General features: G+C 53.1%; 10 protein-coding genes and 1 long non-coding RNA gene across 18 annotated transcripts; 4 read left to right on the top strand and 7 right to left on the bottom strand.

Moving 5' to 3' along the window:
- Window positions 1–847: 847 nt before the first annotated feature.
- FAM234A (family with sequence similarity 234 member A) lies at window positions 848–21,323 on the bottom strand. Of its 3 annotated transcripts, none has more exons than XM_053957132.1 (12): window positions 21,237–21,323; window positions 14,760–15,062; window positions 13,604–13,720; window positions 13,239–13,427; window positions 9,585–9,715; window positions 6,616–6,745; window positions 6,020–6,158; window positions 5,590–5,730; window positions 5,148–5,226; window positions 4,567–4,719; window positions 3,670–3,772; window positions 848–3,526 (listed from the first exon to the last, which is right to left on the bottom strand). In XM_053957132.1, exons 2-12 carry the CDS (start codon window positions 15,016–15,018, stop codon window positions 3,315–3,317), a joined length of 1,653 nt encoding a protein of 550 aa, XP_053813107.1. In that variant the 5' UTR covers window positions 15,019–15,062; window positions 21,237–21,323; the 3' UTR covers window positions 848–3,314. The 3 variants fall into 3 exon arrangements, with proteins under 3 accessions (XP_053813107.1, XP_053813109.1, XP_053813108.1); XM_053957134.1 differs by lacking the exon at window positions 21,237–21,323 and adding an exon at window positions 18,013–18,512; XM_053957133.1 differs by lacking the exon at window positions 21,237–21,323 and having other exon boundaries at window positions 14,760–15,110.
- Window positions 21,324–21,406: 83 nt separating this feature from the next.
- LUC7L (LUC7 like) lies at window positions 21,407–40,736 on the bottom strand. Of its 5 annotated transcripts, none has more exons than XM_053957143.1 (11): window positions 40,546–40,736; window positions 39,842–39,912; window positions 38,647–38,741; window positions 33,619–33,717; window positions 32,821–32,931; window positions 32,019–32,162; window positions 31,439–31,615; window positions 30,662–30,750; window positions 26,295–26,324; window positions 25,237–25,401; window positions 21,407–22,919 (listed from the first exon to the last, which is right to left on the bottom strand). In XM_053957143.1, the coding sequence occupies exons 4-11, from the start codon at window positions 33,712–33,714 to the stop codon at window positions 22,778–22,780; spliced, it is 954 nt and encodes a 317-aa protein (XP_053813118.1). In that variant the 5' UTR covers window positions 33,715–33,717; window positions 38,647–38,741; window positions 39,842–39,912; window positions 40,546–40,736; the 3' UTR covers window positions 21,407–22,777. The 5 variants fall into 5 exon arrangements, with proteins under 5 accessions (XP_053813118.1, XP_053813114.1, XP_053813117.1 ...); XM_053957140.1 differs by lacking the exon at window positions 39,842–39,912 and adding an exon at window positions 24,159–24,220 and having other exon boundaries at window positions 22,831–22,919; window positions 40,546–40,695; XM_053957139.1 differs by lacking the exon at window positions 39,842–39,912 and having other exon boundaries at window positions 40,546–40,695.
- A 1,572-nt stretch (window positions 40,737–42,308) lies between these two features.
- On the top strand, window positions 42,309–45,734 carry PERCC1 (proline and glutamate rich with coiled coil 1). 2 transcript variants are annotated; one of them, XM_053957748.1, is made up of 4 exons: window positions 42,309–42,416; window positions 43,099–43,501; window positions 43,626–43,727; window positions 44,865–45,734. In XM_053957748.1, the coding sequence occupies exon 4, from the start codon at window positions 44,897–44,899 to the stop codon at window positions 45,596–45,598; it is 702 nt and encodes a 233-aa protein (XP_053813723.1). In that variant the 5' UTR covers window positions 42,309–42,416; window positions 43,099–43,501; window positions 43,626–43,727; window positions 44,865–44,896; the 3' UTR covers window positions 45,599–45,734. The 2 variants fall into 2 exon arrangements, with proteins under 2 accessions (XP_053813723.1, XP_053813724.1); XM_053957749.1 differs by lacking the exon at window positions 42,309–42,416 and having other exon boundaries at window positions 43,259–43,287; window positions 43,383–43,501.
- A 610-nt stretch (window positions 45,735–46,344) lies between these two features.
- Window positions 46,345–66,585, bottom strand: CLCN7 (chloride voltage-gated channel 7). Its single transcript, XM_053957775.1, has 25 exons — window positions 66,420–66,585; window positions 59,316–59,387; window positions 58,563–58,634; window positions 58,265–58,330; window positions 57,561–57,693; window positions 57,059–57,168; window positions 56,285–56,365; window positions 55,838–55,900; window positions 55,095–55,178; window positions 54,843–54,936; window positions 53,925–53,989; window positions 53,369–53,485; window positions 52,991–53,045; window positions 52,424–52,484; window positions 51,786–51,924; window positions 51,448–51,541; window positions 50,049–50,218; window positions 49,686–49,737; window positions 49,288–49,415; window positions 49,046–49,131; window positions 48,432–48,564; window positions 48,278–48,337; window positions 47,784–47,960; window positions 47,600–47,680; window positions 46,345–47,487 (listed from the first exon to the last, which is right to left on the bottom strand). The coding sequence occupies exons 1-25, from the start codon at window positions 66,546–66,548 to the stop codon at window positions 47,401–47,403; spliced, it is 2,409 nt and encodes an 802-aa protein (XP_053813750.1). The 5' UTR covers window positions 66,549–66,585; the 3' UTR covers window positions 46,345–47,400.
- Window positions 66,586–67,359: 774 nt separating this feature from the next.
- PTX4 (pentraxin 4) lies at window positions 67,360–69,604 on the bottom strand. The gene is made up of 2 exons (XM_053957801.1): window positions 68,992–69,604; window positions 67,360–68,865 (listed from the first exon to the last, which is right to left on the bottom strand). Exons 1-2 carry the CDS (start codon window positions 69,118–69,120, stop codon window positions 67,618–67,620), a joined length of 1,377 nt encoding a protein of 458 aa, XP_053813776.1. The 5' UTR covers window positions 69,121–69,604; the 3' UTR covers window positions 67,360–67,617.
- Window positions 69,605–69,695: 91 nt separating this feature from the next.
- ECI1 (enoyl-CoA delta isomerase 1) lies at window positions 69,696–75,716 on the top strand. Its single transcript, XM_053957812.1, has 7 exons — window positions 69,696–69,780; window positions 70,042–70,188; window positions 71,143–71,270; window positions 71,843–71,989; window positions 72,857–72,978; window positions 73,668–73,846; window positions 75,209–75,716. The coding sequence occupies exons 1-7, from the start codon at window positions 69,741–69,743 to the stop codon at window positions 75,373–75,375; spliced, it is 930 nt and encodes a 309-aa protein (XP_053813787.1). The 5' UTR covers window positions 69,696–69,740; the 3' UTR covers window positions 75,376–75,716.
- Window positions 75,717–75,808: 92 nt separating this feature from the next.
- LOC128796296 (deoxyribonuclease-1-like 2) lies at window positions 75,809–79,092 on the bottom strand. Its single transcript, XM_053957813.1, has 8 exons — window positions 78,946–79,092; window positions 78,557–78,645; window positions 77,487–77,570; window positions 77,270–77,370; window positions 77,083–77,195; window positions 76,708–76,862; window positions 76,489–76,585; window positions 75,809–75,997 (listed from the first exon to the last, which is right to left on the bottom strand). The coding sequence occupies exons 1-8, from the start codon at window positions 79,090–79,092 to the stop codon at window positions 75,947–75,949; spliced, it is 837 nt and encodes a 278-aa protein (XP_053813788.1). The 3' UTR covers window positions 75,809–75,946.
- A 1,518-nt stretch (window positions 79,093–80,610) lies between these two features.
- LOC128796256 (deoxyribonuclease-1-like) lies at window positions 80,611–85,996 on the bottom strand. Its single transcript, XM_053957740.1, has 10 exons — window positions 85,770–85,996; window positions 85,246–85,392; window positions 83,915–84,098; window positions 83,095–83,183; window positions 82,857–82,940; window positions 82,617–82,732; window positions 81,754–81,866; window positions 81,323–81,477; window positions 81,141–81,237; window positions 80,611–80,843 (listed from the first exon to the last, which is right to left on the bottom strand). Exons 3-10 carry the CDS (start codon window positions 84,059–84,061, stop codon window positions 80,790–80,792), a joined length of 855 nt encoding a protein of 284 aa, XP_053813715.1. The 5' UTR covers window positions 84,062–84,098; window positions 85,246–85,392; window positions 85,770–85,996; the 3' UTR covers window positions 80,611–80,789.
- Window positions 85,997–86,742: 746 nt separating this feature from the next.
- Window positions 86,743–94,572, top strand: INTS15 (integrator complex subunit 15). The gene is made up of 6 exons (XM_053957105.1): window positions 86,743–86,985; window positions 87,876–88,097; window positions 89,385–89,550; window positions 91,175–91,702; window positions 93,331–93,370; window positions 93,906–94,572. The coding sequence occupies exons 1-6, from the start codon at window positions 86,794–86,796 to the stop codon at window positions 94,102–94,104; spliced, it is 1,347 nt and encodes a 448-aa protein (XP_053813080.1). The 5' UTR covers window positions 86,743–86,793; the 3' UTR covers window positions 94,105–94,572.
- On the bottom strand, window positions 93,455–95,629 carry LOC128795957 (uncharacterized). Its single transcript, XR_008433677.1, has 2 exons — window positions 95,547–95,629; window positions 93,455–93,593 (listed from the first exon to the last, which is right to left on the bottom strand). It is a non-coding gene; the product is annotated as an uncharacterized LOC128795957 (long non-coding RNA).
- Window positions 95,573–112,648, top strand: NAA60 (N-alpha-acetyltransferase 60, NatF catalytic subunit). The gene is made up of 6 exons (XM_053957109.1): window positions 95,573–95,768; window positions 106,684–106,799; window positions 107,911–108,040; window positions 109,215–109,311; window positions 111,510–111,744; window positions 112,472–112,648. Exons 2-6 carry the CDS (start codon window positions 106,690–106,692, stop codon window positions 112,626–112,628), a joined length of 729 nt encoding a protein of 242 aa, XP_053813084.1. The 5' UTR covers window positions 95,573–95,768; window positions 106,684–106,689; the 3' UTR covers window positions 112,629–112,648.
- The last annotated feature ends 1,194 nt before the right edge of the window (window positions 112,649–113,842 follow it).

Here is a 113,842-nt window from a genome sequence, read left to right as displayed (position 1 = left end):
CAGCTGAGCCACTCTCCTGTCCATGGACTGTTAATCTGAGCAAGGCTGAGGATCGCACGGCAGGATTATTCCCTTCCCGGGAGCACAGCCCCAGCTGCAGAGGATTATCGCCAGTGGTTACATAAAGGAGAGGGGGGCTGATGCCCAGCAGTGCTCAGCCCTGGAGCCCAGCCTGCTCCACACGTACCCACACAGCAGAGCTGGGCACGGCTCCAGCCCCAAATGGACAAAGAGGTGCCATCCTGTATCCTGGCTAACAAACATGGGATGCTGGGGATGATCCTGCCTTGCTGCAGAGCCTGGCACAGAGCAAGTGGCATTCTCAGCTCCATGAAGGGGCGTTCTCAGCTCTGTGCTGGGCAGACAGAGCCCCCTGAGGCAGGGGAAGCTGCTGGAGCCCCGGTCACAGGATGGAGCTTGGGCCCTCGGTGCTGGCAGCCACCGGGCAGTGACAGATGGCCCCGCGCTCCAGGGACAGCGCCCGCCACGCGTCTCCCTCCGGCTTGATCCAAATCCAAACCCTGGCATGAGATTTTCGTGCTGATGGACTGCAGAGGGAATCTGGGGTGTAAAACCAGGTCACAGAGCCCCAGGCAGGGAGTAGGGATGGGCTGGCTGGCCCAGACTTGTTATCTAACTCCAGCCTCTCTCCACACGCTGCCTTCTCCCTTTTCCATCACCTGCCTGCAGTAGGACAGGGCAGCAGGCAGCACCTCAGCCACCAAAGCATCACCAGCACTCCAGGATCCCTCCCAAGGAGGGGCGTTCTGCCTTGGGGAGGTCACTCAAAGGGCTGTCAAAAAATCTCAAAGTCTTGTGTAACCTGCAACACCAAAGCAGGGCACCATTTACAAACAATGCAAAAGAGGATTTATTGAAACCATTCCGGTTAGAGCAAGTCCTGTACAGCACAATTTGCAATAAGTTAAAGAACCAAACCAAACAGTCTCAGTGTTAAAAACCACACTAACACGTAACACAGTGATATAGCCATTGCCACCCAGCTGAGTTATTGAATCAAGGCACAAAGTCATTCATTAAATACTGCAAAAAAACCAATTACACAGGAAATAAGCTGAAAACAGACTGGTTTTGTTAAGAAGGTGCTGGTTTGGCACTGATGCGTTTAATTGAGCTGCCACGGTGAAATCCGCGTTTCCAAACTGTCCAGAAACATTACTGGACAGCTTAAAGCCAGGAAAGAGCTGAAAATTTTCCACAGAGCTGAAAATCCAGCTCTCCTCAAGGAACATTCAGTGTGCCTATGGGAAGGTCAGGTCTGGGTAGGGATCTGAGGAGCGAGAGTGCAGTGAGAGTGCAGCCCAGGCTGTACCCCAGGCACTCCCCTTGCTCCTGGCCACGGGAATCTCAGCAGGAAATAATCCACATCCAGCACTCAGGCTGGACTACAGTGCAAGCCTGAGGCTCCCCTGCCCTGTGCCCTGCCCCAGCTGCTGAAGGGCAGCCTCAATCCAGCCCTCTTATGGCTGCAACAGTGGCACAGAGACCTGGAGGGGCTGTCAGGCCTAAGGTGCTGAGCAAAGAGGAAACCCAAGCTGGGGGACACAGCTGGGGAACCTCCCTGCACTCCTACACTCCCTCAGAAAACAGCTGGGAAGAGAAGCACAGGAGCAACCCCATAATTTTGAGCCCAGGGTGCTTTGAAGGTTGGGGAGCACTCTGCAGAGAGCATCCCTGGCTTCCTGCACAGCTGGACACCCCAGGCCTGGCTCCCTTGGCTGCCCAGGATATGGGTCATGGGTCAGAGGAGACAGGGCACCCTTTAGGCAGCCACAGGTCAGCTGGAAGCAGGAGGTGTCCAGGCAGCCCAGCTCCCTGTGCTGTCAGCCTGGGAGGGCTGGGGCTGTGCTGTGAGCTGGTGACAGCAGGTGCCCAGTGGCACATTTGGGCTCAGCAGTGGCTGAAGGGAAGAGCTGATGCCTGATGCTGCACATTCCCATCCTACAGTGTTTCTACACATCCCCCATTGTCAGACTCAGTAAGGGAGGGAGGAACTGGCCAAACCCCCTCCAGCACTGCAGAGCCTGAGAGACGTTATTTTTAGGCCTATTTTTACTTTCAGGACTGAGTAGCTGGTTCAAACTGTTTTCAAGGCCCTGCACCTTGTTTCTACAGCCTGCACTGGCACCCATCAGGACAGGGCAGAGCAAACACCTCATGGTGCTACACAGATCTCCAGGACAAACATGTCATCTTCATACAGCAACCTGTCCCATCCCCTTGGGATACCAGACTGGGCAGAGAGAAGAGTGCTCGAGGATCCTCACCCAGCATCACTTCAATTCCAAGGGCAGGGAGGCAGCACAGAGCTCCTGCCCACCTCCCGGCAGCAGGGTGCTGGCACTGCCACTTGGGTACAGGGCTTCCCAGAGCAGCAATCCCAGCTCCCAGAAAAGGTTAAAGTGCAATTCTACTCAAGCCAGATCCTCTGGAGGTGGTGGTGGTACCTCCAAGGACCAGCCAGCCTAGGCTCAGGGTGGATCTCTCACCACCTCTAAGCAGACTCAGGGAAGGGAGGAACATTGATGCATCCATCAGGTGGGAGACCAGCTCCCACCAGCTCAGTGCCACCAACACTGCACAGCCTGGCTGGGAAAGAAGCAGCAGAGGACACAGACACAGGTAGGCTGGTGACTGCAGAGTAGGACACATGGGGCTGTTCTTGGGAGAAAAGGCCATTTGCTAAGTAGAATGACACTTTAACCTGTGCTTTGCTGGCCCAAGTGACACCAGACACACCACAGCCATGGCTGGGGTCACCACACACCCCCTCCACTACTGAAGCACGGCTCAAATCCAGGAGAGGGTAATTGCAAATCAACTTGCAGCCAAGCACTTCTCCCCAACCAGGAGAGCTGACTCAGAAAGGAAATCTAACAGCAAACACCACACAGCAAACTCCACTTCCCAGACATCCAACTCCACTTCTCAGACATCCCAGAAATCATCAATTCTGGCACCTCAGCAAGTACACGTTTTCATCCAGACATGCTCCTGAGTCAGCGCAGCTCTGTGGGCACAAAGGGATGGAGGGGAAAAGCCCCCCTCCCTGAGCTGATGACACTTCAGTGGTGGCCAAGCACTGGAGTCCCATCAGCTCTGAGGACAGACACTCTGGCAGCTGCCCCCACAGCCTGGGTATCCCTAGACACTGGGAGTGCTTCCCTGCCAGCCACGCTTTGGTTTGCAGATCAAGAAAGGCAGCTTCCCATGGGAATGCAGGCTCTGGGCTTGTTGAGAGCACGGCTGCAGAGCAGAGGCAGCCTCTCCCCATTCCCCATTCCTCGGCCAGCTCAATCTCGGCTCTGGAATCGCATCCTGTAGAGGCGGTCCCGGATGTGCTGCTCGTCGTCCCCGGCCGTGCGGCGCAGCCAGATCACCCTGCTCACTGCCACATCCTCCTTCAGCTTCCTCTTCATCAGGGACACGGGGCCCGGCCCCTCGCCGGGCTGGGGGCCCCGCAGCAGCACATAGCAGGCGTGATGGCTCCGCTCGAACAGCGCCGCTGCAACATGGAACACATGGAAATCCAGCCTCAGCCTCCTGTGCCCGGACTGGCCAGCACACCCAACAGCACCCACAGGGGCCAGGAAGGGACCAGTGTTCTCCTGCAGCTCCTCGCTGGAGGGCTGCGAGGAGGGGACTTACCAGTGAATGCAATTATCTGGTCGGTGCTGTTGCGGAGCTCCAACAGGACATTAGTGTAGGAAGGATGGAAAAGGTACAGCTTCTGGAGAGGAACTCTGTGTCTCTGCAAACAACAGGACACTATCAGGACACAGACTCACACGTTATCCCAGAGACAACACCAGTACCAGGCTCAGCTATTACTCACACTTGACAGGATACACCCAGCCAGACACTTGCCCGTGTTAGCCCAGCTCATCCTGACCGATGCCATTAGAACAAGTGCTGGGATTTTGCTGCTCTCCTTCCCACCCCAAGCTTCCTGCAAATAGCTGGCCTGTCTGCTGCAGGCAGGAGACAGATTTTTGCTTCAGGGCTGGCAGAGCAAGCAAGGAAAGCAGAGGAAGCTCAGCTGGTGCTTCAGCAGCCTCTGAGACACAAACTGTCACCAGTGCTGCCTGCCACTACTGCCCCGAGGGCTCTGCAAGCAGCTGAGCTGTGCACTGAAGCTGCCTGAGGCTGCCTGGGGCACAGAGAGGATATTCACATGGCCACAGAGATCACTGCATGCAATGCTGCCATGGGAGGCTCTCAGGAAAACAGCAGCAACTCCAGAGGTGCCAGGCCAGAAGCCTCCCACCTCACCTACAGTGCCACACCAAGGCAGGGCAGCGACTTTGCTCACACAGCCACCAATTTAATTTTCTCTACATAACCAGGCTGAGGATGACAAAAGCCGCCGGTGCCACCACCACCTGCAGGGACACGGCTGTGGACACTGACCCCACACCCAGTGCATGAGGCTGCAGTGCCAGTGGCACAGAGAGATGGGAATATCAACACTGTAAGAAAGGGGGTAACTCCACCCCATTCTGGCCCAAAGCCTGGAGAAGAGCAGCCCTCAGCAGCAGCACTCACTGTCTCATTGCCTGGCTCCTGGTAGTCCCCCCACATGAGGAAGGTGGAGCGGTGATCCGCAGTGGGAAGTGTGGCTGGGCCAGGGCTCCCTGGTCCTGAGTTCAGCTTCAGCTCCCATTGGATTGCTCCAGATTCACTCTCAACAATCATAACCTAGCAGGGAAGAAAGAAAAGGAACTCATGACAAAGGCATCTCACAAGTCATGAGAGAAAAGTCAGGTCAGCTGTCTCTCCTCACACTGTCTATGGGAACAAGTATGTGACACATGGAAAGATGAGGAAATATGTGAAGCAGAGCATCACAGAGCTGTGAGACCTGGGGTTGACCATGTTAAGAGTAAAATCACAAGTTTTGCAGCTACATCAAGGGGTTCAGAGTTCTGTCATTGAAGCCTCTTGCTGAGAAGAGAATTAAAGTGCCTGAGCTGGCTTCAATAACCTGTTGAAAGAGATCCTTTCACAGCTTAAAGCTTCCTAAAATCAGCCAGAGGGAACACATCCCACCAACTGTCCTTGGCTCAATTCCTGCTTGAGCTGTGACATACAGAGAAATGGGAAGTTAAAAGGAAGAAATTTCAAACCTTCTTCCTGTTGGGTCCAATTTCACTCTCCAGGACAATACCATTGGCATCGGGTTTGTAGTAACCGAGCAGCGGCTCACTGAGGGAGAGAAAGAGCAGGGACAGATCTGAACCCACCCTGATGGTTGGGTACACTTTGCTTTCCCTGTTGCCTCTACCCTCCCACACCTGCCCTGGCAAGAGACTTGACTGCCACAACATTGGGTTGGCCTGGTACCACCCAACTCTGAGCCCAGCTAGACCACAGCAGGCACAAAATGAGGAAGCAAAGCTCTGAGCTCCTCCCTCCTGAAGCAGCTCCCAGCATTTGAGGGGACACAACACAACAAGCAAGATCAAGATATGACCCAAGCAGAAAAAAAATTGCATCTACAAATCAGCAGGACACTGCTGTTGCTGGGAATCTGGAAATGCCACATCCAGCCCACACTGAGAACACTACCTCAAAACACGGGACACATTGAGGGTCCACACAATGTGGAGATCTTTTGTGTTGATCAGTGTAGCCATCTCTGAGTCCACAACCAAGATGTTGTCCCTTGAGTGCCCAGGAACTTTTGTCAGGTAGTGAATGTCTCCAAATCTGAACAAGGACAGAGAAATGATTAAGCTTTTTAGACCATGCATGGTTTTACTGTGAAGTTTGGAGTTCTTTCCATGCACAGTAAATCCAAATAGGAAACCTCAACGTGCTTTCTCTGCTTTTCTGTGAAACCCTGATGAAGCCATTAACACCAACCCTTGCCCTGAACTTTAGATGTGCTCCTAGTCCAAAAATCACATAGCCAGGAGAGAACAAAGTCCCACCAAGCCATCCTGTCAGGAACACCAGCACCCCCCACTCCACCAGCCTCCAAGACATAACCTCACACCTGAGAAGGGATAAGCGGTGCGTGGCATGGTCAACGTGCCTCTCCCAGTGAGAATCCGGCTGGAAGTTGAGAAGCTTAACTTCCACCCCAACTACTGAACTGCACAGATCTTCCAGGGAATATGCATAGAGAGAGTTCTCTGTGTAAAAATAATAAATAAAAAAGAAGCAAGAATGAGAGAGATAAGTTATCCTGCCCTTGCTCTGAACTCTATGATTTTCCAGATCTGTCAGATTAACTATATTTTTAGGGCTTGCATCATAGAGTTGTAGTGGTATTTTGAGACTCAAGCCTTCTATTGAATGCTTTTAACATTTTATCTGTTCATAATCCAAGTGTTCCACAGTAATCATTTGCTATAAATGACTGCCTAATCCTTTCATGCTTGACATTTGTTAAATAAAATCACTACAGTACATAACAAACCGCAGTTTAAGCAGAAGCCCCCCCCTTCTCTTGGTCCCGAACAGCTCTTTGACTAGGTGAAAGCTCCACACAGCTTGTAAGAATGCAAAACACACTCTCAGATGATGTTTACTAACCCTGATCTCAGCTACAATCACTCTTTCAGACTGAATTCCCAAGCAGAGCTGTACCTGTGTAGAAAAGGAAGTAGGAGGAGGAGCGCAGCTGCAGCCTGACGTAGCGAGCGATGCCATCCACCTTCAGGCTGCCCATGGAGCCGATCTGCTGGCCAGTTTTTCCTGAATGGATGAAGATCTTCACCTAGGCAGGGAAGGGATTAAAGACAACCAACAAGGTTAAAGCTGGTACTGAACAGCAACTGAACGGGAGCAGCACAGGCTTGGATGGGAAATCTCTCCCTGGTTTTGGAGGAGTGAGCATGAGTTCAGTGACACCTCTGCTCTGAATTCTTCTGGAAGTTTGAAAATCACTTCCAGCATAGCCACCTGCTCTGAGAATTTGCTACCTCTGTCACTCACCCTCCTCCTTACAGACTGGGACTGTGGAACAGCAGCCCGAGCTCTGTAAGGACAGCAAAGGTCCATTCAAGCCTAAGATGGAGATGACCTAATGTCGGGAACAATGCAGCATATGGACATGGGAAACCTGGCTTCAAATGGCAGCTCCACTAAATGTTTTAAGTGTCCTAATCTACTCCTCCTTAGGCTCATGTGAGTCCAAGAAGATAAAAGAGCTGATAGGTTTTTTCCTATTCTTTGTGCAGGGTAACAAAATTCAATAAAAACATTTCACCCAGGAAATAAAGGTTAAAGTCAGAATCAGATTTTATTGTCTGAGCAACAGTCAGAGTCTGGGGAGTGCAATGGACTTTAGGAACAAATGAAACATCAAACCAAGAGAAACAGCATCCATCAGACATGTGCAGTCAGGCAGGAACCCTTCCCTCTACCTTGAGAGGGAGGGACTGGGAAAGCAAAGGAAATCTGCTGCTCCCAAAGCAAATCTGGAGTCTGGCAGGTGACAAAGGGAGAATGAGAACACAACTGGAGAGGGAGAACAGCACATCCACCAGCTATTCCCAGCCTCCCGCACTGGGAGGAGACACACACCAGCTCTGGTAGATCAGCTGCACCTTCACTGGTCCAGTGGCTGCCCCGGGACAGTGACAGCCAGGGGTATTTACACAGGGAATGAGAAAACACAACATTTGCCTTGCTGCACTGCCAACCCCTCTGTGCTGCTGCAGGAGACGGATCCTGAAAACCAGCACATTTTCTGGGACGTGTTTGTGCTGAAGCTTGCAGCAGGTGGGGGTCAATGTGATTCTCTGGAAATGCTGCATCTAACCCCCTGCACACAGACCCTTCTACAGACTGCTCACAGCTCTTTCAAATGCAGCCCTTGATAGCTACAAAGCTCCTCTATTGAGTGCTGAATCTCCCTTCTGACCAGTCCTTTCCAAGCTGCAGAGCTCCACTCCAGCTCCTACATTTGCGTGATTTCTCAAAAGAGAACATACTTTCCTTAAGTTGGCAGAGTGCTTGCCAAATCCAGAGGGAGGAAGGGATTTCATACCAAGATAGCAAGAGAGCTTAAATGGAAAACAGATCAAAAGGCAGTCTTGCAGAACAGAGGCTACATTCAAACTTTTCTTGGCTGCCTAAGATTAAAAAAAACAAAAGTCTTGAGATAACTGGGATAGCAAAAGCAAGGAGGAAAGGAAACAGAGAGAACTGTAGGAGGTGGAGAAGATAGAATTTCTGATGACTCTGGCAACAACAATGCCTTGGACAGCAAAACCCTATTTTCTTGTGGAGTACATTGGCCAAGGAGGCCAATGGCATCTGGCTTGTACCAGCCATAGGGTGGCCAGCAGAGCCAAGGAAGTGTTTCTGCCCTTGTACTGGGCATTGGTGAGGCCACACCTCGACTGCTGTGCCCAGTTCTGGGCCCCTCAATTCCAAAAGGACACTGAGGTGCTGGAGCAGGTCCAGGGAAGGGAACAGAGCTGAGGAAGGGTCTGGAGCACATGTGCTGCAAGGTGGAACTGAGGGAGCTGTGGGGGGCTCAGCCTGGAGAAAAGGAGACTCAGTGGGGACCTTCTCACTCTCCATAACTCCCCGACAAGCGGGGGCAGCCAGCTGGGAGTCAGGCTCTGCTCCAAGGGAAAAGGGACAGGACAAAGCAAAATGGCCTCAAGCTGTGCCAGGGGAGGTTCAGGTTGGACATCAGGAGGAATTTCTTCCCAGAAAGAGTTGTTAAACATTGGAAGAGGCAGCCCAGTGAGGTGGTGGAGTCACCATTGTGGGAGGTGTCCAAGGAAAGCCAGGAGGTGGCACTCAGTGCTCCGGGCTGTGGTTGGTCACTCGATGATCTCAGAGGGCTCTTCCAACCTTAATGATTCCATGGCTCTGGTATGAGGACATGGGGCTCCCACTGCTCCCATCAGACCCAGAGGGAGCTGTAACTTGTGCGCTTTGGACAGGACAGACTGGGCATACAGACAATGCTGTGCCACTCCATGATGGATGTAGATGTTTTAGCAGAAAAACTGTTCTAGCTACATGACTTTCCTCCTCCCAGAAATGGGAGAAGTAGTATTTGGAGGGAGATAATACCACCAGCAGCTGTTTCACTAAATGAACTTGGATCACAATTGACCAGCACAGTGACACTGGGAAGAGCAGTGCAAAGCAGACCACAGGCAGAGAGAGGGCAGGGATCAGAAAAGGGCAGTGCTGGTACAAAAGCACTGACTGTCAGCTGTGCTTTGATCTAAGAGCCAAAGCTGTCAAGGTTTGTTCACTTCCACTTCTCTAAGCAGAGAAGCAGAAAAGTGCAAGCTCATCTTGCCCCAGCTCACTCCCCAGACAGCACAGGAACATGCAGTGAGGAGAGCACACTGAAAAGGGGGAGGGATTGCTGCCCAGCTCTTTGATTTATTTCATTTTTTCAAACCATAAAACACTTGTGCTGATCTGGGAGTACATCTCTGGTGGGTGGGAAAGAACCCACCCCAAACCCAGAGAAACCAGAGGCCTCTGGACACTTCCTCTGAGGCTACAAGGTGGAAATAAACAGCATTCCTGCCATCCTCTGTGGCAGCCACAGGGCTTATCAGAGCTTCAGGATGACATACCTGGCCTTCTTTAGTAATAAAGATTATCAGGTCCTGAACTCCATCATTATCCACATCTGGAATCACTGATAAAGGAGTCAGCACAGTATAATTAGCTCCAAAGTCACGGGATTGCCTCCACAGAACTTCCCCTGGAACACAGTGGGAAACAATCATTAAAAGGCATCTTAGGTTGAAAGGTTAATAATGCTCCTGTTCCAGCCCATCAGCACCACAAACCAGCCACATTTATGCTAATCACAGGGTACTTCCTTGCTTTTCTGCATTCCCAATGAATCCCAGTATCCACAGTTTCATCTTACATTGGAAAGCAATCCTAGCTGCCTGCAGGAATGCACCCAAACACCCTGGCACAAAGAACAGCTTGCTTCCCTTGTGCCTTTGGTTAACAAGCTTCCCAGCCTGTTCATGGCATGGAGAAGCCTTTGCTGTGATCTAAATCCCTGCTGCTGTGCACTTAAATCTGCACAGACATTTTGAGACCATAAAGCAGCTGAATTCTGACCAGTGCTGCTGCAACTCCTGACAGAACCTTCTTTGCTGCAACTTGCCTCCTGCAGATGTTCCTGCAGATGTTTCTCCACTGACATGACTAGCCACAACTCAGGCCACATCCCACCTCTCCCTTGTTTGAAGAACACACACACCCAAACTTGCTTGTAAACTGAGGTAACAAAGCTTTTCTTTTTATAAAAACAGGGGGTGGCTGGTGTGGGTTTCTCTTCAACAGCTCCAGGCCAGTTGAGTGGCTCTATCCATCCATTGTCCACGGCTGTGGGCCACTTTCCTGTCACTGACCAACCAGTGGAATTTGCAGTGGAATCTGGCAGGGAGGACACTGCTCTTTTTTTTTTTTTCTTTTTTTTTTTTTTAATGAACACTTCAGTGTCTGATTAGGTGCTCCCAGGGCAAATGTTTACCCTCCCTTTTACCCAGCATCACACACAGCAATTATCATTTCAGGAATGCAAAGTAATCATCTGTTCCTTGTCAGGAAGGCAGCTGGACTGAAAGCCAAGGAATTACTACTTGATGCTGTCTGCAATAATTTAAGGCAGGCTGTATTTCTAGTAGGATTGCTCCAAAGCTTTTACTGCAACACTGAAAAAACCACATGGATTTGTTACTATGACAACAGATGTGAAGTGAAGAGAGCAGATTTCCTAGCTTCCTTAGGAAATCATGGGAAGGCAAAGAATTTTGCCCTCGAAGAAAATAAGCAGGCAGAGGAAGAAGAGAAGTTTTAAATTCTAGCTTCAGGACTGTCCAAAGGTACAAGAGTAAGACCAGGCTAATGAAATGTACTTGTCAGTGCAGAAGGCTCTAATCTTTGGTGGTTAGACAGCAGACAGAGTTTGGGAGAAATTATCTTATTCTCTAAAAAGAGCAGTCTGAGTTAAGAGAAACAGGTGACACTGAGCTGGATTCAACACCAAGCACTTGAGAAGTTTTCCATGCCCTAACCCAGCCCACAGAGAGCACAGAAACCATCCTCTCCTGCTCCATCAGCAGGAGATGGGACTGCCATGTCTGACATCTGCAGTGCCACGGCGCTTCCTCAGGGCCCGGGGTCACCGCACCAGCACGGCAAGAGGAGCCAAGATGGAAATCAGGCAAGTGCCTAGACTGCAAATTTAACCTGGGTGAAAGGGTTGGATTTTTTTGGTCTGGAAGGAATAATAAAATCAGAACTCAGAAGACTGAGCTCAGCTCTCACTTCAAGCAGATGCAGAGGACACACAGACTTTTCTCCCTGTCAGACGTTCTCCAGGTTGGAGTTCTGGTTTATTTATTTAGTGATTTCTCACACAGAAGCAGTTCCATCATCTGATCATCATGGTGCCCTTTCTGCCCAATCCCTCAGGAGACCAGAACCACCCACAGGGCTCACTGTTCAGGCTGCTGGAGGATCAGGTGAAGAGAGAAGGCGTAACAAAACTCTTACTCCTGTCCTCTTTCTTGAGACTCTGTCTCAGGCTATGGCAGAGATGGAATAATACACAGCTACAAAGACTTTTGCTTTGACCTGGAACAGCTAATCTTAAGCTCCTATGTGTCCCAGTTTGCTGGTAAGATAAACAAGCAGGAATGTTAGATGTCCCACACAAACAGGAGCATGCACTCCTACACTTCCCTTCCTGCCCACTCTGGTCATTCCTTGTGGCAATGAAGAAAGCAGGACTTAACACAACTTCAACTGATAAAAACACCACTAACTTTATCAGCATTTAAAGATCAAAACCACATCAGACACATTCAGATGATAATCTGCCTATCTCTCCTTCAATCTTCCTACAGGCAGGGGCTAGACAGCCTGAGAGCCCTGGAATCTCACCAAATCCTCCCGATGATGAATCATTAACAGCTAAAGATTGTGCTGGCTACTGTTTTTAGCACACTGTGATGTAAGTTAGACTTCGCCTCTTTGAATACATTTAGCCTATTTAAATACATTTTATTCTGCTCTGCCCTCCTAACCCCCAGTCAGCAAAGCTCAGAAACCATTTTTAACCTACTTAATAGCAAAAAGGCATTAAATAAACTCCTGTGTTATTCACTTTTCTATCTGATGCATTTTTTCCTCTCTTGCTTTGAAGTTATCTATGGAATATTTTCTTTGCTGTATTGCTGTGACCTGTAGCTTAGCCTAGCTCCTTCTCTCCACACTTGCCTTTATGGCTGTCTTTAGTTAGAAGCCTTTGGCTCCACAGCCAACTTTCTACACTTTGACCTGAAAGTAACTACTTCATTAATAGTCTAAAAATAACCTGTGCTAAAGCATGAGGGAAATGCTGATGTCTTTGTTGGTACAGAAACTTTCTAGCTCAGTGTGTATCTACACTTCCATCTATACACTGGAAATTTAAAGCTACACCAGATTTTCCTCAGATTTCTTAGAGCTGTCCCTCTTGCTATTTCTTTTTTCCAATTTTTGGAAAACAGGGTGTGAGGGGTTTAATACCAGATACAAAGGATGGGATCCTAGGGAGAACATATATTGTTTAGACCTTTGAAACAGTGACCTCCAAAATGGAAATGTATTTTAGGCTCCACAAGCAAGGAGGGTTCAAGGTGCAGCAGATGATCATTGTTCCTGAAGTAGTACAGGCACTCCTTACCCCCACCCACATTAAGCAAGATGATGATGATGAATTTCTCCACCTCTAAGTTTAGAAAGGAAGAAACCTTTCCAGAGGAGCTAGGCAGAATTGTAGACTACTGAAACAGACTGGCAAGCACTTATCCTAAGCGCTCTCCTTGACAACTTGAAAATCATAAATGCCTAGAACTCCCACTCCTCCTGCCACAGCAGGCACTCCTGGCACGCACACACAAATAACTGGGAAACGTTGCAGGTGCAGGTTTGTGTCTAATCCTGGAGAGCATAAAGTAACACTCACGGCTAGTGACTGCTCCTCCTGTTTCAAAAGCTGCTGGAACACTGGTCTTATGAAAGAGCGCAACCCCCCACCAAAGCTCAGGAACAGCGAGGCTGAGGGCACACGCTCCTCAACGCCCAGCAAGCGGCTCTGGCAAGGCTTCCAAGACAATAAATACCCAGTGCCCATTGTTCATGTACCAGCCAGTCATGTCACGCTGACATCCCCCCTGCAGGTGAGGAAAGCAAGTGGCCCATCCCCTGCTGGCACTCACCTGTGCGCAGGCTGACTGCTGTAAGGGACAGTGGCTTCTCCACCACGAGGCAGCCCGGGGCCGCTGCCGTGCCCAGCTGCTGGATGCCACACTGCAGCCACTGCACGTCCTCCGCAGCAGGGCTCTCCCAGAGCACGCTGCCATTCGTGCCAGACACCGCAGCAATGAAGGCACAGGGAGACGGCAGCCCTGGGGACAAGAGGTATCACAGGCAGCTGCCCCTGCACCCACCTTTGCTGCCCTGCACCACCCAGGAGCTGGGACTCACCCAGCTCCTCTCCCCACCCAGTTTTCTCTCCCAGTCACTAACTGGAACTAGAAGGGAAAGGACAGCCCTCACTAGAAGGCATTTTTGGATCAGGTACCTTCATCCAGACAGGACATGTTGAATCTGCTGCTGCCGTTGCTGGATTTGAAAGCAAAGAGCACATCTTGTACTTTGTTTTCATTCACATCTTCTATAGCAAGGAACGGGTAGGGCACTGCAAGAGAACACAAGCCAGGCTCTGGTGAGGATTTTCTTAGCCCACAGCAGAGAAAGCTGGAGCAAAACATAAATTCCTAGAGACCTACTCACTGCCTCCATCCTGGATAGTGTAACATCAGGACAAATTGGCTTTTATATTAAAAAAAATGTACACAAGTACCAAGGACAGGAAGTTACTGCCAAACAATTTTTTCAATTTGCTATCCCCTAGAGGATGTCTTTTTTAAGAGGCAAGCAGCCAGAATTTGAACTATGCTGAACAAAGAACAACTGTGATCTTGGAGTGGGGCTGCTATTCTCAAAGTATAAAGAAGCCCCACCCAAGCCCTACAAAACCCAGATACTCCATCTTTCTATCAGCTAAAAGCAGCTTTGCTGCACCTGGGATGTCTGCAGCACCACACAGCTCAGTCCCTGCTGTGAGCACTATCTCTGCAGTTACAGCACATCCAGCACAACCTACTGCACACAAGATTAAAGAAAAGCTCTCCCAGAAGCGATTGCCAAGCCACTGGGGAGCAGGACCCAGGCTGAAAAGCCAACTAAAGCAACCAGAATAAAAATAGCTATAATAACTACAGAGCAATTTATTAAAAAAAACAAGATGGAATTATTCTTCTCCCCTTCCTGTTGGCCATGGGGAAAAGGGAGAAAGTCAAAGTGACAGAGGAAAAAAGGCCTAATTGCCTCCAACCTCAGGTCAAACTCCAAGGGAACATTTTAAAGAGCAAGCTTCAACAGAGGTTTATTCCCAGATACCCTTTCTCATATCTTTTTTTGTGATCGAGGCCAGCCTGGTACCTTGTTACCACTTCAGAGCAGCATCTAATTTCTCCACTGGATCCTGTAAACACCTCCTGGAAGGCCACTCCAATTATGATGGGCCATTGCTTATCCAGGTCAGGTATTCACAGCTCTGGCTCCCTGCAGATCGGGCTCCACGTTGTGCTTAGGTAGCAGCCCACAACCCAAATCCATGGCACAGAAAGGAAAAGGACTCTTGGTAAGTATTTATTCTGCTGCAGCAAGCTCACCTGCGTTGTTGTAATATTGGAACCATGTTCTTTCTGAAACTGGCCTCTCTGGGCAGGGAATGATAAAGGAGAAAGCAAACACAATGATCAGGCAGAGGAACAGGGAGATGAAGAAGGCAGCAGTGCGCCACCGGGACAGCCGGGACAGCCCCGAGGACTTGACAATCCTCCTCTCCACATAGTTTTCATGGTTCTCCTGAGCTTTTACATCCTCAGTCTTCAGAGGGTGGATCTCAGCTTCTGAGTCCTTGTTATCCATCACAGCTCATTCATCGGTATTCAGACACCCTTCTCTCCCTTCACCTGCAACAATGGAAAAAAGAAGTTAAAATACATTTTGAAACATATTTTTAAAACACCGATTAAAATATTCTGTTACTACCTGATATTCACACTGGAAACATTTAATGGGAGGTGAGCAAACCAGTGTAGTGTCACAGAGCTGGATACAACACACTGCTGGTGCTGGAGGTCTCCCACACAGAGCAATGGAGAGCCTTCGTGGAATGCAGGAACAGCACCAATTCTTCTCCAGAGGAGGAATCAACTCTGCTAGAGCTGGACAAAGAAAGCTACAGACCCCACGCAGAAAGGACTGACTGGTCTGCAGATCTCCCTCAAGAAACACACCCCAAAAGCTCCTTTTGTTGCAAAGACTTGTTGCCACCTCCCCGTGTATGTCAGCCTGACTCTGAGCTGGGGAGGTGAAAGGAAACACTTGTGGCCTTTATATCCCAACATAAGGCTGTTCTCTACTGTAATGTGCACTTGAGCTTCCCCAGGAGAGAGAGAAACAAACACCAGAGTATTCTGTATAGGAGCAAACCAAAGCTCTTCAACACCTTCTTACATGAGAAACCCTGGGTAAGTTCAGCAGCCCAGCCCTGCAGAAGTCAAAAGAGTGATGACTTCCCTCCCCAGAGGAAAAACAAGGAAGGAGTTGAGACTAAAATCGGGCAAATCTGATTTCATCAGACTGGAAGAGTTAACAACTGCTATTATAGCCTCTCCTGCTACAAATCATATCCTTGGGCTACAACAACAATAAACAGTGCTAATTTGCTAAAAAAAGAGGGGGAAAGAGCCCTAGTCAGTTAGAGGAGCCTGTAAGTCATTACCCACAACAACAGTAAAAATCCATGTTTTATACAGAATCTCTGACAGTGCTTCTTTAAAAAATACCATAAGGGAAGAAATAAAGAATAACACATTCCAGTAGGCTTGGAAAAAGCTGCTTGACAGTGTTATGAAAAGTTATATCAGAGTAAATAACCACGACAACCAAGCCAATTTTCCATGACTGTGCCCCAGCAGTCACGTGTCTGGGTTGTCCACTTACTTCCATTTACTTCCCCAGCAGAAAAGAGCTTAAAGTCAGCACCAACACAGTGCAGAGCATGGGATTTCAACTCCAGCAGCAACAGGGCTCGCTGCGTCTCACGTTTCTACCCAAGCTCATTTACAGTTCTGTGAAACACAAGATGAGTCACCCTGGGGAGGCTCAGCTCCTTCAAGCAGCTGTGGCTCCCCAGGCTGTCCCTGTCCCACTGCAGAGGGCTCTTCTCTTCTGGGCACAAATCACAGGGGGACAGATCCACGGCAAGGCAAGCCTGAGGCACAGAATCAGCAGATCAGCCTGGCACTGTCAACCCTTTAACCTCAGAGCCTGCTGGACTTACAAGCATTTCCTCCAACCCGAGCACTCTGGCATTTGTTCTACATCAAGTACAGGATCTCACTCCAGATAATTTAATTCAACCTGCACAATACCATGCAAACGAATCAATAATGCAGAAGGTGCATGTTATTCCAAAGATCTTACTCCAAGGATTTCATCTGCCCTTCTCATCAGCCCACCAGCCACACCAGGGACACCTACACAAGCCTGGCTATTCCTAGACTGGCAGCAGGCACCTGATGGGTAGGAAGGCTCCAGATGGAAAGGGGAACAACAGATCAAGTGGTGCTTTCAGCCTCTGCCCCGAGCTGAGTGTTGCTCTTTTACTGCACCAGGCCTTGAGCAGGTTCAAGGTACAAGGCTCCAGGCACAGGCTGAGCAAGTGATTTACTGGTGTGGAGCAGCCACGGCCACAGCGATGGGGACAGTGGCAGGAGTGAGTTATGTGACCTCCCCTGTGCTGGGGCAGGTGGCTCGTGTGTCCCTGGAGGGCCCATCTCCAGCAGCATGGAGAGGGGGATCTTCTCAAAACCAGCACCCACAGCAAGGGCTGCAACAGGGCTCCAGCACAATCCCACCAGCCTCTCCAGCAGAACCTCCACGGCCTCCCAGTATAGAGCTGGGAAGGATCCAGGGCATACCAGCACCTATGAGACTTCCCAAAAGGAACCAAACCCAGGTTTCTCCCCTCTTTGTCCAAAAGGGACACCACCTAACACAGCATTGATGGCATATTTTTATGACTCACTATAAATCTCAGGACTGTCATCTAGACTGGGATGAGAACGATAAAAAAGCAGTAATTATCCTGACAACCCCAGTAATTCCTCTCTTTTTTGCAGTGATGACCCAACGGAGCCACCGAGCACAAAGAGCCCTCAATGCCTTTAAAGCAATTCTCTCTCTTTTCTTTCAGGGTTTGAATAATGCCCTTTGCACCCCTGCCAGAGCAGAGGCGGTGCCAGAACGAGGACCACAAAGGTCAATGGGCAAGGCTCAAACAATGCAGGAAATCCCAGTGCCTGCTGCTGCCAAAGTACATGCTGCCAGCATGTGGAATGGCCCCAGCTCAACAACAAAGAGGGCTGGTAATCAGTTTAATTGAAGACAAGCAGAAAATGATAGTGTGCATCTGAGATGGTTTTACTGTCCTCTAGCAGCCGACATCTTGTCTCCTGCTGGAAGAGGACACAGAATAACTCAGCTGGGAAGTTCAACACATCCAGGCACCTTTCAGGGGAGCAGAAAGTGACAGGATTCTGTGTTGCTGCAGTGTAACACACACTATATGCAGTAGATCTGGGGACAGGAGAAAACATGGGAAAAAGACCTTGTAGAACGAGAAATAATTAGAAAACACATGTGACAAACCCAAACTGAACCCACACAGGCCAGGGAGTGAGGCAGCACAGCCAGGATCTGCATCTCAGACTCCAGGGCTCCCAAGCTTTAAAGGTTACTTCCCCCAGCCATGGGATGAGCTGGGAGCAGTCCTCAGCACAAGCTGAGGGGGAACAAACACCTCTTCCTGTACCACAGTAACAACAGGGACAGGACAAACACAGCTTTACTCACCTCCACTGTCCTGTTTCCTAAATCCACAGTGCAAATTTACAGATCTGATCTGCCTCAAACCAGAGACACTTGCACAACTAAACCCAAGGGACAAACCATCAGCAGCAGTCAGACAGAACTGCCTGACAAGCACAGAGAATCTCAGTCAGTCAGGTGGATGAAGATTGGTGTCAGAAACTGTCGCCCTGGTTATCAAGAGTTTTCTAAAGCCTTCTGAGTTTACATTCTTGTAGAGAACTTTCTCACACAACTTTCTGTAAACAACCTATTGTTTTGCATTCTTTCATAGAGGCGGAGAAATTTGATGTACAGGTAGTTTGTCCAGTGTCGTTGGAGAGGTGGCACGCTCACCCTCCAATCCACTGGCATCTTTTGAGAACTGTAAAAGATTGGAGTCAGAGAAAATAAATTAGTCTCTTCATCGTGACCAAGGCTGTGGTGCGTCATTTTTGCTTGTGTCATCTGGTGACAAGAAACCATTTAAGGATTCGTGCATTAGAAAGGTTTAACTCATTTTCCACTCATGAAACACCAAACCACAGCATCTGGAATGTCACCAGACACCAGCTCTTCCCAGAAAATTTCTAGCAACATACTGTAACTTAGATTTGATGTTCAAATGTCTTTGAATGGTCAGATGTCTTTGTTTTTGTCTTCCACAGAATGATGAAATCAGGTTCTGACTGGATACTTCAGGAACACAAGCACAGCATTTGGCTGGTTTGGTTCTGTTTGGTTGCTTAGTTCAAGCACCTCAGAGGTTTCCTTCCTGTCAACCAGAAATTGTTGAAGCCCCAAGCTGCAATCAATAAAGATAAAAGAGCCAGGTTTTGCTCTGAATAAGCTGCAACATTCCCATCACAGCTATTTTCCATGAGCAGACTGCCTGGTTTTGATCCCATGCACTCTGTGACATTGCAGCAAACTCACAGCAGGGCAGTCACCTGCTGTGACATTCAGTCTCGGGTCATTTGTGCCTTTTTCTGCAGTCCCACTTACATCAGGACAAGAAGAAATAACATGTAAGATTTCCCAGAATGAGCTTTGCTCCCCTGAAGACACTCAGGCTGTATGCTGCACTCAAGCTTATCATTTTGCTGGGTCATCTGCAGCTCACAGCTCCTGCCTGACATCAGGTCACAGCCAAGGGCTGGCTGGGGACACTGACCTGAGGAGACCATCCCTGTCTGGCACTGGGGCACCTCTGCTCCTGGCATGTCCCTAAGGCCTTTCTCAGGACACAGCTTGTAATCCAAACCCTACCAACAAGACTGGCGTGGCCATGGCACAGGTTTCCCAGAGAATCTGTGGCTGCCCCACCCCTGGAAGTTTACAGGGTTGGACAGGACTTGGAGTAACCTGGGATAGTGGAGGGTGTCCCTGCCCATGGCATAGGGTGGAATGAGATGAGTCTTAAGGGCCCTTCCAAATCAAACCATTCTGGGATTCTCCTGCTGGAGCTGGTTCTTCTGAAATGCCATTTAACCCTCCAGTGATACATCTGTCATTTGCAGGAGAAAACTCTTATCGAGGGCAGTTTTCATTACAGACAGGAGTTCAAATACAGAAACTCAAACTGTTTAGGGAAGAGCAAAACAAAACCCAGTATTATTTCCATGAGAGCAATGGGAAGATCAAAAATCTAAGACGAAGAACAGCATTAAAGCTGCGTGGAACTGATTACAGGTCAGGTCAGTAATAACAACTGAGCTGCAGAAACACCAATCATTCATCATCCCTGGCCTTACAAGCTGCACAGCGTCCAAGCCACTCCTCTCACCAACTGCTGCAGATCCCTTGTGCCAGCTCCAAGGGCAGCTGTCAGCAGGGTGCTTGAACCTCCCACATCACAGGCACCCCCACCTCCCCCACAGGGCTGCCCTCTTGCCTCAGAAGCACAGTGACATCCCTCACTGCCAGAGACTGAGCGCACAAGGGGTTCTGGAGAGATCTCTGTGCATAAAAACCCCCTGGAAAAGACTGTGGTCATTTCATGTGGGTTTATTCAAAAGACAAAAAAAGTACATTTTTTAGGTGGGGCACTCACTCCACAGGTCAGAATTCCATGCCGCCTCCTGCACAGCCTAGAGAGATTTATGGCAGCATGAAAGGAATGTTCACAGGCCAGGTTGGATGGGGCTTAGAGCAACCTGGTCCAGTAGAAGTGTCCCTGCCCATGGAGCAAGATAATCTTCATTATCTAACCAAAACCATTCCATGATTCTGTGAAACAACAGCCCTCCTCCAGATGCTGTTGTCCTTCACAGCCACCTTCAAGAGAAACTGCTTTGGTCCCACCAGAAATGGAATTTTTCTTTCTGTCACACACACACAGAGCAAAGCTCCCTCGTCACACACCCATCCCTGGGGAGCCTCTCAGCTCCACAGGCAGCCCAATCCTGCCCAGGTACCAGGAAGGGCTGGCTCCAGTCCCTCCCTGCAGGACAGGCTGCCCCTCTTCTCCCAGCCGTTACGCAAGACGTTTCTGCCTTACAAAATAAGGAGAAAAGGCTGGAAATGAGGTTGATGCTGAACACATTGCAGTATTTTTCATTCGGCCAGAAGCCCTGTAACTCACGCCTGCAAGCCAGGCTTGTGGGCTCGCGAGGGAAAGGGAGGACTGTAAGCCTCTCCAGGAGGAGCGCTGCGGCTGTGGGCGTGCTGAGCTCTCAGAGGTGAGGGGCTTGCTGTGCCTGAAGCACAGAGCCGCAGTCCCGGGTGCTGCCAGAGCAACTCCCCAGGCCCCCTTGCAGCTGCCAGCCTCGGGATAAAGGAGCTCGGATCAAAGGGAGCAACTGGGGGCTTTGGAAAAAAGGATTAAAGTCTTTCCCAGGCTTCTCGCTGTGGTTTGGGGACACTTCTTGAGCTGCTCAAGGCGGACAGCAAACCCCTCCGAGCCGGCAGGGAAGGCCGCAGGGCTGGGCTGCAAGCGCTCACAGCCGCGGGACAACCGGCCCGTCAAGAGCCCCGGCCCCGCGGCTGCACCGACCCCAGCGCTGCCACCGCCAGCCCCAAGCTCCCGGAGCCGGCGGCAGCGCGCGGGCGGCGGGGACGCTTCGGGAGCCGGCTCCGCTCCCCGAGCGCCCGGTGCCATCGCGGGGACGCGGCCGGGGACAAGGCCATGTTCTCGGTGCGCACCCACGGAGGCGTCAGGAGCGGCCCAGGGCACCCCCGGGTCCCCCCCCGGCCCGGCCCGGCCCTCGCCCGCCCCGCTCCGCACTCACCCCGCGCCGCCGCCGCCGCCGTCACTTCCGCCTCCATCCCCGCCTCCGCCCGGCGGAAGTGACGTCCGGCGGAGGGAGCGCTTCCGCTCGGTGCGGCGGGGCCCGGCCCGTCCGGTATCGGCGGCGGCGCGGGCGGAGAGCCCGCAAGAACGAGTCCGGGCAGCAGCGGGAGCCACAAACACAGATCTTTAATGCGCTCAGACCGCGGGAGAACAGCACAGGCACGTACAGGCACCCCGAGCGCGCGCCCGCCGCCCCCCGCGCCCCACACGGAGGTTACAAAAACAACACGTGAAACCGCGGAATTAATTGTAAAAACGGACAGGGAAGGGAAGGGGGCATGCACTAGGGACTGACACCGGGGGAGCACCGCGGAACCGGAGCCGCGTTCGGGGGGAAGGAGAGAACGGAGGGAGGGGGGAGCCCGGCCCTGGGAGCGGCAGTTAACGGCGGCGATTCACCGCCTCGCCCAGCGAACGAGCGGCCCCGCTCCCCTCGGCGGGGGCCAGCGCCTTCGCACGCACCATTCCCACAACATGCCGAGCCCGGGGGTCGCGGCTGGGGCTGGCACAGCCAGGCGCCTCCCTGCCCTCGTGGGAAGCAAACCGAGGTACAAATCGGCGAGGGGCAACCGGCAGCGGCCTCCAGCGCGTGGGGACGCGGCTGGAGCCTCTCCCGCGGGAGGGGCACGGGCTCCATCCCGAGTCACCTCTGCCCCTCGGCACATTCTGCCTGACTGGCCTCGGAAAACACCAACGCTTCCGTCTGCAGGTCAGAAAGCCCCGCGGGGAAGCTCTGACTGCAGAGTGCACAGTAAATAGGCAGGTGAGCTGTGGCTGTGCTTCTCTGGAGAAGAGAGCAGCCAGGTTTCCCACTGCTTTGCTCACACCAACTCAACTATCTGAACTGTAAAGGTACTAAAACCAGACTCGAGCCCAGCTTAGAAACATGTTTCAGCTCATCTGGTCATACTCAATGACGAACAGCTTTCAGAATAGATCAGGGCCAAATTTTATCTTTTTTGCCTTAGCTAGGCAAGTGAGGCAACTCTCAAGTGCTGGAGACATAAAAATGAGGTGGCTAAGTACTAAAAGGAATAAAAAAAAGAAATCTGAATTTTTTTTTTAACATATATAAACAGAAAGAAAAAATATAATTGAGAACCAGTGCTACTGGTGTGCTCACAGAGGGTCAGGTGGGTTTTTTGGAAAGGGCTGAAGCGTTACAAAGGTCAGGGCAGCTCAGGGCTCCAGGCACAGCGTGGCCCCGACCGCTGCGCTCGCTGCGTCAGGACAAACACGGGGTGTCCACACTGGCCTGGACTGAAAACCATCCATCCAGATTTATTTATTCCTACTAAAACAAAATCCTGTTAAACAGTACGTAACTCTTGTGTCTCTACAAACTCACAGCTATCTGCCAAACAATAAAAATCCCAAACTACAAAAGATGAGTTGTATTCAGTAAATATAAATGGGAAATTTAGGCTTTGTGTAGAATGTTTATCAGACTATTTACAGTGCAACACAGATCGTTTGAGTTCAGATCTCGCCAGCTTCTCTCTCTTCTGACCTCTTGGAACGAGATTTGCCATTTGTGCTCTCGTGCCGCCTCTCAGAAGAGCTCTTCTCTTTCCTCTCTCTGTCTCGGGATTTTTCTCTTGAAGATCGATCTCTAGAAGATCTGGAGTACAAAGTAAACCATTGCTATCAGCTTTGCAACTACAAATTGTCAAATACCCACCAAGCAACATCTTTCCCTAGCAGGGCCGTGGATGCAAATTCCCTATAGGAATGTGCCTGGGTACTGCGCCACGGGGAGTGGGTCCCCCATGACAGCAGCTCTGGGCCCTCTGCGAGGTTTCTGTGCACAGCACAGCCTTTGTTCCTCCTTTGTTCCTCCTTCCTCTGAGTGATCCTTTCAAGCTGTTGCCACAGGGGCTCTCTCAGGTCTTTCCTATGCCCCTTATTATTTTTCTGGGCCATCCTGAAGTGCTTACAGTTTCTTCCTGGTCTCTGACTCAGCTCAGTTCATGGCTTCCAGAGCAGTTTTTCACTACACCCTAAGCTACTGGCTTTCTGCTCAACTGCTTTAAATACCAACTGGATTCTTTGCTGGCTCAGCCCTGGGCTTCTCACTTTGCATCCTGACAAATGCTGGCTTTGGCTGCATCCTGGGTTCAAAGTCAGGATGATACAGATTTATATTCACAGCCCACAGCACAGGCACATCTTTTCACAGCCACAGATTTTCAGCAGCGCTTCCCTGTGTCAGCCCACGCAGAATTAAACAGGAGGCTTCACATTAGGTCTCATCTGAAAGGCTGTTTCTTGTGTGACTCCTGCCAGCTTAGGGAATAGCAGGATTCAAAAGGAGCTGACCCTGAGGGAGCTCAGAGGCTCCTACATTTTACTTCAAGGCTCAGTACACAGGGTTTTTTTACAGTCACAACAGAAGGTACCTTAGAGGTTCCACTTCCATTCTTGTTGATTTTAAGGCTTGAAAATACTGCAGAACTGATACATCAAAACCCAACAGCCATTTCATTTTCATTAAACTGTGTCATTTGACATCAGTCTGATGACATTAACTCTCTGCCTTTTCCACAACAATGCCTGCTGCCTGCAGACCTCCTACCCTGAGCTCTCCAGATGCTGTGACACTCTCCATTTCTTTCAGCAAGTGAGACCTCAGCCCAGCAGAACCTGAGGGCAGATTTCATTAACTTTCAAGGTGAAAACAGAAGCTACTCTCCTTCAAGCAACAGGGTTTTGCTATTTGTTCTCTTGTTTTTGTTATGTTTTCTTAAACTGATCCTGACCTGTCCCCAGCTCTCAGCAATTTTGTGTCAACTGGCCAATCCCCCTGCAATCTCAATGGGCTGGTTTGGATGTGGTCAAGGGTTCCGAAGTAGTCCCTTACCTGCTCTTTAGTAATAGTTATTACAGGATCTTCCTCACTTCCTAATTGTCCAAACTTCTTTTCTTTATTTTTCATGTTCAAGACAGATTTAAAAAAGCACTTTAGTATCTCAGCCATTGGAGAATCAACAGTATTTACACCCCCCCTCAATTATTAACAGACTTTTTTTTCAGACCATTATTTCCCTCCCCTTCACCAGGTATCTTTAAAAGAAAAGCTGTTCTTACCCCTTAGCTAAACTGACACAAGACACACAACAATAGGTTTGTTTCTAGAATTGTACTTGAGTGCTGGTGCCTTATCAGGTGACAGTGCTAAAGCACTCCCCTATTAACCAGGAGGCTTTAAAAAAATCCAGATCTAACCTCAGCAAGCACCTGGAGGCAGACTTGCTCCTGGGCTTAGAAGGGCTGTAAGGGAACACAATTATTCCAGTCAATTTTTCTAATATCCTACACACACTTGCCAACACAGAGGCTGGCTTGCTGAATTTCAGAAAAAAACTTTAAGCCCTTCTTTGGACTATAGTGCTTTTCCTCAGAGACAGAAGAATGGTATACTCCTCCTGTATTTCTTTTTCAGGAGGAAAAAGTGCTGATTCCTAAAGAATTCTCTCTCTCAAGCAGCCTCCTAACAGAAGGCTCCCCCCAGATCTCAAATCATAGACTCCTTCCCAATGCCAGCACTGAGAGAAGGAATCTGGGAAGCAGAAAATAACTACAGAAGTGTTAAATCCAAACTGCCTCTCAGGTACTTGGCTTCTACAGGCCCAGGGAAGCTCAGTTAGCTCAGGGAGGCTTCGTGCTGCTTCCCATCCAAGGAGCACCTCAAGGCTCAGCACTGCAAATCAGGGAAACTGTTCTATCTTCTAGACTCTCCTCTCAGCTGGGATCTTGCTGTACAGCTGCTGCCCTCACATGAGGCCACTGGGGAATCCTGCTTGGGCCCAGGAGCTGGCACAGGCCAGCACAGCTGCTCTGGAGAACCCTGCCACGCTCCTGCTCGCTCTACGGGCCAGGGAGGTCACTGTGAGCCAAGGACTCCCCTTTCCAGAAGCACTCCTGTCGGGAATACATACTTGTGTTTTGAACTCCTGTCTCTGGAGCCCCGGCGGTGACCTCTGCTGTGGCTGCGGGAACGGCTCCGGTGGCGCCTGTGCCGGTCCCGGGAGCGGGAGCGAGACTTCCGCCGTTCCCGGGAGGCTGATCTGGAGCGTCTCCGCCTCCGCTCCCGAGACCGTGATCTGGAGGGAACACAGACTGGCTCAGTGCCTCACATCTGCACCCTGAGCTACCTCTCAGCCTCTCCTGAGTAACAAACACCCAGAGCATCAGCACAGTCCAGCCCCTGCCCACACCCTGGGCTGATCACCCACACCCTCAGAGTGGGCGGCTGCCTCCTCCTGGGCCTTGTGCTGCCAACAAAATGCCAGTGGGTTATTCAGTTTGCTGGAAAGCTTATAGAAAAAGCTCCCACCATTATTGTAAGCATGTGGCAAGGGCCAGAGCAGAGCTTACAACCCTGCCTTGCTCACAAGTGAGGCCCGTGTAAGTAGAAGAGGGGCCAAAGGAAGTGCCCTGTGAAACTACCACAACCCTAAGAGAATCTTCCTTGTGAAAGTCCAGCACTTTAGAAGCAGATTTATTTCACCCTGCTCTAAAAATATGAAAGATGCCAAAGGAAAGCAGTAGGCAGGGAGATCTCCAGGTCCATTATCACAGAGAATGTTGCCATAGCATTAAGGCAAGCTCTTCCCAGAGATGTGGGGGTTTTAATCTCAAATCTCTGTATTTTCACATCTGAGGTTTTATATATATAGCAGATACTTCAGATATTACAATCATGGAAATACATCAGGTATTTATTGAAAGAGGCCTTGAGGACATCATGGGATCACCCTGGACTACACAGAGCCCATCCTGGCCAAGCTACTCAGCACCTGCTCTACAGCCCCACGAGCCACACCAAGCTGAGCAGCACCTCTGAGCTGCCCATACTGCACTTCCCATCTCTTGCAGGGAGCAAACCACACACTGAGGCACTGAGTGCACTCCACTGTGAGACCCAGGAAAAACCTCAGTAGCTAGAGAGAAACACAAAAAGGCATTTGAGAGAAGTGCAGATCTGGGCACTCACCTTCGACGATCTCTATTTCTTGATCCAGACCTAGAAAGGAGAGGAGAGTTAAGTGAGACAAGTTATGATACAGCCAGTGGGTTTTCAATAGGAAAATTCATCCATCCTGGCAGCTCTTCACAGGAAGAATCAATACCTCAAGTGATACATTACTTAAAAAAAAAAAAAAGCTTGCAAATAAAACATTTAGTTAGCATCAATTTTAGGAGCACGAATTTGTCAAAAACTGGAAAACCTGAATTTCTGCACACTGAACTTCCTGTCACTACAGAAAAGGTCTAGAAACCAGATACTATTCATTAAGAACCCCAATGAACCTTTCCAACTAATCTCTGCATATTTGTTACATACTTTTTACTCCCTGCAGTCTAACACCAACTGGATCAACTCTAACATTTTCAAGAAGTGCCACTCTCCAATCAGACAGTGGCAGTTTTCTGATTTTGGTTCCTTTGAGGCAGTTGCATGCTAAAGGGGTTTTATTAAAGAAAAAACAGCCTTTTCTCACTCCTTTTATTTGTTTACCAAACATTAGAAGGAAATTTGCATCAATCATTTTTTCCCTTTTGGGAGAGAGAACTAGGAAAAAAGAGGGGACAAAGCCATGAGAGAAGAACTATTACTGACAAGTGACAGAGATAAACTGAAAATCCTTAGAAAGCACTTGAGAAGAATAATCCAGGCCTTGCTATCCTTTCCCACATTCCACAAGCTTCAGAGCTCATGTGTGGCACACTGAGCTTACTGCTGTCAGCATTAGCTCCTGACAGTTTGTAAATAACAACGGCAGAATTCTTTCAACTTCAGCAGCACCATTACTCAGCACCACTTAAAATACCTCTGCATATGGAATCTGCACCCTCCCTCTTCCTCCGTGGCCACGTTTCAGAGCCAGCTGAACATCACACGCTGTCTGAACAGTCTTGTTTTGCTTTAATTAAGAAGTGGCTCCTCTCCCTGTTTAGTGACTTAGAGACTCACTCCTGTAACTGCTCCCCACTGCACACAGACTCACACACAGGTTCCATTTACATCCCACAGAGCTGTTCTGGCACCCTGAAAGCTACACACAGACAAGAATTAAAGAAGCAATAGAGAAGCATCTGTTTCAATAACATTATTTAAAACCATGCCTAGATAAGACAAGATTAAAAAAATGTACATGCACTGACATTTCTTCAGTGAAACGGGATTGTTCAGTTATGGTAGAAAGTTAAAAAAGCCCCCAAATTTAGAAAGGAATTCAGGTAAGGACTGTAAACAAAGTGGAGCTGAACTTGGAGTCTGCAAATGAAACATGCACTGTGGCAACACACATGACCAGCTGAAGGAAAAGCTGATAAACCAGGAGAGCAAGGCAGTAACCACACACCTCCATTCCCATGTAACAGAACCTGACAGAGCTGCAGGACCTCCTGTAGATACCTGGCAGGCAGCTGGATTTTTTTGGTGGTTGTAATTACTCCAAGTTCTTACTGTTCTTTTTCCTCCTGATCGCTTTATTCTGAACCACCAGTGCACACATCCACAAAAGCCTTTCCACATCCCCTGAAAAGCCTGGCTGCCCTTCCATGCCTATCATCCAAGCAGTGGTATGCACAAAAAACATCTGATAATCACTCCCTAGAACCAAACTTCAGAATTCAGGAAGTATCCAGCAAAACAGCATTGTCCTTACTAGCCTGAATCATTGTACAGCAGGAGACAAAGAAGACAGCTCTCCAGAGGAGCAAGAGGACTGAGCAAGTCTGTTTTATTTATTTTTTCCTCCTGTTTTGTCCCTGTATCACAGACTTTCTGCTCAGTTTCATAACCTGTCTTTTGTCCAGCCTAACACAAAGGAAATCAATTTGGCACCTCCACCAGACTTGTTTGCTGGTGTACTCTGGAAGCAAACACTGAGGTCTGCACTTCCCAGCATGCCACTTCTCCACAGAATTCCAGTCTCAGGAGATTACTGGATACCAAACAGCCACCAGCAATGTCACACAAGACTTGTGTTTATTACCACTAGGGTGGTAATCCAGTCTACTCATTCCTATGTGGAATCACAGTTTATTGACAAATTAATTACAGCTGTGAGAGGCAGAGTTTCACAAGGGAATCCACAGGTTTGCAGGGATGTCACAGTGCCTGTCAGTCCCTAAAGACTCCCAAAGTCAAGCCATACTCTTTCTCTTACTGAAGTAACAGCATGAAGGTGCTATATAGGAGGATATGACAAGAAGAGTTCTGAAAGAAACATGTTTCTTGTGGTTCCTTAAAGTACCAAGCTCTGGATAAGAGAGGCTGGCTGGAAGGTGGTAGAAATCACCAATTAAGTTTTTGATGGAAAAATGCCTCTGTGAACATGGTGTGCACAGCTCCCAGCAGATAAGTGACTGAGAAATCTGGACTCTAACCTCAGTTCTGACACTGAGTGTCCACTGGAGAACTACTGTCCTCTCTCAGGTCAAGTTCTCATTTTGGAGAGACAACTGATGTATGTGCCTCTTCTGTATGGCACTCCTGACTCCTTCATAACAAGTTTTCCTGTGGAGCACACAGGTGCCTCTGCACAGAGCCAGAGCAAAGGCCAGCCACAGTCTCTAAGTACTGTCACATATGGAAACAGCAAGAACTCAGATTTTAGGCCAGCTCCATGCAGTTCTTAAAGCTTTCCTATTTTAAGCCTTAAATAAACATTCAAAAGCAGCTTTCAAACCCCCTCATCAGATGCATCCACATATGGACTACCTATGAACACAAGAGGCTCTTTAGCTCTCAAGAATTGAGGGCTTGAGGTTTTTTTTTTTTTTTAACCACTAAAACAAAATGACAGGCACACCACAGGAGGAGGAAAACCAACATTTTGAGAAGATGTGGATCAACAAAAAGATCCAGAGGTTCTTCCTGAACAACTCTGTTGAGCAATTTTTACAGAGAAACGACCTCCAGGAAGAAGACGCACCACGGAGACAAACTGAGTCCGTGTTAGGCAGGGTCCTGCTGTGGGTCTGCCATGAAGCAGCTGCATGAGGAGACACTTCCCATTTCACTTCCACATCTCTGACCACAGCAGCAGCAACAGCAGTCCCTTTTGATTAACTCCTGCACTTCCAGATCCTGCAGCTCCCAAACTCAACTGCATTACAGTTGCATGGATAACAGGAAGTTGTGAGGCTCTCTATCAAGTGCTACAGAAAGCTGTAGCATGAATTGCTCCTCCATATCACACCAGGCAATCCCCAGAGAAAACGCACATTAAACACCCTAACTGGAGTTATGCATAACATGCATAAAGTAATATGGGTAATGAATAACAGTTTGGGGCTCTCATCTTCATAATACATTAAATCACCGTGCTGCTTCATGCTGCTATTTGTCAGCAATTCCAGCGATGTATAGCCAGAGCCAGCACCATCTTAGAGTACACTGCAGTTATAAATCTCATATTCCTCAGACAAAGTCACTCTTCAGCTGACTCTGAGTTTCAAAAATAGCTCTGCACAGGCAGCAAGGCTGGGGTCTTTCTGATGCAAGAAGTACACGAGGAGAAACACACCAGGTAAGCAGGGAGATGCTGTGACAATCAGAACAGCATTCTTACCCAGCCACTTCCTCTGCCTGACCCCTGCAAATAACCACCCTCCCCACAGCAGGCTGCCTAACTGAGCTGTTTACATACAAGATGCCTCTTCAGTTTAAGTACAGAAGACATCTTTTTTTCCAGTTCAGCTGGCAAGATGCAGAAGAAGTTGTCCTGAGAACACCAATGTTCCAGCCCCTCTCACTGCTTGGGAATTACAGACATCTGAGCAGAAGGCAACACACATAGCTACAACCACCAGGAACAGCCACTCCTTGGGATCCCTCAGCTTCCTTAGGAAATGCTTGCCAAAACACCTCAATTATTGTAGAAAAGTTACATGCAGTCCACTATTTGGCACATGGACACCAGCCCGTTGTCACCTCCAAGTCTCCAAGCAGTGAGGAGGGCTGTGCAGAGAATTTCTGCATCACTACTGCCTTTGGAGCAAGCCTAGTCCTCACTCATCTTAAACTTTCCCGCTCAGGTGCTCTGGATGAGGGTATTTTATCCAGATTCAGATTCCCTAAGACAGGGATTAGACCAATATAAGCCTGAAGACTACAGAGAACTCCCACCTTTCAGACACACAGTGAAGGTCAAAATAAATGTAGAATCACTCTAAGGTGGAGGAGTGGAGGATTTGTGCATTATTTTCATCTTTAACTGAATCCCAAGATGCTCACACAGCATCTGGAGCACATCCAACAGCCACTCCAGAAGCAGATGCTGAACTCCTGCAGTGCTCATGTACAAGGAATCAGATACTTCTAAACTTCACAGGCCAGCTCCCACTCACCGTCTGCCCATCCTCTCCTCTCGTTCTCTCTCCTCTCTCCGTCTCAAACGATCCTGGTTTCTCTTCTCTTGCTTTTCTGCCACTGTTTTCTAGGAAAAAAAAATCCACATCATATTTCAGCCATACAGTAACAGCCACTATTTACAGCCATACAGTAAAATGTCAAATCTGCAGGAAGACCATTCCAATAGCAAGACAAAGAACTACTGCACTGCATTTTATATGCTGAGTTAAGATCTCTATCAAGGTTTTCATTTTTCACAGTTGAGGCACTGACCTCAACACACTGTGAGTGAGGCACAGGAATCACAACTCTTACTCAGCTGAAGGTCTCTGTTTGCAAGCAAGGCCAATACCACAACCCATTTCGAACCATTTCAGAAAACTCCTAATGGCTTCAGCTAGTCAAGATCTTTTCACTGACAGAACCATGTGAAACTTCAGTTCTAACACTTCATTAAAAGGTTTCAAAGTAAAAAAAAGCCCAGAGTGACAATTTTTCATGTTAATGAGAATGACTGTACCAAAGCTCCAAGGAATAAATTATAGCAGTGCTCTGGTTTGACTGATTCTGAGGGTACATATTTAGTTACCCAGAAAAAATAGAAGGGAACCCAAGACAAGGCTAAACAAAGCTCTGTTTGATGCTTTAGGGAGTCTGCAGTCGGAAATTTCTGAGCTTTTACAAGCCCTCTGCAAAGAATTCTTTATTAATTTAATAGAAGTGTTCAAGGTCTTCAGAACTACAAAGAGAAGGTTTAAAACAGAGAGGATTACCCTCAGCTGATCCAGTTTCTCACGAATCTGAATGAAACCCAAGTGTAATTTGCCTCCAAAGTGGTCAGCAAGACGCCGGTCGTTGTCATGGAGACCTAGATATGCTGAACAGACTTCACACACACGCAGCTTCTGCTGCTGGAAACTGGATGCAGGCATTGAATTTCGGTATTCTTCCTACAGGAAGGCAAGAAAGCCCACACAAATGTCAGGGAACTCTTACATAGACACAACCCTCCAGGGAAACCCCTGCAAAGAATTGCTTTGAAGACTCAAAACCCACCCTCACACAAAGGAGGTGCCACATAAATGCTTTGTGGGCACAGCTAACCCAATAGTCTATCCCTGCAAGGGACTGGCGACCAAATATTTCAGAGGACAAAGCCCTCCCCGCCCCAGTCAGCTCCCTGCACTAGATAAAAGTTCCTAAAAATCTTTTCATCCACCACACCACAATGCCACCTGTTTGCTGGCACATGGCTGGAACTGCAAAAGGAGGTGCTGGCACACAGGAAGAGGCAGAAACCACCCAGCATAGCCCAGGCTCCTGTGACAATCCAGAGGAGAGCCAACACTGTACCTCTGCCTCTTTCTTTTTTGCTCGGACTTTCTCCACTTCCATCAGGATCTTTTGAGACTCATCAACATTTCCTTCAGCTCCCAGCTGTTCAGCTTTAGCTAGGAGTTTTCCAATATCTTCATTCAGCTCATGGACTTTCTCTGCCTGAAGAGAATAGTTAGTTTTTAGTAAGACAAAAATGTGATAAAGCTTGCAGGACAACTTTTCTTTTTTTTTTTTTTAAGAAATACTGTGTAATGAAATCTGTTGTTGGAAGATGGCCATGAATCTCCAAAAGTCGCCAACAAAAGGGACTGGTGGACCAATGTCAACACAGTCACAGATACCTGGCAAAGAGAGAAACTGGATGTGGCAAAGAGAGAAACTGGATGTGGAAAGATCATGATCTGCCAGTCATTTCTGGCTACAGGTCAGCATAGAGGCCACAAAATCAGCTTCAGAAATGTCTTGTATTGGCCCAATTAGGCGAGTTCCCAAAAAGGAAACTCCATGAGCATCTGTTAAATGAAACAAAAATCATGGGATGATGGACTTACTATTCTAAATTATTATGGTAACATTTCATAGCATGGGAAAGAAATCAATATGCTTTACTTCCATGCTAAAGCAATGTCTTTTAGAGTCTGTGGTGCTCTTTAAGTCTGTCTCCAGAATGGCCAGAGCAGCCATTTGAGAAGGATGACTGGAATCCCCAAATCCTCTGTGGAGCCTAACTCCCCAGTATCACTGGTGTCAGAGAAACAGAGCACCAGGGCTCCCACCGAGACTTTCAGAACCAATGTTTAGTGAGAGGCAGACACACCTTTGCAGACACTTCAGCACTGATCTCTTCCTGTGTCTCAGCCAGGCGTTTCTTGGCCAGTTCTGTTCTCCTGTCGCACTCTGCAATGAAGGATTCCAGGTGATCCATCGCCTGCATGATCAGACAAAGAATTATGAATGAAGCTGCTCTCTGTGCCAGATGCAGCTTTGACAGTCAAAGCTGCAATCCTGTATAATGCACAAACAACCTCAAGAACAGATGCTTTAAGAAAAAACCCAAATGACACTTTGCAGAGCAAGTTATATTTGACCCTTGCCCTGTAAACCTGACCCAGTTCCTTTACTCTGACACATCAACACAGCTTTGCACTAGAACTTCCTTCCTATGCAGGAGCAACAGGCACAAAGACAAAAGCACTGGAATAATGTGAAAAGTAAAGACAGAATTGTGCTTCCCCTGGATCTGTTCCATCACATAAAGATTAAATGAAAGCTAAATCTGACAAAAGTTAAACTACTGAGCAGAAGGCTGTTAATATTAAATCTCTTTCTGGGACAGTGCACCAGGTTACAAGAACCTGTTACAGAGCAGCAGGTGTGGGATCCAAGGAATGCCAAGGAGCCTCCCAACTAGCTGGGCTAATGGGTGGCAAAGGCCATAATTACTTCTGCATTCTCCAGTCAGCAGTCAGGCTGACATTCAGGAAGGGGCTACATTCTGGACAGGTAACACATCAAGCAACATGATGAACTGAAATGGCCACTGAGTTTTACTGTTCAGCCCAGTGACTTCAAGAAGCAGTTTCCCCAAAAGTAACTAAAATTCCTCCATACTTACATCCAGCTCAAAAAACAGGTCTCTCTCTTTACTTGCAATCTCATAATCTGCTCGCAGAGCCAAGTCATGGATCTTTGTACATTCTCCCAGGTCCATTCGCTGTTAGAAGAAAAAGGAGAACCCACATAAGAACCTTCCATTACAGCAACAAGCAGCAGATGTCTCTTGCCAACTGCATCATATCAAAATAAAGTATTTTCATGAAAAGCAGCTTTCTCTTAACTTCTCAGTACCAGAACCAGCCAGAAGAACTACATGCTTGCCAGAACTCATTTTGTAGATGTTCTGGGAACATTAAAACAGCCCAAATGCTTTAAGTCCAGTCCTACTCCTCCTTTAAGTCCCAGGACAGCCTCAGAAATGGCTGGGACGGAGGTGGGTCCCCTTCAACAGGCACCAACTGCAAATGCCTCCTATTCTGGAGCCACAGCCCAGGAAAACATACCTGCACCCTGTTTAAAGCTCCTCTGGAAATGCATATCTGTATCAGGATGAGCCCAAATAACACATGACATACCAAATTGCAGGATACACACAGAATGCTTCCTATCAACAACAAAAGGACTTAAAAGGATTAAGGGCTACAGCCAGCAGAAATGCACAACCCCACACTCAGCAACAACAGACAGACTGTGTTAATTCCACAGCCAGACCCTTCCCACATCCAGCTGCACCCTGGAATTTGAAAACCTGCCCAGCAAAGCAAAGTCCTACACATAAGCCCATTTAATGAGAGACTTAAGAGCATCTCCCTTCCCAGAAAGCTGCCCTTCCCTCCCACTGCACTCCATGCTATTTGAATTTGTTATTTTTTCTCCCACCTAGTAGTTAACAGCCACATGAATCCAAGTCAATTATGCTCTCAAGACATGGAAGCTGCATTTCAACATTATCAACTTGTAACAAAGAACCTTTCTCTTATTCTAAGAGTAGAAAAAGAAAATGACATTTTGAAAGCCAAAATAATAAAAGCCCTAATTGTGAGCCACTGTAGGAATGGCAGGGTACATGTCATTGCATGAGGGAACACCCCAGCTCACCACCCTCTTCTCTCACTCTCACCACCAGTCCCCAGGAGTCCAAACCTCAACATGCACAACAGGTGTCAACTAGTGAACTGCAGCGAAAGCTGAACTGGGATAACACTGAATCCCTGTGGAATATCACAAACTAAAGCTGGGAATGCTTTCATGAAACAATGTGCTCAGACAGCAGTGTTTAGAATGAAGCAAAGCAATTAAACAAACTCTACCAGTTTATGCTCAGGTTTTCAGCAGGTGCCTATTACTGGATTTTCTCCTCTAAAAAAAGAAAAAAAAAATCCAGATGAATTGCCACTATTTAGCCTTCCTCATTTTGCTCGGATTTACCAGAACCAGGAGGCCACAGGCAGCAGGCTACAGAAACAGACACTACATCCAGAATGCTCCTGCTGAGCTCTCTAATGATACAAATGTAATGCCTACAAAAAAAAGCACGTTGGTACTTTTAGAGCTTGATCATGTTCAACTTCAGGCAAGCCACTTCAAAGAATGCTACAGAGTTACTGTTATTTTACCACAAAAATAACTTTCTATGATGTGACACATGTTTCATTCTTCTGGTCATTCTACTGAGATCACTTTCCAAGATAGGGAGAAAATAATGGTATTGGATGTGACTGTCACACATTATAAATATTCTTATCTGAGCTCTTCCTTCAGTCTGAGCCACTAACCCCACTTCAGTGAAGGGGCTCTCACCACTTTAGAACAGCCAACAATGCTTGCTCTGAAGCTCCCTATTCCTCTCCCTGCTTGTTAACAGGCAACAAATCCCTCGGCTTTCCTCAGGGAAGAACATTCAGTTCTCACTAGTTTATAAACCTCAAATCTTCCTCCATGTCCTTTGGGATGTTCAAGTGCAAGGAAACTTCCACAGGTATTGCTCACTCGGGGTAAGACCACCAGCCCTTCTGCCTGAGAGCCTCCTCTCATCCCAAGGAGGGCTGTCATAGAACACTCACCCTTTCCACAGAGATCATGACCTGCTCCAGTCAACACTGGATGGTTTATAACACAGGTATGTGAGACAGGCAACCAGCAGAGCCTGAGCCAAGATTTAACTCCACATACACACAAAGATTGAAGACATTTAGATGTCACTGATAATTAGTCCTGCTCACATGTGCTGAGAAATACACATTTTGAAGTATCTCTTATGATCTCCACTGAACTGGCAACTCACCACAAAATGAAATTTCCACAAAGATGCTTTAACAGCGATCAGAGATGCAGAGTTTCATCCAAGTGAAAAAGGAAAGCACAAACCCCCCTCTCAACCCACAAAAAACAATTCTAGAACCTACAGATTTCAACTCATCTTCCCCAGCAGGGGACACAATTATTTCTCTGGATGTAATTTCCAAGGTATGTTCAATCTGGGCAGCTTTGAGGCTCATCCGTCCACCTCTTACTGGAGCTGAAATTTAGGAGAATTGCCAGCTGATGCCATCTCTCAACGTGCTACAATACTTTCACTGACAGAAATATGCTTACCATGAGCTGCAGAGAGAACTCAGCACTCACCACAAACAATGTGGTGACAAGGGCCCTGGTAACAGCCCACAGGCTCACTAAACCAACTCCTGTTCTCCCAGAATGTTCCTCCTTACCCACAGAGACCAAAGAGAACCACTGTAGGTTATTTAGTGGCAAGTTTAGACAAGTTTCTGGGGCCAAAAAGAGAATAATCACAGGAACAAACCAACTTAAAATGACAATTCTTACAATCAGGAACACTTGTGCACCTCAGCAAAGCAAACATCAACAGGACTCCTGCAGCTCTGAGGAATATTCCAGAGCTTTGCTTACAGTCTGGACTCCTTTTCTTACTCTGCTTCTGAAGGTCAGTGAGTGGGACTCCATCACATTTCACTGAGCACAGCTCCCCAAGGGCTCAGCTTCCTGCTTGCCTTCAATCAGCTTCCCACTAAGGAATATCTGCACACATGAAGGATGCAGCAGTAACAATGCCTTAGGGGAGGACACAACACAGCGAGTACCAAAAGGCTTGGAGCATCTGTTGGAAGTTTCCAAGAGGTCCAAGGTCCTAATTTCTGCAGTAATACACCCAGAGATGGATTATACCCCACCCAGCTGAGATAGATTCATCCATACAGCTCTTCCTTAGCAGAGCACTGTAAGTACCAGTGAAGCTGCCCAAGATCATGAGGGAAAACTGCACATTCCAGCTAAGTTCCACTCTGTACTGGCAGCAGTGACAGCTGAAATGCTCTTCCTGCTCTGGATATCACATGTTCTTTCAACACAGATCTGCAGCACCAACACTTGCTCTGGCCCCCAGTAACCTGCTGACAGAGGTGTAGAACTGCACACCCACTTCGAGGCTACCACACAATCATGTGAGTGAGCCACAAGATCACTTGTGCAGGAGCAGTCCTTCTTCCTGCTCTTGCAGTTTCTGAGCAGAACTTCCACAGTGAGAGGGAAAGGACAACTCAATCAAGACAAGTAAAAACAGAAACAGAAGAAACAAATTCCTCAAGGTGCTTCTCTGGCCCAGGAGACTCACAACCCACCTGAAACACTTCAGACTTCCTCCACACTTTGGCAGCAGCTCACACACATCACTTCTGCAGAACTACCCCTTCAACTCACCATTTACTCTCTGAAAATCTGCCAGAAGAGGTAGAAGGCAGCCTTCATCTTCAAAAGATCCTCTGGGCCCCAAAAAAACCATTCTAGAATCTCGTGCCAAAAAACATACCCTGACCACAGTGACCTATACAAAGGATGGAAGTTTAAAATTCTGAAATGGAGGTGAACTCATATGGAGGCTGATGGAACAATCGCTGCAAAACACATCTGAGCTTCAAATGAATTTTAAAAAAATAGAGGTACAGAGATTGGTATTCAGCTTTTCCAATCTTATTTTGCAAAGGCAGCCACTGAGAAGCTAAAGTCTGAGTGCTCAGAGCAGAGGCAGTTTTTGCTACAGCTCTTTCTACCAGTGCTGCCACACTGCTGCTATGGCAGTGACACAAGCAGGGGCAGCAGTGCCAGCCCTCCCTTTGCTGGAGACCCACTGTGCCAGCCAGCTCCCTAACGAGCAGCAGGAAGGGCTATAAATAACCACAGCATCTTTCAACAATCTGGTTATGTGGACAGACACTGTGAATTGTCACAGTATTTCATGCAAACAGCAAGGGCCAAGATGGATTTCAAACATCCATATTCACCTCCATCCTGTAACTGCTGCACAACGATGGTGACGAAAGACACAGTTTTCTTTCCACAGTCAGGCTGCAGCTTTCATCTGGGAGCCTCAAATGAACACTTCCTCCACAAGAGCTCACTGTTAAAGCCCACATCACCTTCTGCTCTCAGAGGTAGCACGTGAGCCAAACCTTTGAACACTGGCCAGCTCTGTTCCCACAGGGAGCAGCAAAGGAGCTGAGACAACTGTCTGAAACCAGTCGGGCAGAGTGACACAAACAACCAAGCAGCTCAAACAACCAACGCTCAGCCAGAGATGTGACCTGCCATCATCACCACAATAACAAGAGAAAAGCTGCTCTTCCATCAGGGCTGGGGAAAGGAGAATGAAAATCTCCAAGGATTAGTGCAGCTGCTAAGAAAACACTTGCTAACCTGAACATGCAGCAGTGAACCAGGGCAGCAGCCTAGCTACAGGCTTGGAGCCACCATAGGACAAGTTGCAAGCTCTGACTATCTCAAACTGTTAAAACAGAAATAATTTTGCAACTTCCCACAGGATTGGGAAAGAAAAAGCATTTCAGGTGAATTCTGAGAGCTCCTAGTTTGGTTTTTTGTTTGTTTGTTTTTGGGTTTTTTTTGAGAAGTGAGAGCAGTCCCATACATGGGTCACAGGAAGTGGAAATAGGATTGTGACTGCTCTCTGAGAACAGAAAACCTGATCACTTCTAGAAGTCACCCACCCTGCACAGACAAGAGTTGTACCAACATCCTCCTGACCAGAATCCCTTATTCCAGAGGCCATACTTACTGTTCCAGCCAGGATATCGTGGGGACAGCAATCCAGAAGGTGACTCTTGCACACACGATCGTCTGTAAACTTCACCCTTTGTCTGGTTTCATCTCCTGAAATTCATGTGTGGTTTAAATAAGGAGACATTAGAACACCAAGAGAACACAGGCATCAGCATGAACATTTCATCTCAATATGCAGATTAAAATATTTGGTGTTCCTGCTCCCCAAAATTACTCAAAAAAAAAAAAAAAAAAAAAAAAGCTTAAAGGGCAACAGGATATTCTGGAACACTTATAATTGGCAACAAACACTATTTTAGCATTTATTCATCCAGGACACCATGTTAAACACAGTGCTGGCAAGCCAAGCAATGTCCAAGGCCTGTCATCCACATAAAGAAGCAGCACAGCCAGAGGAGAAAAGGAGACAGACAGGCTGGCTCCCAGCCAAAACCTGTTATTTTTTTTTTTCCACCCTTTCTTTTTCTTACTGTGAAGAAGGGGCAGGAGATACCAAACCCCACACTATCAGATCACAAAAGAGGGCTGTGCTGGGCAAAATTTATAGACAACTGCTCTTTGCTCAGGCACTAATTGAACCATCAGTCCGTTTGGTGTGGAACCCAACTATGCAGGGTGTGCTCTCCCAGGCCCTGCAAGGAAGGAGCTGGCAGGTCCTGGCCTGGAACACACCACGTGCTCCCCACCCACAGCCCACCCTCAGAGGACATTTTACACTCAGGAGCCACTTAAACGAGACAATATCAGAAAAGCAAAAAAATAAACAATAAAAAAAGAAACAAAGTTAGTCAATACACACTGCGAGCTCCAACACATACTATACCCATCTGCATTCTTCAAGACCTCAGCTGCAGAATTTTATGCCCATTGTTGAAAAGTTTTAAAGGAAAAGCTTTCTTGCCCACACCTGCAGTAAGGAAGTCAGGGGAATGATACATAAAAGTAAAGGCAAAGTGGTAATGGTATGTGACAATTTTAAAGCTCATCTGTGCATATGACACAGGTATGTGTAATACTAAAGTATGAATATAGTTTAGGATTCACAAGCATCCAGGAATAATGTTGTGGCTACTGAATTTTTTTTTAATTTTTTTTTCTTTCTAAGCTACACTTTTAAAGTTACTTGTGAAAAAAAGCAAACACTTTTTTTTTTTTTGTTATAACAGCTTTAAAAATTGGTTGTGACTCACGGCTCGATGAACATGAGGCTTTTCTGCAACTCCCTTGCAGATTGATGTAGGCAGGCAAAGATACACTGAACCTTTATAAATAAAATAGAGGGGCCACAATTGTTCAGTTTGTATGAAATAAAAATATGGGAAGCAATTCAATAGCAACTCAATACACAGAGAAAGAAAGCACTTATTCACTTACGAAACAAAGTGCAAAGTGCCTGGACAGCCCTGTTAACGTGCCAAAGGGAATTTAAGTACCCAACGAGTCGCAGAAGGGAGACACAAACCGCAGCGGGACCGTATTTTGCACGGGCTGTCACCTTTCTCGTCTCGGACAGCACCCGGCGCGGCCGGCGCTGCAGGCACACCTACCTACGCGCCTCTGGACGTGCGGGCACGGAGCCGGCCGCACGCCTGCCGGCGGCAGCCGGGGCCCGGAGCGGCGGGGCGGCGCCGGGCGCTCTGTGGGTCCGGGGGCGCGGCGGGATCACCGCCGGCCGGGCGAGGGCCCTCCCGGGCTCCCTCCGCCCCGAGCGCGGACAGGCCCAGGCCCGCTCCGCCGCCCCGAGGCTGGAGCCGGGCGGGCGGGGGCGGATCGCGCCGCAGGTCCGGAGCGGCGGCGGCGGCAGCCGGGCCGGGCCGGGCCGGGCCGGGCCTCGCGCGGTGAGGCGGCCGCCAGGCCGCGGCGTTTCCTGCAGGCCCCGCCCGCCCCTACTCACCGTCCCGGGCCGTGCCCATGAGCTGGTCCAGCAGGGCCCGCATCTGTGCCTGGGCCGACATGGCGGGGCCGGTCCGGAGGCGGCGGCTCCGACCGAGACCGGTTCAGGGGCCTGGGGCGGCGGCGGCTCAGCGGCCTCAGCGGCGGCGACGCGCGGCGAGCGCTGAGCGGAAGCGGCCCCGCCCTGCGCCGCGCTGCATGACGGGAAGGGTAGTCCGCCAGGGGGCGGGGTCCGAGGGGCGGGGCTCAGGAGGCGAGTCTGGTGGGCGTGGTCCGAGTAAAATAGCGGTGATGTCAGAGGGGCGTGGCTGTACCGAGGGGCGTGGTCTGGCGAGGGGCGGTGATGTCAGAGGGGCGTGGCTGTACCGAGGGGCGCGGTCGGGCCGAGGGGCGCGGTCGGGCGGAGGGGCGATATCTCCCGGGATAGTTCCGGACCCCAACGCCGCCGTGGCAGCCGCCCCGGGGCTCGCCGGGCGCGGCCGCAGTAGCCGGGCCGCAGCGGCGCCCCGGGGACAGGCTGCTGCCCGGGGCAGGCCCGGGCCGCGCTGGCCGCCGTCCCCACCGCGCTGTGGCAGCTCGCGGCCGCCGTGGGGAATGTAGGGAGGGGGAATGTGCGGCAAGGAAAGCCCCTGCCGGGGTGGGGGGCGCACGGACAAGGGGACGAACCCCGCTGCACACGGGTACAGCCCGGAGAGCACCGAGGATAGGGCAGGACAGGACTGGACGGTCCGTGGCTGCTCTCCCAGCTGCTGGGAGGAGGATGAGGCCGTGGTTTTGCAGGAGCTTGGGCTGTTGCGGAGCTTTGCCGCGTGCTGCGTTCCCTGCCTGGCTTTCTGAGCTCCAGCTCGCACCACCCCCATGAGTTTTATCTCTTGTCTCCACCTTGAGCTCCCGGCCCCGGCTGCTCTCTGGATGCTCCCCGTGCCGGAGAAATCCCACCCGCTCTCTTTAGTGCCACAGGGCTCCAAAGGCAGCGAGGGTTAGAGCCGGAGCGCTGGTGCAGGACGCTCCGTTTGCCATAGCCATGCCTGGCTTTCCCGCAGCTTTGAAGCTCCCTTGGCTCTCAGGGAAAGGCAGCGTGAGCCAGCCCCGGGCAGGGCTGTGCCGCCGCCCCGCTCCGGAGCAGCATCCCGGCTCAGCAGAATCAGCCTCGCCTCGGAGTGGGGTCTGCGACCTCCCTGCTTGTCTGCGGGGGTCTCTGCAGACAGCAGACCCCTTCCCTGTGGGACAGGAGCTCCTCATGCCCGGCCCTGGCAAAGTTTGGAGCAGGGATGGCCGCCCTGGGCACTCGAATGGGTGCAAAGCCACATGCCCAAGGCTGCTGCAGGAGCAGCGGCGTTGCCTCTCCTTGCTGCTTGCCTTTGGTCCTGCTGAGCCCTGGGTGTTCCTTAAGTGCGTGATTCCTTCCCACAGAGGACAGACACCTCATCACTCCCAACTCTGTGAGCCAGCAGCCAGGTCATGTGCTACCCACACCTTGTCCCACACCTGGACCTGCTCGCCAGCATGGCCAGACCCTTCCCACCCGGCCAAAGGGTCGGTGCAGCCCTTTCCTCCGGCCGGACTGACCCCGAGGCTGTGGGAGCTCTCCCCATCTCCTGCACTGCGGGAAGAGGGCCTGGGGCACAGGGGGCTGGGGGCAGCGGAGGAAGCCGCCTTTCCCCGGGGACCCTGCGAGGGGTGGGGATCAGGGTGGCTGTCCGGTAGCAATGCCAAGCTGTGCCAATGCCGAGCCGTGCCGGGCGGGCGGGTGGGTGACAATGGGTGACGTCAGGGAGCAGACCGAAGGGTGCCCGTGGCTAATCAGCTCCCATCCGCCGTGTTTGCCCAGCAGTGCCCGGGCGGCTGCTGCTCCCGCCCCGCTTCGCCGCTGTGAGTGTTTGGAGAGAGGAGAGGGAGCTCTGCGGAGCCGGTGCCCAGCCCTGCCCCTGCAGGGAGCCCCAGGGCTGCCGGCCCGGGGAGCGGGTGGGTGACAGCCCGGCCCAGGCTGGGACACTCCCCTCGCCAGTGCTGCACCCTGCCCGGAGCTGGGGACCCCCTCTCAGCACTGCAGACACCTCAGAACACGGTGCTCAGGGCAGGGAGGGCTCCAAGGGAGAAACTAGGAGCTGTGGTCACCCCAAAAACAGGAGAGCAGGGCAGCTCTGGAGCGGGGCTGTGGCTGTCCCCAAGCCCAGTGGCCGGTGTCCCACTCCCTGAGTGTCCCCAACAGTTATGACAGAGTCTGGTGCTGTGTCAGACCCCTTCAGCTGTCAGGGGCAGGCTGTCCTGTGTCCTCTGGCCATCCTGTGTCCCCGGCCACCCTGCATCCCCAGCCATCTGTGTCCCCTGGCCCTGTTCTGTGCTGCCTCAGATGACCCCGCTGGCACATCCTGCTGCCAGGGCAGAAATGGCACCTCTGGCACAGCCTGTCTGGGACCCGAGCTGATTGCCATTGTCCCTGTCCTCACAGGGGAGCCACAGGCCATAGCGTGGGGTGAAAATGCTGTCATCCAAGTCTGTCCCCACTGGCCCAGACACTCTCCACGTGGTATGTCCATCTTTGCATCCACAGGTTCCAAAATCTCTCCCAGGCCTGGCTGGGGAGCCCAACATCCATCTCGAAGGGGCACAAAGCTGAGATGAGTGGGAGATGAGTGGTCTGAACCTGCATGAGGGTGGTGCAGCACCTGGGGGTACCCACGGAAAGGCTTTGCACACTGCAGCGGCAGCCCCTGTTTGCAGAGGCATGGCTCGATACGCAGTATGTTCTTCAGAAGATCCCTACTCCAGGAGTCAAAATAGCATGAAATTTAATTTTACGCCTATTTGACAAAGCTTGATTTCACCTCCAATCAGCAGGGAGATAAGAGCCCTCGGCACAAGTGTGCGGGCAGTTTGGCAGCTGGGGCTGCCGATTTAATAGGTGAATTTACAGGGACAACACTTGAAAATCCCCTGGCGAGTGAACCATTAAGGTGAGCCCTGCCTTCCATCCCCGCGTCCCTCCCCGCGCCGCTCTCCCGTTGCTGGGTGCTAAAGCAAACCCCAGCTCTGTTTACCGAGTCTACTATTACAATACGGCTACCAAATATTTGCCAGCCGTCAGCTCGCTGCTCCGCTATAAATACTTCAGGCCCAGGTGGAGGGACGGGCAGGGGGAGCGGCGCGGGAGCCTATGCATGGCCGGGCGGCAGCGCCAAGGTGAGTGCGGAACCGTGGCCCGGGCGATGCCCTCCTGTCCCGGGGGTTTCTCCGGCTGAGGCGGCGCCAGGGCAGGCTGTGGTGGCCCTGCTCCCCCCTCCCCGCAGCCCAGAGGTGAGGCTGAGCCCCCCACAGCCCCCCCGGGGCAGCACGGGGGGTACCGCGGTGGGGACGGCGCAAAGAGGGACATGCAGAGATGGCAAGGACCATCTTAGGCTGGGTGAAGTCCCGGCACCATGCTTGGTGTGCCAGGGGCAGGACTGGTTCCTCAGGATTTGGTCCTGCCCTGAGACCCTCTCAGCATGGCCAGGGGTGTCCTGCAGCGAGGCAGGGCTGGGGACCCTTGAGCACAGGTAGCATGAGCTAGAGAGGGGCCACATCCAGCTCAGCAAAACCCAGCTCTGGTCAGAGCCCACCCGGGCAGGGCAGGGCAGGGCAGGGAGGCGGTGGGTTCGCTCTGTCACCAGGAAACCCAAGGGGCCATTGTGTGGGCAGGGCATGGGGCTCTGTGGCACTGAGCTGCAGGGTGGGTGCTGAGCCCCCGTTCACCTCCATGCACGGCCCCGGGGTGAAGGGGAACATCCCTCTGCCCCACAGCCCTGGAAAACATCCCCACTGCCCTGTCCACTTGGTGTGGACATCCATGTCCCACAGATCAGTGCAACCATGCTTGCTGCCCACATCCCATGACTTAGGGACATTCCCACTGTCCCACACCCCATGGTTTGATGGGGGCATCCCTGTTGCTTGATGTCCCAGGGCTCAGTTAGAATATCCCCACTGTCCCATGTCCTGTTGCTTGTAGGGGAATGACATCTCTGCTATTCCGTGTCCCTACTCAGGGTAATGCTTCCACTGCCCCATATCCCATGTTTTAGTGGGGACACCCCTGCTGCCTGCTGTCCCAGGGCTGAGTGGGGATGTCCCAGGGGGAATACCCCCACTGCCCTCTTTCCCACAGCTTGGTGGGTACAATCCCACACCCCATTATTTATGGGGGACATCCCTGCTGCCCTGTGGCCCCACCTTGGCCATGGCATGGCACAACGTGGTTCCCTGCCCTCTCAGGGCTGCTGGGCCGTGGGTCAGGGTTGGTGCCAGGGTGTGTCACCCTGACCCCGCTGTCCCTGCCCGCAGGGTGACTCCTGGGGGTGCCTCTGAGCGCTGACATGGCTGCGGGTGTCATCCAGCCCCTGGCCGAGCTGCGGCTGCCCTCGCCCTTCCCGCACGGCCTCCTGCTGCCCACGCACCCTGAGCCTGACTTCCCTGACCTCTCCGAGGAGGAGGAAGAGGAAGAGGAGGAAGAGGAGGAGGACGTGGAAGCAGTGGAGGAGAGCGTGAGGCCGAAGCTGGCCAGCGTCTCCAGCACTGCCGAGACCACCCTGCGTCTCCTCAAGTTTTCGGAGCACATCAGCTGCGACATCCAGCGCTACTTTGGGCAGCGGGGCCGGGAGGAGGCCGCCAGCAGCCGCCCCGTGCCCCAGGACTGCGGCTCGCCCCAGAGCGCTGAGGCTGTGCCCGAGGTCGTGGCCCCGCGGGGCAGCCTGGGGGCCACGCACAGGCTGGGGCCGCTGGCCGAGCTCTTTGAGTACGGCGTGCACCGGTGCCTGCCCGCACGGGCGGCCGGCGGCAAGACACAGCGGCTGGAGAGGAAGTACGGCCACATCACCCCCATGCACCGCAGGAAGCTGCCACCCTCCTTCTGGAAAGAGCCGGGCCCAGGCCCCGCCAGCCTCCTCCACACTGGCACCCCTGACTTCAGCGACCTCCTGGCCAACTGGACAGTGGAGCCAGGGCCAGAGCTGCCGGGCACCGGGCGGGAGCTGCTGGCTCGCCCGGGGCTGGAGGCAGAGCCCTTTGCTGGGCTGTGACCCCACTGTGGCCCTGGGGGCCCTGGTCCCGCCACGTGCCACCCAGTTAATGATAAACCTGGTGGCCCCAGTGCCAGCACCGGGGCACTCGGAGCTGCCGGGTCGAAGCCGGTGATGGGACGAGTGAATAAATGACTCCCGCCAGGCACCAGCGTGTGCGGCGTCCTTTGCCACCCACCACTGTGGTGTCCCTGCTGCCAGAGACAAAGGGCCACGGCTCGGCATGACCCTCGGGGGCTGCTGGCAGCAGCGGGAAGAGCAGGGAAGCGCGGTGCCGGCAGGAGCCAGCAGCCCGTGTTTACTCTGCGGCCCAAGTCGGAGGATCCCATCCCCTTATCTCGGCCGCGCCAGGGCAAAGGGCGACGCGGGGCCTCATAAAGCACCCGGCTGTCAGCACGCAGGGGGGACCCAGCACTGCCCTGGGGACACGCTGTGCCCTACAGCTCCCCTGCCCCAGGGTAGGGCCAGGGATCTGGACCCACACAGGAGAGCAGGGCGGGCTCTTCTTCCCCACAGCTGGACCCAGCTGTTACCAGGGCCCAGCTGAGGCATCCTCTGCTTTGTGGTGGCTTTGTGTTGGTGTTGAAAGGGAAAAGAACCCGGGAAGGGGCAGCCACCCCCTGCCTTGAGCCCAGGATGCAGCTGCCCTCCAGCCCCAGCCTGTGCCCTCCCAGCAGCAGGAGTGGGGACAGGGCTCCGTTCAGCCCAAAGGGAAGAAGGGAAGCAAGAGACAGGCAGCACCACAATAAAAGTACAAACAGACTTTATTTCAGCACAGATCCTGCAGACAAAATCCTCTCCAGGCACCAGGTGAGGAAGGGGCAGTCCCAGGGCAGGGCGCAGGACAATGCCAAGGAGAGGAGCAAGGATGTGGGAAGATGGGAGAAGTGAGGTGCCAGGGCTGGCTTTGCTCCCACCCCCAGCCAAATCCAGGACTGCTGGTGGGGTTTGGGGTGCCTGGATGGGCCCAGGCTGCTGGAAAGGGCCAGAACATGCCCCAGGAGTGACTCTGTATCCCAGTGTGGGAGCAGCAGTGGTGAGAGGACTGCAGGAGTGGCAGAGGGGCACAGGCTGCAGGACCAACATCTCCCTAGTACAAGCAGCTCTCCCTTCCCCATCCCTGCCCCAAATCCCAGGGGTGTTTCCCCACACATGGTTTGGGGTCAGAGTGGCTGAGGGAGCCAAGAAAGAGCCAGAGGCGGCAGCTGCAGAACCAGGGGAGCCCTTTTATTGCACAGCCAAGCAGGGCACATCCCCCTCCTCAGTCCCAAGGAGCAGGGAGGCAACCCCAGAGCTCAGCCCAACCCAGCAAGCAGGACCACAGGGCAGCAGGGAATGGGGGCCTGGGGGCAGGAGGGAGCCCCATGGTGTCCCCTCTGCTCCTCTCACAGGCCCTGCAGCTGAAGCCAGGGCAGGGCTAAGTCCCAGACAGCCCAGACTGGGAGGATGAGGCAACAGAGGCCACGTATGGTGTCAGAGAACTGTGCCCAGCTCAGTAGGGCAATCCTACTCCCCATGGAACACTCCAGCCTTCACCCAACCTTCGAGGAGAGCCTATTCCAGGAGCTAACAGAGCCAAGGGTGAATTGTGATCCCTCAGGGAAGCAGAGGAAGGGGTGACAAGGGGAGGCAGTAGACGTGGGAAGGCAGCAGCAGGCAGGAGGGCCGGGGCAGCACGGCCATGCCAGTGCTCCAGGCACTGTGATGCCTGCAGGGGCTGGCCCAGTCCTCTCCCCACCTCCTGCAAAAGGGGGTCCCCAGCTCCGAGGGGCCGGGGCACATCTCTGCTGGGCCACACTGCCTCACGTCTGTGCCAGCGAGAGCTCCTCCAGGCCCTCCTTGCCCAGGCGGTACCTGGCAAGGTCCTTGCGGGTCACCATTCCCACCACCTGCCAGAACAGGGACAGGGTAGAGCCCGATGTGGGCACACAGCCTGGGGACAGCATGTCCCTGTCCCCTGGAGGAGCCCAGGCTGCTTGGACACAGCGAGCAGGGACTCACCTCGTTGCGATTGTCCACGACCACCAAGTGCCGCAGGCCCAGGGCTCGGAAGAGCTTGAACACCCGTGGCAGAGACGCCTCCTGCAAGGCAGAACGGGGCTGGGGGGGCTGCAGCACCCCCAGCCAGCCCCCACTGCCCACCCTGGTCCCTGGGGAGCTGTGCAGCAGGGTCCCTGGCCATTACCTGGGGCACGGTGTAGGGCGAGGGGTTCATGAACTCGCTGAGGTCAATCATGCACTCGCGCTCGTCCTGGGAGACGTGAATGGACTGGATGGGGGGGAAGCGGGGGTAGGCGTCCCGAAAATCCTTCAGCTTCAGCCGCCGCTGCACCAGGTTGAGGTTGGCCCTTTCCACAAAAACCTCAGGAGGAAAGAGATGGTTGGGGACTATCCCACAGAGCTCACAGGCACCAAGACAATGCACAGGGCCAGGTAGGGATAGATGGACCACCCGCAGAAGCACAGCCTGCTTCCCACTCAGTCAGGGTTTGTGAGCCCAGTGGGGTGCAGGATGGTGCTGGGGTAACCCCACCACCAAATGGCAGCACCCACCATCCCCCTGGGTGAGCTGAGGGAGATGACAGGGACCCTCTGCCAGCTGAGCAAGGCAGGCAGCAAGGGGCCTGAGACAGGACTGGGACAGCAGACACAACCCAGTCTCCAGGCAGCAGCACCCACCTTGTGCTTCAGCAGGACGATGAGCTGGGAACGCAGGATCAGACCCCGCAGCCCGGCAACCTGCAACAGGCACCGTGTGTGAGGGTCCCACACTGCAGCCAGCCCTCGTGTGGCCACCCCAACTGCATCCCCGCCCCAGGGCCACCCAGCCTACCTGTGTGGTGTCAGGGTTGCTCTCCACCACGGGGAAGCCGTTGTGGTTGGAGGAGGTGTCACTGAGGATGTCCACGACCGTGCCCACGCGCTCGATCCTCCGCAGGCAGGTGACAGGAGTGCTCATCACCTCCCTGCAGGGAAAGCTCTGGGTGAAACACAGCCCCGTGGCAGCACGCACTGAATCCTGCAATCACACACTGGTTTGGTGGGGACATATAAGCTCATCTCATTCCAAACCCCTTCCATGGGCAGAGACACCTTCCACTATCCCAGGTGGCTCCAAGCCCCATCCAACCTGGCCTTGGACAATTCCAGGGATGGGGCAGCCACAGCTTCTCTGGGCACCCTGTGCCAGGGCCTCAGCACCCTCACACCCTAAATATCCCCCCAACACACATAACTCTTCAGTGCTGATGCCTCCTCTATCCCCAAAAGCTGCCAGGGAGAGAGGAAGGAACACACTGCAGATCACATCCCTGCTGGGAAAGAAGCTGAGCTGTGGTACCAGGGGACAGCAGGCTCCTGCAACCAAAATGTCACCACCTCCACTCCCAGCTCAGGCCAACAGTGTGGTCCAAAGGCTGCTGCCACAGCAATGCCCAGCCCACCTACCTGGCTGTGAGGGAGTGGGATGTCACTGGGGCCTCCCAGTGCAGGAAGGGGACACTTTGCAGCTGGATGTGCATGTCGTACAGTCCCTGCAACAAGAGCCAAGCCATCAGGAGAAGCCTGGTGAGGTGGCAAAGGTCACAGCCAGGCAGCAGCTCATCCCCTACAGCGAGCACATGCCTGTCCTGGCCCCCCATGGCCCCCCAGCCCTGACCCACAGTCCTGGGGAGCACACCAGCCCTCACCTCCACGAAGTAGTCTCCCACAATCTTTGCTGTCATCAGCACCAGCATGATGGGGAAGCCATAGGTGACGTTGCCTGTTGCCTCCATCATGATGACCGTGAGACTCAGCGTCATCCGCACGATCCCACCTGCCAGAGGCACCCGGGGGTTTAGAAGGGCAAGGAAACACAGAGTGAGGGCACCACAGAATACCTGAGGGCCCTGAATCTCTCAGTGATCCAGGACTGCCCACTCAGGGGCGCCCTGGCTGAGCCCAGCCCCCACTGTGCTTGGCAGGGTGATTAGGAAGCTCACAGCCAGGCTGGGCTTCAGCTGGGAAGGAAGCTGTCAGGGAAGCAGGGGGTGCTTTTTCCCTTGACATCTTTACCCCAACCAACATTGTGCCATGGGGAACTCACCCAGCTGTGCAGCAGCTCCCATCAGGGCGTACTTCCCAGGATCAGCCCAGATCTGAGCACAGGAAAGAAAAGGAGCCAAGTCACCTGCTGGCTCCAGGGCATTCAGTGATAGTCAGCAGAGTCCTGGTCCCCAAACCCTCCTCCAAAGTGGGGAGAGGTGCCTGAGGCTGCCTGAACAACCCAGCTGCTGGCAGGGCTCCTCTGGGACGTGGGGAGGTCCAGACCCAGCTCACGAAGACATCAAGCGAGGAGCCAGCCCTCTTCAGAGCTTTCAGCCAGCTCCAGGCACGCTGCCTGAACATGCCACCAGCCCAGCAGCGGGGCAGGAGGGCAGGGTGCCAGGGCTTCCCAGGCAGGACTCACCGAGCCCTTGGTCAGGTAGGACAGGGAGATGCCGAAGAGCCTCCCCCAGGCTGCCCCGATCAGCAGGGAGGGGATGAAGACCCCTGCAGACACTGTCAGGCCATAGGTCCAGCAGGCCAGGAAGAAATACATCAGTGTGAACATGCCCAGTGTCATGGGGTTGTAGGAGCCTGGGGTGGGGACAGAACAGAGTCAGTGCTGGTCCCACAGCCCAGGGGACACTGTGATGGGCAGTGGCCATGGATCGGGCAGCAGCAGCCCCACAGTACACTGCCAGCAGCAAGAGCCCCTCTTCTTGGGCTGTAGCTCCTGCCCTGGCAGCACAGGTACAGCCTTGCAAACTGGCTCTTCAGGTTACTTCTGCCCCCTCCAGCACCCCCCACCCAGCCAGTGCCATCCCAAGCCCTCACATCCCATTCCTCCATCTCGTCACTCGTCCCCTCCCAGCCCTGTGGTTCCCAGACGCCCACGATGAACTTCAAAGCCCCGAGGGAGGGACTGCCAGGGCTGAAGGACAAGGCTGGGAGGACACAGGTCCCACTGGCAGCTTTGGGATCAACATGCTTTGCAGAACATGTCCTGCAAAGTCCCTCCCATCTTGCAGCTCCCACAGCTGCTCCAGCCAGTGCCATGCAGTCCCACAGCACAGGCTGTGCCATCCCAGAGAGACCCTGCTGACCCCACAACCCAGCTAAGTGCTATTTTGGGATTGCTGAGCAGCCCAGTCTAGTTTAAACAAGTAGTTTGCAACCCCTCCTTCAGCCTTGAGTCAGGGAGAACCCAGCAGTGCAGGGAGCAGCCCCAAGACACAGGATGGTCATCCCTTGGCTGCAGGTGGCCAAGCTGCACCCTCTGGGCTGAGGATCTCTCTGTTCCCCACCCACGTGCAGCTGGGCACAGAACTCAGATTCCACAGCAGGCAGAAGAGATGCTGGGGTTACACCAGGTCCAAGGAAAACGGAGCTAGAACCTGGGAACCAAACTGCATTTCTCAAGCAAATCCAAACCCCAAGATCCACCTCCACAACCTGCCCAGAAGGTAAAGTCATTATGGGGCAAGAGGCCCTGCTAATTAAGAAAACATCCCAGTGACATTTCCAGAACAGACTTCAGACAGACAGCAAGGGTCAGACACACTCTCACACAATTCAGAAGCAACACAGCCTGCAAATGTGCACAAAAAAACCCACATCCTTGGCCCCACAGCCTCCCAACACCACAGCCCTTTGGCTGAGGTCAGAGGTGCCACCAGGCACAGCACCCATCCTCCTTCCACCACTGGAGCATGATGTTTTGTGCCATCATGGGCTGATCATCCTCTGCCTTGTCCCAGCAGTGGCCAAGGAACACATGGACCCTCTCTGCTGGCGTTCAAGGCCTCACTGCTGGGTGCACTGACCTGGAGGGTCATGGAAGAGGTTGACGACGCTCTTCTCGGGTGTGTTGAAGAAGGCAGTGGCCATGGAGTTGTACTCTCCATCAGCACAGAAAAGCTGAAAAGGCAAGATAAGAAAGGGCTAGAAGTGGCAGGGAAGGCTGGGGGACGTGTGCCAGCGAGGAGGCAGCTCTGGGCAGGGAGGACACCTACAGCATCCTTGGGTCTCCAGCTCGGCCTGCACTGGAGGGCATCAACTGCGGAGCTCCAGTGTCCCAAACCCAGCAGGGTCTTGTCTCCCTGCTGAGCCCCCAGGCTCGGGGTGCCCCCCACCCTGAATGCTGTTCTGCAGCACGTCCTACCTGCAGGGGATATGCCACAGAGCTCCCCTGGATGGGCTGGCAATCTCTTGAGCAGTAAATCATGACAAACCCCACGGTCGCCGTCACTGCTGCCACCAGCATGGCCTCGACCACCTGGAGGCAGGGCCGGTGGATGTACCTGTGAAGAGAACAGGGGAATGACAGTGGCACCCAGGGCTGTGGGCAGCATCAGCCCAGCCTGGCTGGGCATGTCAGATCAGGCACATGACAGTCTGGCTGCCTCTGCTCCCTGCCCAGATCCTGCCAGGCTGTCCTGCTGCTTGAAAAGCTGGTGACAGGTATTGGTTGGGCCAGACTGATCTCAGGTGGCTTTAGCAGCTCTCTCCCTTCTCTTAGTCCTCTCAGAGCACATGACAGTCAGGTCTGCAGCGTCTGCACCTCTCTGGGCCCTCCAGTCACTGGAGGGAAATATTTGGCAGGGTCAGAGCAGTGCTGGGATGCTGTGGGTCACAGCCTCAGGCAGTGAGAGGCACATGGCATCTTTCAGGAACTGCTGTTGCTCACATTAAATGAGAGATTAAATGGAGCCTTGCTCCATGTGGGAATACCACTTTGAGGGAATGCAGAAGGCACCAGCCAACCCATGTCAATCCCCTTCATTACCTGTGGGCTCTTACCTGATCCGGAACATCGTCAACCAGTAATTGAGGGCATTGAACAGGGCTCCGAGGATCCCACCTGCAAATGTGAGAGAGGAGAAGCTCAGCACGCAGGGCCCAGGCTGCCCACAACACAAGGAACCTCTGAAGATCATCCACAATCCATCCAGAGTGACCAAGAGCCCTGGGACATGTGGATGCTGTCCCTGAAGCCAGCCAGGACCTGTCACCTGCCTGGTACCAGCTGCAGGTGGCCAGGGGCCAATGTCACAGTGCTGGCACCAGGCAGGCAAAGGACAGGCCAAATCCATGGGCATAAGGGACTCACATGGCAGCAAGAGACTGCCCAGGACTGCAACACACTGACCCTGCTCAACATGGGTTAAAGGGGCTTGACTTTGGTACTAGGGCTGGGACAGGATCCAGCTCTCATCCCTGCATAAGCCCCACAAGTAGCCTCTGCTCCAGAATTTAATGGATTCCCCATTTTCCCCAGGAAACTGGACACCAAAGCTTTTTAGACCCAGACAGAGAACAGAGGAAATTATTCAGACTAATCAAATGGAAACAGCAGCATTTTCTTACCAACCACTCCCATAAAGATGAAGATAGGAATTTCCTGGATTGTGTATCCCATTTTCTGCAAGCAAGAAAGAAGTGGGTTTCAGATCTCCTGGCCCATCTGCAGTCCCACACTCAGTCACTGACTGCTGGGACAGCACAACTCTGTGCTGGCACGAGGCTTCCAGAGCTGCCCCAAAGTCTCCCCTGAACAGCCCACAGCCTCCAGAAATTCCTTCTGCTGGGGCTGGTGGAGCTGAGATCTGGCCAGACCCCACAGCCTGCTATGGCAGAGCTGCCTCAGCTCCAAGCGAGGTTATAGACAAATTGATGTTCCCAGAGCTGCTAAGGACTGTTCCTAACCCCTCCCCAGAGCCCTGCATGGAGAATACCTGTGCCTACCTCGCTGTCAAACCTGCCAAAGTTGATAAGCCCAGGGCTGGAGAGATCCCAGGCATTGCCGTGGTAAACGCTCAGGACAGAGTTCAGCGTGAAGGTGGAGATCATGGAGGCAAAGAACTGGAAGGAGATGCAGCCCAGAGTCACTGCCAATTGCCTCCAGCCCCATTTCCTCACCACACGCCCCGTGCACTACCCCAAACCACCCCCAAGGCCCTTGGGCAGGGTTTGGTGCCCATGGTGGGGACAGGAGGTCACATTCCCTGTGGTGGCACTTTGGGTGCACTTTTGGGCAGCTTACACTGACCAGGGTCTCGCTTCTCTTTTTGCCTCTCTGTTACCCTGGGGCACAGCTCAAGGCAGCTCCCTTGGAAAGGAGCTGGCAGCAAGATGGAGCTCAGCCAGGCCCAAATTCAGCCCCTGAGGAGCAGGGCACAGGAGGGGAGCTGGGATGCTGTTCCCTGGATGGGTTCTCACTGGAGCAGGGCTGTCAGGAGGCCTGGGGCTGCAGGACACCCAGAAAAGAACCAGCAGCTCTCCACTGCTCTCCAGCACTTACGATTCTCCACGTCAGGAACTGGTTCCAGAAGGAAGCCCCTTCCTCCAAGCTGAACAGGACACCCCCTGCAAACACAAGATACAACATCTACACAAGGGGCACGTGCCACAGCTCCTTGGCTACAGCACCCAAGAGTGACCCCAGGCCATGTGCCCACACTGCCCAGACCCTCTCACAGGCAAGCTCACCAAGCCATCAGTGATGTACTGATCACAGCAAAGCCCCCCACTGCCATTCTCCATCCCAGGGAGGCAACATTTGGGATCTGAGGCAGATGAGCCCCTTGGCCTTGGGCAGGGCCAGCACCTGCATGGCATGGCAGGAAAACTTGGAAGGCCCCTGCAGTGCCCTATGCAGATCCCAACAGCTGCCTCCAAGCAGGTGGGAGCAACCTCCTGAGGAAATCCCTGTCCAGGCACTGCTCAGTGCCAGAGAGCACCAACTCAAAATGAAATAGAACAGACTCAAGACAACGTCGTCACTGAAGTTCAAAATAACTAGGCTAGAAATTTCAACATCAAAAATACAAGAAATCTCACCCTAGAAATATCTAAAATAGAAGATGACAGAACAAACAATCAAACCACAAAAAATACAACTTCAAAGCAAAGTCAGCACCTTTTAAAAGAGAACAATTAAGTTCAATCTGCTTTAAGAATTGCAAATTATAAACTTACTCCACTTTTTAACCTACTAAGAGAAGACGATAACATCAAATCTCCAAGAACTTTGACCTTTAAAACTCAAAGAACCCTTAAAAAAATCACTGAAACTCTTCCAAAAAAACCAAACACATCATACTCCAAAAAAAAACCTTTTTCCTCACAGTGTTAAAAAAAAATACAACTTTATAATCTCATATTTCAGTAAGACTCTTCTGAAAAAAATCCTTTGTTAATAATAAAATAAGACACACACCCACGGGGGCACCGAATGCAGCCGAGACGCCGGCGGCAGCTCCGGCCGACACAAAATCCCTCTTTTCTGTGTCTCTGCGGAAGTACTCGAAGATCTGAAACAGGAGTGGAGGCAGCTTCAGGGCTGGCCACGGGCCTCAGTTTAGGCAAGACACAGGGCATGGCCAAGGATGATGCCAAGCCACCAGTGGGAACAGCCTGGTCTGGCACAGAAGGGCACCTGCAGCACAGCCCCTCGGACCTCAACACCAACCTTGAAGTCTCGCTTTAAGGACGTGGATCTTCCCTGGGAGATCCCGGCAGCGATCACGGATCCAGAGTGAATCATGGGTCCTTCCTAGGGGCCAGAGAGCACAGTCAGATCGGGGAAGGAAGAACAGGCATGGCTGAATGCTGCCCACCAGCTTGCAGTCCTGAAGCTGGATTGGGAGTATTTCCCTCAGGGAAATACACACCTTGACATTTTCCCCCCTTCCCATCCTAGAGGTGTTCAAGACCAGGCTGGACAGAACTCTGAGCAATCTGGTCTAGTGAAAGGTATTTCTGCCCATGGAAGGGATTTGGAATGAGATGATCTTTAGGATCTCTTCCAACCCAAACCATTCTATGGTTTTATGAAATCCTTATTCTAGCATGTGCCTCTCTTGCCCACCTCCCACTAGCTGAGGAAACAAGTGTTTTCCTTGCCTGCCTTCAATCCCAGCCAGAAAGGTCCCAGTGGGGCACCCAACTCTCTCCCATCTACTGTTTGCAGGGGCAGCCACTGATGGACAGGGGCTGCTGCTCTCTGCCCTCAGCCAAGCCACACACAGGCTGGCACGGTGGCACCGTGTGCCCCTGGGGCTCCCCAAGCTTGGCAGTGCCAGTCACCTTGGCCAGCAGACACCAGGGAGTAACACTGGGAAGTCACCGTGGGGCCCCCAGCACCCTGTCCCCAGCACAGGACCGGTGACAGGCTGTGACAAGTGCCAGCAGCGGGGACTTTGTGCACATCACCTTCCCAACAGCCAGGCCGCCGACCACCGAGAGGATGACCCCGCAGACTTTGATCACCAGGGTCTGCACAACAGAGAAGGGCACAGCACGTCACAGGGGTGGCACGAGGAACACGAGCATGGCAGCCACAGGGGACACAGACCCAGAGGGCCCCGAGGCATGGGAGGAGCCAACGACCCCGGGGAACTCGTGTGATTCTCAGCCCCCCCACTGTGGCAACAGGGTTGGTCAATTTTCTTCTTGGCCAGAGCAAAAGTCCACCCAAAGCTGCTCTTCCCAGGGCCAGCTGCTGGTCCCAGGGCAGGAGATTTAACCTCTGGGCACTGGGGGACAAACAGCTATGGAGCTGGGAGCTCATGCCAGCTCCTGCTGTGCCACAGATTGGGCAGGGACTACTCCAGGAGGACACAATGTGCCCAGGCCATCCCACCACCTCCTGCTTCCTACCTTGAGCCGGACAACATGTGGAATCTTCACGCCGTTGAGGTAACATTTGATCTGGGGAATGCCACTGCCAGCTGCCACGGGCTGCAGGGAGCAGGGAGAGCTGTCACACACAGGATGGGGACACACCAGCCACCTTACCCCTGTCTCTCAGCACAAGGGCACACACAGCACACCCTCAGGGTGGCTCTGAGATGAGGCTAAAGCTTATCAACAGGCTCTAGAGATGGGCTCGAGGGAGACACCCACTTCCTAAGGGCAAATGTGCCAAGGAAAAAGGAGCTGGATGGGTTCTTGGGGACACTCAGGTGTTCCCCCACCCTGTCACAGCTACAGAAGGGTCACACTTGGTGGCCAGCGAGAACAAAGGCAAAGCCACAAGGAAGACACTGTGGATTAGAGTGATCCATGGGGAGTCCCAGACTCTGGCTTGTCCTCCAGAGGCTGTAGCTGAGGCACCCAGCCAGACTGGTCTCTGCTGGTACTCGGATACACCCAACACACCGTGGCCCTGATCTATGGCCAATGCTTGGGAGAGCTGCATCCCTGCCCAAGGCAGGAGCACAGCCTCTGCCCCAGGCTGCCAGCACATCCCCTGGCAGTCTGCCAGCCCCACAGAAACCCCACAGCACACCTGGAGCCAACCCTGAGGAGCTGGTGCTACCAGGAGCCAAACTGGCAGAAACACATTCCCTGTTCACAAAATTTCGCATGTTTTCTGGAAACATGACCCTGCTTTGCCCATGTAAAGAACCCAAAACAGTTCCAAACTCTTACCTCTATGAAGGCAACGATCAGAGAGCCCACCATCACCACGCTGGCATTCAGCGTGGCCCAGAGTAACAGGGAGAAAGAGAGGCCCCCTTTGGCTGTGAACTTGTCAATGTCTGGGGCAGCAGCTCAAGGAAAAGCCAATATTGGCTTGGATACCATCCCTCCCACCACAGCATCTCACAGAATCACAGGGTGGTTTGGGTTGGATGCCACCTTAAAAACCATCTAGCTCCAACCCCCTGCCATGGGCAGGGATGCCATTCACTAGACCAGGTTGCTCCAAGCCCCCTGTCACTCAGGGCATCCAGGGCAGCTGAAATGAGCCTCCTCTGGTACGGCAGTGCCCAGGCACAGCTCAGCCCTGCAGAGCAGCTGAGCAGCAGAGTCTGTGCCACCAAACCGGAGCGAGGAAGCGCTGCCCTCCTCCCCCGTGACCCCTCTCTCACGGCTCCCAGGAGATCCCAGAGGTCCCAGCTGGCCAGCAGCCAGTGCTCTGTGAGGATACTGTCCTTCACCACCCGGTACTTGAGCCCAGCCAGGTTCTCCACCACGATGTCGATGAAGCAGGCGACGAGGCCGGTGAGGATGCCGATCATGGCGCAGATCACCCAGCGCTTGATCTCCACCGTGCGGAAAGCCTGAGGGGCAGACAGCACTCACACCCTGCTGCCATCCAGCCTGGCATCGAGGGGACCCCAACACACCTGCCACACTCCCAAGGCCAGGAAGCTGCGAGGAGAGCCAGGGAGCACCAGTGCTGGCTGACCCAGCGAAGCCTGGACACAATTTACTGATTTTAAGCAGTGCTCTTGTTCCTCTGTGGGATCCCTAAGGTGTTTTCCAGCTTGCCTGCCTCCATTAGGCCCATCCTGTTGGGATTCTTGCTGTGGAACTGATTCCCAAAGCCCCCAGGGCAGATGTTTCACATGACACCAAAAGTCCCTCTGCTCAGGGACCTGCCCCATACCACCAGGCAATGCCACCATGTGCACCCAGATTAGCTCCCATTCCAACCACCTCATGCTGGGTCCTTGATCCTGTGGTTTCACAGCTTGTCACAAGCTGGTCAGTGCCCATAAACCCATCCCAGCTCAGCCTAGGCTTTAAGCACAACCTCCTCTGGCACAGAGAAGCCCCCAGCAGCCAGGCAGGGGGAACAGCTTCCCTGATCCAGCTGAGATGATCTGTGGGCAGCCCAGCAAGACTCACCGCATGGTTTATCCTCCTCTCCTCCTCCAGGAATAGCTGGTTTTCACTGTTGTCATAGTCCAAGCTCTAGTTTGGGAAAGGGAGATGCTGTTACTGTGTACCACCAGGCAAAAAGACCCCCATGCTGGGGAGTACTGCCCTCAGCCCCTCACCTTGCTCCTGTTATCATTTTCCTTCCTCCATTCCACTCCTTCCACACTGAAACCGCCCTCAAGGGGCAGCTGTGAGCCCTGGCCCCTCACAGCTCACCTGCTGCATGCCAGAGGGCAGACCCAAGAAGGGGCAGATGGGCACGTACCTCGTACTTGAGCGACAGCAGCTTCTCGTTGTGGGGGATCTCGTTGGGACGCTGCCGAGGGACCTCTGTCTCCTGTGGGATGTGATGCACAGCTTAGGACGGTCAGGTCGGAGTCCAGCCCTCCCATCCACGTGCAACTGTTGGTTCAACTCCTTTTGATGCTCAGGTGATGCAGAGGACTGCAGGTGCAAGCTGCCTGGCAGGCAGGGATCTGGGATGATTTTCCACCACTTGGTGGATGTTTTGTTTTGGTGGGATTTAAGGCAGCTGGACCAGCTGTCAGGGTGCACCCTCACCAAGCACCCCTCCACCCCCAGGGAGGATGTCTCCCCAGGAGCACGTGGAGGGTTTGCCCAGCTGGGTACCACACTGCCACACTGACCTGGCACTGAATCCAAGCAACTCCATGCCCTGATGGAAGGCAACCTTTCAGCTCAGCAGGAAATTCCTTAGGCCAAAAGCAAGGAGCTATTTCAAGCAAACCCACGTTTTTGGGCAGAAACCAAATTCTGTTTCCCAAACGCCTTTGACCGTGCAAGCCGTTCCCAGCCCCGAATTAGGGCATTTACTGAGGATCCCAGAGGGGCCCCTGGGGCAGCAGCAGCTGCCCACGCCACGGAGGTCACCCAGCCCAGGAAGAAGAGCTGGAGTCCTCGTGGAACAAGCGGAATGTGAAGGAGGGAACAGCAGCAGCTGTTACTGGAAGAAGGGAAGGGCTCTCAGCAACAGTGGGCCCCTCTCTGTGCCACTCACCAGCTCATGGATGTCCTCGTTGAGGTCCACATTGCTGAGCTGCCCGATGCGCAGGAAGGAGGAAGGAGTGAGCTGAGGAGAGAAGGGGAAATGAGGTCAACTCCTGAATGCACTTCAAATCTCTCAGGAGGATGGAGCAGGCATGCAAGACGCTCGTGCTCTGCCTCCCTCGCAGAGCTCTGCCCGCCTGCCACCGCCAGAGCCCCCCAAAATGCAGCACCCTGCTCTCAGAGGACACACCAAGGAGGTGGGATCCAACACCCTGGAGGGAACCCGAGGCAGCAGCAGCCTGCCAGGATTTGGGTGAGCTGCTCCAACCTGTCAGCTGGCAGAGCCAGCTCACCTGGGGAGGTGCCATCCAGCAGCGGCTCACTGGGGACTGGCCACCGCCAGCCCCTGGCACGGAGCGCCGTGCCGACAAACCTGTGCCGAGCAGCACGTTCCACACTCCCCTGGGGCTGGGGAGGGACAGAGCCCCTGCACAACGTGCCACCTGCACAGCCACAAGCTCACCACGACGTGCCCTCAGCTGCCGGGCCCAGCCAGCAGCAAGGGACAGCTGAGGGCACGTCTGGCTCTGCCATCTGCTCCATGGCAGTGGCTCCCAGCCGGGAGAGCAGCACATCACATCAGCGTGTTTGTCACCCCCCAAGCAGCTGACAGCCAGGCTGGCTGCCAGCCAGGAGACACAGGAGGAAGTGGGGGCACCGTTCCTGCCCAGCCTTGGGGACTTTGGTGTCTCTCTCAGCCAGCCCTGGTGTGATGCTGGGAAGCAGCATTTGCATCTCCCTCTGGGGAGCAGCTTTTTCTTTCACTGGTGATCACTTGGGGTTTTTAGCAGCCGAGCAGTTGCATAGCACGGGAGTTTTTTGACTTTTTGGGCACCTCTGTCTCCTGGATGAGGCAAGCAGGGGCTTGGGCTGCAGCTGAGCAGTGCCACAGGGGGAGCCAGCTGGGGCAGGCGGGCTGCTGTCACCCCTCCGTCGCTGCAAAACACAGGGATGCACAAGGATCTGAGCACTGTCCCCAAGAACAGCCCAAACACCATTCCTCAGCATTAGGATCTTCCCCCCAGAGCCTCACCCCTCCCCAGCTGCCAGGTTAAAGAACTGGATGATAAAAGAGGGATGGTGAGCAACAGCAGGGCTCTGGCATGTCGGTCTCTCTCTGCTGGCAGGTCCCAGATCGAGCCCCTCGCTGCTTTAATCCCCACGATCCCGTCTGGAACGTGCAGGCCAGAGCTGCTGGGAGCCCTGCACGTCACTGCAGAGGAAGAATATCCTTTGTGTTTGCAGCCTGACCTATTTTCCCATTTTCCCCTCTGCTCCACACTCTCCTTCACTCCCTGACCTGCAGATGGGTTCTGCCCCAGCTTCTCAAACCCTCTCTGGTGCCCTTTAGCCCCCAGTAGCTCTGGCCCACAGTGCTCCATGCTGCCATTTCCAGACACTGGTTTGGCAAAACCAGCCTGGGCTTTGCTTCTGGTCCACGATGGCTCCACACTCCCAGTGGAAAGGATCCAGGTGGAACCTTTTCCCAGCAGCCAGAGCAGACCACAGTGGACTTCTAAGAGCTGGGTACACACAAAGCTGTCACCTCCCTGACCTTAGGGTCACGAGCTGGATAGAGGAACTGCCTGTTCCAGTGCCTGCCGGTGCCCAGCTGCTCTGGTGGCAGGCTGAGGTCCCAGCCAGGCCCCCAACACCCCGGGGAGGGGGAAGGACACATTCCTTGCCCTGAAACCTGGAGGGACAAAGCTGACACCTTGCAAAGGAACACACCCCCATGGGGACTGAGGAATCACAAGGATTTAAGGCTCCTGTTAGGTGCCACACATCTAGGGCAAGATCAAGGCAAGGAGATGGAAAACGTCGCTCATGCCATGTCCTTTGTATAAGACCTCAGGCAAGACCAGCCCTTCATGGAAAATTCTCCTTCTCTTAGCTATGGGGTCTGCAGACAGACCAAATGTGGCTGAACCAGTGACATCCCACCCTCTTCCCTCCTTCCCTGTGGAGAAAGCAGCCAGGGCTCAGCAGCTCAACTCCCCACTGATTGAGCACCAGCAGGACACAAGCACAGATGAAGGGAAAGGAGGTGCAGTGGAGCCTGAAGCTGAACTTCCTTAGACAAGCAGCATATTTTTAATTTCCTCCCCCTGAGCCGTGGCACCCCTCTGGCATCTGCAAGCAGAGGCCTGGCTCCTGTCTCACCACCACAGGGATCACATGCCAGGAGGGCAGGAAAGAGCTACTTCCAGCAGCACCCAAGAATGGTAAGAGAAAATGGAGAGATTCAGGCAGCCTGGAGCCAAGAGAAAAGGTTATTTGTGCACAGCTCAAAGACTCCCTGAGCAGTACCCTCCTTGGGATGTTTTCAAACTCAGCCAAGGCAGCTGCTGATCCTGGGTACGTGTGATGTTGGTGTGACTGTGCTGTGATTATCTCCACATAAAAACATGCACTGCTGCCAAAACCCAGAGGGCACAGATGGGTTAACAGCTCTCCTGCCCCAGGAGAGGCTCTGGGACACACTGAGCCTCACTCTGCCAGTGGCACATGAGCACCCAGCCCTGAGCCCATTTGGGGATAAAGTTAATTTCATCCTGAGCTCTGCAAAGAGATGTCTGGAGCCTTGGTCTGAATCAAAATAAGTTATCAGTGTTAGTGGGCAGGAATGTTGGCAGGCAGGGCTGCTCCTCCAAGGGACCTCACCAGGCTGCAGGGAAGCCCCCAAGTTCAACAGAGGCAAATATAAAGCCCTGCACCTGGGATGGATGAGTCCCAGTGGTCACAAAGTAGCTCAGCTGAAAAAGTCTTGCAGCAACCTGGTGGGTGAGTGAAGAGGTGTCAGTGGTACAGACCTGGAGTGGAGGTGGTCAACCCCCTCCTGGGTGGTGCAAGACCACTGCTAGAAGGTCTGGGGAAGGGATCCCACACCTCCACCTGGCACCTGCAATAGCACATCTGGGGCTTGGCATCCACTTTGGGCTTCCTGGGACAGAAAAGGCACAGAAAGTGAGCTCAGCAAGAGAGTTAGGGGCTGGAGCACATGGCAAGATATACAAGAAGAAGCTGGTGCTTCTTAAGGAGTTCTTTATGCCATCCCCAGACACCCAATAAGAGGTTACAGACAGGATAAAGCCAGACCTCCCTTGAAGCTTTGCATTGATGGGACAAGGAGCAGTGGATAAACTGCAGTAAGGGAACTTCTGCTTAGATATCAGAGCCAAATGTTCACCCTGTGGCTGCTGACACACTGAACTTGGGGCCAAATAGGGTGCAGAGTAGTTACCCAAAGCTCCTCTGGATGTGTCCCTCAGGGATCTGCTCTTAGCAGGGGCCAGACTAGAGCCCCTAGCTCGAGCCCCCTCAGGGACTCCTGAGGTCCCTTTCCCTTTGTCATGCAGGCACCCACTCTGAGACCAGCAAGAGCAAATTGAGGATCAACCTCAACATGAAAAAAATCTAGCAGATCTCAACCACCACCTTCCAGTCACGGCCTGGATGCATGATCTCCATGATCCAACCCAGGCTGTGTGCACAGCGACCAAGCCCCAAACATTGCTCTGGAGAACCATCAACAGGGAGTGTCTGCCTCTGCTCCACAGCCCATTTCCACAGGGATGAGCCAGTGAGGCTCCTCCCTGCAAGACATGACCCAGCATGAGGAGACTCCCCTAGCACTGCCCCTTGTCACCGTCCTGTGCTCAGTAAGGAGCTGGCAGCACGTGACTTTCCGTTATCGATGAGATAAAGCCCAGCACAGACCACAGAAGGAGCCCACAGAAGCTGTGGGAGGGAAGGAGGAGGATTTCCAGCCCCCAGGGCCCTCTTGGCTGCAGAACACTCTGCCCCTCGTACCAGCCTGGGTGGAAGACTCCAGGCTGTGTCACCGGTGTGTCACCAGCATGAGAACCCTGTCACCAGCTCTGGCAGTGAACGGGGGAGATGAGCTGCAGGGCTTTTGAAACCCCCCTCCTCTGACACACAGCCACAGCTGAGACAGGTTTCAAACCCACCCAGCATCATCCCCAAAATGCTTCACAGCAGGAGAGAACAGGGCTCCTCACCTCCAGGCTCATAACAGGGGAGAAAGCACCTGACTCTCCCCAAGGTGTCACCACTTGGCTGTGCTTTTGCTTCCAGGCTCCTGCTGCCACTGCCAGGGCACAGCTCCTGCTTGACCCTCACCTCCACGAGGATGGGAAATGCTGTCCTTGCCCCAGCCTTTCCCTTGGCACAGGAGCAGCACAAGGATGAAGCACTGCCACAGTCCCTGATGGCTTGAGCGACCTGCAGAACATTTCCCGAAGTTCCCGTGCTGGGGGAGGCTCCTGCCACCACTCGGGGGCAGTGGCTCTCCAGGGCAGTCACCTCCAGGCTCACAAGAGCAGGGACAAGCAGCCTCTCTGCCAGTAACTTGGGGTGTGCAATCTGCAGCCCATCTGCCAGGAATCAGGGTTCACCCAGCACTCATACTTCCCTTTTTCTGCCTCCTCCCACCAAGATTTCTTGATTGCAGCCTGGCCACTTTCGTGCACCTTGTTACTTGAGATTAAAGAAAATGAGACCAGCAACATCCAGAGATGCAGAATAAATGCACAGGGGCTAAGAAGCACAGCCTGCCCAGCAGCAGCCTGGTCTTCATGATGGTGAGCCCTTGTTGCAGGCACCCTTTGAAGCAAGAGCATTAAACCAATCCCAAAATCAAGGCACTTCAGCACAAATATCTTCGATGGTAGCGAAGGAGAAACGTTCTTCCACAAAAAAAAAAGGTTCATGATGGAAATTGGCTGCTCTTACTAACATTTTCCACCCACTTCCCAGCCTGAGAACCAACACACATGGCTCAAGAACAGAGGAAAGGGACAGCCCACAGCAGGCGTGATGCTCAGACACACAGGCTGCCTCTCACTCCTTGAGATGCTCCAGGCACCAGAAAGCCCTGGTGAGAGGATGAAGCCAGCTCAGCTGGCCCCAAAGCAGAGCAGACCTCAGGGACAGGCCTCTCACACCCCCTCCATGGACACAGGTGGGTTTAGCCAGCCTCTCCTCACCAGCACTCAATCTCAGTCCCCCTCAGCTGTCAGCTGAGGAGCTGCAGACCTGTGTTTCCTCTGGCCACCTTAAGATCACTTTCATTTCCATTAAACAAGCACGTGACAAAGGGAAGAAGCGATGTTAGGGGACATTTTTCTTGTATTACCACAACCCAGGTTTAAATCTCCCCTGAGCTAAGCAGCCCCAGCCTCTCTTTATTTCTCCCCCAAAGCTGCCCTGCCTTCCTGCTTCAATCCACACGACTGAAAGGCATCTGGGGCCAAGGAGGGGCAGCTGCCCAACAGCAAAATACAGCCCCAGCCCTACAGTGACAACCCAGCTGCCACTGCCAGGGGCACGTGTGGTCTGGAGCTCCAGCAAGGTACTCCCTCCTCTCCTCCCTTGCCCAGGAAAATGCCACGTAGTACCATGTCACCAGCTGGGACCTGAGCTGCCTGCACTGTGCAGGGACACGGTGACAATAAATCACATTGGTAGGGCTGGGTGCCCACCTCCAACCGCCCCTGCTGCAGCAGGCCTCAGGCACTTCTTCCAAACCACCAGGAAAACCCTCTCCTAATGACCCCCAGCCATGAGATCTGGTTAATCCCTACTCTAACACCCTTCAAACCCCCAGAACTCCCTATGTGCTGTAAAGATACTCCTGTTGCACTGCCCAGGAGGATTATTTTTATTTTCACCCCAGAACAGCTGCCATGGCACAGCTGCCTCCTTCCAGCTGCCATTCCCTGCTCCCAGAGCACTACACAAGGCTCTTCCAGCCTAACGAGCCCTGCATTTCCCTCTAATTAGCCTGCTGTTCTGACTTGCCCAGGAGCAGGGCAGCACAGAATCGTGCTGGCCCAGACATCCCTGCTAACAGCTTCCAGGATCTGGCACTGCTCCTCCCTATCTAAGCTCAGGTCTCCAAGAAAACTCTCCACAGGAAATTCCAGGATGCCACCTGGAAGCAATGCCTGTCCCACCTGGTGCTGGCACAAAAGTGCTCCACGGTCCCATCCCGACATCCCACCCACACCACAGCCCACCCACCCCCAGCTTCACTCTGGAATAGGTGCTCAGTGCCTCAGTTTTCTTCACGGAGCTGCATGAGGGGGAGAGAGCACCAGGCAGGCAGCCTGAGGGCACACTGGAGAGAAGATCTCATTTGATTACCCCAAATTAACTTGGCAGAAGGAACTGGCCTCCCTCTGTGACACGGCCCACCTCGGGCCTGCTTTGTGCCAGTGTAGCTCCACACATGCCACAGGACACCCTGCACCACTCCAGTGTTACAGGCCCTTGTGTCTGAGCCCTACCTGGTGATCAGCAGCAGCACGTCAGGCCTCAGGCTCTCACAGAAAGACATTCTTAGCAGAAATTCATTTAGCACAAATTAATTTTACATGCACAGATACAGACAGAACAAGGGGGAATGGCTTCAACCTAAACAAAAGGAGACTAGATTGGATGGCAGTAGGAAATGAGGGTGGTGAGGCCCTGGCACAGGTTTCCAGAGCTGGTGGCTGTCCTGTCCCTGGAAGTGTTCAAAGCCAGGTTGGACAGGGCTCGGAGCCACCTGGTCTGGTGGAAGGTGTCCCTGCCCATGGCGGGGGGAGAACAGGAGGAGCTTTAAGGTCCCTTCCAACCCAATCCACGCCGTGATTCTCTGAATGAGGAGCGCAGCCCCAGCGGGCAGGAGCAGGGCCCTGCTCGGCACGAGGTCCCGCTGGCAGGGACAGTCCCACGGCGGAGGAGCAGCGGCCAAGGCTGCAGCAGGGACGGAGCCGGCTGGGCACTGACTCAGTCGCACGCTCAGATTTTCCCCCACGAGTGCCCCGTGCCCCGGCCACGGCTCCCCCCGGCCCCTCGTCCCGACCGGTTCTGCTTTCCCAGCCCGGAGCGACCCCGACCGCCCCCGCCCAGCCCCGGGGCAACGATCGCGGTTCAGCACCACCGGGGAGGGAGGGAGGGGGGCGCACACACGACCCCGCCGCGCGGCCCCGGCCCTCCCCGTGCTCCGTCCGGCGCAGAGCCCCCCGCTCCCGGGGGCGGTGCCCACCTGCCGGCCGCTGCCCGCCGCACCCGGGCCGGTACCGTTGAGCAGCGGGGTGGTTTCGCCCGCACGCCCGTCCTCGTCGTCGTCGCGGTCGCGGCCGGACCAGGACACCTTCTTGGCGACGTTGGCCATGCGGGGCGGCGGCGGCGGCTCCTCCGCCGGGCCTGCCCCGCCGCTCGGTCATGTGACCGCCGCCACCGCCATCACGTGCCCGTCAGGGCGGCCGGGGGCGCCCCGAGGCACCATGGGAGTTGTAGTTCCGGCGGGGGCCCCGCGCCCGGAGCGCCGGCGGGACGGGACAGGACAGGACAGGACGGGACAGGACGGGACAGGACGGGACAGGACGGGATAGGATAGGATAGGATAGGATAGGATAGGATAGGATAGGATAGGATAGGATAGGATAGGATAGGATAGGATAGGATAGGATAGGATAGGATAGGATAGGATAGGATAGGATAGGATGGGATAGGATGGGATAGGATGGGATAGGATGGGATAGGATAGGACCCCGGGGCGGCGGCCCGAGAGGTGGCGAGGCTTTGCCCCACGCACACCCAGCCGGCAGCACGGCCCCGCCGTCCCCGGGAACGCGGGGCTCTGGGAACGACGCTGCTCCAGCTCTCCAGGCACAGAATTCCTCAGAGCAGACGTACGGGAGCGAGTGTGCTTCGCCTTATGGAGCAGCACAGCTCGGCCCAGAGCCCTGCCCCGCCACGGAGCCCCGCGGGCAGGGGCAGCGCACGGGACCGGCGGCTGCTCCGGCGGCGCTGGCTCACCCCGGTCACGGCTGTGCCGTGCTCCGCTTCCCCTGCTCTGCCTCAGGGGCAGGGAACGAGCAGCGGCACCCGCTCCGGCTGCCCGTGCTGAGCAGCTCCTGCCCGGCTGGGAGCGGCACCGAGCGCTACAGTGAATGAGCAGGACAGAGGTAAATCGGGTTTCTCTCACGTGAGGAGCGTTTTAATAGGAACCATGGGCTGTGCATCCTCTAGGAGCAGGCGACCTCTGGCTTTGGTCCCACCTCTGCCCCACTGGCTGCCAAGACCCCCTTTCCCTTTTCCCTCCGCCGGTGGTGCCAGTTCTGAGATGCCCTCCCTGCTGGGTGTCCCATCACCCTGGGAGGGTTCAGCTCGTGTCGGGAGCGGCACCATGAGCCAGCCGTGACCGCTGGTAGCCGGCACCGTTCCTGCTGTCAGCCGGGTCAAAGGCAGTGCTGGAGGCAGGGACACGCCACCCTCCGCACCCCGCCCTGCAAGGAGGCATCGGCCAGCGTGAGGAGGGGGCCACGGGGCAGCCCCCGCCCGGTCGCCATTCTGGCCACCTCCCCGGGCAGGAGAGCCCGTCTCCAGAGAGCAAAGCCAGCCAGGTGACCCACAAAAGCTTCTCCAGTGCCCAAGTCCACGTTGGGGCCGTCCTGCCCCCAGCCCAGCACCAGCGAGCCACCAGTGGGAATTTCATAGCCCTGCTGGAAGCCGGAGCCGGCAGCCAGCAGCCTCCTGTCCACGTAGAAGCGGTAGTGGCCCTGGCCGGAGGACCAGGTGAGGCACAGGTGGTGCCATTTGCCGTCCAGGAGCGGCGCCACCGGGAGCTCCCGAACTTGCCCGTCCCCCACGATGAAACGTGCAGAGCCAGGGCGATTCCCACCGTGGCCCTGCACGGCCAGCTCGTTCTGCCCATCCTCGGTGGCGTAGGAGAGGAGAGCACCGAGGCGAGGGGCTGGGGTGGCCAGCCAGGCACAGAGTGACATCGCCCGCAGGCCCCGGTGTGGCCCCAGCCCCAGGACGGCCCCGTGCTCAGCGGAGGTGTTGGGGAAGAGCAGGACGGCACCGCTGCGACAGGCGGGCAGCGGGGCGGGGGGGCCGTACCTGCCCTCTCCTGGCTGCCGGGGGGCTGGGGGCTGCTCCCGGGGAGCCGTGCTTACGGTGGGGAGCACCGCTGCCATGCTCTGGGCTACTGGTGCTGCATCCCGAGGGCTCTCCTCATCCTCCCCGGGCGCTCCGCCCGGCCCGGCATCAGCCGGCAGGCAGTGCCCTTCCTCCTGCCGGTGCTGCTGCCACCGCCTCGTCTTCGGGCGGCGAGGGCCGGGGGTGCTGCGGACAGCCTGGCCCGGTGGCTGCTGCTCCAGCGGGCTGCCCCGGCTCCGGGCGGCGAATGGCAGACCGTGCGGTTTGGTGCCAGCCTCCACCAGTGCGGCCGGTGCGTGGGTGAGCAGGCCGTGTGGTGGGCTCAGGGCACCCACTATCCCCTCCAGCCTCTTCAGCCTGCGGCGTAGCCTCCGGCCAGCAGTGGCCAGGCGGGCCAGCTCGGCACCCAGGGCGGCCCGGGCAGCGTCGGCCGCTTCCGCCTGCTCCGCCAGCGCCTGGAAACGTCCGTCGATGTTGTAGGAGATGTTGTAGTTGCTGGCGATGCTCTGGAGATGGTTCAGTGTCACCTCCTGGAGCCGGAGAAACTGCAAGGGAAAGGGATGACGTGGGGTGAACCTACGTCCCCATGCCGGGTCCCTGCCCAACCCAAAATGCTGAGTGTGCCCCTGGCACAGGCTGGGCAGCACCCCCTCCCCGCCCCGGACACCCACCTGCTCCTCCAGGCGCCGCAGCCGCAGGAGCAGGGGGCCGGGGCGGGCCAGGGGCTGCGGTGCCCGGGTCAGGCCGCCCTGCAGGGCAGCAGCGAGGATCAGGCAGAGGGGCAGTGCTATCCCCGCCATCCCGCTGCCGGACGCTTTCTGCCTGCACGGCAAGGCCGGCCCTGGACCCCGTGCTGTCCCCTCGAGCAGCCTTCACCGCTGATGAGATCCGCAGCCACCGCTGGCACGGCCCAGCACCGAGGCTCCCAGCGCCGAGGCCCCGGGCCAGCGCTCCGCGGGGGCGGCTGGCCCCGGCCCAGAGCTCCCGGGGCTCCGGCGTCCCGCGGCAGGGGCCGGGCCGGGGGTATTCGGCTGTGAGGTGGGGAAAGGTGTGTGGGGCATCCTAGGCACGTGGCTGGATGCAGGGCAGGGAGGGACAGGGCAGGGCAGTGCCGGCAGGACAGGGCAGGGCAGGGGAGGATGGGGTGGTCAGTACCGGCAGGACAGGGCAGGGCAGGGCCGGTCGGACGGAGCGGTCAGTGCCGGTAGGACAGCACAGGGCAGGGCAGGGCCGGTCGGACGGAGCGGTCAGTGCCGGCAGGACCGGGCAGTGCGGCAGGGCCACCACGAGGGGGCAGCACGTGCGCGCAGCAGCGCCGCCGGTGGGCGGAGCTTTACAGCAGTGGGCGGGCCTTCAACGCGGCGCGGCGGGGCCCCGCCCTTCCCTTAGCCCCGCCCCGTACCCTTGAGCCCGGCACAAGATGGCGGCGGCGACCCTCGCCCGCCGGATCGGCCGCTCAGGTGCGCCCCGACCCCGCCCCGACCGCTCCCTGCGGCGGGCTCGGCGTGTCCCCGAGCCCCCGCTGCCTCTCTGTGTCCCTCCCTTACCGTCAAGGTGCTCCACGTGTCCCTCTACCGTGGGTTGGGGTGTCCCTGTATCCTCTCTGAGCGGGTCAGGGTGTCCCCGTGTCCCGCCCTGTCCGTGCAGAGCGGTTTTGGGGAGCGCACCCCACACTTGTGGGGGCTGTGCTCTTCCCGTCCTTACCTGTCTGTGTCCCCCAGGTGTGCTGCCCTTGTGCTGCCGCCTCCCAGCGTGGGACAGGGCCACCCGGCCGCCCCCCAGCCCCCTGCAGCCGCCAGGCCTCCCGCTCGCCCCGTGTCGTTCCTTCAGCAACAACAAGATCCAGGTGGAGCTGGACGAGAGCTCAGGTACGGCGGGTGGCACCTCTGCGGTGTCAGCCTCAACCCACGGGCATTGTGGGGCACAGGCAGGGTCCCTTCCACCCCTGTCCCATGGCATGTGTGCCTCTGGGCATGGAAAGTCAGCAAAGCCCCAGGTGTTACAGCTACAGCTGCTTAGGAGCCTTGGGGAGAAGTGTTGGGCTTGGGAGTCTCACCACTTGTGGGCACTTCAGGTGGTTGGTGCTACAGACAGATCCTGGTTGTTATTGTCCCCTGCTTGTGCATTGTCCCCTCTCTGGGGGTCCCAGGTTTGGGCACCTGGTAGAGTGGCAGTGCTCTGTCAGGGAAGAGCTGTTGGGAATTTCTGTGACCTGGCTACCAGGAATAGCTGTCACAGGGCCATGTCCCTGCACTGAACAAAGGCACCTGTTCTTGTGGCTTCCCAGGTCCTGCTTTCAGGTGCCTGGGTGCATCCTCGTGCTGTTCCCAGCTGGGCATGGCCGCAGCACCCAGGCTAAGCACTCAGGGAGAACCTTTTGGGTCGGGTAGTGCAGTTTGGGCAGGGACAAGGGCTCAGAGCCCTTCCCATGGTGCTGACAGGCTCACAGCAGGTGTGTGACCCCCTGGACACAGGCTGGGTGCTGTGGCAGAAGCTACAGGCTCGACCTTCCCCATTGAGCTGAGAGAGAAGGGAACGGCTGGGCTTTGGGACACGTGGCGTGCCCCCACACATGACCTGGTCTGTGCTCCAGTCCACCACCTGCTGAGTGACCCTGGCTTGTGGGTGGATCTGGGCAAAGACAGGACCTTGCTCTTGGCTCTGCTGCTCTGGAAGCTTTTAAACAGCCAGGAGTGCAGTTGAGTGGGAGTGGGAAGACACAGTTGGGTGAGGGAAACAGGGAGGTGGGTGAAACTCCTCTGGGCAGGGTGGTGTGAGCTGCTGCGGGGGTGGTCTGATGTCCCTGTGCTTACCCTGCACAGGCGTTGCCATGATGAAGTTCAAGAGTCCCCCAGTCAACAGCCTCAGCCTGGAGTTCCTCACAGAGTTTTCCATAAGCCTGGAGAAGCTGGAGAACAACAGGGCCTGCCGGGGTGTGATCATCACCTCTGTAAGTGTTTGCTCCTGTTTGGTCACTGGTCACTGGCAAGGGAGGGCCCCCAGGCACCTCGGACTGGCTCATGGAGGAGGGGAGGAGGCTCTTGGAAGGGCCATGATCTTTCTTCTGTGCCCTTTTGTAGCAGAAAAATGACAACCAGGTGTTGTGCTTTGTCTTGAAAATCAAATTTGCTTATCTGCCGACCTGCCACATCCTGTAACGTCTCCTGGCTCACCCACAGGGAGCTGCTGGGAGATGCCAGTGCTAATTTTCAGATGTGGTGTGGGGACAAGGTGGTGCCTGGCAATGAGACAGGACAGGTTTTGTGCTGTGTGGCTGATGTACTCACATATGGACCCTCACCCTGTCCTGCTTGTGTTGCAAGCAGAGGCCCAGCACTGCACGCTATGGTAATGGGATAATCCAGGTTGTGGGAGAACTGGGAAGATATTTTCAGAACCCCAAAAGACCCTGATTTATATCACACATTCATCACTTTCTGTTGCTCCAACTACCAGGCTGAGAGCTAAAGGGGCCTTCCTTCCCTGTGACTCTCAGTGACCTCTGTCTTTTCCCAATTCCAGGCTGTCCCCAAAATATTCTCATCTGGCCTGGACATCACCGAGATGTGTGGGAAGAGCTTAGAGCACTACACCGAGTTCTGGAGAGCCGTGCAGGAGATGTGGCTCCGGCTCTACGGCTCCAACATGGTGACAGTGGCTGCAGTCAATGTACGTCCTTTGGGCCCACCTTCCTCAGGGTGGAATTGTCACCTGCTGTGGCTGCTCCGGGCTGTGTGGGCAGGGACAACTGAAGAACCAGGCTGAAATTCATCCAGGGATGTATCTTGTTGGGGCGTTCAGACAAAACTCGTGTCTGTCAGTTCTGTGGGGTGTGGGAAGGTATGGGAGCGTGGGATGCTGCAGGCTCTGTGTAAGCTGCAGGCACTGCTGGGTTACATTTCAGCATTTGCAGCAGGTTTTGCTCCTCCAGCTGGGACTCTTGGCCAGCAGAGAAGTGCTGCTGGAGTCTCCGTGTCCATGGCTGGGTCATTATATTTTTGGTGTCTTGTTTTCGTTTTCCAGGGTGGTGCTGCCCTGGCAGCTCACGGTGGTGTTTGTCCACAGCCCCCCATTGAAGGCACTTGGGTTTTCTCTCAGGCATCCTGTGCAGGGCTGAGCAGCACTGAGACATGGAAAAGATGGTCACAAATGGAAGGGAAATCTTCCCTGTGAGGGGGGTGAGGCCCTAGAACATGTTGCCCAGAGAAGCTGTGGCTGCTCCATCCCTGGAAGTGAACAAGGCCAGGCTGGATGGAGTTCTGAGCAACCTGATCTAGTGGAAGGTGTCCCTGCCTGTAGCAGGGGACTGGGAATGAAATGGGCTTTAAGGTGCCTTCCAACCCAGACCCTCCTGTGGTTCTATGAAACCCTGATAAACATCGGAAATCTTCTTTAGGACTGTTTCAAATCGGGTGATCAGAAACTTGGGGACATCTGCTCTATTTTCCTGGTGTCTTCTGTGCTCTGGAGTGATCAGCAAGGCTGGGGGGTGTTTGTAACCGTGTCCTGGACTCACTCTGTCCTTCTCTCTGCCAGGGGTCCAGCCCGGCTGGGGGCTGCCTTGTTGCCCTGTCGTGTGACTACAGGATCATGGCAGAGAACCCCAAATTCAGCATCGGCCTGAACGAAGCCCAGCTGGGCATTGTGGCTCCCTTCTGGTAGGCCAGTGCCTCCCACTTCTAGTATCATGTGTAGGTCTCTAGAAAGAATTCACCTTCAAGGAGTTAATTAGTCAGTTCAGCTGGTCATGGCAGTGTGGTTTGTGTGTCAGGGGTCAGGTATTTGCAGCTGCAGGAGATGACACCTCATTTCTGTCCTGTCCTGCAGGTATCTGAAAAGTTTTCAGGCTGCAGAATGTCCTCACATCCTTCACCAACAAAGACCTCAGTTCTGGCCTTGCAATTAACTCCAGAACGAGTGCTGGGAGATCTCGTGTGTCAGGCTGTCTGGGAATAGACATTTCCTGGGTACACACTGGGTACCTGCAAAATCCCACGGTGTGGAGATCTCTGAAAGCACAGGGGCACTAAGACACTGATACACAGGCCCTTGTTTGCCCTAGGAATGTATAAATATACTGTTGGGAAGGAGCTCTCAGTCACAGCAAGTGAGTACCCACAGGCACTGAGAGTAAAAAGAGCAGTTTTCTTACAGAGGAGAGGGAACTCTCTTGGGGTACTACCAAAAATGGCTCTTCTCACACCATTTTCACATTGTGACTGAACCTGAGCAGTGGAACCAGGATGCTCTCAGAGCCCTGAGCCTGGGAGTGGGACCAAGGTGCTGTCAGCTCTTGATGTCTGGGTGAGCTGCCCCTGAGCATGGCTTTCCCTCTCATCTCTTGCAGGTTTAAAGACACATTTGTGAATGTTGTGGGACACCGAATTGCTGAACGGTCACTCCAGCTGGGCTCCCTCCACCCTGCACCTGAGGCCCTCAGGTTGGGCCTCGTGGATGAGCTGGTGCCAGAGGAGAAGCTCATGGAGAAGGCTGCAGCTGTCATGGCACAGTGGCTGGCCCTTCCTGGTAAACCTCTGGCAGGAGAGGAGAGGACCTGGTCTGAGTGGGAAGCACAGATGCCAGGGCTGGTACCTGGGAGCTGTGTAACAGTTTCCATTGAAAGGGGAGGTTTGGATTGGCTGGGAGGTAGGAAAGTTCAGCCCAGCAGTTCCAGCACCCTTGGGCTAATGGAGAGGGACACTGTACTAATGTTCAGGGCACGTGGCCCCAGCTCAGCTCATCCTGCCAGCCCTGCTGAGTCAGTCTGGAGGTGTCTGAGATCCACAGACAAAGCGAATCTCTTTCTGTCAGTGGAGGTGTTAGCCCAGGAAAGCTGCCATGGAGCTGAGTGAAGAGGCTGGGTGAGAGTTCCTGGGTGGCTGCCAGGCTGCTTTTGTGGTCTGAATCAACTCTTGGCATTCTGGATGGCAGTGATGGGGGTGTGGATGAGGACAGGCACAGCACAGGCATCGTGTGTTTGGGCTGCTCCACGACTGCAGCACAAGGTTCCTGGGCTGGGAGAGGGCTCTCCACAGACCTGAGCTGTCCCAGCCCATGCCACCTCTCGTCCCTGCTGTCCTGGTGTTAGAGTGACACCTCACCCCCCAGACTGGGGAGCATATCTCAGCTGTGCCCTCTCCTGACTTCCAGGAGGTCCTGTGCAGATCCTTCCTCTAAAGCAGAACTGTGTCTGGGTGGAGGTGGCTTCAGCACTCGGGTGCTGGAGCAATTCGGAGTTCCCAGTGTGTGGATGGAGGGGGTCAGTCCCCATTTCATTGTCACTAAGTGCATTAATAAAACGTCTGTGCAGCAGATGTGCTGCCACATCACTGCACCTGGCTCTGTGAGGGTGTAAGCAGATATGTGCTCGAGGCCTCAGTCAGCTCCACCAGCCCCTGCTGCTCCAGCAGCATCCACATATCCATGTGGAATGGCACAGGCCCAGGGATGAGCTCGAGGGAAGTGTTGCTGGCTTTTGTACAGCATGGTTGGCAGGAGCAGACTGTCTTGCAGGGATTGAAGGAGTTGGTTCAGGGGAGCTTAGAGCCACAGCAGTTTCAAATAAGAAGGAATTTTGTTTGGTTACTGGTTTGTATTGGAGGTGGATATTGGGCTCTGGAGGGCACAGAGAGAAGGAGGTACACAACTTTCTGTCATCTTTGCTAGTAGATCAGTCATTTCCCAATTGAGCAGTACAACCATAATTTATTGTATGAGAATTTATCCAGTTCAGCTCCCAGCTGGTGGGTTTTTCTTACTCCTTTCCCTGCTGCTTTCAAGAGCACTTTGCAGTGCGAACTATGCCATTAGACCTGCATTTGGTGGCATTGAGAGCTGGTCAGGGGTGAGAACAGGGCGTGTTCCTCACCCTTGCTGTCCTCTCTGCAGACCATGCCCGCCAGCTCACCAAGACCATGATGAGGAAGGCGGTGTTGGACCGCCTGGTAGCTCACCGGGAGGAAGACATCAAGAACTTCATCAGCTTCATCTCAAAAGAGTCCATCCAGAAGTCCCTTCGCATGTACATGGAGATGCTGAAGAAGAGGAAGAGCTGAGGATCCAGCTGGTCCCTGGGAGGTCGAGTCACCCTCTGAAACGCTGCAGTAGCTGTTGGTCTCACAGCGAAGCCACCTGCAGTGCCAGCAATCGGTGACGTGCCACCCGCTCCCACAGCTGCCCAGCTGCCTCTTCCCTTTGTGCCTGTAGAGTGCCTGACACCACTGCTGCCTTCCCCAAGGGCAGGGAGAGCCCGCCCAGCCCCCCAAGGAATGGACAGGGACAGGGTCTCAACACGCTGTGGCCTGAGCCTGATGGTCCTTGGATGTCCTCCCTCCTGTCCAACAGTTAATCGTGGAACGAGGTTTGTCAATAAATCTTCAATGAGGTAGGAGATGGATGCTTTGTTCCATGGCTTGTCTGTGGTCGCTGTGTCCTGGCTGGTGGCCTGTCCCCAGGATCTGGTTCGTGGCTGGGGGGGTCTGGGCACAGCCAGCTGCCATCCTTCTCCAGACCGGTATCTGGGGCAGCCCATGCACACAACTTGTGGATGGGGCTGAGTGGAACACCTTCGTGGGGATTGGTGGTGGGAGCTGGAGCTGGATCCTGGTCTGTGGCTGCAGGAGGAGCTCAGGCCGCCAGCTTCACCTCGACTGGGTAGTGGTCACTGACTGCCAGGGCCTGGAGGAGGGCAAGAGGTGGGAGATGTTCAGTGAGCCACTCACCCCTTGCTGTGCTGCTGGGGCTCACAGGGCAGTCAATTACCCTGCCAGAACCTTCTGCCTGCTGTAGAGGGCACACTGTCCCCAGCCCCAAGACACTCAACACACAAGGCTCTCATGGAGAGATGCCTAGTTGTGGCTTGGGGTGGGCACTGGCAGGGGGCCACCTCCCCTCCAAGGCCCCATGTCTCATCTGGGGCCTCTGTGCCAGTGATGGGTTGCTGAAGGTTGGCTTGAGTTACCCCATACTTTGAGTCCTGGCCATAGAAGACAATAAAAAGCCCTGTGCATCTCTTCTCTTCCCAACGGGGACCCCCAAATCCCCTGTCCTGTTTCCACCCTTGGATGCCTTGTCACCCTGAGCCCCTTGAAGAGACAAGGACAGCCCTGCAGCCTGGGCCAGCTCAGCTTTGGTACCTCCTAGACCCCAAATGTGTGATCCTGGCTCACCTCCTCCTGGTCCAGCTGGAAAGCACGCTGGAAATTGTAGATACCAGCTGAGTTGGACAGGATGCTTCTCTTCAGCTTGTTGCCACACACCACGATCCTGCAGGGGAGATGTGGGTGGATGGTGGGTGCCACTCCTGCCCCTGCTGGCAGTGCAGGACAGGCAGGGGGCCACCGGGATGCCAGGGAAGGGGACAGTGGTGCCATGGTGGCAGCGCTGACCTGTCATAGGCACAGTCTGACTTGCCCACGGTGGTGTCAGCGCTGTCGGGGATCAGCCACTTGAAGATGTCGCTGGTGCGCAGGCGGATGGATGACCAGTCGCTCGGCTGGACGTAGGAGCAGTCAGCATTGAAGTCCCCCAGGAACATCAGGTTCTGCAAGGGAGATGGGAGATGTGGGTGGTGGGCTGTTCCTGCCACCAGCCCTCCCATGGTGGTGGCAGGGACCACCCTGTCACGGGGCAGGAACAGGGTTCTCACCCCACCACTCCTGCACCAGCTGCGCTCGCCTTGAAGCACAGTCCCAGTGTGGGTCAAACAGTCCCTGGGGCTCAGTGCCCAACCTCTGTGTCCCCCCAGTGCTGGTGACACTCACATCAGTCCCCCACTTGTTGATGATGGCCAGGTAGATGTCGTAGAGCGCATCAATCTCAGCGACAGCATCGTGTGGGGCCGAGTGCAGGGGCACCAGCACAAACTCCTTCACCTCTGCCAGGGGAGAGGGATGTCAGCCCCACAGCCACCCCATGCCACAGCCCATGGCCACTTGTTCCCCCACTTACTGGTGCTGGGTGCTGAGACTCTCAGGATGAATGGCTCCCGGCTGAAGACATCCTGGGGGTCCTCATATTGGTAGGTGTCCACCACAGACACAACGTCTGTCCTGTGGCAACAAAAGGATGGTGACCCGGGGACTTGGCACAGCCCCTGTGTCCCCTCCGTGGTGCTGGTGGCCCTGCAGTGCCATGGCACAGGCTGCAGCACTGCCAGCCCCATTACCTGTAGATAAACAGGTACATCTCCTTGTAGTTCTCCCGTCCCAGGGGGCTGCTGATCTCGTAGTCGTATGGGGATGTGGATGCGCTGCAGAGACACAGAGGCAGGACAGTGACATGGCTGGGACCATCTAGATTGGCTTCGGCGTGTCCAGGAGCTGGGTGGCCCCAGGGTTTGCACCAGCTGGTCCTGCCCTAGAGTCCCTGTGGGTCACTGTGCTCTGGTTGTGGGGTGACATGAGGCATAGCAGCTCTGAAGCCCCCAGTGCCTCTTCCCCAGGCGGCTCCTTGGGCACAGCATGACATGGGGCGGCTCCTGCCACCCTTTCTCTGCAGGGACATTCCTCACCTTCATTTGCAGCAGACCTAAATTAGGTCAGTGAGCAGCCTGGGGCTTTGAAGCACCCAGCGTCACCCTCCCTGCCCTGGCTGCTTTATGGCCATGCTGGAGGGGACACGGAAGGGGCGAGGACATGGGCTGGGCACACCTGCTCAGGAGCACTAGCTGCCTTTCAACACGGCGGCAACAGCTTCCGCATGGACCCGAGCCGTGCCCTCTCCCAAAATTGGGTCAGCACCCAGTTGGTGGAGGGGCTCCCACCCTGCTGTGGCCAGTTTTAGCCTACCTCAGCAGCCCCTTTTCCTCCTAGGGTGCCAGAACCACCCCCTTCAAAGCACCGTGCACTGCTGGGCCCATCCTGGGGTCCCCCTGCCATTCACAGGGTCTTGGGGTGCAAGGTCTGCCTGTCCCTTCCTCCCCCTCTCTTGCTTCTGCCCTGTCCTGTTGGATTTTGGAGTCAGAGCTTGCCAGAGCTGTAGTTCCTTTCCATCCTGCATGCTCTGGTGAGCTTACAGCTTTCAGAAGGGATTTGTATCACTTGTATCCCCATTCCCTTCACTGGGTTATTCCCAGTTTTGTTTTCAGTGCCTCCTCCTTGCCCCAGCACGTTTCTCCTATTCTTCTTTCCAAAAATAAACTCTCTGTTGATGGACAACTTTTTTTTGCCTCTTACTGCTCAGGCAGCCTGGCTTTCCCTGCTGGTGCTGCCATCCCTGTGCCAGTCCCTCTTGTACCTGTTGAGCTGCTCCATGAGCTCGGTGACGGCGCTGAGGTCGGAGTCGCGCACCTCCTGCACCAGCACCACGTCATAGCGGCGCAGGACCTGCAAGGCCGACAGGGACAGCTCAGGGTGAGTCTCCCACCCATCTCCCAGCCAGGGACATGGTTCCAGCTTCAGCACCATGGGGACTTGCATGTCCCTTGGGGCCAGGGCAGATGTTCCCAGGGACGGCTCAGAGGGACTGTGGGTTGTGCCTGACACCCCACCACATCCACCCAGGCCATCCCCAGCACTGTGATGCCATCCTATCCTCAGCCACATCCCCACATCTCTGGCACAGGAGCCCTGTTGGGGTCTGTCCCAGCACGCAGTCCATCCCCATGGTGCGCTGGCTGCACTCACGTTGATGATGATCTCTGCCACTTCCTTGTTGGACATCTTGGTGTCACCGAAGGCCTGGATGTTGAAGGCACCGATGCGCAGCACGGCAGTGGCTGGGCACAGGAGAGCCACAGCCAGCAGGGACAATTCCAGTGTCACAGTCCCCATTCTTCCAGGATCAATGCTGGGTCACAGGGGTGCAGGGATGGGAGATGAATTCGGAGCACTATTTTGGATTTGGAGTAGAGGAAAAAACATGTAGATCCTTCCAAAGCCCTGGTGTGTGGGCATTGCTCAGAGCACGCTGCAGAGCTGGTGTGGGCAGTCTGCCAGCTCACCAGTCCCAGAAGATAAATTCTGTCTCACTGCTGTGAGTCTGCCTCTTCCAGCTCCAGGGATCACTCACCTCCACTCCCCCACCAGGATGTCTTCACTGCCTACAAGCCCCATCCACCACTGCCAGCATTCCAGGCACCCCAGGCTGTTCCATATCCTTAAACTGCACCACAGCCCCCACTGCTGGGGTAAGGGGCGACTGACTCCTCATCCCAACTCGTCCCAGTTCCTCCCAGTCCCACCTGGCTGGCAGTCGAAGGCGCTGAGCCTGGACCCGTCCTTACCTCGCCGAACGCGCAGCACCTCTGCCCTGCCGGCAGCAGGATGGGCGGCTTTATTGGCAGCGGAGGTGCCGGCAAAGCAGGATGAGTCGGACACCCCCGTGGGGGTTTTGACATAACTTTGAGCTGCTTCCCACATTGGGAAACCAAAAATCCCACAGGGCGACAGGGTGGGGCCAGCCCAGCCATCCCTGTGCTGACACAGCAAAGGACAGACAGGGAGACTTGGAAATGCTGGGGCATCCCTGTGGGACTGGATGGGTATGTGGGACTTGGGGGGCTGCCATCTAGGGTGGCACCTGGACCACAGAGTGGGCACGGTGGCCAGGCAGGAGGTGAAGGGCGCTGGCCTTAATTGGGTGACTCAGACAATGTAAATGTAATTAGAGGGAAGAGAAGGAAATGGCCAGTGTCTGGGTCAGGCAGGTGAGCACCACCAGCCACGACAAGAGGGGATGGCTGCGAACCCCTGCAGCAGCCCCAGTGTCACCCAGAACAACCCCACTGGTGACCCAAAGTAGCCCCAGGAGGGCTGGCATTCCCCATGCCCGTCCATGGCATCACCACGGCCCATGACATCACTCCAGGATGACAACGGAGCAGCTGGCTCTGATGGCTGCTCGTGCCAGGACTTGCCAAGCTCTCATGTGCACCGCCAGGTTTTGCATCCTCACACCCAGTCTCGGGATGAGTCCCATGTCCCTCGGTGCTGTGTCGGCACCGAAACCCCCTGGGAAGCACCAAGCCCCCTGGGAACTGATTCACATCCTCCCTGCACCCTGTCAGCGCCCTGTCAGCAGCCCTGCAGCCAGGCAGGCTCTGTCAGGATGTGGCCCTGTGAGCTGGTAGAAGAGCATCCTGCATCCTGGAAAGCCTGGAGCCCCCCAGCCCCTTCCCAGAGTCCCAGCTTTTGCCACCATCAGCTGAGAGGGAAGCAGTGCTCACCACCCCATGGGTCCAGGTCTCTTGATGGCAGGAGGTCCCCCAGCCCTGGGGCTCCCTGGCAGGGGGCTGAGGGGCCGTGGAGCCAGGGGCTGCTGGGGATACTGAAGGGACCTCCCTTCCAGAGTTGCAGAGGCAGGAAAAGGCTCATTTTTAATAGAAGCAGAAAGCAAAATACTTCCACAAGAGCCCAAGGACTCCTTGTAGAGACAGTGGGCAGCTTGGCTGGCACGTGGCGCGTGGGCTCCCACGAGGGATGCAGGTGTGTGCTGAGGTGTCCTGGTGGCCACTGGTGTGGGGACAGGCTCAGTAGGCTTTCAGGGTCACCTCCACTGGGAAATGGTCACTGACAGCCAACGCCTGCATGTGAGGGAGAGCAGAGTCACCTTGACCACAGTCAACTCATAAACCCTTAGCTCATATACCACTGCCACTGTCATGGCTGACTGGGACCCCAATGCTCCACTCCAATCCCCAAAATTTAGACCATACCCCAAAATGCTCAATCTGGAGGGTTGATTTGGTACAACAGCTGGGGTCAGGCTGCTCTTAGGTGCACCCTTGGGAACAGAGAGCACTCCCAGCTCCCTCCCAGGAGCTACGGTGGGGCAGATCCTAATGCTGGTAGGCTCATGCCCCACCCAGCCCCTCACTCACATCCTTGATCTGGAGGTGGAATTTCTTCTGGAAGTTGTTGACGGTGGCAGAGCCAGGTTCAATGTCTTGGCGCAGCGCGGTGCCGCAGGTGACGATGCTGCCGAGGCATCACGGTGGGAGGTTAGTGCCCGTCAGTCCTCCCCGTGCCAGCCCCCCGTGCCAGCCCTGGCTGCGGCACCCACCGGTCGTAGGCGCAGTCGGTGTCGGCCACGGTGGTGTCGGCACTGTCGGGGATCAGCCACTCGCAGGCACGCAGGGAGCGCAGGCGGATGGACGGCCACTGGGAGCTGGTCACGTAGGAGCAGTCAGCGTTGAAATCACCCAGGAAGATCATGTCCTGCAGGGCAGAGCACTGAGTCCCTGCCCACACACCTTACAGGGCAGCGAGGGCTCCCTAAAATCTTAAGGGAGATTTCTTAGTCTACAAACGCCCCGAGGTGACTCAGTGTGCAGGGATAAGCCCCCAGGAACGGCAGGAGGGCCATCCAGCAGCTCCCTGCCTGGAGACTGCTGGGGTGGCACCTGCTCTGATGGGTACAAGAGGCCTCCCGTGGGACATGTTCGTCCCACCTGGCTGCCCTGGGGAGCAGCCACGTTCCCCAGTGCTGCTTACTTCAGTCCCCCACTTGTTGATGACATCGGTGTAGACATTGTAGAGCGCATCGATCTCCTGTGCTGCGTGGCTGGGCTCAGAATGCAGAGGCACCAACACGAACTCCTGTACCTCTGCTGGACAGCTGACCATCAGCCCCTGGCTGGGCTGCAGCCAGGGAATGGGAACCCCAGGAAACCACCCCAGGCCAAGCCCCAGCTACTGGCCAGGAAAAGCAGTTGAAGGGAAAGGATGTGTTGAGTTTGATGCTCTGCCTGTCCCTCATACTGGAAATTCCAGTGGGGAGCTGCATGCCTTTGTGCATTGTTTGGGGTTTACTGCTTGTTTCCCATTAGCATTTGCAAGCCAATATGGTTTTGGGCAGGAGATGGGATGGTGTGTATGCCCTGAGGAGGTTCTCAGGAGGTGGAGGTGATAGCATGGGGTCAGCAGTGGAACAAAGTGGGAAATGGGACATGATGGGAGATAGAAAGGATGGGGGATGACAGGTGATAGGAGATGGTACATGATGGGAGATGGCACCCAGCCAGAGGAAGCAGACGGGATATGGCACAAGATGGGAGGTAGCAAATATTGGGATGAAGGACACGATGGGAAGCAGCTGGAGATGTGAGATGGCACACAGCTGGAGAGAACTCCTGGTGGGAGATGACAGGTGATTGGTAGGAGATGGCACATGGTGGGAAACAGCAGGCATTGCTGGCCATGCTGGGCAGGGACATGGACCCCTGGGCATCCATGGGTGGGACCCTGGTGAAGGGTTGCAACCCCCCTATGCTTGGCAGGCACAGCTCTGGGCTCAGCCCTGCGTGGAGGGGACCCTGTGCCAGGTCTGGGCATCCCCCAACATCGGCTCTGCTCACGCGTGGTGGGTGAGGAGAACTTCACAATGAAGGGCTCCCTGCTGAAGGAGTCGTTCCCACAGGGTTCACAGCCATCATCGTAGTAGTAGCTTCCCAGCACGGAGACCACGTCTGACCTGAGGGAGGAGAGCAGGGCAGCCCCCAGCACTGCTCCTGTCACAGCCAGGACCCCTCAAAGGTACCCATCCCCTTTGGGGGCTGCTGGGGAGGGCAGCAGGTGACGCCTGGCAGCACCCCTACCTGTAGATGAAGAGGTACTGCTCCTTGTAGCTGGTCCGACCCAGGGGGACGCTGACCAAAGAGCTATATGGGTGCTTCCCAGCACTGGGAGCAAGTTGTGGAGAGGGTGAGAGGAGGCTCCTGGTGCTTTCCAGCATCCACCAGGCTCCCTCCAGCTGAGACAGAGGTGCCCTGGCATGGCTGGAATCCATCCCAGAATCCCCTTTGCAGTCACTCCCACACCAAGCCATGGGGTCACCTGTTGAGCTGGTCCATGAGGTCATTCACGGCACTCAGGTCGGCATCCCGGACCTCCTGCACCAGAACGACGTCGTACTCCGACAGGACCTGGGGGACAAGCTCAGAGCTGCTCTGCCCTGGCCAGGAGCTGCTCTGGGGGCACCTGTGGTTGCCTGTTCTGGGCTGCAAAGGCTCCCAGGCTGGCAATGGGAGGGCAGCAGGGACCTCAGGGCCAGGGAGGAGACCCCTGTGTTGGTGTGCTCTGGCTTGGAAGGGCCCTGTGTGTCCACCACCCACCTACCCAGCAGCTGCTCCAAGGGAGGAACCTGGGCAACATCAAATTCACCCAGCCTTGACTGGGGACCAGCAAGGGTGGAGATGGCCTGAGGTGGGAGATGGTGATGGGGAAAGAGCAGATGGGTGGGTAGATGAAGGCTTGGATGGATGGATGGATGGATGATGGATGGATGGATGGATGGATGATGGATGGATGGATGATGGATGGATGGATGGATGGATGGATGGATGGATGGATGGATGATGGATGGATGGATGATGGATGGATGGATGGATGGATGGATGGATGGATGATGGATGGATGGATGGATGATGGATGGATGATGATGGATGGATGGATGGGATGGATGGATGGATGATGGATGGATGGATGGATGGATGGATGGATGATGGATGGATGGATGGATGATGGATGGATGATGGATGGATGGATGGATGATGGATGGATGGATGGATGGATGAAGCAGGTGTCCCACTGCCCAGGCTGGCTGCATCCCAAAGAGCAGAGCATGTCCAGGCCTGCTCCTGCCCCCAGCACTCACAGAGACGATGATATTTGCGATGGTCTGGTTGGACATCTTGGTGTCCCCAAAGGCTTTGATGTTGAAGGCACCAATCTTCAGTGTGGTGGCCACATGGAGCAGGAGAGCTGCGACCAGCAGCGACAACACCAGCCTTGAGGTTGCCATCCTGTGCAGAGGTGCAGGAGGGGCTCAGCCCACCTGGCTGGAAGAGGGATTTGGGACAGACAACAGGGATGACCAGGGTATTCCCACTGGCCATACTGGTTTCACTGGGAGGCAACTCTTTTCTAAAGGGACCACCAGGATGCAGGGATTGTACCTCTGTTGCCTCATCCTACCTGTCCCTCCTGGAAGGAGGCCAGGTTACTCACAAGGCTGGAGCGGAAAATTCCCAGCAAATAAATGCCATTTCATGGTGACACAGAGCAGTCACTTCCTCATTCCCCATGAGGAAGAGCTCAGCCTGGGCACCTCTTCTGGCCTGGGATTGGTGGCAGTGGCCAGGGACCCCAAAATCCCTTGGCTTGTGCCTCTCCCACCTTTCTCTGGATCAGTGCCAGAGACCCCAAAGACCCTACAGCAGCTGTGCTGGGACAGAGCAAGGAATAGATCCTCCCTGAGACCCCTCCCCACCTTCCTCACTGCCTGGAGCATCCTCACCTGGGGTAACCTGCCCCTCTCCTGCCCTCCCATCCCCCAGCAGTGCCCCTGCCCCATCCTCACCCAGGCTGGCTCCTGCAGGACCCTCTGCAAAGGCAGTGCTGCAGCTCCCACCCACGGGGAAGGCGTTTGGGAAGTATTTCCCGTGGCACTTGACTGCCTCGAGGTAATATTTCACCAGCGTGTGGGACCTGAGCCCTGAGCCCTGCCCAAGCCTGGGTACCTGAGTGCCTGAACTCACCCAGAGCCTGATAAACAGGCTGAGAGGACGGACAAATGCTCCAGCTTTTGGCACACCAAATCAGCCTGGGGAAGGATTTGCTGGCCTTGGGCTCACTTTTCCTTCTGGGGCAGCTGCTCTAGTTAAATCCTCACTTTTCCCACTTGCACTCCTGCTCCAAACTCTTCCCTCTAACACCACAGACCCTTCAGCTGGTAACGCAGCGATTTGGCAATGCCATGATTTGGTCATGCCAAAAATTGCCCAAAGGCCCATAAATCCTCCCCACTCCTGGAGAGCACAGCAGCCTCCAAACCTCCCAGGCAGAGGCACCTACAAGGGGCATATTCATCCCCGAGCTGCACCCAGGCTTGGCCCAGCAGAGCATTGTGGTAAAATTGAGCTGGAGGAGATGACACTGTCAAGGGAAGCTCCTGGAGGTGTGGGAAGAGAGGAGAGGAGGACCTACCTTTGATGTCGTCCAAGGACTCTGGAAGGGGAAGGATCTGCACCTGCATTTATGGAGAGGGACACTCTCTCCTTGCCAGGTGGTTGCCCAGCCAAGGATCATGTGAGGCCGCAGGCTCCATATGGCATTTTCCACGGAAGCAAAGGTCTGCTCAGTGAAAAAAGAGCTCTTTCAACCTCTGCCAATGCCTCCCACCACAGGTAAGGCCGAGAAGGGATTAAAATGCCAACAAGAGCTCTACAAGGTGGAATGAAGGCCAGAGATATCTAGTGGGGATCAGTAGCTTCCCAATATGTGGCATGGGCAGCTCTCACTCATCACCAGATACAAATTCTCTTTAAAAGTGTTTATTTCACCAACACAAATCATTCCCATCCAGCATCCCACATTTCCAACAAGCTGTGAGTGTGCTGTGGCCAGCAGGAGCCATCCCAGTGTGGTCTTTGGGTGTGAGGCCAAAAGTCCCAAAAAAATGGCAAATCCCTGCCATGGTGCCCATCCCCAGACCCTCCCCAGGAGGTCACCTGGCTCAGGGCCTGTCCCTGGGAGGGCCATGCAGTGCTGGGGGGTGGCAACCCTCCACCCCAGCCACTCGCACAGCTCACACAGCGCTGTCCCAGCGGCCTTGGCTGATGTCCCTGCCTCCAGAGGCAGCTGCCGTGCTTCCCAGGAGAGCCCCTGCAGGGTGCAGTGATTCTCAGGGGCTGGAGGGCCTGGCAGCCTCTCCCCTGGAGCCAGGCACCCTGCAGAGAAGGGGTGCTCCCCGCAGTGGGACCAGGGCTGGACCTAGAGCCGCCACAGGCTCCCCAGGTTGGACCCAGGGCCGGGTTTCCCCAGGCAAGACCCTCCATGGTCAATCCCTCTTCAGGTCAGGAACCCCCCCAGGGGCCAGACCCAGGACTAAGACCCTCCTGAGCCAAGGTCCTCCAGATCCCGTCTCACCCAGGCTAAGACCCCCTCAAAGAAGAGTCCCAGGGTTTAACAGCACTTCTGGGCCAAGACCCCACAAAGATCAGACCCTGTTCATGCCAAGACCCCCAGGGCTGGAGCACCCTCAGGGCCAATACTCCCCCCACGGTAAGCCCCAGGGCCAAGACGCGCCCAGGACCAGTTCTCTCCCAAGTCAAGAGCCCCTGAGTCAGACCAAGGAGCAGCCCCCAGGGCCGATATCCCCTCACCAGACCCCTCCATGCTGAGACCCCTTGACTCAACCCCAGCACCAGCCCCTGGGGCCAAGATCCCTCGAGGGCCAAGACCCCCTCAGGCCGAGGCTCCTCCCAGGGTTGGGCCCGCCTGTCTCAGTCGCCCAGGGCGAGCTGTCGCCCGTGTCCCGGTGCCCGGTGCCCGGTGCCCGGTGCCCGGTGCCCGGGCCCGCCTGGCTCCCGGCCGAGCCCCCGTTACCCCCGGGGCGGGCCCGCCAGGGGGCGCTGCCGCCGGCGGCGGCGCGTGACTGTTTTTGTCCCGGCCGGGCCGCCGTAGCGCCCGCCCGTCCGCGCCGCCGAGGGGAGGCCGCGCCGAGCGGGGCCGGGAGCGGGAGCGGCCGGGGCCATGAGCGACATCCGGCACTCGCTGCTGCGGCGGGACGCGCTCAGCGCCGCCAAGGAGGTGCTCTACCACCTGGACATCTACTTCAGCAGCCAGCTGCAGAACTCGCCGCTGCCGCTCGTGGATAAGGGCCCCACCGATCTGCTCGAGGAGTTCCTCTTCCAGGTCCCCAAGGAGCGCGGCGCGCCGCCCAAGGTGCGACACGGACACCCCGGGCGGAGCGGGACGGGCCCGGGAGGCGCGGGGGACGCCGCCCCGGCGAGTGGGCATGGAGGGAAGGCCGCGGGAGCTCAGGACGGGATCCCTGCTGGAACCTGAGGCCTCAGAATAGGACAGGCTCCCTCCGGCGGGGGCTGCTGCTGGAGGCTGAGGGCTTAGATGGGCAGGATTGGGTCCCTGAGCCTCTGCTGCTGGAGACCGAGGCCCTAAGACGACAGCACGGGGTCCCTGGGGTGCCGGTGACTGAGGTTTCTTGGCAGGGAGGGCGCTGGTGGCCAGTCCCTGCTGGCTTGGCCAGGATTCCGGGCCCCGAGGAGCTGTGGTGGGGGCCCTGGGGACTGCCCACAGCCCCCGAGTGCTGCAGCTGGGCCCTGGCGGGGTTTTGGGTGGGCTTGGGATGGAGCTGGGATGGGGGGCTCAGAGATGAGCAGTGAGAAGCCAGGGCTGCTGGTGACTGTTGGGGTACGTGGCCCTGCAGCCCTCAGTGCTGCCGAGTCCAGCTCTGCCCCCAGCTGCCCAGCAGTGTCCTCAGTGCTGTTATTTGCAGAGGGAGGAAATATTTCCCCCCCAGCAATGTCAGTCCCATGTCTCACTTGGTGGGCAGCACTTGCAGGTGCAGCAAGCACCAGCTTTGGATATCCAGGTTTCAATATCCAGGATATTCAGATGAAAGCTGGAGCTCTTCAGTGTCACCAGATAAATACACTGGTGGTTCAAGAAGCTTGAATGTGTGTGCTGAGCATAAAGATTGAGTCCCTCAGCCCGAAGGAAAGCTCTCAGCCTTTACTGTTCCTGTCTTTTCACTTGGTTCGTGGTCCTTCAAGAGGCTCAGTGTATTTTACAGCTTTGCTTTTGTTTTCTTTCAGAGGCTGACCCCAGTTCAGGAACTTCAGCTCCTTGAGATCATGTGCAATTATTTCCAAGAGCAGACCAAGGATTCAGTCCGGCAGGTCATCTTCTCATCTCTCTTCAGCCCCCAAGGGAACAAAGCAGATGACAGCAGGATGGCTTTGCTGGGGAAGCTGGTCTCCATGGCAGTGGCTGTCTGCAGGGTTCCTGTGCTGGAGTGTGCTGCCTTCTGGCTGCAGGTACAGCTCCTGTGCAGGCAGGGATGCCTTGGGGAGGGGGTCAGGGTGTGCTTCAGGGTGGGCACAGTGAACTGGGGCACTGGTCACAGTCAGCTGCTCCTCCCTGGCAGTTTCAGCTGCCCCCGTGTCTGTGCTCATGCCCATTCCTGTGCTCTGGCATCAGGGAGAGCTTTGCCAATCCATTCATGTGCTGCAGTGGAAGAAAAAAATAGTTTGGGTGGGTTTTTTACTGTCAGTGAAAGTTTTAATAATCCCCCCAAAGCCTGCATATTGAAAGGGCTCAGTGGAGGGTTTGACCAAAGCAGGGAACAAACCTTGGCAGTTATGGTCACGTTGCCTGAAGAAGCTGACTCTGGAGTTTGGGAAATACACCCTTCCTGATGTGCAGGTTTGTGTATGGAAGAGGCAAACCCCTGTCCTGAAATCTGGGCACAAAATACCTGTGTCTGTCTTCTGTGAATGCAGTAGGTTGGAGATCTCCTCAGTCTTCTCCTTTCCCACTGAGATTCCCCACTGTGGGCTTTGGGAAGTGCACCTTTGTTCCTGGTGCCCTTGTGGGACGTGCAGAAGTCACAGCTGACACAGGGCCAGAGCAGGAAGGCTGTGCTGGGAGGGAAGGTGGCAGGAGGCACCATGTGGGGCCCTTTTTCTCCCACATGGTGAGCCTTTGGGAGGGCAGGATGGGATATAGCCTGGATAGCAGGAGAAGGTGTATTTTTATTTCAGATAGCAGCTTTTAAGTGACGTGAGGAATCCACAGAATATTTTCCACATTAAAAATATCAGGCACAGCAACAGAACCGTTGCTCTGGGACTGAACCAGTTGAACTACAGAATGGTTTGTGATGGAAGGGACCTTAAAGCTCATCCCATTGCATCGCCTGCAGGGACACCTTCCACTATCCCAGGTTGCTCCAAGCCCTGTCCAGTGTGTCCTTGAACACTTCTAGACCAGGTTGGAAAAGCCACAGCTTCTCTGGGCAACTTGTGCCAGGGCCTCACCGCCCTCACAGGGAAGAAACGTTGCTGAAGTAGTAAAAAAAAAAAATCTCTAAGTCAAAATATCTAAAAGGTTTCAATTTTAAGCCAGAGATACAGTAAGCTCAAGATATCACCATATATTTTGATATTGCAGTAGAATGGTTTTATTTCTGTGAGAGTGGGTGTTTGATGTGCTGAGAGAGAACCACCACAGCAACGCAGTGCCACGTGGGGAAGGTGGGGACACAGCTGCTGAAGCAGCCTGTGCAGGGTCTGATCTGGTGTCCCCGTGTGCTGTCCCTGCAGCGGACCCCAGCTGTGTTCTGTGTGAGGCTGGCCCGAGCCCTGGTCGATGACTACTGCAACCTGGTGCCAGGCTCCATCCAGACCCTGAAGCAGATCTTCACTGCCAGCCCCCGCTTCTGCTGCCAGTTCATCACATCAGTCACAGCTCTCTACGACCTCTCTTCAGGTAAAAGTGCATCTTTTCAAGTGAGAGGTGCAGTGTGATGCACCACAAATTAACTGTTGCAAGAGATGGAACTGCTGGAATCCTAAAGACGTGTTACCATGTAATTATTGCCAGAGGAAGCTCAGGGGTGTGGTTGTTGCTTCATCTGGCCCTGGGGTGAGAATAAAAATAACCACTCAGTGGCTGACTTAGAATTCCAGCCTGGTTTGGGTTGGAAGGGACCTTAAAGCTCATCTTGGTCCACCCCCTGCCATGGGCAGGGACACCTTCCACTAGACCGGGTTGCTCCTGTCCAACCTGGCCTTGGGCACTTCCAGGGATTTGGAGTCCACAGCCTCTCTGGGAAACAAGGGAGAGTCTTTGCTGGAGAAGCAGCCAGGAACATCTGACACAAAGGGCATTGTCCTCCACAGAGGGCAAAGGACATGGGACCTTGTTGACTGAGCAGCTCTGGGAGTGAAAGTTGATCTGTGTGGGCTCAGTCAGCCCTGAGAGAAACTCAGGGCTGCCTGTCAGTCTGATGCCTTCCAAAAAGGGGAGAAACAAGTTCTGAATGTTGGCAGGCTGGAGCAGTGGTGAGAAACATAATCAACAGCATAACTCCAGTGCACTCTTTAACTGTGTGTGTGACCTGCCAGTGGTACAGCCTGTCTCAGGTTGTTGCTCAGACACTTGTAGGTGCCTAAAATAAGATTGATTTAGCTCTACTCAGCCACAGAAAGCTCATGGTAGACCAGAGAACAGCCATACACCAAATACCAACACCACCTATAATCCAGAAAAGCAAATGCTATTATTGATAAAGGAAATGCTTTGCACACTCTTCTCCAGATAAGCAGCTTGGCATTACTGAGAGTGAGAGGTTCAGGCTTAGCCTTTATGTTGTTTTTATAAAGTATTTGGTAGAGCTCAGAGCATATTGTATATGTCAGAAAGGAAATAACTCGAGTCATAGGAAGGAATTTTTTAATTCCTTATTTTATTTGAGATGTTTTTGGTGACACAAGAAAAGGGAGCTTGCTCTTCCAATGCAGCACTCCCCCTGTGAGAGGATGATGTGTCAGGGTTTCTCTTGTCTAGTCAAGTTCATGACCATCTTTCACTTCTCACCTGAAGCTTTACATCATTTTATAATCCTTTATATGTTGTGTAATTGTGTTGTTGCATTGTGTTTTTCCACAAGATATGTTTGTTTAGGTAAGTAAGTATTAAAAGAAATTAGTTAAGTTATTGGCACTTCCTTCTGTTCACCCAACAAGCTTTTCCTATTTCCCTTGCCCATTGGACTTCCTGTGGCAAGGGATAAATGGAGACTTAAATTAGGGAAAAAAAACGAGCAGATGATGAGTGGCAGAGAAGAAAACGACAAGAGAATCTTTGCTGGGAAAAGAGATAAATATCAGTGTTTGGTGGTGTCTTTGGAATAGGTGGGGAAGGTGACAGGAACATGGTTGTGTCTTCCCTGGAACAAACTACCTTTGGTGTCTTGGGAAAACCAGCAGAATTAGGGAGGTTCAGAAATTGTAATTGGGACAGCGTAGGAGAGACTAATTAGAGCCTAAATTAAAGTCCTGTGCCTCAGTGCAAGGCTCAGCTTACCCAGCATTAACTCTCCTATCTCCAGATGACCTCATCCCTCCCTCGGATCTGCTTGAGCTGATTGTCTCGTGGATCTTTGAGGACCCTCGCTTGATCCTCATCACCTTCCTGAACACTCCCATAGCAGCCAACCTGCCCATCGGGTTCTTGGAGCTCACCCCGCTGACCGGACTCATCCGCTGGTGCGTCAAGGCTCCCCTGGCCTACAAAAGGAAGAAGAAAGCCTCACTCTCCAATGGACACGCTCCCAACAAAATTGCCAAGGACTCGGCCTCAGGAGAAGACAGGGATTGCCACCAGCTGTATTCCAAGCTGCATCTGAGTGTCCTGCAGGTCCTTATGATGCTCCAGGGGCATTTAACAGAGAAAAACCTTTATGGGCGCCTGGGGCTGGTACCCTTTGACCACGTGGTTCCTCTGGTGGAGGACATTAACAGACTGTCTGATGAACTCAATCCTCTCAATGCATCCAAAGAGATTGAACTTGCTCTGGACAGGCTGGCTCAGGCTTTGCAAGTGGCCATGGCATCAGGAGCTCTCCTGTGCACCAGAGGTGAGTTGTCTGTGGGGCTGGCAGAGACCTGGCACGCCATTCTTCTCCTCCAGGGTGAAGTTGTAAGAGGCAGTTTTGGGGTGAGGGAAGTAAAGATCAAGGTGTTCACAACATAATTAGTAGTTTGCCCCTGTTAGAAAGTCATAGTGCACAAAATAGCTCAGAAAAAATAGCTGGATGGAGAGTAAGAAAGGAGAGATCACTGCTGTGGGTGAGTCAGGCATTGCTTTGCAGAGCTGGGGACTGATCCACAGCCCTGCATTGTGCACCAGGGGTTGTATCTGGGTGTCTGCCATGGGGACACTTTGTTCCCCTCAGATTTGCCTGTAGCTGTTTAAAAAGCACTGTTTGATTTTGCTTCAGTTTAAGTTCTCTGAGTTTGCCTGCTGGAGGAGAGGCCATGAAGCACATAAACCCCTGGGTGGGTGTGCTAGACAAAGAATTTGAAAAGCAAATAATACCTCTTCAACTGAAACTTCTGGGACTTCAGCTCACCTATAATGAGACCCCATTACAGGGTGTCCAAATTCAGTTTGACTCAGTAAAAAAGGGCTGTTAACGTGGCTTTTGTCTGGCTTTCCCATCTCCAAAGCCAGTTCTTTCCAAAAGACATGCAGAGAGATAAAAGAGAAGTGGCCCAACACAGGGCAGGGTCAGTCACACAGACTCCTTTCTTGTGCTATTCTCTTGAAAACAGACAATTTTAGGTTACACCAGAGGGCTTGAAGCTCTCCAACAGCTGGGACATTAAGTGCAGACCACAACTGCAGAGAGTGGCCTCTGCAGAAGCAGGGATCTGATGTTTTTGTCCTGGCTGAACCAGTGCTGCTGGTCAAATTTCACTGTTCTGCTTCCTCATCTTTTTTAAAGTAATTCTTGAGTGTTATAAGAACAAACAGAAATCAGAGGTTTTTGATCTGAGAGCTGATTTCAGCTGTGTTTGTTCTTAGCTGGAACATTCTGAGCACTTGCTCTTTCTGTGGAAGGTAATTCAGTGTAAGGGGCTGCTGAAATACCAGATATTTCAGTGTTTTGGGGTTGTGTTTGTCTACAAAGGCAGGAGTTTGTTCTCAAGCCATTCCTGAAAACACTTTATCAATGGGATATGTTGTTAAATTCCTTGGTTCTAGGTATTCTGCTTTAGGAGAAGTTTGGATGTGGTAAAAAGGTGCAATTTCTAGTTGATAGATTCCAGCAAGAAAACCCCAACCCATTCTTTACAGAAGCAGTGGTTAAAAAACCCAAACCAGTACAAAACAGGCACTGGGCAGAGTCACACCTTGTACTTCCTATGTCTCAGTTACTTCCTGATGTGTTGGTATTGCAAAATCCATCTTAAAGCTTTTCTGTCTTAAATGTCAAACATATATAACAATAAAGGGGCTGGTGGGGAAAGTTGGTGAAATGGAGAAACACTTTATCTCCTGTGAAGATTTTGGGCCTGAGAGAGGTTCTGGGTCTCTTGCTGACTGATGATGATGACAGATTACTGACAGATTTAGTAATCAGTAATTATTCAGTAAAATTAATGATTATTCAGTAATCTGATTTCCTAGTAAAGATAGCAGAGAGAAAAACCACTCTAATTTCTGCTTTATCCTTATTGTTAATCTTGTGTCCTCTTTCAGATGACTTGAGGACTGTATGCTCCAGGCTACCACATAACAAGTAAGAGACTTTTTGCAGCTGTGTTGGCTTTGATGCATGTTCTAAGACACTCGAGGGCTGCTGAGACAAAATCTCCTCTAAAAGTTTGTCTTTGTGGAACTTGGCCTTTATTTACGTGCACTTTAGCATGGAGATGAAGGTGACACAGTGCTGGCTGCTTCTTCCCTGGATTCCTGACAGAAAGGGGCTTCAGTGCTCCCACCTGTGGGTGCTCTTTCCCAGTCTGTGTTAGAACAAAGGCACAGGAAAGAGAAATGAAATTCCAGCCAGGAATCTGCACCTAAATTGTCCCATCTCTAATTCCCCGCTGGTTTTACCTGCCTCTAAGCTCAATTGCTTCTTGCCTTTTTGCAAAAAGAGCAGGGCTTTAAAAAAAAGGGAGGAAAAGGGGAAAAAAAGTCTCCTAGAAGCTGTAAGGAACAGAATTGTGTCACTGTGCTCCTGGCTCTCAGCAGCGCTGTGAGATGGATGTGAATTGTCCTTAGAGCCACGACAAAAGCTCCTCTGATAATCTCCTGTGAATTTCTTTCCACAGCCTGCTCCAGCTGGTGATTTCAGGCCCAGTGCAGCAGCCGACCCACGGGGCTCTGCCCCCGGGATTCTACCCCCACATCCACACCCCTCCCCTGGGGTACCCCGCGCACCCCGCGCTGCCCGCGCACCCGGCGCTGCCCGCGCACCCTGTGCAGACCTTCATCCCGGGAATGACCTTCCCGTACCGGCCCATCCGCTAGCCCGCGGCTGGCCCGGCGTCCCTGCGTCCCGGGAAGCCTCAGAGACAAAGAGCAAACGCCTGGGAACCGCATTTTCCTCTTTGGAGCAAAGCTGAGCTCCGCCCGCGCCCTGGGGCAGCGCCGGGGCTGGGTGCGGGATGCACCGAGGCGGATCCCAGGGACAAAAGGAGGGGATGGCCATAGGAAGCATCAATTCCAAACCTCTGCAGCGTGTGGAAGTTGGTTTGATGCTGCTCTGGCTGTGGGAAGGCCTTGTGTGATTTTTTTTTTTTCCAAGCTATTCCACTCCAGCCCGCTTGTTTCTTTGTAAATGTTTGTATCTATAGCTACAGAGTATGTGTACACTGTATATTTTTGGAAGGCAAACGTTTGTTTCTGAAGCACAAGGTAGAGTAAAGCAGCACTTCCTATTAAAGGAAACAATTTAAGAAGCATAAAAGACATCTGCTGCTTTCTTCTTCGAACAATTAGAAGAATTAGAACAATTTCAAACAATTGGATTCTTCTCTTTCCAGTGATAAGAAGGTCCAGTTTGTCAGGCCTGTGCTGGGGTGGGACAAAACCCATCTGTGGCTGCAGTGACCCATCGACCTCCCTGCTGAGGAAATGCCCTGTACACCCCTCACTCAGTGCTTCCTGAGAATCTGGGGTGAGATCCGGGGGGTTTTGTTAATGCTGGCTGGAAAACTGGCCAGAGGCTGGCAGTGCTGTGCTGGCCAGCTCTGAGTGCAGCAGGGGAATGCATGGAATCATCCTGGGAAGGACAGCAGAGCTTGCCAAAGGTGGTGTCCAGCCCCTCTGTTGTCCTGCTGTGCTTCTCTGAGCCCCCTCTGCAGGATGAAAAAGCAGGAAAAAAGGAGCTCTTCCTACACAGCAGAGGTGGTGACAAAGACCTCTGCTGCTGTCCTGTGTGAGGAGATGTGGTTCCACACTGGCTGCAAAAAAAGGGCGAATTAGCTGGAAGGTGGGAAAATCTGATTTGAATGGAACAGCTGGCAAGGAGACTGTGGAAGTGGAAGGTTAATAATTATCATGGAGTAGTTAGGATTGGGAGGGACCTCTGGAGATCACCTGGTCCAACCTGCAGGTCAGCTGAACCCATAATAAAAATAGGATCTTTAACTTTTGGTCAGGCAGTTGGACTAGGCAACCATTGTAGGTACTTTCCGACTGAAATATCCTGCCTCATCTCACTTTTTAGAGCTTCGACAACAAGGAAAAACCCTACAGAACTTCTAATTTCAGGATTAGAACCACGAATGGCATCGAACCCTTACACCGCGTGACAGTTCTGCCTCCTATCCCTTTGAAGGACTGAGGGAAACTTCCGGCCAGGTGACCCAGGGGCGTGACCAGCCCCACCTCCTGTTTCCCTAGCGCCTGCGCTCAAGGACGCTCCCTTAATTAGCCCTCCCTTAATTACCCCTCCTTTAATTACCGACCGCGTTCCCTGCTCGGCGCCGCCCACGTGGCCTCTGGAGACCTGCGCGCCTCTCTGCGCATGCGCGGCGCTCGCGGTCACGTGCCCCGGCGCCAGCCAATGGGGATGCGCGTTACTGCGCGGTGCCCGGTTGAGGAAGTGCCGCCGGTGTCCGTGCCCGGCGCTCCTCCGTCCGGTTCCGCCGCCCGGGATGTGCTGAGGGCGCGTCCGCCGCCCCTCCCAGGTGAGCGGGGAAGAGCTTGGGGTGGTCTCTGTGGTGGGGAAGGGGGCTGGTGTTGTCATGGCGATTTCGCCCGGGACGGGCCCGGGCCCGGCACAGTCGCCATGGCAACCCCGGTCCCCCCGCCCGTAGATCGCGGCGGGTCCGGGGCCCTGCGGATGTGCTCCCGTCCTTCCCGATGACGGAGAGTTCGGTGCCATTGTCGTCGCCCGTGTCCGTCTCCATTTCCTCTTTCGCGGCCGGATTTCCCGCGGAAGGCCGGGAATGTGGCGTCCGGCCGGATCCGGTGCTCCCCGCGGGCCGAACGGAGCTGCTGGGCTTTGCTGGGCTGTGTTTGTTGACGGCTGCGTGTTCTGCGGGGGTGTTGAGGCCACCAGCGTTGCTGTGTCCGGCCGGGAGCTCAAACGTGTGGCGGCCACTCCACTCGTGTTACAGATGATTTCCGTATCCCGCTGCAGGCTGCCTCATGTTGAATTACCTTGCCCGTGTTGAGTTTGAACTCGGCCTGCTCCGTCCTTTGTTTATCCCGATTTTGTTGTGCTCGAGCAGCTCCCAGCCCGTTCTGGGTGCTCTTGCTGAGCTCCTGGCCCTTGGCCACGCTTCCTTCCCCTCTGGTGTTTAATTCACAGGCACATTAAACGTCCGTACTGCCTCAGAGCAGACTCTTTGACACGGATCTTGCCCCTCTCTGTTCTCATAATTCCTCCTTTGCTGCTGGGCCACAGATGTTCTCACTGAGCCTGGCTGCTTTCCCCCCTTGCAGCGCTCAACACAAATTTTGCATTCCTTCCGTCTCCATTCCTTTTTTTTTTTTTACAGTTTTATTTGGCTTTTGGCATTGTGGGAGCTTTCTGCAACTGACAATAGCTTTAGGTTTTACCATCCTGGAGATCTGTGCCCTGTCCCAAAGGCTCATCGGCCACTTTTGCATTTCTGTTCCTCTCTTCTTCCATCTAGTTGTTATGGACCTGCTGAATGGACTCTTTTCACTGTGGATTCCTCCTAAATGATTTTAATCTAATTAATTCTTGTAATTAATTTCTTTTAATCTGCCACAGACTCTCCTTAGTGCAGGTTAGTATCCTCAGAAGTCTTTATGGAGGACACTTGTGGGAGCATTTTGGGAGCACTAGAGCATGGTGTGTTTTCAGATTATCCAGTTGTCTGTTGGAATAAACTCCAGCAGTGTCTCACAAGCGAGGTGAAAAAGAAATCAAACCAAAAATAACCCCAAAACCCCAACTGCTGGGTCTGTCCCAGTGTGTGATAATTAATGTGTGAGCTCATTTCCAAAGATAAACCTGAGCAGCCTCACCCCCTCAGAAGCAGTGACAGGACCAGGTTTTTAAAGCAGGTTTTCTCTGGCAGGTTAAAAAGTAGTTCTGTAACATGTGGTAAACTGCTCTAATTAGTGTTTCCACACCTGGTGGCAGAGGAGAAACATTTGTTAGTGGTGCTGGGACAATATTTGCTCTTTGAAGCTGCTCTGTTTCTCTCAGCAGATTGTTTGATGTGCTTAAGGCAAATTGGCCTCTCGTGTCTCGTTGGGAAGTGGCTGTCCTGTGAATGCCTCTTAAAACCTGTGGCATTCTTAATTTTCACTTCTTTTCCTGAACCAGTGTCAATCATCCTGACATCCAACTCCTGTTCAGACTGGAGTTGGATGTGATGAAACATTGTGGGAACTGCCAGTGGAATTCAGAAAATGCTCTTTAGCCAAAGAGCCTTTAACAGAGCATGTGCATTTATTTTTATTAACAAGTCTGGTGCTTCTCTCATGTCTGGTGTTATTTATTTCCCAGTAGGGATGATCTTTATTTGCATATGGGGATGGGGTTTTTCTCCTGGTGGAGGGTTTTTTGGGGGGTGTTCTGAGTACAGGGGTTGGGCCAGTGTGCTCTGTGAGTCAGTGCTGGGCCTGTCAGCTGATTTGAGCTGGTCCTGCCACCCCAAAAGCCATTCTCTCATTTCCTGCCTCTTTCCCACCTCTCTGGCCCCACCCCAGCCACTCCCAGTGTAATTCATGGAGTGAGAGGTGAAGCTGTGCCTGCAGAGGCTGACCCAGGCTGCACTGCTGGCAATACCTGAGGAATGACAGGTGCAAACCCAGGGCTGATTCAGAAATCCTGCAGCTCTGCCTTCCTGCTGATGCCAGGCTGCTGGGCTGGAGGCAGCCCTGGCCCATGGACAGGGATTCCCTTCTCTGACGTGTTCAGGTGCTTTTAAAGAACCAATTGCTGTCCAGAGTGACAGCACAAAAAGCTCTGCCTTAGATCTGCACCTTGTCTACAAACTGGGAGGCCAAGTGCTATCCAAAACCATTCTGTGTGGGATCACTCCTGCCTCCCTGGGTTTAACCTGTCACAGCATGTCTGGTGCCTTCAATGCAGAGAGTTGCAGAAAGACTTGGAGCTTCATGTTTCACTCTGCCTCCCCCCATCCACTTTCCTCCCTGCACAGAGGTAGGAACAGGAGCTGCTCACTTTGTCAACATTGGCTTTTAATTAAGTTTTTAATTTCTGCTCCTCAATTTATTACTGTGGCTGTCAGAGCAGACACCTATGCTAGGATCCATTTTCAATATTATTAGTTTAAAACCGCAGCATGGGGTTTTTGAGTTGAACCTGAGTCTCTCATGCTTGGAAAACTGCTGAAGGAAAGGAAAAGAAAGGAAAGGAGCCATTTTGGCTCAAATTTTAAATCCAGGATCTTGGAGAGATGTTAAGTTTGGGGCACTTGTTTGACAACTGAGGAATGAATGTTCTTTTCAAGCTCTTTCAAATTGTATTTTATTTGAAAGCCCCTTGTTTGCAGTAACCTCTGGACAGTTGTGCTGGTGTCTCCTGTGAGGGTGTAGGTGGAGGGGCTGGGTTTGGTCAATGCTGCTCCATAATGAGGACAGTGTGTAGGAAATGGAGGCAGCCTTAAATTCCCTTCCCCAGGGGTTTGTAGGCTGCATTTCTGGCTGTTTTGTCAGTCACTACACACATGTTCTGTGTGGCTGTTTATTCTAATTCAGAAAGGGCAGCGGGCCTGCAGGTACAATGGATTTTTTTTGAGGATTTTTAAATTTGTTTTCTGGAGGAAGAGGTGCCTATTGGAAACTTGCTGTGATTAAATCTCCCCTCCAGCCAGGAACTTGTTGCCAGTGTGTCTCTTTTGTGACCCTTGGGTTTGAACTCCCCACAGTGCCACTGTCACAAAGCAGATTTTCCCTTCCTCGTCTTAACAAGAAAAGATTTAACAGCAAAACCCTCTTAGAGATTCTTGTTTGCCATTCCCAGAGGAATTGCTGTATCTGGGGCAGCAGGAAGCCAGGCCTTGTGCAGTGTGCTTTAGAGACACTTCATTTGGGGACTGGCTCCTGTGAAATCCACGGCTCCAGAAATGTTTCCAGAGCTGTAAGGTGAAAGAACAGCCCAGAAAGTGACCCACATGCAAAACATTAATGCTTTCTGCTGCTGGAAGTCTGACAAGTCCAGCTCCGAGTGTGCAGAAGATCAGGGGTGTGAGTATTAAAGGATTTTCACTAACAGTAAGTGTTCTTTATTTCTAATAAATAACCACTGCTTGCTACACAGGTAGAACTATATTTTGCCTTCTCAATTTTTAATATCCTTTTGGGGACTGTTTCAAATCCTGATCCTTCATGGCAGGAGGCCAAAGTGTTAATGACAGTGATTCTGGGTGTTTGGCTTGGAGGCTTTCTGTGCTGTGGTGTGCACACCTCGATGAGGGCAGAGTGGAAAATTGTGTGGAGCTCTAGACAAGGCACAAATCTGTTCTTAGAACGGTGTTTTCAGCATTTCAGAGCTGAGGAAAAATAGTCTGAGCCATCTGGGGTGAGTCTTTAGGAGGAGGGCTGATTGCCAGGATGGTTTTTCCTGGCTGTGTGTGACAGTGCTGCCTTCCTGGCTGTCAAAGTTCAACGTGCTCTGGCCAAGCTCTTGTAGCTGTTCCACAGGAGGAGGGTGTAAAATCTAATTGACTTGTTTGGTGTATTTGGTGTTAGGTGGGAGTCTGATTGAGCAAGGTGATACAGCAACACGCTGAAATCACAGTAAAGCTGAACACAGTGATGGCAGTGTATGGTTGTATCCAAATCCAGGTGCCTGTTCCTGGTCTCTGTGTGCTCAGGAAGGAGTACACAGGTTGAAGCCTGCTTTGCTTCCTTCAAAATTGACTTTTTTAATTGTCCAGTTTTTATGCTTTGGGCTCAGCTGTGTGTATATTGCTGCCATGTCAGTCTGGCTATCTCAGGAAGATGTGATTCTTTTATTAATTGGCTCAGGACACCTGACAGTTCACCAGTGCAGATGTCTCATCTCAACCCTAGGTTACCTTGCAGCCTCCCTGGGGCTGAGGTGAATTCAGCTTTCCTTCCAACACATTCTTCCCAAGCTCACTGGGTGTTGCCCTCCTCCACTGTGGGGTGCTATTCAAGCACACTGCCCTGGATGGATTTACTGGACCAGGCACTGACAAACTCCTTTCCCCAGAGTGATGTCCCCAAGAGAATCCCATTAGTGCTTGGGATGTGCTTTGGGGGCAGATGGGATCCACATGGCAGGGCTGGATTAACCTGGTGTGTTCCTCCTGTGGCAGCCTGGGGAGCTGTGCTGGGGCAGGTGGTTGACAGGGCAGTTTCCTGCACAGAAAAAAAGCTGCTATTGAAGGAATTTAAATATTGAGGAGCTCCAGGTTTTGAGCTAGTGCACACCCCTGGGTGACCTGGGGCCCATGAGGGGCTTTGAGACTCAGTGCTTTTGATTCTGGTAGAAAAGGCAGAAGAACATGGATCCAAAGGTGTTCTGGGCTGTTGTGAAGTCACATAATCAGAGCCTGCTTCCACCCACGCTACTGTGTTTTTTTTCAGACCAAACCACAGAATCAGTCATTTTGTCCCAGATTTCTCACTAAGAATCTCACTCATCCCAAGCTTCTGCTAGTGTAGGCAATGAAGTGCTGGCAGTTTTGGGCAGCACTCCTGTGGGATGTGCTGAGTGTACAGGGATGGAGGTGAAACGATCAGTGTTCAGTGTGTGACCATGAGCTCCAGGCTCTGTGGCTTTGCTCAACAAAGTGGGAATGAGGAGAGCTGTACCTTGTGGGGTTTGTGTGCTGCCTGTCCCAAGTGAACCCCTGTGGCATTCCTAGAAGGAGCAGGAGCATTAAATGGATAAGCAGAGTGTAACAATTGCCCTGTCAGGTGTGCTTGTGTTGCACCCTGGGGGTGTTGGTGCAGGCAGCACATTTGCCCCAGCTTCCAGTTGTGCCTTTAGATCCATAGGGACTGGTCTGATTCCAGGTAGAGTGAAGAGATTTGCTCCTCACTGACATTATGTGGGCCTAAACAACCTGATTTAAGTTGGGTTAAACCCCGAAGGGTCTTTCCAACCTATGTTTTTTTATTCTATGACCATACTTGAAGTAGTACTGTGAAGCTGTCAAGCCAAGTATTTAAATATCTTTAAAAATTTGGCTCCTGTTGCTTGGATAATGTTGCCCTAAGTCCTGGAAGTGCCTCTTTGAGATTCTTAGTAATGAATCCATAATGTTCTGAAATCCAGTTGCACTTTCATTGTAATAAATGAAAGGCACTTGGTGACAGAGGTGTCTGTGTGAAACATTCCCTGTGAGACCAGTAACCTAAAAACTCAGTAAGCTGAAAATGAAATGCAGCAGGGAAATCTGTACTGCTTTGTGGAATTAGACTGGTTCAGACTGAATGGTTTAATGTAAATCAAATCCTCAGTGCCAGACAAGGTAGAGAGACTTACAGCTGTGAAAATCCTGCTCGTGTTCTGGAAGATAACAGCAGACTTTGTGGGGCTGTTTTGGGTACTGTGGTGCTCAGTCACAGCTAAAATTCTGCATTTTGGTAGCTTTAAGATTCTCTCTGGGCTTTGTTTGATCCTATTTACTTACAAGTGAGAGAGGATGCTAAATGTTATTAATTTTTCTTTCCTGGAAATCTTGTGTTACTGGGATCTGAGGACTGTCCAGATGGCGACTGGAGTTGCAAACAAGGATCTGGTGGTGACACTGCAGCAGACCTCTGGTGTGAGGGAACCAGGCACAAGGAAATCCATCTCTGTCCCTGTGTGCAGATCTCCCAGGGAGTGTCTGTAAAGTGAAACAGAGGCACTGTGACATGTCCTGCAGTGCTGGGCAGGAGCTGACAGGACAGGCCAGCCCCGTGCCCAGTGCATTGTTTGGTGTCACTGCCCTTCCTCTGGGACAGCCCCTTCGTGGTGTGTCCTTGCAAGTCATCTGCAGGAACTTAATCTTTTCCTTCTGTGGAAGGACAGCAGATAATCCTTAATAATCCACCAGAAGTGTGCACAAAGTGAATGCTTTGAATTCCTGAAGGTGGAAATCTTCATGCTGAGTCTCAGAGGATCTGCACTGTTTAATGTTGGAGGTGCTGGGACACCCCGACAGGGTGTGCCTGTAGGGACAATGCTGCCTGAATTATGGCATCCATTTATAAACACCCCCAGCAAGCCAGGGCTTCTCTTTATTCTTCCCTGCAGCTCTGCTGCTTTCTCTAGGATGAATTGATCTCAATTACCTTTTAAGTAAAGCAAAAAGTATCAATGAACTTTGATCCAGCTTTGTTTCTGCAAGTGAAGAAGATTCCTTCACTCTGGTTTTTGTGTGAACACTAAATTTAAAGTCAATACATCCATAACTGGGAATTAGACTTGTAAACAATCCTAGTTGCTATTTGTTTGACTTTAGTCAAACCAAGATTACCTGGCTTTTATTCTGCTAGGAAATTCAGTGATATTTGTTGCTAGATGATAAAATATTTATTTGGGAATTTAATGAGTTGATCTGCTTGGAAGCTGAAATCAAAATAAAAATTAATGAAACCAGCATCTTGTTCACTGTTGAAATCCAACTCATTTTTGCAGGATGCACAAGGCAGAAACATTGTTAAAACATGTCTAACAGTGCTAAACAAGGGAAATCTCAACTTGTAGAACCACTTGGCCAGGTTTTTGTAGATATGGAAGTGCTGAAGGGATTTTCAAACATGTTTAAGCAGTTGTCTGCCAAAGCATCAGGCTTTATCTTTCATTTGAACACCCTGCTGGATTGAGAGTGCTGGTTCTGTATGGCTGCATCTCTCTCTAGAAATGTGATCTTACGTAGATTTTATTATGATTTTTTTTTTTTTAATACAGGAGCTGTAAGAGGGAATGAAAACATCCTGCTCTTGAGAAAAGTGGAGCTGAGGTGTCTTAGCTGTGAAGCATGTGGTCTGTGTAAATAAACTGTTCCTGCACCTGGCTCTAAACAAGAGCTGCTCCTTCTCAGTAGGATCTGGAAGCGCTGGTGGTGGCAATGGCAGTGCCTGTACTTGGCTGCATCGTGCTGAGTGAGCAGGGACAAGCCCCGGAGGCCCAGCCACGGCTTGGGCCAGTGCTGGAGCCAGAGGCTCTGCTGCCTTTTAGGCAGAACTGGGAAATGCTGTTCTTTAGCTCATTGTAGCTAGAGCTTAATGATTCCAAAGATTTATGACATCATTTTAAAATAGCAAGTTCAGGCCTCACAATGCACTTTCATTTAAAATTATATGTCAAGTTGGCTTATTTAGTAATGCATTTACTATTTCTTTTCATCCAATTTCCATTACTGCTAAATATTTGTCATAAGAATTTCACAGGTTCCTTGGAGCTACGCAATTTACTTGAGGCCAAAACATTTTGCTAGATTTGTTTCAATAGAGTGAGGCAGAAAACTAGTAAAAATGCTTAAAACTTTTATGCTTTCCTGTATTTTTGAAATGAATTTGTTATGCATTAATATCTGCAAGTTTTAGGTAAGAAAGGGAATTACATGCTCAGTTTCTAGTTCTACTTGCTCCTGAGTGCAGTATTTTGTAAGAGGGTTTCCTCCGAGCTTTTCCAATGTTTATCTGCACTATCCCTTTGTAAGCATGAAATGTTAAATAAAATAGGAAATGTTGGCTCATTTTCTAATCCTCCTGAACAAGTGCTTCCTGTTTGGACAGAAGGGTGAGGTCACTGTGCCCCCAGGATGGGGGACAGTGGGTGATGTTGGCCATGTTGCCTCCCAGACCGTGGCCATCATGTGAACCAAAGGCTGACACCTGAGAAAAAGATATTAAAAGAAATAAGATAACTTCACTTTGGCTTTCCAAAGTGGCTGTGGACACCCTTGAATTAACCACATGCCCCTGGAGCCTGCATTTGGCTTCACAGTAGCCACCATTTGGTCTCAAAGGTCACAACTTGTGTTGTCAGTGTTGCTGCCTCTAAACCCCTAAAGGCCCTTTTAACTTCCAGGATTTTGCTTTACACTGATACTGTTTTTGTTTTATTTTGTGCTTTCAAACATGTATTTTGTCCTCTTACGTTGACTCCAAAGGTGATACGTAGGTCACCGTGTTGGCTGAGACTTGAGTTCAGGACTTTGGCTGTGCTAAGGACAGCATTGCCACAGGCTGTGCCCAGGGCCAGGACCTGCTCTTGGGGGTTTTTCCAGGTATCTCAGAAGACCCAGAGGCTGTCACCTGGGTATGAAGGGAATTGATTTGCTTGGAATTTCCTCTCTCTTGCTCATAGCAGCCTCTTCCCACAGCTCCTCCAGCAGCAGTGACACCTGGCCAGGAGGAAGGGGCACAGCTCTGCTCTCCTAAACCCCAGTGGCAGGACACAGTGCCAGACAGGTGTCCCAAATGTCCTTTAAATGTGCTGGAGCATCCTGGATCGAGTCCCTGCAAACACAACCAGCCGTGGGTGTCTGAATTTGAGGGGAGGGGGATTATCCTGTTCAACAAAACAGTCATGGATTACTTGATGGAGCCTGGCTTCAGCTCCAGGATAATGCGTAATGCTTGCCCAGCTCTTTGAGAACATGCTGTTAAATACACATGGACTAATCCTCATAGGAATGTGTCCTGTGCTGCCCTGCCTTTTTCTACTCACTAGCAAAACCATGGCCCTGGCATGGTGGTTTCATTTCTCTCTGATTTATTAATGCTGAGAAGGGGTGTTCCCTTACAGGAGTATTGAAACTTTGCAAGAAAAATGATTCTGTGGTGTGTCACAGCTCTGAAATGGCTCAGCAGAGGATTCAGCAGGGGTGGGGGAGTGAGTTTGGGGTCCACAGCATCCAGAATCAGTGGTGTGGATCAGACGAGCCTCAGCCAGCAAATGTTTGTCCTTCTTTCTTCAGGGTCCCATGGGGTGAAGCTGAGGCTTCTTAAAAGGTCACCAGAGGCTGGGGGTGGGGAGTGTGTGCACCACTGTGACAGGATACAGATTCCAAGTCTGGCCTCTGAGGGCTTGAGCCAATTCTGGAACTGTAAAAGAAGTTTTAAAGGCAGCGAGGAGTGCAGGTTTTGTAGGCGCTTATGTTGTTTTGAAACTGACACCTGGACCTGGACTGCTCAGTAAACAGACAGCCACAGTCCTAGAACAGGCTGGAAAATAGCTGTGATGCTTTTTAAGGAATTCTTTGGAGAGGAACAAGTTATCCATTTCTGTACAGAGTGACTGTAACTGCCAGAGTAGAATCATAGAATATGCTGAAGGGAAGGGACCCATCAGAATCACTGAGTCCAACTCCTGGCCCTGCACAGGGCAACCAGAGAATCCCACCATGTGCTTGAGAGCTTGTCCAAGTAAGTTTAGTAACTTAATAATTTATAAATTAATTGTGAAATTGTATATTTGGCAAACTAAAATTGCCCAAACTGGCAATTGTAACTTTGCCAGTTACAATACTGGTGTTGAAGCTGCTCAAATGGCATATGCAGTCCAATGGGGGGTGTTTTTAAATCTCTTCCTTGAGCTCTGAGCTTTAAATCAAGAACTCTGGAGAGCTGAGCATCCCTTTTCCAGGAGGGCACAGACAAACATGGCTCTGTGCAGCTTTTCCCTCATAACTTGGCACTTTGAAACCAAGACTCGAGACTCTTAAAATTGGGGAAAAAAAAGTTAAAACTTTAAGTAATTTGTTTTTGTTGAGGGCGGTGGCTTTGGTTTTTAAAATTTGCATCCTGGTCTGGTTCGTTTACCTGGGAGGGTCGGAGTGAGAGAGATGAAGGAAACGACTCCTATCTCCACTCACCTTGTCTGTCTCATGTGGGGCTTTGTCATGCCTAAAATGGGTTCTCCAGTCATCCATCAGTACTACAAATGCTTTTACAAGCACTTTACAACCACTTGCTTCTTTCCCTCTGATGTTAAAAAAGGCCGAAGACATTGCAGCAAGTGTTGTGTTCATGCTCAGCAGATCGTGGCAGGGCTATGGAGAAAAGGTATCCTGGGATTTCTGTCTCTGAGCGCTCTGTGCTGGACTGGGAGGAGCTGTGGCACACAGGAATGAGGGGAAGTGAAACTAGATCTCATTTCACCAGCATAGGTTAAACAAAATGAACATTTTAAAGACTTGGAATCCTCTGCATATGTACTCACTGGAGATGGCAGGGTTGTGCAAGAGGACTTTCTAAACCTTCCTCTAGCAGTGCTTCCTTTTTAAGCTGTTGGTTCAGTTTTGTTTTAACAAAATGTTGGTCCTGCACAGACGTTTGAAGAGCTCCATGCAACAGAAGGTACAATTGGCACCCTGTTGGCTCATTTAATACTCTTTTTGGAAGGGCTGGTGGCCACGTGCCCCTTGCACACAGTCACCAGACTGTGCTCCCAGGGATGGGGCTGGATATGGGGCTGGAGGGATGGGTCAGGCTCAGCTGCAAGCTGGGCTTGCCCCATGGCCAGCACAGCTTTGAGTTCCTTCTCAGGTCAGTGTTGTCGTGTTTTGCTTCATCTCCCCTGAAAACTCACTTTCCTGGGAAATTCCTTTATCCATAAGCCCCTCCTGGTGCTGTTGGATCAGACCCTGTGTTCCATCCCTGCTCTTGTGCTTCCTTCCCCTGCAGGTGTGAATGACAGAGGAGGTGCCCCCGACTGCACTGACGGATGTGAACCTGCGCCTGCTCTGCCACGATGACATAGACACAGTGAAACAGCTCTGTGGAGACTGGTTCCCAATCGAGTATGTGCCTGCTTTGGGGGGCAGCTGGGACAAATGGGGTGAACCTGTACTGCCCCTCGGGGCTGTTGTCAGGACAGCAGCAGGTTGGGAATCTTCTGTGCACTGTGGTGGTGTTAAAGGTCCTTTGCTGCCTGTCCTACAGCGTGCTGTAGTCATCAGAAACTTCCTGTGTGCGGATTTTGGCAGGAAAATGGGCTTTGCCCATTAAAGGGATGGATCAGCTTCTTGAGAAAGACTGAATGAGGTGGGGAAGGGCAACACCTCCAGGAAAAAGGACAGCATCCCTGTGCTTGTGAAAGGAAGTTGTGTCCTGGAGCCTGGTGCTGGGACAGCACCCTCAGAGCCAAACCGAACTGACACGGAGCTGTTCCCGAGGGGCTGCTCTGATTGTCCTGGGGAAACTGAGCAGTGCTTCCCTTGGATCACTGCTCCTCCCATAAAGCTGATCTCAGCCTGGCCCAGCCCAGCTCCCCAGACCCACATTTGGTCAATGCCCATGACTGCACGAGCACAGGAGCTTTTCTGGAGGACACTGACAGATTTCTGGCCTAAAGCATCCAGGGAAAACACAGCTGTAGACTTCATGGATTTTTAACTTTAGCTTGTGAAGAAGGTTTATAGAGAATTCTAGCAGATTATAATGAAGATTGAATAAAATGTAACGAATCAGCAAAAGCATAATATTTTGAGTTTGTAGATTTCTTTTAAAGGCAAGACATGCTGAACTCTCATTTGGAAATAAATGAACTTATAGTAGTTTCCCTTTAGTAGCTGCAGAAGGAGGAGGAGAACTGGAGGCTGGTGATTTTTTTTTCCTATCAATATGCAGCATTTTTTTACATGTGTATCAAATAATGAGATCCTTACACTCTTAGATGAGGGCAGATGGATCTTGCATTTAAAAATAACTTGGTAAAGATGGATGTGAAAGCTCTGGGCGATGACTGTAAGATGAAAATGCGATTCTCTTAGCAAGGCAGGAGGCCATTACATGATGAAAGAATCCATGGCACTAAATGGGATGCAATAGGTGTTTCCAGTTGAGGAGCATCTAATGCCTGTTCCCATGGGCTTGCAGCCCCAGACATTCCTGTTTCTGGTTCCTTCCCAGGTACCCTGACTCATGGTACCGAGATATCACTTCCAACAAGAAGTTCTTTTCCCTCGCAGCCACATACAGAGGCTCCATCGTGGGGATGATAGTGGCAGAGATCAAGAGCAGGACCAAGGTGCACAAAGAGGTATGTGACTACCCTGGGCCTCAGCAGGACAGAATCCAAGCCCTGCTGTGGGGAATGGGGACAAATAAAACAAATAAACCTGTTTGGGGTGGGGTTTTCCCCTCCCCTGTTCAGACACTTGGTCTGAGTTAATGTAAGGAATGAAGCACATGATGATTTGCAGCTAATGGAGCAGGGTGGGTGAGGTACCACAGAGGCTCTTCCTGCTGGAGCATGGCCCCATGGGGAGCTGAGGGATCAGATCCCTGGCCATGGCTGGTGTACCTGTGGGAGCACAAAACTCTTTTTCATTAGAGCTTCCTTAGCTGTACTGGGTGAGTCACTCTGGTGACTTCCTGCAGAAACTCCTCCCTTTACACAGTCCCTGTCCTGAGCCCTGAGGGGAGCTAACCTGTCTGCAGAGAGCTTGGACTTGAGAGATAACAGAGCTTGGAGGCAGGAGAGACAGTCCAGTGCAGCAGAGAGGGAAAGAAGAGATGGTCAGTGAAGACAGCATGGGAGAAGAGCACAAAAAAAAAGCAGGGGCAGTACAGGAAGTGCCTAACTCCTGGAAGGCCCTCAGTGATGTGGTTAAACAATAATCCCAACATGAACAGAGTAGCACATGGGTCTCTTCACCTCAGCTGTCTGGCTTCATCTCAAAGCTCATCAAAGTCAGAAGCTGCATCTTCAGCAACTTCTACAAAAGGCCCTTGTTCCAGCCAAGCTGAAAGCCAAGGGCTTATTCAGGCACTGCTCTGGGCAATTGGGCCTGTGGAATGTGCTCCTTGTCCTCCCCAGCAGTGCAGAGATCTCCAGCTGACACAGCTCAGGTGCAGCTTGCAGGCCACGAGGACTTGCTGGGTTGATCTAAACACTGCTGGGTGGCTCCAGAACTGGCACTTTGAATCCTTCTGGCAAAGAAAGCAAGGATGTTCTGTCTCTAAAGCCACAAATAACGTACATAGGTAGGAAATAGCACGGTTTGTGTTCTGCCTCTGGGAGGATGATGTGAAAATAGGAATAGCCCCATGCTTGGATATGTTAACTCCATCCCAAAAGCTTCAGCTAAGACTGTTCAGTTAACAGAAGTGTCCTGCTTCAGCCTTGTTTTCAGGTGTTCCAGTACAGGGTTCATGCTTTCTCCTGTGCCTCCTCAGGTACCCTATTAAAAACCTGTCCTATCTCTATGCAGGATGGAGATATCCTAGCTTCCAATTTTCCTGTGGACACTCAAGTTGCTTACATCCTAAGTCTTGGAGTGGTGAAGGAGTTCAGGAAACATGGAATAGGTAAGATGCTGCTCAGTGCCAGCTGTTGGTGTATTTGCCAGGTATGACTGAAGGAGCTCCAGTATCCCCCTGCAGTATCCCCGTGGGAATGGGAAAGGTTACCTGTGACTGTACCAGCAGGTGGCATAGTGCAGGTGCACTGGGAGGTTTTTACTGGTGTGGGCACAACACAATGTGCAAATATTTCCAAAGAGCACAGGCTTTGTCAGTCTTGTACGCAGAGGCCAGCTGAGCACACCAAAAACTCACACTGGTGCTGCTGAGGCTGTCTGAAAGTGTAAGAACTTCACCCAGAAGGAGAGTTTGAAATTATTTTCTTTCTGCGTATCAGCAGACTGAACCCTGAAGCAGAAAACAGAGCTGCTTTTAATCTTTCATCTTCAACAGATAGAACAAACTGTGAGAAAACCACAAAGGGAACTGGAAAATAATGTAACTTGTGCCTGATTAGATCTCGAATGTACAAGTCAGCTCTGTTAATGTCTGCTGCCACATGCAGCATTCCTGCAGCCATGTGAAATCCTGGAGTCAGAAAGGCTTTCTCTCTGTTTAGAGCAGTTGTGTTCTGTCCCCAAGTGCTGCCCTTCTGGTGCCATGTCAGGCAGGATGTGGATCTCTGATCTGCAGAAGGGAATGGGCCAGGTTTGGCAGCGTGACCCAGGGGTGCACACCTGGAGTCTCTTCAGTGGATAGGGGTATATAACTCAGACCTCCAAGTCCTCCCTTCTCCCCCAGGCATGTTTGGAGAGGTATAAACCTAGAGGATACATAAAGAAATGACCACAGAGTCCTTGGTGAGAGCTTAAACCTCTCACCTTCCATTAAAATGCACTGGAGAGAATTTTCCAGTACAGAGAAGAAAGTGGTAGCACAGAACGATCACAGAGGCTGGTAAAGAGATCTTTCTGTAAAATTATGGTGGTTTTCAGTCTCCTCCTAATTTCCAAATCTTACTTTTTTCCCCAGTTCTATCTTGCTGGGATTTTCTCCTTTCAGAGTCAGTATTTCCTGTATCCATTCCATCTGCACAGTGTGTTGCTGTCCTCTCTCAAAAACTTAGAGCTTGCACCTGTAGCAACACAACCTAAAAAAAGCTGCTGCTGCTTTTCCTGAGACCTTTCTGTTGAGTTTTTCTAGTGGTATTTGAAGCTGTAGCCTTTCATGCAGGAGGCTCTTCACTCCAGCCATGCTTCTGAGCACTAAAGCACTGTTTTTCTCTGATTTTTGTAAAAGTGTTTGGTTTCTAGTTCTCTGCTGTTCTTAAACCATAGGACAGATGGATTTCTGTGAGGTACAAGTCTGGAATATCTCATAACAAAATTGAACTGCTCTGCTGTTGATGTCTCAGTGGATTTTTGGTCTTGGCTGATATAGATTCTCACTAAGTATCAAGAGAACGTGAAGTCAGTGCTGTTGACTTCTGCTCTGAAATCCTGTGGGTCCTCCAGGGAGTCCTATGGCCCTGGGGATTGTGGAACAGCAGCAGCCATCTCCCCTGAGCGTTAGTCAGGCTGATTCTTTAGCCTGGTGTTACCACACCTGCTGGAAGAAGTTCCCCTGCAGGTTCTGCTGGGTCCTTCATGCCATGTTGAGGTGGTGTGGGTGAACCCCAGGTCTTGTCTACTGGGGCTGGAGTATCCTCTGTACCTTTCTCTGGTTTTTCCTGCTGGCTGCAGCAAATCCAGGTTGGATGAGGCTGTCTCCATTCCTCCTCAGAAGGTATCTTAAAATCCCAGCAGTTCTTAGATTTTGATTCAAGTTCAGCAGGCACAATACAGTAACCTGCTTGTGAAGTCCTGTTTTGACACTCTGCTGCATCAAATGGTTTTAAAATAAATACATGTATGGGGTGGAACTGATACCATTGAAAATGAAACTGACCTTCCCCAAAGCCAGGATTTGCTCTGCTGGGGATGGGCAGTATTGTCAAAATTCTGCCTCATCCTTGTGGTTATTGAGTCAGAGGTTTGTGTCTTTAAAATCTCTGGATTTGAAAGCCGTGTTCATAGGTGAGACCATGTATAGAAACCATGTAGAAGGTCCTGTGAGAACTGGGTGGGATTTGGGGTCTCCAGGTGCAGCAATCCCTGATGAGCAGTCCCTGGTGCAGGAGGGCTCAGCTGGGCCCCACACACCCTCACACTGAGGGTCCCTGGGGCTGCACACACACTGTGATCCTGCTGCCTTCTCTTCAACAGGTTCCCTCTTGCTTGAGAGTCTGAAAGATCACATCTCCACCACTGCCCAGGACCACTGCAAAGCCATCTACCTGCACGTGCTCACCACCAACAACACAGCAATAAACTTCTATGAAAACAGAGACTTTAAACAGCACCACTATCTCCCCTATTACTACTCCATCCGAGGGGTCCTCAAAGATGGCTTCACCTACGTCCTGTACATCAACGGCGGGCACCCACCCTGGACAATCTTATATCCTTTCCCTGCAGGCTGCTGAGCAGAGGCCAAACCCTGTTTTGGGTTAACAGCAGCAGAGTGTGGGTAGATGTGGGAACTGAAACCTGCTCAGATGTGGGTTTATTCTGAAGCTGGAAGGAAGGAGATGTTAGAGTTACTTGATGTAGGATGGTTGGAGCAAGTTGGATGCCAGTGAGAGCAAGTGCTGGTGTTAGACCAAAGTTCTGGGTGTGTTTTGGCTTGTAGGGTGCAGGATTTAGCCATGAACAGGGCAGAGAAATCCTTGGTCTTGCTTCCTGTGACCTGGGATCCCCTGTGAGCCTGGGCTGGCCTGGATCTCAGCAGGCTGCTCCCACACTGACTTAGAGGGTTTGTTTCAGGTCAACGGATCACGGAGAAGAAACTTGATCCTTCCTGGGTGTAGCTGGTCCGTTCCAAGCTCCCTGGGCAGGGGGATGGACTGCTGTCCTCACAGGATCTTCTGTGGAGTGCAAAGGGAACTGCTTAGGGGAAGTATTTCCTACACAAGCTGGAGCTGCCATTCCCAAATTGCCATCCTTTGCAGGGCAGAGCAGACCTACTTTTGATAGAAAGGTGGAGGCAATGATTGGAAGGAGCAGATCTGACTGAGCTGAGCAGCTTCCACTGTGTTGGGGTCCCTGCAGGCAGGGCAGGTCCAGGAGTGATTTATGTTCTTTGCTAAGTTGCAGTGTAAGTGTTGCTGTCCTTAACTGGTGGCCACTGACTACCTACAGCACATTGGCTCCACACTAGCCAGCCTGAGCCCGTGCTCCATTCCCCAGAGGATATACAGACAAGCCCAGAGCCTCCTCTGCAGCCTCCTGCCCTGGTCTGGCATTTCTGCCAAGAGCAGCATCGAGTACAGCCGCACAATGTGACGGACTGGGGGAGCAGTGAAGTGCAGGTGGGTGCTGGGTTCAGCTTCCTTCCCTGCCACGGCCACTGTTCTGGGAGAGATCCTGGAGCGAGCTCATCTGCTGCTGTGGAAGGGCATGGTTGTGCTCCAGCCAGCAGCTGAACTCCTGCAGGTTTCATTTGAAGGGAAATAAAATTCTGACCTTGTTTATTGGAGCCCAAGCCCCAAGAGCAGGTGGGACCTGCTGTCCCTTTCCTTTTCCCAGCTGCTGGAGCAGAGTGCAGGATCCACAGTGCCTGAGCCCTCAGAGTCTCAGCACAGTAACCGGAGGCCCCAGTGCTGCCAGTGCCATTGCACGTGTCTGACGTTTCCAGAACAGTGGCTCCCCAGGACACCTTCCCTAAGTGTTTCCCTAAAACATCTGCCCTCTTTTCTTTCCATAGGATTGTTTCTCCTTCCACCTGACACCTGGCTCTGCACTGGTTCCAGTGATGACAGCTCTTGGCCGGTGACCCAGCCCCAGGATGGGACTCCCTGTTCCACAGGGACTGGCCTTTGGTAGAACTTCCCCCGGGGCTGCAGCCCCGGCTCCCCACGTGGGCTGGGCGGGCGTGGCTGTGCGGCAGCCGCGGGCCCTCGGCGCCACCGCTCCGTGTGCATGTTGCACTGTCCCCGCCACTTCCCTCGCCTCCGGTTTGCTCCTCCCCATACCCGGGATGTCGAGGGGTTCAGCTGCTGCTCCCGCTCCATCCACAGCTGCTGAGAGCAGCTGAGGGAGGTTCATGGATCTGCAGTGAGGAACCACTTAAATGGACTGGGAGTGCCCTGGCTGCCAGGGCAGAGGCTGCCCTTGTTGCCGGGGAAGGGGGCAGCTGGGGCAGAGGAAAGGGAGGAATGGGAATCATGTTTAGGTCCTGCCACATCAGCTGCTGGTGCGTCCTGTGGGTAACTTCCAGGGAGAGCAACTGCCTCGCATGAGAAACTACCCAGCCCCAGCAGCCCTCTGGAGTGATGTAAAAAGAAGCATATAATTCAGGATGCATTCAGGAAGTAGAAGGCAGGGAATGCAATTGCTATTTCATAGTGAAATATATATGTATTATACTGTATAGATCTTTCTGCCTTTGTCCAGGATGGAATGTAGCAGGGGAGGGGAGCTGGCAGTGTAGAGTCTGAACCAGAGCCCTTCTCCCCTTCCTTGGCACCAGGCTGGACTTTGCAGGATCTAGAGGGATG

This window comes from Vidua chalybeata, chromosome 16 (genome assembly GCF_026979565.1).
Source record: "Vidua chalybeata isolate OUT-0048 chromosome 16, bVidCha1 merged haplotype, whole genome shotgun sequence".
In the NCBI taxonomy this organism is placed as follows: domain Eukaryota; kingdom Metazoa; phylum Chordata; class Aves; order Passeriformes; family Viduidae; genus Vidua; species Vidua chalybeata.
The sequence above is the reverse complement of the archived record's forward strand: the minus strand, read 5'-3'. Positions and strand labels throughout refer to the sequence as shown.

Coding starts and splice junctions, on each gene's coding strand:
- FAM234A (XM_053957132.1), bottom strand. CDS start 15,018: ATGGATAACAAGGACTCAGAAGCTGAGATCCACCCTCTGAAGACTGAG. Junction 13,721..14,759: donor CCAATATTACAACAACGCAG/GTGAGCTTGCTG, acceptor GTTCTCTTGCAG/TGCCCTACCCGTTCCTTGCT. Junction 5,731..6,019: donor CACCGCTTATCCCTTCTCAG/GTGTGAGGTTAT, acceptor GTCCTTGTTCAG/ATTTGGAGACATTCACTACC.
- LUC7L (XM_053957139.1), bottom strand. CDS start 40,606: ATGTCGGCCCAGGCACAGATGCGGGCCCTGCTGGACCAGCTCATGGGC. Junction 38,742..40,545: donor CATGGGCACGGCCCGGGACG/GTGAGTAGGGGC, acceptor CATGAATTTCAG/GAGATGAAACCAGACAAAGG. Junction 33,718..38,646: donor ACGATATCCTGGCTGGAACA/GTAAGTATGGCC, acceptor TTCTTCTAACAG/CGAATGGACCTGGGAGAATG.
- PERCC1 (XM_053957748.1), top strand. CDS start 44,897: ATGGCTGCGGGTGTCATCCAGCCCCTGGCCGAGCTGCGGCTGCCCTCG.
- CLCN7 (XM_053957775.1), bottom strand. CDS start 66,548: ATGGCCAACGTCGCCAAGAAGGTGTCCTGGTCCGGCCGCGACCGCGAC. Junction 55,901..56,284: donor CACATGTTGTCCGGCTCAAG/GTAGGAAGCAGG, acceptor TCTGTTGTGCAG/ACCCTGGTGATCAAAGTCTG. Junction 49,132..49,287: donor TGGGAGACTACTTCGTGGAG/GTGAGGGCTGGT, acceptor CTCTTGTTGCAG/GGACTGTACGACATGCACAT.
- PTX4 (XM_053957801.1), bottom strand. CDS start 69,120: ATGGCGGGGATAGCACTGCCCCTCTGCCTGATCCTCGCTGCTGCCCTG. Junction 68,866..68,991: donor TGCGGCGCCTGGAGGAGCAG/GTGGGTGTCCGG, acceptor TTTCCCTTGCAG/TTTCTCCGGCTCCAGGAGGT.
- ECI1 (XM_053957812.1), top strand. CDS start 69,741: ATGGCGGCGGCGACCCTCGCCCGCCGGATCGGCCGCTCAG. Junction 69,781..70,041: donor CCGCCGGATCGGCCGCTCAG/GTGCGCCCCGAC, acceptor TGTGTCCCCCAG/GTGTGCTGCCCTTGTGCTGC. Junction 71,990..72,856: donor TGACAGTGGCTGCAGTCAAT/GTACGTCCTTTG, acceptor TCTCTCTGCCAG/GGGTCCAGCCCGGCTGGGGG.
- LOC128796296 (XM_053957813.1), bottom strand. CDS start 79,092: ATGGGGACTGTGACACTGGAATTGTCCCTGCTGGCTGTGGCTCTCCTG. Junction 78,646..78,945: donor TGGCAGAGATCATCATCAAC/GTGAGTGCAGCC, acceptor TCGGCCTTGCAG/GTCCTGCGCCGCTATGACGT. Junction 76,863..77,082: donor TCAACAAGTGGGGGACTGAT/GTGAGTGTCACC, acceptor TCTCCCTTGCAG/AACCTGATGTTCCTGGGGGA.
- LOC128796256 (XM_053957740.1), bottom strand. CDS start 84,061: ATGGCAACCTCAAGGCTGGTGTTGTCGCTGCTGGTCGCAGCTCTCCTG. Junction 82,733..82,856: donor CAGTACCTCTTCATCTACAG/GTAGGGGTGCTG, acceptor CTCCTCCCTCAG/GTCAGACGTGGTCTCCGTGC. Junction 81,867..82,616: donor GTTCTCCTCACCCACCACGC/GTGAGCAGAGCC, acceptor GCTGTCCAGCAG/AGGTACAGGAGTTCGTGTTG.
- INTS15 (XM_053957105.1), top strand. CDS start 86,794: ATGAGCGACATCCGGCACTCGCTGCTGCGGCGGGACGCGCTCAGCGCC. Junction 91,703..93,330: donor AGCTCTCCTGTGCACCAGAG/GTGAGTTGTCTG, acceptor GTCCTCTTTCAG/ATGACTTGAGGACTGTATGC. Junction 93,371..93,905: donor TCCAGGCTACCACATAACAA/GTAAGAGACTTT, acceptor TTCTTTCCACAG/CCTGCTCCAGCTGGTGATTT.
- NAA60 (XM_053957109.1), top strand. CDS start 106,690: ATGACAGAGGAGGTGCCCCCGACTGCACTGACGGATGTGAACCTGCGC. Junction 106,800..107,910: donor GGAGACTGGTTCCCAATCGA/GTATGTGCCTGC, acceptor GTTCCTTCCCAG/GTACCCTGACTCATGGTACC. Junction 111,745..112,471: donor CACCCACCCTGGACAATCTT/ATATCCTTTCCC, acceptor ACTGGTGGCCAC/TGACTACCTACAGCACATTG.